The sequence below is a fragment of the Epargyreus clarus genome, unplaced genomic scaffold (genome assembly GCF_041222505.1).
Source record: "Epargyreus clarus isolate Ecla_fem2 unplaced genomic scaffold, WU_Ecla_fem_2.2 ptg000016l, whole genome shotgun sequence".
NCBI lineage: Eukaryota > Metazoa > Arthropoda > Insecta > Lepidoptera > Hesperiidae > Epargyreus > Epargyreus clarus.
Genome location: NW_027332224.1, coordinates 6026803 through 6170981, shown reverse-complemented (window position 1 = coordinate 6170981; position 144179 = coordinate 6026803). Strand labels below are relative to the sequence as shown.

The window sequence follows — 144179 nt, the reverse complement described above, 5'->3', positions numbered from 1 at the left end:
CATTCCAATACAGATACAAATTTTCCGTTTTATGTACCTCGTCATATTATATCTTTAAAATGCGGGCGAAGCCGCGGGCACCACTAATTTAGTGTAAGTTTTAAAATTATATATTAATAGGTTCCCTATTACGAAAAAATATTTAAAAAGTTTAAAAATAAACTCTTTATAAATTCTTATATTAAAAAAATATTTTCTGTATACTAATTAAAGTCTAAGAGCACTTATAATTTTTTTACGTTTAAAAAAATTCATTGCACCAAAAATTGCAAATTATTATTATTTTATTGCAAAAGAATTTCCAGCATTTTATATACAAAACGAATAGAAAAAAAAAAACAAAAACGTAACTGTCTAGTGGTATATAATCGGACGTATGTGTACCCTGGTGGGATTCGAACCCACAGTCTCCGGCACCAACAACCGGGCCTTTCCTATTACGCCACAGGGACACATCGATGAGAGTCGAAAAGTGGAATATATTGTGTGTTATTGAGAACTAAACGTGACTTACATAATATTTATAAAATCTGCGAATATTACTGAATGATACTGATACTGAGTCTACTTAAACCTGAAGGGAATTTAAGGTGAATTTTACAACTTTTGGTAGTAAAGTGTGATCGGCTTCAGGTAGAACCTATTCTATATGGAGTTAGTTACAGATATCCCTGGGTAGGAGTGACTCTGTCCCTGTAGTTCCGGGACCAGAATAGGGCTCCGGTATCCTCTGCCTGTCGTAAGAGGCGACTATAAGGGGGCTTCCGGGGTTGCGGACGGCAAGAGTGGGAGCTCAAACCACCCGGCCAGCGACCCCGGGAAGGACGGCGGTATGTGTGGTCGCATACCGTCGTGCACACCAGACGGTGTGGCGAGCATCAAGCTCACCTGGGTAGAGTCCGACGGGGCACCGCGCTAAGAGGACTCCGGTTGCGTTCCGTTGGAGATCCTGGAGTCTTCTACGCAGCGCCGAGGACGGCCACCGGGGGGTTTTAGTGCGGCAAGAGTCCCACATAACCCTGTGTCGCTCTCACGGCATCGGGTACCTTTTGAAGGTTTCACCCTCGTTAACAAAAAAAAGGGTAAGAGTGACTTAAGATCATATGGACTGCAAGTTTGTTTGTTACTTAAATTTCATAAAAAATAGGGTGTGACTGTGTCATAGACATGTCCGTGTGTTGTGTGTGAATATATCTACATTTTATTTTATAATAGAGGAGTAGCAGACGAGCATGCAGTCCACCTCATGATAAGTGGCTACTGCCGCTCATGGACATCTACCATAAACCCCAAATATGTATAAATATTCCTACCTGAGGTCGGCCACAGATGCGCCTCTACTCTTGTAGACTTAGCTGGAACGCCTCTGAAAAGTATGCCTCCCTTACCACACCTTTTGAAACAGAACACAGCAGCGCTTAACACTGCTGGTATTATACCGGACTAGGTGTAACGGTGGCCTCAGGTGGGAATCTAGTTTTGTCTGGTTGATTGCAGATGTCCATGGGCGGCAGTACTCACTTACCATGTGGTGGACTGCATATTTGTCTGCTACTTCTCTCTTGTATATAAAATTCTTGTGTCACAGTGTTAGTTACCGCACTCCTCCGAAACGGCTTAACCGATTTTCACCAAATTTTATATGCATATTCAGTAGGTCTGAGAATCGGTTACTATCTATTTTTCATACCCCTAAGTGATAAGGGTTGTTCATCCTTAACATTTGTTTATTTATATGGCACCACAACGTTTGCCGGGTCAGCTAGTATTATATAAAAATGTATTTACGTTAAAAGTGTATACGAGATGATTGAAAAACACATCGATGATTCAGTCTTTTAATAGAATCATTTTAACTAATCTAACATTATTACTAATCAAAGAAATGAACATTAAAACAATATCAAAATTTCACAAATATTGAATACAACGCACTCTTGCGAACTTTAAAGGGATGAAGTTAACCCTTCGCAAAACACCGAGTTTAAAGCACTACAACTAGCGTTACGTTATTGCGAAGGATTCTCGCGAATCTCACGAGAGTGCGTTGTTTCCAAAATTTATGAAATTTATATACCTAATACACTTGTGAGACAATTTTGTATACACTTTGTAATATAGTTATATATTTCAAAAAATTAAATTTTTATAATAAAGTTGAATTACATACTTTTGTACTACATTGAAATAACATGGAAAAAAAACATATTTTCAATATATAAAAATGACTTACTTAATATAATATTTATAAAAAATGCATCATTAATGATTTTTCTTTATCAAAATTAAAAAAAAACACAAAAACGGTGTTTGGTGGAACCGGTATATATGACAATCCGTGTTCCCTGGTGGGATTCGAACCCACAGTCTCCGGTACCAACAACCGGGCCTTTCCTATTAGGCCACAGGGACACAACGTAATGTTTTGAAAATTGATATATATTGTGTGAGATTCTGAACCGTGGAGACCACAGTCGTAGCCAAAGGGGGAGAGGGGTGATCTGGACACAACTCCTCCATCGTAATACGCTGTGTATGATTTTTGGTCGTTGGTTTTATTCAAAATGTAATTTTGAACTCTTGTGCATTAGTGATAATGCAGGTGAAGAGTATATAGAAGTTCCCCTGGCGACCGGTAAACCGTGATGCAACACACAGTACACACACACTCATCATCAACAACTGATTATTGAAACTGAACTGAAGATCGCGTCGATTGCACCGCCTACCTATATTTCATAAGTTAACCAACTTTTACCATATGTTACTCGTACGTGCAATGGACACAAAGCCACGAGAACTGCGACCGTCGGAGCTGCCTGCCAGGGTTTCCGTTATTGAAAAAGTCAGGAAGGAAACAGTGAAACAAATAAAGATTAACAGTTATCCATTTATTTATTTTGAGAAGCGATAGTAGTAAACGAGTATGCTAATATGTCAGAAAATCTGACGCTATCTTATTATATTGCACAGTGAGAATTTCATACATCTACACTAATAATATAAAGAGGAAAACTTTGTTTGTTTGTTTGGTTGTAATAAATAGACTCAAAAACTGCTGGATCGATTTTAAAAATTCTTTTACCATTCGAAAGCTACATTATTTACAATTAATATAGACTATATTTTATATGAAATAAATTGATAAATAGATTTTGATGCGGTACAAAGTTTGCCGGGTCAGCTAGTCATACGATAAAATTGAAAACACCAATGATAACGAAACACTCGTGGATCGGAATGGCGAAATGAGTACAACACTTCATTTGTAGAACACTCTCCCGACTGCGGCCAGAATAGCCACCACTGCCCCTGCTTGAGCCCACTGTGCTTCTCTTTGAGCTTCGGCGGCCCGTTGCTTGGCTGCCTCGAGTTGTTCCATAGCTTTTGATTCTTGTTTGCGACATTCAGCCGCATATTCTTGTATTTGTTCTTCTAGTCGGCGAAGCTCATAAACCCGACGCTCATCTTCTTTACGGAGCCTCTCTTCTCTACGAGCAGCTTGCAATTTCTCCTCCAAGGAGTCACGTGAATCCGTCATGATCAATGTGGTTGACGAAAATAGCAACTGGTATGTTATTATTACGATAGTGTTTGAAACTAACCGAATTGTTTCACTCGTTATCGGAGTATGTATACGTGTGCCGGTGGAGGGAGTTTATGAACAAATGACGCAGGCATTACGACACGTGACCGCTCATGACGTCATCAATTCTCGGGAAACGCGTACTTTTGAGATAATTACATGTATATAAATATTTTAGGCATAGATATCATTCAGTTATTATTATTTTTATTGATTAGTCCTATTTTCTTATGTTAATTAAGTAGAAAGTTTGATTATTTCATATATGTCAGTGTTCTTAGTTTATTGAAACTATATTTATTAAGGAAAAATTAAAATATGGAGGTTATTATAAAAATTATATTTTTAATCACTATGCTGTATAAAACTTAATATTAATCGATCTCTGTAGGCTCTTCCTCTTATTAAATCCGTTGCATACCTTCCACCTGTATCTTCTATAACTTCAACTGGTTCATCTTCGGCAGCGTTACCTATAAAATAAAATATTTATAAAGTAATGTCAAAATTGTATTACTAACTACTTTTGATGTGAAACATCTATAGCCGCACGTAAAACCGATTTTTGGCGTGGCGACGCATGCCGTGGCGACGCGTCGCCACGCTATACGATGGTATATATATACAGTCTATATGCAGTAGTGTGTACGGTGTGGCGACGCGTCGCCATGCGTAATCGACTGTACGATATTTACTGAAAATAAATGTTTATTCAATTAATAGTCATCGTTATCTGGAAAAAAATCGTAATATTTTATTTTATCATTATGACATATTTAGTTCCTATCACAATATGTTATTTTCTGCATATTACTTTTACAAAATAATGTCGATGTTTCACATCTGCCAGGCGTCCCGTGACGGCTCACATTTTTTTTTTACATGTAATTTATACATTTGGGAATAAATTTCAAAATCTTTTCAATTCTATGGATATACTGATAAGAAAATAGAGGTTTATTATAAAATAAATATATTTACCAATATTATCTGGTTCAGGTACAATAAAATCTATTGCCATATTATGGAGCACACAGTACGCTTCAATGATTTGGGCACATTTTTTAGGCTTCTAGTTCAAAACTCTGTCTTTGCACAAGCACCTCCAACGATTTTTAGCCTTCCAAATGTATTTTCAATACACACTCGGGCTGTGCCATGTTTTTGATTATAGAGTGCCTGAGGTGTATTAGGCTGTACATTTAAAAATGGGGTCATCAGCCATGGGCGAAGCGGATAGCCAGAATCTCCTGTAATATTTAAAAATAGCATTATGTCAATACATTATTGGCGTAACATTTTACCATAAAGTTGTTTAATTAAAATGCATCCAATTTACTATCAGTTTAAAGCAAATAAGAGAGTAATGTACAATAGAAAATGACATAATATCGACTTTTGTTTAAAAGAAATCGCTTAGACTAGACAGATATTCCAGACTTCCAGATACATTTATGTAAAGGAAACTGAACTTATTCCATACATTTCTGGGCCCGAACGTAACAAGATAAAAATGGTTTTAATGGTAAATCCTTTTAACATATTGCGTACCAAATGTTGAGCATATCTTAGAAGTAAAATTAAAAAATATAAACTAATGTAAAATTCAAAATGTTACATATTATATGTCATAAAACGAATTCATTTTTAGGGTTCCGTACCCAAAGGGTAAAATCGGAACCCTATTACTAAGACTCCGCTGTCTGTCCATCGGTCTCTGGAACCGTTACAGATAGACACTTGATTTTTTTTACAGAGAATATATAACGGTAGGCGCTATAACAACAAATACTAAAAATTAAAAAAGTTAAAACAAAAAGGGGGACCCCTTTTTGTTTTAACTTTTTTTAATTTCCGTACCCAAAGGGTAAATTTATTTTTATTTATTCCTTTATTTCAGCCAACAAGGTCCATATCACATATATACTTATAACTAAATCACGTACAACAAATATTAAAAATTAAAAAAGTTAAGAACAAAAAGGGGTATTTTTCAAACTGTTGAATCGTTATAGGTAGACAGTTCAAATTTTGACATTGTATGTACTTCAATGGCTGCTATAATAATAAATTCTAGAAATAAAATAAAATTTGGTGGTATGCAACCCCGGGTGCGGGTTTGACTTGGCTTACAATTTTTTTTTTGTCAGAATAACAATTTATAAAGAAAATATTTTATTATTTTTATCGAATTGTAAGGAAGGTTATGTTTTACATTATAAAAGTTATCCTAAAAGAATATTTCACAAATATTGAATACAACGCACTCTTGTGAATTTTCAAGGGATGAAGTTACCCCTTCGCAAAACACCGAGTGTAAAGCACTCTACAACGAGCGTTTTGTTTTTGCGAAGGGTTCGCACGAATTTCATGAGAGTGCGTTGTTTTCAATATTTATCAAATTTATATACCTAATACACTTGTGAGACAATTTTTTATACACTCTGTAATATTTTTATATATTTCAAAAATTTAAATATTTATAATAAAATTTAATTACATACTTTTTTACTAATATGATACTTGTAATAACATAGAAAAAACATATTTTCAATATATAAAAATGACTTACTTAATATAATATTTATAAAAAAATGCATCGTTAATGATGTTTCTTTCTCAAAATTAAAAAAAACACAAAAACGGTGTTTGGTGGAACCGGTATATGTGACAATACGTGTTCCCTGGTGGGATTCGAACCCACAATCTCCGGCACCAACAACCGGGCCTTTCCTATTAGGCCACAGGGACACAGCGTAAAGTTTCGAAAATTGATATATATTGTGTGAGATTCTGAACCGTGGAGACCACAGTCGTAGCCAAAGGGGGAGAGGGGTGATCTGGGCACAACTCCTCCATCGTAATACGCTGTGTATGATTTTTGGTCGTTGGTTTTATCCGAAATGTAATTTTGAACTCTTGTGCATTAGTGATAATGCAGGGGAAAAGTATATAGATGTGGAGTGGTCCCGTCTGGTTCCCCTGGCGACCGGTAAACCGTGATGCAACACACACACACTCATCATCATCAACCCATCACTGTCCCACTGCTGGGCACGGGTCTCCTCTCAGTCTCAATGACAGGCAGAATAAGAGTATAGACAAACATTAGACTTTGTCTTAACTGGAAGAAAGTGTTTCAGACGATATAGTGATCGTAGAGCAGCGTTGACCTTCCGGCATACTTCCACAACTTGCGGATGACGAGTCAGGGAGTTGTCAATACAAAGACCGAGATTCTTTACTGATTAAGAAATCTGAATTTGTTTGAATATAAAACTATATAGTTATAGTAAACTATTACCGCAGTGATAGCCTAGTAGTTAAGAAACTCGGCCTCTCTATCGAGGGGTCCGAGGTTCAAATTCCAGGCACACACCTCTGATTTTTCAAATTTATGTGCGTATTAGAAATTAATTATCACTTGCTAAACGGTGAAGGAAAACATCGTTAGGAAACCTGCATACCTGAGAAATTAAAAAAAAACTTAAAGGTATGTGAAGTCTACCAAAACGCACTTGGCCAGCGCGGTAGACTATGGCCTAATCCTTCTCATTATGAGTGGAAACCCGTGCCCAGCAGTGGGACAGTAATGGGTTGATGATGATGAAACTATAGTCGACCCTTGCCAACAATCTTGAACTACTCATGATGATCGCTTGGCATTTTATTATAATATGTAGATATTGTATGTTTTTTACAGTTTGTATTTCTTGTTATTTTATTATTTTGTTTATGCCTATGTGGTAGACGGACTGCGACTGGCAGAGAATGTCATTAGGCATTAAGTTTACCCTTTGTAACCCATAGTTTAAGGTGTACAAAAATAAATGAATAAGAATATCTTTATCTCATGCACATTGAAGTCAACGCACTCTTGCGAACTTTCAAGGGATGAAGTTAACCCTTCGCAACATACCGAGTGTAAAGCACTCTACAACGAGCGTTACGTTATTGCGAAGGGTTCGCACGAATTTCACGAGAGTGCGTTGTTTTCAAAATTTATGAAATTTATATATCTAATACACTTGTGAGACAATTTTGTATACACTCTGTAATATTTCTATATATTTCAAAAAATTAAATTATGTATAATTATTATAATATTTTAATTATCTATATATATAAAAGCGAAAGGATACTCACGTTCGAAACGTATTAATCAAGGTTTTGCCGAAACTACTGAAGCTACAATCAAGAAATTTGGAATATAGCTTCATTTTATAATGTAGATGCGCACTAAGAACGGATTTTTTGATATTACACCATTAAGGGGGTTAAATGGGGGTTGAAAGTTAATATGAAAGTCCGTCAGTTTTAAAGCAAACTGGATGAAAATTGATATTTGGCTTTCTGATTTAAAGTAATAAAAATCTAATGTAAGGGTTTTTTTCAAAATCAACCCTAAAGGTGGTTAAATAGGGGTTGACAGCTTATTTTAAATTTTGCCATTTTGAAAGCCAGCACTATGAAAGCTAGCCATTGCTTTACTGGTTAGATATAATAGAACTTTAGTTCTACCGTTTTTGGAAAATCAACCCCTATGTGGATTAAATAAGGGTTGTAAGTTTGTATGGAATTCCCCCAGTTTTGATGTAAACTCTATGAAAATCGGTATTTGGGGTTTCGATTAAAAATAATTAAATACCTATTTCACCATTTTTGGAAAATCAACCCTTAAGTTGGTAAAATAAGGGTTGACAGCTTATTATAAAATTTGCCAATTTGAAAGCCAGAACTATGAAAGTTAGCCATTGCTCTACTGGTTAGATATAGTGGAGCTTTAATTCTACGGTTTATGGAAAATTAACCCTTATGTGGGTTAAATAAGGGTTGTATGTTTGTATGAAAATCCCTCAGTTTTGATCTAATCTCTATGAAAATCGGTATTTGGGTTTTCGAAAGAAAATAATTAAACACCTATTTCACCATTTTTGGAAAATCAACCCTTAAGTTGGTAAAATAAGGGTTGACAGCTTATTTTAAAAATTTCCGATTTGAAAGCCAGCACTATCAAAGTTAGCCATTGCCTCACTGGTAAGATATAGTGGAACTTTAATTCTATCGTTTTTGGAAAATCAACCCTTATTTGGGTTAAATACGGGTTGTAGGTTTGTATGAGAGTCCCCCAGTTTTGATGTAAACTATATAAAAATCGGTATTTGGGTTTTCGATAGAAAATAATTAATCACCTATTTCATTGTTTTTGGAAAATCATCCCTTAAGGTCGTTAAATGAGGGTTGGAATTTTATTTCATACTACGTTAATTCGGAAGCAAGGTCTATAAATAATTTACATTTGGCTTTCCTGTTGGAAATAATAGAACTTTCTAACACCATTTATGGAAAATCTACCCTTAAGAGGGTAAAATAGGGGTTGAAAGTTTGTTGAAAGTCCGCAGATTTTGAAACAAAGTCTATGAAAATTGGTTTTCAGCTTTCTGATTGTAAATAATAGAACACCTATTTTACCGTTTTTGGAAAATCAACCCTTAAGTTCGATTAATAGGGAATAGAACTTTATTTTAAAATCCGTTCATTTGGAAACAAGGATTGTAAAAACAGCATTTAGCGTTCTGGTTCGAAATAATAGAGCTTATTTAACAACCTTTATGGAAAATCTACCCTTAAGAAGGTAAAATAGGGATGGAAACTTCGTTTATAAGTCCGCAGATTTCGAAGCAAACTCTATGAAAATTGGTACTTTACTTTCTGGTTGTAAATAATATATCACTATTTTTCCATTTTCACACACCAAATCAACCCTTGAGGTCGTTAAATAGGGGTTGAAACTTTATATATTTTATAATCCGTGAATTTGGAAGCAACCACTATGAAAAACTATCATTGGACTTAATGAAGCATCTGAGTCACTGTTTTTTTTTAGATCAACCCTTAAGACTGCTATAAAAGGGTGTATGCATCATGCCTTTCTGTTTACACATCTGTTTCAGCATTTTTAGCAACTCAACAATCAACCCCATTAGGGTGCTATAAGTAAAGAAAGTTTCTTTAAAAACCGTTATTGAAGTTACTTCCTTTGGCGTGTCTGGAAAAAGAACAGAGTGCAGAGAAGTTTAGTGTAGGGCGAAATTCCACGGGCCGTCGTAACATTTATTTTTAACATGGCAATGTATTGCGCGTGCTGAAGTGCAGAACAGCGGTTTTTTAGGGTTCCGTACCTAATGGATAAAAACGGAACCCTATTACTAAGACTTCGCTGTCTGTCCGTGTGTCACAGGGCTCTATCTCTGGAACCGTAATAGATAGACATGTGAATTTTTTACAGAGGTTGCATAACGGTGGCTGTTATAACAACAAATACTAAAAATAAAAAAAAAAGTTGAAAACAAAATGGGGACCCCATACAACAAACTGCTATTCGTTATTTTTCAACTAACTTTTGAACCGTTAGAGGTAGACAGGTCAAATTTTCACAATGTGTGTACTTTAATGGCTGCTGCAATATTAAATACTAGAAATTTAAAAAAATGAAAATTTTGGTTGTACTGAACCCTCCAGTTGCGGGTTTGACTTGCACTTGGCCAATTATTAGTAACGCACAGACCCGCGGGCCACACACCCCCCGTGGGTATCGGGTTGCCGACCGCTGGTGTTGAATATTAGATTCCAGAAATTTGCTGATAAAGTATTTATTGATGCATATGTAGTTACATAGGATATTTTTGAAATTCTACTAAGGAGGTAAAGGAAGTGTTATGTGTATGTAAACGGGAATCTTTTAGGTTCGAACTTAGAAACGTGAAATTTCAGATAACGTCTATTCAGACAAATGCACGACCACGTGGACGGGTGCAAATTTTATATATGATAATGCGTATGTTTATTCAAATTGGCCTACATTTTGGTATACTGATTAGATACGTCGCAACTACTTTGGACACACTATGTGCCAACATTTTGTCCTGCCGTGGGGTATGGTTGTGGTTATGCGTGGATTAGTGATGGTGATGTGATAGATACATAGATCTTGGATTAAAATTTTGAACTAGAACAGGGCTACAGTATCCCCTGCCTGTCGTACGAGACTAAAGGGGGACTTCTGGAGTTGCGGGTGGTAAGAATGAGAGCTCTAACCGCCCAGGCAGAGACCCTGGAAAGAACCACTGTATGTAAGGCCCCATAGATGGACGGTTCTTATGGACGAATAGTGTAAATAATAAATATTGTATCCTACATGAAACTTATATTTTAAATAAAGTTTCATTACAGTCCACTAATTAGAGTTTTAGTGTATGTTTCTGAAGAAACCTTGACCAATTTAGGTACACAGTGACGAAAAAAAAGCTTTTATTAATTAAATATTAATGCTACTTTATCGTTAAAATTGTTAATGGTACAAATTTACGATTACAGTTGTTTGTATGTCATATCATATTAATTTACGCGGGCGAAGCCGCGGGTTCTGCTAGTATTATATAAAAATGTATTTACGTTAAAAGGGTATACGGGATGATTGAAAAACACATCGATGATTCAGTCTTTTAATAGAATCATTTTAACTAATCTAACATTATTACTAAACAAAGAAATGAACATTTAAACAATATCAAAATTTCACAAATATTGAATACAACGCACTCTTGCGAACTTTAAAGGGATGAAGTTACCCCTTCGCAAAACACCGAGTTTAAAGCACACTACAACTAGCGTTATGTTATTGCGAAGGGTTCGCACGAATCTCACGAGAGTGCGTTGTTTTCAAAATTTATGAAATATACCTAATACACATGTGAGACAATTTTGTATATACTCTGTAATATTTGTATCTATTTCCAAAAATCAAAATAAATGTGACATGCTTTTTTACTAAATCAATATAACATAGAAAAAAAACGCATTTGAAATATAAAAAGTCACCTATTATTATATTTGATATTTATCAGAAAAATGCGTTGTTTCACAAATACAAATACATTCTTGATGGTTTTTTTATTAAAAAAAAACACAAAAACGGTGTTTGGTGGAACGTACATAAATTGCAATCTGTGTTCCCTGGTGGGATTCGAACCCACAGTCTCCGGCACCAACAACCGGGCCTTTCCTATTAGGCCACAGGGACACATGGTAATGTTTCGAAAAGTGGCATATATTGTGTAATTTTGTAACACTTTTTTTTATTTTTTTTAACTTCTGCAAATTTATAGTTGCAAAGCAAAAATGATCGAGGGGGGGAGGCAGATATGGAATAGGGGTAGTATTTCTTCCGGGGCTTTAACTACCCCTTTTGGCTACACACTTTATAAATTGTGCTTTAAAGTTATCATTTTTGTTTTTGAAATATTTGTCGTGAGATATGTTGAAAGTTCACATTTAAGATGCAAATTGGTTAAAACGCCATCTTGCGGATTTCTTGCGAAATTGAAGAGATGAAAGCAGGCTTCCGTAGCTGTCAACATTATACTTAATGGATGAAGACAGCTTTGTCGTAGCTGTCGACGTAACACGTTAGGTAGCACTTATTGTTTTAAAAAATCCATGCTATTAAGTTAGAATTAAAACTACTTTGCAAAACTATTTGAAGGTGGTACACAGCGATAAGAGTCGAAAAGTGTGATCGGCTTCAGGTAGAACCTATTCTATATGCAGTTGGTTACAGATATCCCTGGGTAGGAGTGACTCTGTCCCTGTAGTTCCGGGACCAGAATAGGGCTCCGGTATCCTCTGCCTGTCGTAAGAGGCGACTAAAAGGAGGCTTTCGAGGTTGCGGACTGCGGTTGGGAGCTCAAACCGCCCGACCAGCGACCCCGGGAAGGACGGTGGCATGTGTGGTCGCATACCGTCGTGCACACCAGACGGTGTAGCGAGCATCAAGCTCACCTGGGTGGAGCCCGACGGGGCACCGCGCTAAGAGGACTCCGGTTGCGTTCCGTTGGAGATCCAGGAGTATTCTACGTAGCGCCGAGGACGGCCTCCGGGGGGTTTTAGTGCAGTAAGAGTCCCACATAACCCTGTGTCGCTCTCACGGCATCGGGTACCTTTTGAAGGTTTCACCCTCGTTAACAAAAAAAAGGGTGAGAGTGACTTAAGATCAGATGGACTGCAAGTTTGTTTGTTACTTAAATGTCATAAAAAATAGGGTGTGACTGTGTCATAGACATGTCCGTGTGTTGTGTTTAATATATCTACATTTTTTTTATAATATAGGAGTAGCAGACGAGCATGCAGTCCACCTGATGATAAGTAGCTACTGACGCTCATGGACATCTATAATCAACCTCAGATAAGAATAAATATTCCTACCTGAGGTCGGCCACAGATGCGCCGCTACCCATGACTAAGCTGGAACGCCTCGGAAAAGTATGTCTCCCTTACCACACCTTTTGAACCAGAACACAGCAGCGCTTAATACTGCTGGTATTATACCGGACTAGGTGTAGCGGTGGCCTCAGGTGGGAATCTAGTTTTGTCTGGTTGATTGCAGATGTCCATGGGCGGCAGTACTCACTTACCATGTGGTGGACTGCATATTTGTCTGCTACTTCTCTCTTGTATATAAAATTCTTGTGTCACAGTGTTAGTTAGCGCACTCCTCCGAAACAGCTTAACCGATTTTCACCAAATTTCATATGCATATTCAGTAGGTCTGAAAATCGGTTACTATCTATTTTTCATACCCCTAAGTGATAAGGGTTGTTCATCCTTAACATTTGTTTATTTATATGGCACCACAACGTTTGCCGGCTCAGCTAGTATTATATAAAAATGTATTTACGTTAAAAGGGTATACGGGATGATTGAAAAACACATCGATGATTCAGTCTTTTAATAGAATCATTTTAACTAATCTAACATTATTACTAAACAAAGAAATGAACATTTAAACAATATCAAAATTTCACAAATATTGAATACAACGCACTCTTGCGAACTTTAAAGGGATGAAGTTAACCCTTCGCAAAACACCGAGTTTAAAGCACACTACAACTAGCGTTATGTTATTGCGAAGGGTTCGCACGAATCTCACGAGAGTGCGTTGTTTTCAAAATTTATGAAATATACCTAATACACATGTGAGACAATTTTGTATATACTCGGTAATATTTGTATCTATTTCCAAAAATCAAAATAAATGTGACATGCTTTTTTACTAAATCAATATAACATAGAAAAAAAACGCATTTGAAATATAAAAAGTCACCTATTATTATATTTGATATTTATCAGAAAAATGCGTTGTTTCACAAATACAAATACATTCTTGATGGTTTTTTTATTAAAAAAAACACAAAAACGGTGTTTGGTGGAACCGACAGGAATTGGAATATGTGTTCCCTGGTGGGATTCGAACCCACAATCTCCGGCACCAACAACCGGGCCTTTCCTATTAGGCCACAGGGACACAACGTAAAGTTTTGAAAATTGATATATATTGTGTGAGATTCTGTACCGTGGAGACCACAGTCGTAGCCAAAGGGGGAGAGGGGTGATCTGGACACAACTCCTCCATCGTAATACGCTGTGTATGATTTTTGGTCCTTGGTTTTATCCAAAATGTAATTTTGAACTCTTGTGCATTAGTGATAATACAGGGGAAAAGTATATAGAAGTTGAGTGGTCCCGTCTGGTTCCCCTGGCGACCGGTAAACCGTGATGCAACACACAGTACACACACACTCATCATCAACAACTGATTATTGTCCCACTGCTGGGCACGGGTCTCCTCTCATAATGAGAAGGATTAGGCCATACTCCACCGCGCTGGCCAAGTGCGTATTGGCCAGTGCGTATAATATCTCCCTCTTGTTTCTCCACAATCCCGTCAATCTCGAACGAGATCTCGTCACGTTATGCTTCGGGATTGAACCCGAAAAATTACACGGGATCTCGCGAGATTGGGATCCCGCGAGATCGGGATTGCATTCCCTAGTTGTATCACAAGTTGTATCAATTTTACACTGCTTTCCGTATTTAAAAGTGTAATAATAATAATTATCGTATTTTTCTGAGAATAACTGACGCTATTTCCATATTTGTACTGTGCATGAGCCATAGACTTAGAATTTTTTCGCTACGCTAAAGACCAACAAAGAATGAGAAAGAGATATGTCAACTCGTATAGACAATCTACTAGAGAGAAAGAGATGCCAAGAAAAGTGACGGTGTGTCAATTTCTATCGTGGTGTACGGCATTCCAGTAAATAACAATACCCAAGTGTACGGATAAGAAAGGTTACGCATTGACTTCTGGAACGCTACTAAAAGAATTTGTTGATCATGTTATCAACGCTCAAAAACAAAGAAATGTGATCATTCAGTTAATTTTGACAACGTTTTCCTTATACGTACGTCCGACATATCCATTTACATAAATAAGTACCTATGTTTATTTATGTAATTGAATACATACATTATATAAATAATAAAGCATCCCTTAATGTATCCTACATTTGTGTTTCGATAATTTTCAAAACATATTGGAAACACTCATGGGGTACTTTTAGACCCCACGCGTGACGTAACGTTAATAGAAATCGCGCGTGTACTTAAGGGTTAATAAAAAATTCAACACGCGTATACCCCACACGTGCGCTCGCAGATCTTCTCTGTCTCTGATTTCAAAAAGGTGTGAATGAATCAGCCGCGTTAGTTCTTGTACCCGAATCATAGCGCAGGGAGGCCTGTGAATCACATCTTGGAGCCTAAGATGTTTATCTAAATACAATTTATCACATATTACATGAATCGGTACAAACCAACGAAACTGCGTTTGGGAACGTCATATGCCTATTAATACACTGATAATGAACTATATATACAATGTTTTCGGGCTCATTGTGTAACATTTATCCTCGACTGAATACCTAATACGAAGAATGCCATTATTTAAAGTTAATCTGTGTAAAGTTACTGTGTTCATCTTGCTGTATAGTTCTAAATTGTTTAATTATATAATCATTTTCATTTATCGAATAATATAATAATAATAATTATCTAATAATATAATTTATTCAAACTATAATTAATTTAAATTAAAAATATCACATCTTAATCTATATTCTCAATGTTGATGTTATTTAATTTGTAATCATGTTGTGAGTTATGTTATCACTAATGTATATATAGCTTTTTGAATATTGTTAATTTTTTACATTTTTTTCCTAATAGCATTTTATAATATAACTATAAAATATTGTTTAGTATGTAGTTGCTCAAGCTGTTCGCACCTGTAATTGAGATGGCACTTAAAAATGTCTCAATGTTTTATCAAAATAATTTGTATGCATCAGTTCACCTTGTTGGTGCGACTTTTCAATAAATAAATAAATACTATCATTACGTGTACACGACAGTCCTGCATCGCTTGCACACAAGTCACCTGCATTACTTGCCCATCAGGAGCCTGCATCACTTGTTACAGCGACCTCTGCAACGTTTTTGGACGTGGTATACGTGCTATCATATTGCAGAATGTAACAGATTACAGATACTAGTCGAGCGAAGTGTCAAAGTGTTCGAAGCCTACGAAGATCGCTTCGATTGCACCGCCTACCTATTTTTCATAAGTTAACCAACTTTTACCATATGTTACTGCGACCGTCGGAGCTGCCTGCCAGGGTTTCCGTACTTATTGAAAAAGTCAGGAGGGAAACAGTGAAACAAATAAAGATTAACAGTTATCCATTTATTTATTTTGACAAGCGATGTATGCTAATATGTCAGAAAATCCGACGCTTTTTTATTATATTGCACAGTGAGAATTTCATACATCATAAGTACGATAAAATTATTATTTTATTTTATATGACATATATTTGATAAATAGATTTTGATGCGGTACAAAGTTTGCCGGGTCAGCTAGTCATACGATAAAATTGAAAACACCAATGATAACGAAACACTCGTGGATCGGAATGGCGAAATGAGTACAACACTTCATTTGTAGAACACTCTCCCGACTGCGGCCAGAATAGCCACCACTGCCCCTGCTTGAGCCCACTGTGCTTCTCTTTGAGCTTCGGCGGCCCGTTGCTTGGCTGCCTCGAGTTGTTCCATAGCTTTTGATTCTTGTTTGCGACATTCAGCCGCATATTCTTGTATTTGTTCTTCTAGTCGGCGAAGCTCATAAACCCGACGCTCATCTTCTTTACGGAGCCTCTCTTCTCTACGAGCAGCTTGCAATTTCTCCTCCAAGGAGTCACGTGAATCCGTCATGATCAATGTGGTTGACGAAAATAGCAACTGGTATGTTATTATTACGATAGTGTTTGAAACTAACCGAATTGTTTCATTCGTTATCGGAGTATGTATACGTGTGCCGGTGGAGGGAGTTTATGAACAAATGACGCAGGCGTTACGACACGTGATGACGTGACCGCTCATGACGTCATCAATTCTCGGGAAACGCGTACTTTTGAGATAATTACATGTATATAAATATTTTAGGCATAGATATCATTCAGTTATCATTATTTTGCACGACTCATGATGCGAAGCATCAGAGAGTGCTTTACGATCGAAAAAATTTTTTCGCTTCATTTTGGCGGCTATTTTTATTATTATAGCCTTGATAGTTCACGGAATCAAGATATTTTGCATACTATTGTCGAGAAAATTAAAGGAGATTAATTCCATACTTTTTAAAAATTGATTTACTGCAATAGAATTGGAAAAAAACACCAAAATAGGTCCAAAAAATTTCCTGTCCGTCATGTGTGAAACCTGAAAACACTGTAACTTGTGAAAAAATCCATCATTTGAGTTAATTTTTTTTTTTTTAATTCTAATCGACGATTGTAGGTCACTGAATGCGAATGATTAATTAATTCAGTGTCGTTTAATTGCAATTAATAAAAAACGAAAACTACAAGACTGTATATATCTATAGATATTATGTACATTTATTCCACCAGGGGCGTTTGTGCAGTACCTTCTTCCTACTACAGCTGTTTTTTCGGCAATTAATTTTGAACGACTTAAGTTTTTTTTTGTTTTTTTTTTATATTTCATAATTAAATGAGCATTATGAGTCGTGCACTTTTGGATTTTCCAAACTTTGGTTTATTGATTAGTCCTATTTTCTTATGTTAATTAAGTAGAAAATTTGATTATTTCATATATGTCAGTGTTCTTAGTTTATTTAAACTATATTTATTAAGGAAAAAATTAAAATATGGAGGTTATTTTAAAAAATATATTTTTAATCACTATGCTGTATAAAACTTAATATTAATCGATCTCTGTAGGCTCTTCCTCTTATTAAATCCGTTGCATACCTTCCACCTATACCTTCTATAACATCAACTGGTTCATCTTCGGTAGTGTTATCTATAAAATAAAATATTTATAAAGTAATGTCGAAATTGTATTACTAACTACTTTTTACATGTAATTTATACATTTGGGAATAAATTTCAAAATCTTTTCAATTCTATGGATATACTGATAAGAAAATAGAGGTTTATTATAAAATAAATATATTTACCAATATTATTGCACAAGCACCGCCAACGATTGTTAGCCTTCCAAATGTATTTTCAATACACACTCGGGCTGTGCCATGTTTTTGATTATAGAGTGCCTGAGGTGTATTAGGCTGTACATTTAAAAATGGGGTCATCAGCCATGGGCGAAGCGGATAGCCAGAATCTCCTGTAATATTTAAAAATAGCATTATGTCAATACATTATTGGCGTAACATTTTACCATAAAGTTGTTTAATTGAAATGCATCCAATTCACTATCAGTTTAAAGCAAATAAGAGAGTAATGTACAATAGAAAATGACATAATATCGACTTTTGTTTAAAAAAAATCGCTTAGACTAGACAGATATTCCAGACTTCCAGATACAATTATGTAAAGGAAACTGAACTTATTACATACATTTCTGGGCCCGAACGTAACAAGATAAAAATGGTTTTAATGGTAAATCCTTTTAACATATTGCGTACCAAATGTTGAGCATATCTTAGAAGTAAAATTAAAAAATATAAACTAATTTAATATATAAAATTTAAAATGTTAAATATTATATGTCATGAAACTAATTCATTTTTAGGGTTCCGTACCCAAAGGGTAAAATCGGAACCCTATTACTAAGACTCCGCTGTCTGTCCATCGGTCACAGGGCTCTATCTCTGGAACCGTAACAGATAGACACTTGATTTTTTTACAGAGAATATATAACGGTAGGCGCTATAACAACAAATACTAAAAATTAAAAAAAGTTAAAAACAAAAAGGGGGACCCCTTTTTGTTTTAACTTTTTTTAATTTCCGTACCCAAAGGGTAAATTTATTTTTATTTATTCCTTTATTTCAGCCAACAAGGTCCATATCACATATATACTTATAACTAAATCACGTACAACAAATATTAAAAATTAAAAAAGTTAAAAACAAAAAAGGGTATTTTTCAAACTGTTGAATCGTTATAGGTAGACAGTTCAAATTTTGACATTGTATGTACTTCAATGGCTGCTATAATAATAAATTCTAGAAATAAAATAAAATTTGGTGGTATGCAACCCCGGGTGCGGGTTTGACTTGGCTTACATTTTTTTTTTGTCAGAATAACAATTTATAAATAAAATATTTTATTATTTTTATCGCATTGTAAGGAAGGTTATGTTTTACATTATAAAAGTTATCCTAAAAGAATATTTCACAAATATTGAGTACAACGCACTCTTGTGAACATTTAAGGGACGAAGTTACCCCTTCGCAAAACACTAGTGTAAAGCACATTACAACGAGCGTTTTGTTTTTGGGAAGGGTTCTCACGAATTTCACGAGAGTGCGTTGTTTTCAATATTTATGTAACTTATATACCTAATACACTTGTGAGACAATTTTTTATACACTCTGTAATATTTTTATATATTTCAAAAATTTTAATATTTATAATAAAATTTAATTACATACTTTTTTGCTACATTGAAATAACATAGAAAAAACATATTTTCAATATATAAAAATGACTTACTTAATATAATATTTATAAAAAAATGCATCGTTAATGATGTTTCTTTCTCAAAATTAAAAAAAGCACAAAAACGGTGTTTGGTGGAACCGGTATATGTGACAATCTGTGTTCCCTGGTGGGATTCGAACCCACAATCTCCGGCACCAACAACCGGGCCTTTCCTATTAGGCCACAGGGACACAACGTAAAGTTTTGAAAATTGATATATATTGTGTGAGATTCTGAACCGTGGAGACCACAGTCGTAGCCAAAGGGGGAGAGGGGTGATCTGGGCACAACTCCTCCATCGTAATACGCTGTGTATGATTTTTGGTCGTTGGTTTTATCCAAAATGTAATTTTGAACTCTTGCGACCGATAAACCGTGTTGCAACACACACACCCTCATCATCATCAACCCATTACTGTCCCTCTGCTGGGCACGGGTCTCCTCTCATAATGAGAAGGATTAGGCCATAGTCCACCGCGCTGGCCAAGTGCATATTGGTAGACTTCACATACCTTTGAGATATTTTTAAGCTATTGCATAGCTTCCATCGCGGGCCTTGAGCGTGGAGACGTTGATAAAAAATGCTATGCAATAGCTTTACCGGGGCAGTCTCCGAGTGCCACACGTATTTTTTTTATTCATCTCTCAGGTATGCAGGTTTCCTCACGATGTTTTCCTTCACCGTTTAGCATTTGATAGTTTATTTTTTATATGCACATAACTGAAAAATCACAAGTGGGGCGTTGGGATTTGAACCACGGACCCCTCGATCGAGAGGTCCAGTTTCTTAACCAGGTTCTTGTCCAGTTTCTAGGCTATCCCTGCTATACACACACACTCGTTCCGTAATAAATATTAATAATATCTAAAGGTTAAGAATGCCGTCCGTTAAGAATTCCGAGTCATGACGTAACGTATAACGTTTTTAACATGGGAATGTATTGCGCGTGCTGAAGTGCAGAACAGCAGTTTTTTAGTAACGCGCAGACCCGCGGGCCACAAGGGAGAGTCGCGGGCCACAATCCACACATGTGTCACGGGTTACCGACCGCTGGTGTTAAATACTAACTTTCAGAAATTAGCTGATGAAATATTTATTGATACATATGTACATAGGAATGTTTTGATAAAATAATTGTTATACGGTATATGTATAGTAATGTATACGTGAATCTTTTAGGTTCGAAGTTAGAAACGAAATTTCCGACAGGTCTGTTCACTAAGCACAACTACACCACAACGTGGACGGGTACAAATGTCATATATGATAATGCGTAATTTTATTCACATGGAGCATTTTGGTATACTGATTACATCCCAACCACTTGGATACATTGCTTGCCGACATTTTGTTCCTGCCGTGGGGTATAGTTGTGGTTATACGTGGATTAGTGATGGTGAAGTGGTAGACACATAGACTTTGGATTAAAATTTTGGGCTAGAACAGAGGTAGAGTATCCCCTGCCTGTAGTAAGAGACTAAAGGGGGACTTCTGGGGTTGCGGCAATTTTGGGAGCTCTAACCGCCCAGCCAGCGACCTTGAAAAAAACCACTGTATGTGAGGCCGCTTACCTTAAGCTAAGCACCAAAAGTTGTGAGAGGGGGTTTTAGTGCGTTAACAACTTGCCATACGGTTGCCACCAAAGAGTTGCCATACGGTTCCCATGAATACATTTGTGTTTTGTTTTTCACATACCAAGGGATTTTTGCATAGTGGTAAGTACTTTATGGATCAGAGAATAACATGGACGGTTCCTATGAAATCCTATCCTACATGGTATCATCCTATGGTATCCTACATGAAACTTATATTTTAACGAAATTTCATTACAGGCCACTAAATAAAGTTTTAGTGTATGTTTCTGAAGAAAGCTAGACCAATTTAGGTACACAGTGACGAAACAAATATGAAATAAAGCTTTTATAAATGAAATATAAAAGCTACTTTATCGTTAAAATGGTTAGAGGTACGAATTTGCAATTACAGTTATTTGTATGTCATATTCTATTTTTGTATGCGGGCGAAGCCGCGGGTTCTGCTAGTCTGTTATAACAGTAGTGTGAAGCGCTGCTGTGTTATGGTTAGAAGTGTGATAAGGGAGACATACTTTCCGAGGCGTTCCAGCTTAGTCCTCAGAGGTAGCGGCGCACCTGTGGCCGAGCTCAGGCAGGAATATCTAGTCCTAACTGGGGTTGATTACGAATGTCCATGGGCAATAGCCACTTACCATCAGGTGGACAAACACGTCTGCTACTCCTACATTTTATAAAAAAAAAGCTAATATTCTAAGGGCACATTTGCATTTTATAACATAAGAGTAAAAGACGAGTTAGACTAACCTAACACTGCTGTTATTAGGCAGAAATAGGTGAATAGGTGTGGTGGAGTCGAACCACAAAGGGTTCTACCACCTTCAAAGCATTTATTTGTTGTTTAGTTTATTTGTTTGTTTTTCTACGTTTTCACGCTAACTACATGAAATATTGAACCGATTGTCATGAAATATTACACACACGTCGTCAGAGGTTCAGAAAAGGACATAGGGTACATTTTATTTCGAAAAAAGTACCGTTCCCGAGGGATAAATACAAACTTCTGACCGCGAAAGAAGCCGTGAGCAAAAGATAATCGTGTTATATAAAACTAGTTTTTGCCCGCGGCTTCGCCCGCGTTTAAAAGAAAATAATATAACATACTAACATACATAAAACTGAACAATGAACTGAACAATACCTTCAATGGAATGACAGTGACGCCATCTGGCGCCAGTTGGTCGTACCAACTTTGAAACCTTCGTCGGCTCATGGACATCAACTTTGCTAAAGATCATCCACCAAATTTTATATGCATATTCAGTAGGTCTGAGAATCGGCTACTATCTATTTTTCAGTGATAAGGGTTGTTTACAATTAACATTTTTATTTAGTTTGCCGGGTCAGCTAGTAAGTTATAGATTTATCTTAAAAATGACTAGCGCCATCTATGTACAAGCAGATACTAAGCTATGTTTCATCGTAGTCATCATAGGTGGCGGTAGTTGTTGTATAAGGATGTGATACTTTTCGGTCAAGCTGATAGAGATACAGTTTTATGAATATGTCAACAGGTGGCGTTGGCGTTAGATTGGTACAACATGTAATTCAGAGTATTTATTTAAGTTTATAACATAAATCGAATAATAAATTATGAAACACACTACTTTAAATATTAGGTGCTATCCCTTATTTATAATCAATATTTTTTTTTATTACGAAGGGGAAACCTTCAAAAGGTACCCGGTGCCGTGGGAGCGACACAGTGTTATGTGGGATTCTTACCGCACTAAAACCTCCCTGGTCGCCGTCCTCGGCGCTGCGTAGAGGGCTCCGGGATCTCCAACGGAACGCAACCGGAATCCTCTTAGCGCGCTGCCCCGTCGGGCTCCGTCCAGGTGAGCATGCCGCTCGCTACACCGTCTGTTGTACACGACGGTATGCGACACACACCGCCGTCCTTCCCGGGGTCGCTGGCCGGGCGGTTCGAGCTCCCACTCTTGCCGCCCGCAACCCCGGAAGCCCCTTTTAGTCGCCTCTTACAACAGGCAGGGGATACCGTAGCCCTATTCTGATCCCGGTACTACAGGGACAGCGCATCTGAACCTAGTAATTCCATAATAGGGCTAATTTAATGATATCTTGAAGGATTGCGTAATTCCAGTATAAAATACTAATTATTAGCTATAAAACATAATTCCAGTCTAGTTATTATCAACAATTACCGTAATCGACCTACTAATAGTAGATAAGGGATTATCAATCTTATCTCAAGGTAGCAGAGTTTGAAACGCTATCTGGTGTGACTCAACATTATAATATAATAATATAGTTTTTATTACAAAGGAATAAAGTTGGAATCGTTCTATGTTTTAAATTAGGCAGTTTACAGACTGAGTTACTTATTTGTTTAATTTCTTAGAAAAAACTTACTAAACTAACATTTATAATATGCTATGTTTTTGCTGGTTTATCTACACTTATATTATAAAGAGGAAAACTTTGTTTGTTTGTTTGGTTGTAATGAATAGGCTCAAAAACAACTGGACCGATTTTAAAAATTCTTTCACCATTCGAAAGCTACATTTTCCACGTGTAACATAGGCTATATTTTATATGAAATATATTTGATAAATAGATTTTGAGGCGGTACAAAGTTTGCCAGGTTAGCTAGTAACTAATAATGTCCTATAGTTGGGCATGAATTCCATAACTGGTAGAGGCCTCCTCCGCCATGCTGTATTATCCTACAATTTCAAATTGTTTAGATAAGGCCCACAAACCTTGAATACTGCTATACAATGAACCAAAGGGGTTCTGACGGAAGCCCTTGATTAGGCAAAAGCGGTCACACATCTACCTCTCGAAAGCTTTGTTTGCACATATTAAATTACCAGAACTAACGACAGTAAGATGAATCTAGCAATATTATACTAAAGTCCGTCAAACCGCTGGAGCTGCTGGACCAAAGAATGGGACATACATACATATTACATATCTAAATATATACATATGAACTCCGAACTCGGAAAATCATAATAAAAATGTGTGAGAGTTGAGTTACTAACATTAATTTAGTTAAATCACACTTTAGTTGGTTCAGTAACTTCGACAGCAAACAGCCTTACTCTGCATTGACCACTGACTATAATAAAACTATGCGAGAGTTGAGTTACTTACATTAGTTAAATCACAATTTAGTTAGTTCAGTAATTTCGCGTGTAAACAGCCTTATTCTGAATTGACCATTGGCTACTTATAATATACATTTGTGTCTTTATTGTCAATGCAATATAGTTGAAATTCATACTACCTGGGGTCAATTTATACTGGTTTGTATAACCGGCCGGTTGACACCAGTCATTGCTTTTAAAACCTTAAGTTTGGGTACTAAAGTTTAAATTGGACTAACTTTAAACACTTTATAACCACACCAATGTGTGTTACGGTTACTTCGCACTTGGTAGTGTTTTTGAAAGGACGTTTTGAAAGTGTGTCACAAGTGATTTTTGTAGTGTTTAGTGATTGTACGTGATTTTAAGTGTTTAAGTTTAAAATTAGTAAGTATATTATAAAATTATTTACGATTTTACTGTTAATTAGTAAGTGTTTTAGTTATTAAGATTTAATAATTAAGTATGTTGTTCTATTGTAAAATCAATATTGTTATAAACTTAAGCCCGCGAATATTTCTATGATTTGTTATGTTATGTGATAAAAATACATGTAACAAATACTAAAAATAAAATAAAGTTGAATATTAAAGGGGGTCTCCATACAACAAACCGGTATTTTTTGATGTAACTGTGAAACCGTACTAGGAAGAAAGTTGAAATTTTTACAATTATAATAAATACAAATAAGAGAAATAAAACATATTTTAATATGGTAAATATAAGTAAGATTTTTTAATACTGCCTTTTCATATTTTTTTTAATACGAAATTTGAATTTATATTTTTTTAAATCATAAATTTGCGTACATAAGACTTTTATAATATATATCAATGCAGTACCACATAATTACCTATTTATTTTTAATAATTAATTAATTACACTACAAGTAATACAACCTAAGTAGTACAGTAGTACTTTGTTAAAAATTCAAGGTTTTTAGAATTCAATACTTTATACTAGGCGTTCCTGATTTTCAAAGTAAGTACCTTTTCCATAATATAGGAGTAGCAGACGAGCATGCGGTTCAAATGATGCTAAGTGGCTACTGCCGCCCATGGAGATCTGTAATCAACCCCAGATATTCCTACCTGAAATCGGCCTCAGGTGCGCCGCTACCCCTGAGGACTAAGTTGGAACGCCTCGGAAAAGTCTATCTAACTTACCACACCCTTCAAACCGGAACACAGCAGCACCTAACACTGTTGTTATTAGGTATAAATATGTGTGACGGTGGTGCCGCCAGAGTCGAATCAGAATGGATTCTACCACCATTGTACTACCAGACTATCAAATTTCGATCTTTTGTAGGCAAGGATAGATTAAATATTAATAACGGGCATGAGTAAGCAAAAAATATGTATTTTCTTTAAAAAATCCTTTTCCTTGAATTTGTCACATAACATTACTTCCCAGAATTTGATCCTTATAAGCAACTCTATCAGATAGTGGAATAATATAAAGGGTGTATTTTTTTTCAAAATGAACTCGTTCGATTCCCGGCTAGGGAAAAAGATATTTAAAAAAAGTAATGATGCAGTTTTTATCAAAATCGGCCTCGTAACTCCTTTCAGCATATTTCGCTAATCCTTATAGTTTCGGATTTGGCCTTGAAGGCCCGTTTAAAAAATTCACCCTGTATAAATAAATACCTACTACCGTTCAAGAGAGACCTGGGGGGGGTACTACCATATCTTAACACAATATCTATTATTTTAATCATAATTTTACTTTTTTGGCAGGAAATTTAACTTTTTAAGCAAAATATGACAATTTCAGTTGGTTTTATACAATGGATAAGCGAAAAATTAATAAGGGTTTAAGTTTGTTCAACTGTGTATGACGGAATATTTTACTGTTTTAAGAAGAAATAAAACTTTCCTGAACTATGATGGTTTTTAAAATATAACGGTAGGCTCCCTGTGACAGACGGACAGACGGACAAACAGCGGAGGTTTAGTAACAGTATTCCGTTTTTACCCTTTGGGTACGGAACCCTAAAAATAAAAATAAAAATGATTTTATTGATGTGAAACATCTATAGCCGCACGTAAAACCGATTTCTGGCGTGACGACGCATGCCGTGGCGACTCGTCGCCATGCTCTACGATGGTATATATATACAGTCTATATGCAGTAGTGTGTACGGTGTGGCGACGCGTCGCCATGCGCAATCGAATTCAATAAATAGTCATCGTTATCTGGAAAAAAATCGTAATATTTTATTTTATCATTATGACATATTTAGTTCCTATCACAATATGTTATTTTCTGCATATTACTTTAACAAAATAATGTCGATGTTTCACATCTGCCAGGCGTCCCGTGACGGCTCACATTTTTTTTATTTGTAAAGAAATACTACATGGGTTAAGATTAATAACTCTATTATCATTTTAATATTTTATTATATTAACTACAATGTTATTAAAGTTAAATAATTAAATTGATATTATTATTATTATTACAGAGCATAGGTCATATGGTCATTTGAATAATGATTAGAACTTGCGACCAGATGTTATTTTTATATTACAATAGTTTATTTGTGAGTGTGAGTTGCTATAAAATGGCGCAGAATAATTAAATAATTATTAACAATAAATAGGTAAGTATGTGGTAGTGTATTAATATCTTTATATATATATATATATATATTTCTTATGTGCATGTGTATGTCACTGAACTCCTCCTAAACGACTGGACTGATTTTGACAACATTTGTAGTGAGTGTTCAAGGAAACTTGAGAATGGTTTAGATTCACAATTTAGTCCGTGGGAAAAGGTTTCTTTAATTAATTTTTAATGCTTAAGTAGTTATAGAATCGGAAACTATGCATTTGATGATCTTTAGCAAAGTTGTTGTCCAAAAGCCCATGAGGGCGTGGGAGTTGGTAAGACCAATTTTCGACAGATGGCACCACTGTCATTCCAATGCAGGTACAAATTTTCCGTTTAATGTATGTCATATTATTTCTTTAAAATGTGGGCAAATCCGCGGGCACCACTAGTATATTATATAAGTCTAATTATCGCAAATTTTTGATTTTGAAGGAAATATAAATTCAAATTTCGTATTAAAAAAGTTATGAAAAAGCAGTATTTAAAAATCTTACTTATTTTTACAAAATAACCATATTAAAATATGTTTTGTTGTTCTTATTTGTATTTATTATAATAGTAGTTATAGTAGTAAACGGATTCTAAAAATTTCAACAGTCTTTCTAGTATGGTTTAACAGTTACATCGACAAATGCCGAAAAATACTGGTTTGTTATATGGAGACCGCCTTTAATATTCAACTTTATTTTAATTTTAGTATTTGTTGTTATAGCGGCCACCGTCATGCATCCTCTGTAAATTCAAGTGTCTATCTATTACGGGTACAGAGATAGAGCCCTGTGACAGACGGACAGACAGCGAGGTCTTAGTAATAGGGTTTCGTTTTTACCATTTTTGCTAAAAATGACTTGTAATAAAACAATATCACGTACTAAACATGTTTAGTTTGAATTTAAAATAGATTAAGATCAGGTACAGAGATTGTTTAGAAAAAACAATACCTGTTATTCATTAACTTTATTTTGAAGTTTGTATGCATGTAATATCTAAGTATGTTTTCATTTTCCTCAATCACGACTTCTTCTATACAAATAAAATAAATTTTGAAGTGTCTGTTTGTAATGTATATGAACAAAAGAAAATTGATATTGGTTTAGAAAGACTCGAGTTATGCAAGATTTTATGGTATGGTTTTCTCTGGTTTTGGACGGAAACTGTCAAAAAATTTCAAATCCTTACTAATATTATAAATCCAAAAGTAACTCTGTCTGTCTGTCTGTCTGGTTGTCTCTTCTTCACGCCTAAACTACTAAACGGATTTTAATGAAATTTTGTACAAAGATAGTCTGAGACCCGAGAAAGGACATAGGATAGTTTTTATCCCGGAAATCCCACGGAAACTAGGGATGGCGATCTAAGATCGATTAATCGGAGAATCGATCTTTTAGACCCAAAACATCGATTATTTTAATCGATATTAGTAAGGGTTAAATCGAAAACTATGCATTTAATCAAGTGACGATCTTCAGCAAAGTAGAAGGTACTAATTTTCAGTTTTATGTTATATTAGCATGTTATATTATTTTCTTTTAAACGCGGGCGCAGCCGCGGGCAAAAACTAGTTTATTATATACTACAACCCGTGTTGTAATATAGGCTTTCAAAAAGGCAAAACCTGATCCGGATTGGTATATATAGCGGATACATAGCGGTCGAATAGCGTCTTTTTTGGTGGTGATTCACAACAGCTTTTCTCTATATGCATATGAAAATATATATGGCGTAGTAGGCGCGAAGCTGCTAGTCCGCTCTGAAGTTGTTGCGAGCAGGTGTAGTCTTAAAATTTGCTATGGCGACGCGATGCATTTCTATATTCAGAGCGGACTAGCAGTTTTACGCGGACTATACTTATAAACGAAAAAAATATATATTTTTTGTGTGTCTGTCTTTTTGTTCTGGCCAATCTCTGAAGCATCTGGTCCGATTTTGACAGGACTTTCACTGACAGTTAGCTGATGTTCTAAAGAGTAACTTTGGCTACTTTTATTTCAGAAAAATAATTAGGGATCCGCGCAAAAAAAATAAAGCCAAGAATCTCCGATTTATACTTTTAAATGCGGGTGAAACCGCAGGGCACAAGTACTCTAAAATTAATACAATTATTATACAAAGATACTAAACCAACGGACTTTGGTCTAATTAGACTTAGATAAAGTATTTAATTAGAATAATTTAAAAAGTCTACAATCACGGGTCACGTGGAGTCACGCGAGTTATATAATGCGTCGGGTTGCAGCAGCCAGGATACAGAAAGACCGAATTACTTAAGTATATGTATTTAATCAAAACAGAATATTACATGTTTTGGATTAAATCTAACCTAAATTAAAACTAACTATCCTAAGTGACTTGCTGGGGCAATGTTAGCGCCCAGAGTGAATTCCCACCTTCGGGACTGTACGATGGAAACGGAGCGGTGGTGCGGAGTCAGCGTTCCCACGGCACGGCGGCGGTGCAGGATCGGATGTCTTTCTAGTAATTTTGTTTAAGGCGAATTTCTAATTATGGTGATTAAGGCCAATATATAACACGCGTAATAACAATATCATATTTTTGTTTTTGAAATGTTACATTAGATGGCGCTGTATACATTTTTATATTTTGGAAGGTGGTAGAACCTCTTGTGGTTCGACTCCGGCGGCACCACCGCCACACCTATTTCTACCTAATAACATCAGTGTTAAGCGCTGCTGTGTCCTGGTTTGAAGGCCACATCCTTCTATGTACATACATTTCTGAGGCGTTCCAGCTTAGTCTTCAAGGGTAGCGGCGCATCTGTGACCGAACTCAAGTAGTAATATCTAATCCTATTTGGGGTTGATTACAGATGTTCATGGGCAGCAGCAGCCACTTACCTTCAGGTGGACTGCATGCTCGTCTGCTACTCCTATATTATAAAAAAGTTTTTTTTCCATGTGTAAAATGACTATTCAAAACAAAGATATTAATGACGAGCTTTTGCCCGCGGCTTCGCTCGCGTTACGAAGTAATATTAACACGCTTTTATTAGCTTGGGTTGTACGTTTGTATGTATGTATGTATGTACGTAACAGTAACGGAATCTATGAGCCCGATTTCTATCCACTTTGAACGTTCAGTTTAATTCAAAATTTTGAAGAATTATCAAAAACCGACGACAATACACGATTTTAATAATTTTGTACCATTGTCCTTATAAACATTTGCGCTTTTCGAACCTGATAAATGGAGCACCCCACGCCTTTTCCACAGTTATACTATTTACTGTTCCTTAATTGATTCTTAGATTGAAAATTATTTTCTACTTGTTAGTTGATTTTATCATAAAAGCGTGTTTTGTTAGTTTTTTGAACTATAATTATTATTAACTAAGAAGATTTATACAAACTTTCATCCCCTATTTTATCCTCTTGGGAGTAGAATTGATCAAAATCCTTCCTTAGCGGATGCCTACGTCGTTACATCTACCTGCATGCCAAATTTCAGCCCGATCCGTCCAGTGGTTTAGACTGTGCGTTGATAGATCACTATGTCAGTGACTGACTGACATAGTGATGTATCAACGCACTTGAGTTATATATATTTAGATAAAGAAGTAGCAGATTCTAGCTTGCTTGTAGTATAGCAGACTAGCGACTTACTGATATAAAATTATGTTGTAAACATAGATTAGTAAAGATTACTCGCTCTTAACAAGAAAATGTAACCTTTTGACAATTGTCACTGTCATCTATTTTCGTGTTTGAAAAATATTAAAAAAATGTAGTTTTTAGATAATTTACGAATGAAACGATATTTCTTCGCACTTTTCTTCGATTTCGTGTCTTAACTGCGCATGTCGGCACTGTTCCCCCTAAATTATACCATGGCAGCCTTTAAACGGCTGACAGAGTTGTCAGCCGTTTACATCATCCAATGTCTTCCTTCAATTACAAGGCGGTGAGATATCTATAGGTACTTATCTATAGTTGTAAATAAATTATTATCCAGTGATTATTATTATGAAAATAACATACAACAGAAGAAGTACTAAACTAAATCAAAAAATATGTGTGGCACTCGGAGACTGCCGCCTTAAAGCTATTGCATAGCTTTTTTTATCAACTTATGCAATTACAATTATATATTTATTTTATTTATGCAGTATGCAAAAGTCATTAACCCGTCAACTGGCGTGTGCGCCCCGGGGCGCACAGATCGCTTCTAAAAAGTATCACCGCTGTGCCGGTCGGAGTGGGGGGTGTTAGGTTTTTTCGTTACGGAATTTCTGGATTCAGTCTCCACGCTCAAGGCCCGCGATAGAAGCTATGCAATAGCTTAAAACAAATATGTCATAGTACATTGTATAAACTTATCTACACTAATATTATAAAGAGGAAAACTTTGTTTGTTTGTTTGGTTGCAATGAATAGGCTCAAAAACTACTGGACCGATTTTAAAAATTCTTTTACCATTCGAAAGCTACATTATCCACGAGTAACATAGGCTATAAGTATTTTATATGAAATATATTTGATAAATAGATCTTGAAGCGGTACAAAGTTTGCCAGGTCAGCTAGTTTGCAAATAAATACTGATTTGATTTGACGTTTAATAACTTTCATCATCAATCCATTATTGTCCCACTGCTGGGCACGGGTCTCTCAGAATGAGGATTAGGCCATAGTCCACCGCATTGGCCAAGTGCGTATTGATAGATTTAATAAGTTGAATACATTGTAATTAAAGAAAAACAAACATTTAGGATATTTTTAGCGTAGCGAAAAAATCTTTCCATGGATATTTTATACTTTTTTTTACTCAGAGAATATTAATGATATATTTTTTTATAGAAATGTTAAAGCTACAAATTCCAAGATATAATTTGCACAATTTTTTACAAACTTTGGTAAAAAATATATAAAAAAAATTAAATCGATTCTTAATTTTTTTGCGAGCAGGTATATTTATTTTTATACTTATATATTTTATATTTGTTTTTGCCTTTTAAATTAAATATTTTAGAGAAGTCGTGTTATTATTTTTATAATAATTCTGCGGCAGGTAATTTGTACGAATTTTAATTAAATATTTTTTTAATTTTTCTCCATATTTGTATGAACCACGTTAAAATTGGACACTAAATTGTGTTCATATTTAAAATCAATTTCTAATTAAAATAAGTTTGTAATAAATAACTACTTACGTTTTTATTTGCTCATTAAAAGGAACTTATTTAGCAATCGAAAAAAAATAAATTCAGCCTTTATATTTCTCAATTAATTTTACTTATTACTCTTATGAAAGTAACCTTTTTTTTTCTTTTCGAGGGGGAAACCTTCAAAAGGTACCCGGTGTCGTGGGAGCGACACAGGGTTATGTGGGATTTTTACCGCACTAAAACCCCCCGAAAGAAGACTCCGGGATCTCCAACGGAACGCAACCGGAGTCCTCTAGACGTGTTGCCCCATCAGGCTCTGCCCAGGTGAGCCCAGACGATCTGGTGTTTACGACGATATGCGACCACACATATCGCCGTCCTTCCCGGGGTCGCTTGCTGGACGATTTGAGCTCCCACTCTTGCCGTCCGCAACCCCGGAAGCCCGCTTTTAGTCACCTCCTACGACAGGCAGGGGATACCGTAGCCCTATTCTGATCCTGGTACTACAGGGACAAAATTTGAACTGCCTAGATAACTATTATTTACCTATACCTAGGTAAATACATAAATTTTGAGATTTTAAATACAATACAAAAACACATATCATACAAGAACGTCCTTAGTTTTATTTTTAGTATGTTCTCGTTTTTATCTTTATTTTAATAGTTATGAAAATTATGTTTCTGTGAGTTTTGCGATCGTCATGTATAAGCTATGTATATAGTTCAAAAAACTAAAAAACACGCTTTTATAATAAAATCAACTAAAAAGTAGAAAATAATTTTCAATCTAGGACTCAATTAAGGAACAGTAAATAGTATAATTGTGGAAAAAGTGTGGGGCGCTTTAGGAACCTGATAAATGGAGCACCTCACGCTTATTTCACAATTATACTATTTACTGTTCCTTAATTGATCCTTAGATTGAAAATTATTTTCTACTTTTTAGTTGATTTTATCATAAAAGCGTGTTTTTTAGTTTTTTGAACTATATTTATTCTGTTAACGATACAATTTAATCCCAAATATTTCCTATTTTAATGTGTCTTAACAGTACTGTGGTTATATACATACTTATTGTATTTACCATTATTTTAATGCTCATTTAAATAAAAGATTTCGAAACAAAAACATTGTTTAATTTTAAACTGGAAAATTGCCTTTTTTACTTGTGCCATTATTCTTGCAAAGAAGCGATGTTTTTTTTTATAAATCTTCTATCTAATTAAATTAAAATTAAATAAAAGTTAAGTAAAATTAAATAATAAATTAAACTTAATATAATATTGCTTTCCAAGTGGGCCCTGATACATTTTATAAAATGAATTTTTTGTAATACTCGTATATATATACGAGTATTTATCTATACTAATATTATAAAGAGGAAAACTTTGTTTGTTTGTTTGATTGTAATGAATAGGCTCAAAAACTACTGGACCGATTTTAAAAATTCTTTCACCATTCGAAAGCTACATTATCCACGAGTAACATAGGCTATATTTTATATGAAATATATTTCATACATAGATTTTCAGGGGGTACAAAGTTTGCCGGGTCAGCTAGTATTTTATATTGATATATTTTTAAATATTTTACAGAAAATGGCGCAGTACAGTGTCCACAGAATATCAGGCTACCTTTTCACGATAGTGGTCCATATATCAAATATAATTTCCATGGCAAACGGACTGCGGCCCGTGGAAAACCTTCCGGAGTTGAAAACCTTCGCTAAGCTCCAACCTCGATATTTCACTTGCTGGAATATTGTGAGTTATTTGTGGTTTTTATACCCTTTTTTAAATTTTTATGATAGTAGGTATGTGTAGCTCGTCGGAGGCCTGAGGCGAAAATTGAGGAGTAGCAGACAAGCATGCAGTCCACCTGATGGTAAGTGGCTACTGCCGCCCATGTACATCGGTATTCTGTAATCAATCACAGATAAGATTAAATATTCCTACCCGAGGTCGGCCAGAAGCGCCGCTACCCCTGAGGACTAAGCTGGAGGACCCCGGAGGACTAACACTGCTGTTATTAGGTAGAAATAGGTGTGGCGGTGTTACCGCCGGAGTCGAACCACAAAGGGTTCTACCACCTTCAAATATGGCGGAATAATTATTTTTATGCACACCCCCTCTAGCGGCTTAAGGGGGGCCGGTCCGCCCCGGGCCTCCGATCCACAAAAAAATCTATGAAATGTGTATCATCGAATCAAAGGCAAACTTTTTACACTGGGGGCTCCATTCAACTTTCCACCCTGGGCCTCCGCCCTTAGTCCTCGACTGCACCCCCATAATGGGTGTCAAATGAGAGGGTTTTCTGAGAAGAAACAAAAAATAATATTGACTGGGAAATTTGTTTTAAAAAACTTATCTTTATATTCATACGAGCTTTTGCCCTCGACTTCGCTCGCGTTACGAAGTAATATTTTCATCCCCTATTTTATCCCCTTGGGGGTAGAATTGATCAAAATCCTTTCTTAGCGGATGCCTACGTCATAACCTACATGCCAAATTTCAGCCCGATCTGTCCAGTGGTTTGGGCTGTGCGTTGATAGACCACTATGTCAGTCAGCCACCTTTGAGTTATATTATATATATTTAGATATTAAAATAAATGTATGAATTCTTTGTTTTTTTTTTCAGGGTCTCCAAGTGATCTACTCCTTTATAGCGCTGCTCTGTGAGGTCCTGATTTTGAAAAACTCCAAAAACAAACGTTACAAGTTAAATAAACATTTGAAAGCCTTAAGGGATATACTATTTTCTGGTATAATATGGCCTTGTACCCTGGTAAGTTTAAAATTACCAGTGTACTTTTTATAGCATTGGAGTAGCAGACGAGCATGCAGTCCACCTGATGGTAAGTGGCTACTGCCGCCCATGGACATCTGTAATCAACCCCCAATAATATTAGATTCCTATCTGAGGTTGGTAATACGCGTTTCTACCCCTGAGTACTGAGTTCGAAACTAATTGAGGTCGGCCACAGATGCCCTGCTACTCCTGTGGACCAAAAAAGAAAGCCTCAGATAATTATGTCTCTCTTAGCACACCCTTTTTAACACGCTTTTATTAGCTTGGGTTGTTTGTATGTATGTATGTACGTAACAGTAACGGAATCTTTGAACCCGATTTCTGTCCACTTTGAACGTTCAGTTTAATTCAAAATTTTAAAGAATTATCAAAAACCGGTGACAATACACGATTTTTATAATTTTGTACCATTGACCTTATCAACATACTCAGGATTAACGATTTCCGAGGCGAGATTGTTCGAGCGCCTTAGAGAAAGTTCATCGCAAAGTTACTAGATTGCAACAATTATTAATCTGAATTGAATTGTTATTTTAATAACTTAATTTTTATTCTAAAAACTATTTTCTACTTTTTGTCCGATTAGCAATAAAAGCGTGTTTTTTTTAAATTATTATTTATTTTTAGTATTTGTTGTTATAGCCGGCCAGCGTTATGCATTATCTTTAAAACAAGTGTCTATCAATTACGATTCGAGAGCCCTGACAGACGGACAGACAAACAGACAGATGAGCCGAGGCTTGGTAAATGGTAATACGGTTCGGTTTGTATCCTTTGGATACGGAAAGCCTGAACTCAGCAAAATGGGTTCTCCTATACGAAATGTTTAACGTTGTCTATACTTCTATACTAATATTATAAAGAGGAAAACTTTGTTTGTTTGATTGTAATGAATAGGCTCAAAAACTACTGGACCGATTTTAAAAATTCTTTCACCATTCGAAAGCTACATTATCCACGAGTAACATGGCTATATTTAATATGAAATATATTTGATAAATAGATTTTGAGGCGGACCAAAGTTTGCCAGGTTAGCTAGTTTAAGATAATAATAAAAAAAAAACAAAAAAAATATTATGTACTAATTCAATTTATTTCTGATTTCCAGGTGGTGTTTTCGATATTCTGGTCTCTATTTTTCCTGGACAGAGATCTGATTTTCCCAAAATTCGCTGATAAGGCTCTCACGCCAGTATCTAACCATGTGATCCATACTTTAATAGTGCCTATCGTGTTATGGGAAGTGGCTTTCCGACCTAGAATACCCCCAAAATCCCATAAAAGGAATATAGGACATCTGTTGTTACATTTGGCGGTTTATCTCTGCGTGTGAGTATAATATTCCTTCTACACTTAATATTATAAAGAGGAAAACTTTGTTTGTTTGATTGTAATGAATCGGCTCAAAAACTACTGGACCGATTTTAAAAATTCTTTCACCATTCGAAAGCTACATTATTCACGAGTAACATAGGCTATATTTTATTTTATATGAAATATATTTGATAAATAGATTTTGAGGCGGTACAAAGTTTGCCGGGTCAGCTAGTAATACAGGAGTAGCAGATGAGCATGCAGTCCACCTGATGGTAAGTGGCTACTGCCGCCCATGGGCATCTGTAATCAACCCCAGATAGGATTAGATATTCCTGCCTGAGGTCGGCCACAGATGTGCCTCTACCCCTGAGGACTAAGCTGGAATGCCTCGGAAAAGAATGTCTCGCGTACCACATCCTTTACTCCTTCAAACCAGAACACAGCAGCGCTTAACACTGCTGTTATAACAGAAATAGGTGTGGCGGTGGTGCCGCCGGAGTCGAACCACAAATATATTTCCCAACTGAAAAAAATTGTACACATTGTCAGTGGTCTAGAAAAGAATATAGGGTACCTACCTTTTATCCCGAAAAATAGTGTTCCTAAGGTTTTGATAAAAACCTCTGTCCCCGAGCGAAGCCGGGGGTATAAGCTTGTTAACAATATATATCTTGTATATAACATTCTCCTGTCACAATGTTAGTTACCGTACTCCTCCGAAACGGCTTTACCGATTTTAACCAAATTTTGTATGCATATCCAGTAGGTCTAAGAATCAGCTACCATCTATATTGTTCAAACTTAACATTTTTTTATTCATATGGCAACATAACGTTTGCCGGGTCAGGTAGTAAAGAGATCATATTTAAATCTGCCTTTTTATTTTCAGATTGGCATATACCTACATGGAACACGGCATATGGATATACCCCATACTAACAAAACTGTACGGAACAGTATATTTTCCTATAGCTCTCTTATTTATTGTGACTATATCTATATTATACTATTATTTACAATGGGTGGTTTCTAGTTTTATGTGGGGTGGTGACAGTAAGAAGACTAGTTGATAGTGGGATCCCACTGCTGGGAGTGGGTGCTTCAGTGGTTACGGGCTTAGATTACTTTAGTATGGTCCGTGCGAAACTGCTAGTCCGCTCTGGACGCCTACCATCTTTTAAAAACCATCATAGTTCAGGAAAGTTTAATTTCCTCCTTAAAACAGTAAAATATTCCGTCATACACAGTTGAACAAACTTAAACCCTTATTAATTTTTCGCTTATCCATTGTATAAAACCAACTGAAATTGTTATATTTTGATTAAAAGGTTAAATTTCCTGCAAATAAAGTAAAAGTATGATTAAAATAATATTGTGTTAAGAGATGGTAGTAACCCCCCTGTATATAGAAATGAATCGCGTCGCCATAGCAAATTGTATGACTAAACCTGCTCGCAACAACTTCAGAGCGGACTTTATCAAGACTTCAGACTTTATCAAGAATCATCATCATCATTATCAACCCATTATAGCCCCACTGCTGGGCACGGGTGTCCTCTCAGAATGAGAAGGATTAGGCCATAGTCCACCGCGCTGGCCAAGTGCGCATTGGTAGACTTCACACACCTTTAAAAGGCTTTTGCAAAAGAGTTCTCAGGTATGCAGGTTTCCCTACTATGTTTTCCTTCACCGTTTTAGCAAGTGATAATTAATTTCTAATGCGCAAATAACTTCGAAAAATAAGAGGTGTCTGGGATTTGAACCTCGGACCCCTCGGTCGAGAGGCCGAGTTTCTTAACCACTAGGCTATCACTGCCTTTCAAGAATGCAATGTTCCAATCCATTATTGTGTATTACTGGTCATGGATCTCATCTCAGAATGAGAGTAGTACATACCTTAGTCCAACGCGCTGACCAAGTGCGGATTAGTAGAGTTCACACACCGAGAATCTTATATATAAAATTCTCGTGTCACAATGTTAGTTACCGTACACCTCCGAACAGTCTTTACCGATTTTCACCCAATTTTATATGCATATTCAGTAGGTCTGAGAATCGGCTTCTATCTATTTTTAATACCCCTAAGTGATAAGGGTTGTTTACCCTTAACATTTTTTTTATTTATATGGCAACACAACGTTTGCCGGGTCAGCTAGTTTTTCAAAAAACAAGTAGGTTTTCTCACCATGGTGCATCGTTAAGGCCAGTAATAATTATTGCCTAAAAGCACATTTTTAATTATTATGTTGTGATCTAATATGTTATTTTTAAGTTATGTTTGTTTTAATAAATAATTGTAAATATAATAGGCATATTTTTTTATTAATGCCCGAAATCCGAAACAGATTGTTTTTATAATATAGGAGTAGCAGACGAGCATGCAGTCCACCTGATGGTAAGCTACTGCCGCCTATGGACATTGCAATCAACCTTAGATAGTATTAGATATTCCTAACTGAGGTCGGCCACAGATGAGTGGTAGAACCCCTTGTGGTTCGACTCCGGCGGCACCACCGCCACACCTATTTCTATTTTTACACCCCTTAGGTCATAGTCTACCACGCTGGCCAAGTGCAGATTGGTAGAGTCCACAATCTTTGATAATTATTTTAAGGAACTCTCAGAAATGTAGGTTCTGAAAACACAAGTTATCTAAATATATATAACACAAAGGTGACTGACATAGTGATCTATCAACGCACAGCCCAAACCACTGGACGGATCGGGCTGAAATTTGGCATGCAGGTAGATGTTATGACGTAGGAATCCGCTAAGAAAGGATTTTGATCAATTCTACCCCCAAGAGTATAAAATAGGGGATGAAAATATTACTTCGTAACACGAGCGAAGCCGCGGGCAAAAGCTCGTAATAAAATAATTTGTAAAATACGCTTATCTTCGAAAAATCAGAAGTACGCGTAGGAATTGAACTCCAGACCTCATTTTAAGAAGTCTAATTTTAAATTCAAATCACTAATCTATCACTTCTCATTTCTTAATATTAAATTTATAAAACACTAAAAACAAGTGAAAACATATTTATACAAAAATATCTTCGAATATTAGACTAGGATTGAACCCGGGACCACTAGTAAGAGACGCCATAATTCATATCACAAACAAGATCGAACGGTCAGCGTCTCAATAGGAACTTTCGAAAAAAGAATCTCAGATACATATCCAAAATCATAAGACCTACCTCACCTCTCTCTCATGACATTAATATGGAGAAAATCGGGGCTAATATACATAAAAAGAGAGATCTATTTAAACTGGATATTAATTTCAACAAATTTACTAAAGAATTTGTCATAATAAGTTTTACTTCTTAAGTCGATATCATAAGTTTGAATTTGGAATGTCAATATATTTGACAAGCTCAAAACTAAAATGGTCGTCGAACAAATTTCTCCACGATGTCAATAAAGTGATAATTACATCGTGGGCTCAAGAAATAAAGTCCAAAATCATTTGTAGTTATAAATGGTTGGAGATTTCTTGTTTTGTTTATAATACTCAGTCATCTATTACTGCATTCCACTTTTCACGGTCAAGAGCGTTTTTAGTGTTGCCAGTGTACGTATTTTACCAACTAATAGGGAGATTTTAATTTCAAGATTTGTTACTTAAAATTTAATATAGGATTTTTTTATTATTTATAGTTTCAATTTACTGTTGAAATAAAAGAAAATTAATATGGAGTAAATTGCTTGTTATATTAATATTGTAATGTAATTATTTTAATAAACTTAAGTTATGATAAATACCCCAATTATTAAAAAAAGATGCAAATATAAGAGTAAATCAATGTAAAGTAATAAAAGTATGTGGATGAAATAGCTATGCCAAACTTGAAAATTTTCGAAGAAAACGATTTACATACTATTTAATTTTTTGGATTCTCTTTATAGTATGGATGTATACTATACCTACATAACTAAGAATTAAATAGCGAATTAGAAAAAAATAGACGAGACTTTTCAAAGATTAAAATTTAAAATAAATAATATACTGTTTAAAATTTCCGTCACCTCGAATAACAATTAACGTGGTTCTATATGCCGTAATACTTCTTAATTATTAACATCTCCATACACTTGACACGAATAGAGGTGCTAATTTAAAAGTAAATTATGGCAACTATAGATCTTAGACACATCTATCATTGCTCTACAGTCAGTCACTCGCACTGACTGAGTACGCTTGGCGGTAAAATTTAAATTAAGAATAAAAGTGTCAATAAAAATGGCGTTGCTTTCCCGCGTATTGAGACGCGCGCCATTCTTCCAGAAAAGGTTAGAGTCGACTATGGCGAGTTTAACGAAAGATGAGATTTTAATATTATTACGACCACCGTTCACAAATTGGAGCAATATAATACGTGAAGCGGAGAAAGTTGTCGGCTATCCGACCTCTTTTATGAATCTCCGGTGCCTATTAAGCGATGAGTTTGCTAACTTAGCGCTTTATTTGCGGAAGTTGGTGAGTTTATTTTATTTTTTTGGTTTTAAATATTTTTAAGCACAAGAAATAAAATAATATTAAAAAAATAGGACAATTATTATTAATAAGCTTATGGTATTTATATTAATTTACATAAATATAGTAATTAGGTACTAATTACTTGTCAATATAAATTCAAATTAAAATGCAAATAAAATATTTAAACGAATGAAACAACTAACAAAGATAAATTTTAAAAAATACTTCATTTATTTAAGGATTTAAGTTTGTAACGATTTTATATGAATTTATGTATTTTTTTAATACTTTCAAAATAATTTAATTTGTTCAGTCACTATCGCGGCTCGAGTTAGCTTATAATTTAATTTTCTAAAAGAATATTGCTTATTGCAAGAATTGATATTATTTAAATGCAGGAGTTTTATTTAAAAAATATTAATATTTAAATCTTAATAATTTCATTAATGATTTTAATTTTTATTGTAAAAAAATACAAAAGAACCAATTCACGGACTATTTGTTTTTCACAAAAAAGTTGATTTAGAACAAAATATTTTGAATATTTTTTTCTTACATTTTTTTTTAATTTTTACGATCGTAATACGAATGTAAGTCAATTTTATCATCATCAAAGTTTATTATTATCTCGTGCTCTACATTTAAGTAACATTCGTAAAGTGAAAGTAAATCAAAAAGTAAAAAGAACTCTTAGCTTGATATGACCACATTTTTGTTAACGAATATGTTTTTACACGCTTTATATTAGCTTCACTTGTATGTTTGTCAGTGAGTAACCGTTTTTCAGTAGACAGAGATCAACATACATCCTTATAATTATGACGCTTTGTGGATGCTTAATGCGAACAGCAGTATAAATAAAAAAGCGTGGGGTGCTTTTGAAAATATCAAAGTGTTGGACCTTCTGCTCATGTCTGTCAGTAAAATATTTATAACTACCGCGAGTGTGCACTCCACGCTTTCTTTAAATATATATTTTTTGTTGTTATTACAATTTTTCATTAAAAAAAATTCTAAGTGTATTTTATATCTTTTAAGTTTGATTTCTATAAAAGCGTGTACTTTAGTTTTTTTAAACTATATTTATTATAAAATTAAAATTGGAAAGTAGAGTATACGAGTATTCTACAAGTAACATACGCTAAGGTCAGTCCCGAGATTAGAAAATTGTAATAACTTTATATTTTACAGGGATTCTACCTGTATCCTTAGGTTTTAGGTTTTTACAAAAACCTTTTTTGCGCCCCTAGCACCCCTAGCGGACTGTATCAGAACTGATTGGAAATGTATGGGCAAACACGTAAACAAATACAAAAACAATCATTTTTGTCAAAACGTAAAAACTCATACTAAGGGTACTGAAGCCGATCACAGATACATTGTTGAGAACTAAGATGGTCGCTTTATCTATACTATATATACTATATAATATTATAAAGAGGAAAACTTTGTTTGTTTGTTTGTTTGGTTGTAATGAATAGGCTCAACAACTACTGGACCGATTTTAAAAATTCTTTCACCATTCGAAAGCTACATTATCCACGAGTAACATAGGCTATATTTTACTTGAAAAATATTTAATAAATAGATTTTGAGGCGGTACAAAGTTTGCCGGGTCAGCTATATATGGTGTATAGATAAGGCGACTTACAAGTCAGTCGGCATCCACAGCCTTTACACTGCATCACAGTAGAAATAGGTATACGGCGCTCTATAGTTCTTGCGAGCAGATTTAGTCATACAATTTGCGAAGGCGACGCGACTCATTTCTATATTTTGAAGGTGGTAGAACCCTTTCTGGTTCTACTCCGGCGGCACCACCGCCACACCTATTTCTACCTTATAGCAGCAGTGTTAAGCGCTGCTGTGTTCCGGTTTGAAGGGTGTGGTAAGGGAGACATACTTTTCCGAGGCGTTCCAGCTTAGTCCTCAGGGGTAGAGGCGCATCTGTTGCCGACCTTAGGTAGGAATATCTAATCCTATCTGGGGTTGATTACAGATGTCCATGGGCGGCAGTAGCCACTTCAGGTGGACTGCAAGCTCGTCTGCTACTCCTATATTATAAAAAAAATCAGAGCGAACTAGCAGTTTCCTTTAAATACCTCCTTTATCTCTATCTTTTAAAACCTCCTGTTTTAATATATGAGGACTAAAATGGACGCCTTAACTATGCAAATACTGCCGCTATATCTGTAATCACCCTCAGACGAAATTACATTTCTACCTGTGGTCGACCACAGATGCTACCCCTAAGGACTAAGCTAGAACGCCTCGGATAACCATGTCTCTCTTACCACACCCTTCAAAGCGCTTAACATTCCTATTATTTGATAGAAATAGGTGTGGCGGTGGTACATTCGGATTGACGACCCGCGTGGCGGAGCGACCACCATACTGGTCTGACGCGCAAAGGGTCCCGGGTTCGATCCCCGGCCAGACAGATATCTAAATGTTGAATTTAGATTTCTGTTTCTGGGTCTGGGTGTTTGTGTATTTGGTCTATGTGTGTGTCCATGGCACCCACGACACGGAATCCTAGTGTGGGGCTGTGAGTGTACAAAGCGTTTTTATTTTTTTTTTTTAAAGTGAAAAAGATTCTAAGGGTTCTACCTTCGACATAGATCGATTCGATCTTCGAATAGCGTTCACAGAACACACTAAAGCATATGATACGATGTTTTGTAGTATTTGACATTTCAACCTTCATGATTCAAAGTGTAGATTAAGAATAGAACAATTAAAAGTATAAAAACGTGTTATATTTTTTTCCCAATGTGAGAATAAAAATTGAAATTTAAATATACAATGTAACTTAACAAAAACGATATCAGGTCATTTGAAGGTAGAACCAGATGTGGTTCGAATCCGTAGGAACAATCTACAACAACAATGCAGGAACAAACAACAACTATGTCTATACTAATCTTTATTTTCTCATAAAACACATGGTCACTTAAAATGAGAAAACTTTAAACTATTTACATAATGAAGATGTGTCCGGGAGTCGTGAATATTATATAGTGTAATAGTATTTTATGTGTGTGTGTGTGTGTGTGTGTGCGTGTGTGTGTGTGTGTTTGTGTGTGTGTGTGCGTATGTGCGACGTGCGTGTCTATTAATTTGTATGTGCATAATATACATATTGAAATCTCATGTTATGTGCATATATCATTTTACTTGTAATTCATTCTTTACTTATTATGTGTTGTTTTAGAAGTTTCTTAAATTTATCAAAAGATTTAGCGTTTGTTATGTATTCTGGCAAATCATTATATATTTTAGCTCCCTCAAACTATATATTTCTTTGACCATAACCTGTTCGGACTGGGGGTTACATCAGTAGATTAGTAGATTTTATACCTTTTATGTTAAGCACAGCTTTAAAAGGTACCCGAAAACGTGGGAGCGACGCCGGGTTATGTGGGATTTTTACCGCACTAAAACCCCCCCGGTGGCCGTCCTCAGCGCGGCGTAGAGGGCTCCAGGATCTCCAACGGAACGCAACCGAAGTCCTCTTAGCGCGTTGCCCCGTCGGGCTCCGCCCAGGTGAGCTGGAGGCTCGCCACACCATTTGGTGCGTACGACGGTATGCGACCACACATACCATCGTCCTTCCCGGGGCTGCTGGGCGGTTCGAGCCTCCACTTTTGCCGCCCAGAACTCCGGCAGCCCCCTTTTAGTCGCCTCTTACGACCGGTAGGGGATACCGTAGCCCTATTCTGGTCCTGGAACTACAGGGACTAAAAATTTAGCCTATGTTACTCTCATAAATTAGATCAGCTGATCCAGTGATACCTCATATGTTAAAATCTGTTAAATAATAAGTGATACTTAACGTTCGTAACATATTTAAGCTCGAGAACATTCGAGTAAAAACCCTCTACATTCGAGTAAAAACCCTTGCAAAGCTAAAACATGAAAACCAAACAAATATTAATATAAATTTAAAATTCTCTTTCCAGGTTGGCAGCAACCACCTCGTCATGCAAACAGCCAAGAACGTTCTTTACGGCGACTCAAAGAACCTACAACCTTGGGGCTTAATCATTCTTCTCCTATCAAAATCCGTGAAGACAGTCGCATCAACCCAGCATCTAAAGGCAATAGATGAACAACAGCGTCAACTAGCGGAACTAACCGAAATGATGAGAACAGGACACTTGATCCACAGAGGAATTGTTAATGTACCCTTTGCGAAGCGATCTAAAAACACAGAATCTGCTATATTCGGGAATAAAATAGCTATTTTACTTGGAGATTATTTATTAGTTACAGCCAACGCTATGTTAGCTGGTCTGAAAAACGCTGATGTGCTGTACACTGTGTCAACTGCACTTAAAGATTTGTCTGAAAGCGAATTCTTTGGGGATCGAGATGAACAAAACATGCCGTTGCCGGGCAAACCGAAACGAACACAAGATGACTTTAACATAACCTTTGATACAACATCAATAGCAGCTGACGATGTTTTGGGGAAACCACGCAAAGAATGGACCGCGCGAACAGTTTACAACGGCGTTAGTCTTTTAGGCAGATCTTGTCAATCAGCTATGTTACTGAGTAGACAAAATCGAGACATCCAAAACTATGCTTTCCATTTCGGCTGTAATCTCGGCTTAGCTTGGCAAGCAGCGACAGAAATACAAAAACTAACATCGGATAAGAAAGAACAGTTCTGCCTAGCAAGTGCTCCTGTTTTATTCGCTTTAGAAGGCAACCCAGATCTATATAAAATTATCGATCAAGCGAAAAATGATGTTAAAGATGTTGATTATGAGGATTTGAAATTTAATATCCTAAAAACAGATGCGGTTGATAAAACTAAGTTGTTACATGAAGAACATGCGAAGAAAGCTACGGCGTATATAGAAAGTATAGGAAGTAATGAGTCAGTTGATATGATTAAGAAATTGATAAATACTTTCTAATATGAGTTTGAGATGCTAAATATTTGGAATATACGAAATCGCTAATTTTAATGAGAGATTATTAATTTAGCTCAAGTTTATGCTAATGTGTAAAAAATAATATTTCACTGCTGTTTTTGCATGTTTTTTAATGATAATGATTTTAATCTTTAAAATAATAAGCGAAAAACAGTTAATAAGACTCTTACTCTCTTTTTTTTATCAACGAATCATCTATTTTGATTTATTTTGACTATTAAAATAAGTAACCACAAAATAGTTCAGTACTTCTTCTGTTTTTATTTTGTCCAATAAATTTTAAATCGTAGAAAAAATGTGCAAAAAAATATTACCCATTTTTGTAATAATCTTTGCAATAAGATTTAATTATTTGAAGGATTTAAAAATTTATGTATTTTTATATTCCAAAGTATGTCAAAAAAATGTTTTAAGATAATATTAAAATATGTAATAAAGTATGTAACAAATTAAAAAAATAACTATTTTATACATTCCTTAAAAGGTTGTGCTGACTTAATAGGAAATAAGTAATTTATTATCAATTATTAATTTATTTATTTAAGCACAAAAAGTTTTAACATAAGGATTTATTTACGATTATTAAATTATATTTTTTTACACATATTTGTAAAACTTTATAATGTAAAATTTATTTATTAAAAAAATTACGATGCATTTATAAAAATTAAGTGTAATATTTATTTAATTGTAAAAATAAAAATTATTTAAATCTTTCGTTACGGATTATTTCACCTTTCCTAGGATAATATTGAAATGAGTTGAAACGTCGCCATAGCAAATTGTATGACTACATCTGCTCGCAACAACTTCAGAGCGGACAAGCAGTTTGGCGCGGACTATACTACTTATTTAATCTACACTATCTACACTAATATTATAAAGAGGAAAACTTTGTTTGTTTGGTTGTAATGAATAGGCTCAAAAACTAATGGACCGATTTTAAAAATTCTTTCACCATTCCAAAGCTACATTATCCACGAGTAACAGGCTATATTTCATATGAAATATATTTGATAAATAGATTTTGAGGCGGTATAAAGTTTGCCGGGTCAGCTAGTACTTAATAAATAAATACAATAAATGTTATCATTTGCCAAAATAATAATCATGAAAAGGGTTGGTGAGCAAGTTAAATGCGAATTGGTAGACTTCAGACAACTTAAGAGACTTTTTTTAAAGAACTTTAAGGCGTATAGGTTTCCTCACGATGTTTTACTTCACCGCTATAGCAAGATAATTAATTTCTAATAAGCACATATTTTTAGAACAGACTTAGATTGTTTTCTGTTGCTTACAAATTCTTTTTTTTTTATATAGGAGTAGTAGACGAGACACTTACCATCAGGTGGACTGCAGAGCATGCAGTCCACCTGATGGTAAGTGGCTACTGCCGCCCATGGACATCTGTAATCACCCCAGATCAATGACATTTTATACTAGACACGTTATACGCCCACTAACTTAAGAGAAAACTTGTGCGAAACTGCTTTGATAGCACACATGCACGTTTTTTAATTTACTTACCTTTAACTACATAGACAAATGTTCTATAAGGGACAGAGCTATTAGAACAATGTGATAAAAAAAGACAACTAGTGTTTGACCTTGCGTTTCAAGTGTACGCAAACGTAAATATTGACCATGGAATATAGTGACCAATGATTACTTACTTAAAACGGGACATCGATTTTTTTATGTCAAATACTTTTTACTTGAAAAAATATAGTTAAAAATAATAAAAAACACGCTTTTATGATAAAATTAACTAAAAAGTAGAAAATAATTTTCAATATAGGTATCATTTAAGGAACAGTAAATAGTATAATTGTGCAAAAAATGTGGGGCGCTTTATGAAAACTGATAAATGGAGCACCCCATGTTTTTTTCACAATTATACTATTTACTGTTACTTAATTGACAATGGCAACGGTTCATTTCGGAGACAACGGCACGAAGCATCGAAAAAAGGGACTGTCCCGTAAAAACGGGACGTATGGTGGCTTTCCCATTGATCCGCATGCTTGTCAAAGACAAAGAAATAATGGAACAGAAGGTAAAAAATGTCCAAAACTGTCGATAATAGTTTTAGTACATCGTTTACTTAGAAATGTTATAGTACAGTTTAACTAAATAAATTATTATTATATAAAAATATAATTTGAAAGAATGTATCTATACAAATGTATCGACTGGTTTAAAATATACGATTTAAAAATTGTTTATATTTATTATCATAGATTAGTAAATATTACTCACTCCTAACAAGAAAATGTACCCAGTTTTGAGAATTGAAATAGTTGCGTAAGAAAGTTTTGCCACGTCTCCGTGCTAAAATGTCTCTAAAATATTTGAAATAATTATTTATTTATTATGTAAATTACGCAGTATTAGTTATTTATTCGTAAATTTTCTCTAAAAATGTCTTTATTTGTCAAGAATTCAAAAAAGAACTTACTATTAAGCCGTTTGTGGCTTATTTCAATTTCAAGGCGGCGAAGTATCTTTACTAATCTATGTTTATTATTATCAGTTTTATTTTACACACGACCATTAATTGCAAAGTTGTGTAAATTTTATAAATGTACTAGCTGACCCAGCAAGCATTGTGTTGCCATATAAATAAAAAAATGTTAAGGGTGAACAACCCTTATCACTTAAGAGATATGAAAAATAGATAGTAGCCAATGCTCAGACTTACTGAATATGCGTATAAATTTTGGTGAAAATCAGTAAAGCCGTTTCGCAGGAGTAGGTACAGAGTAACTAATATTGTGACATGAGAATTTTATATATAAGATTTTAATTTTACCGTGGTTTTTTTGAGGATTAATTTCTGGCTATACAAAGATTGTTTATTAAATTATGTTTAGGTTAAGGAAGAAATACGACCTTAATGATTGAAATATTTATTCAATTAAAGAAATTTTAAAATACCGTATACTATCCTATATAAATTTTATGGTAATATTTTTTATTATTTACCACAAGTATCGAAGGAAATTTAAAGATTAGGATACAGAATTTCCCATACATCGATTTTATTTTATTAAAATAAACCATAAAATGTTATATTTTGACTAAAAACACACTAATATAAAAATTAAGCAGTGGGATCTTAAACTATAACATACGACATATGAACATCGTCAGATTCAATAAAATGTCACTTTAGTTCTGTTGATCTATGACCATGCATTTTGCGTCTTTATCACTTTCATTGACAAAAACATACTTTGTCTCTTTCTGGTTACTCACGTAATCATGGCGGATCGAACACGAAAAATAAACAAAATTTAATAATTTCTCTTCATTTACGTGTGATAGGTGATTCCATGAAGTTTGTTTATTTTTCGAGCATAATTTTTGCATTTACGCATTGCACAAGAAGGCATTTTGAGGCTTTAAATTCAAAATAATGACGTTTAACGTGTTCAGTGACATTCGTGTGTATTACTACGCCGCGCGAGAGCGACTGGACTTGGCTGGAGTCGTTTTACACCACTTGCCGTATTTTGTATGTTTCAAGTTTTGCCCGCTTGTGGCGGATCTTTAGTTATAGATCAATGCCCCAGATGATAGGATTAGACATTTCTACCTGAGGTCGGCCACAGATGCGCCGCTACCCCTGACTAAGCTGGAACGCCTCGGAAAAGTCTGTCTCCCTTACCACACCCGTCAAACCGGAACACAGCAGCGCGTAACATTGCTGTTTTTAGGCAGAAATAAAATACACCTAATACTTTTTTAAAAATACAAATTAATAAATTGAGTATAACGCCATCTACTGAATAACTTAGAACTACGTTACTATGCATGTAACGTGAATAAGCTCTGTGAGATTCTTGCCATCATAAAGTATTATTATAATATTTTAGATTGTATCATAATTCTATAGTAAACTAAATATGTTTTGAATAGGTATTTATTTAAAGTATAATTTATCTTAAAATATGCCTTGAGGTTTTATTTAAATAAAATAACGAGGTATAAGTCGAGTGGCGCCATCTAGTTTAAACGGTAAAAACTATGATTGTAAACTAAATAGTAATACAACACGCCACTAGATGGAGCTGAATTCGACACGTAGATTTCAGGTATAATGGACGTAAAGGTACCTATATTTATTTTTTGGTTTCAAAATAACCGGGAAATTCTTCAAACATTTAATATAATTAATGTTATATTCCGCGTCAAACTGCTAGTACACTCTGAAGTTGTTGCGAGCTGTAGTCATACAATTTGCTATGGCGACGCGATTCATTTCTATATTTAGAGCGGACTAGCAGTTTTACGCGGACTATACAAATATTATAGATAGTCTCAGGCATGTTTCATGTAGGGTTTTAATTATATCAAATAAAAATGATTAATATGAAATGCAAGGTTGTTTGCTTCCATAAAATAAAAAAATAAACATTTAGCGCAGCTGTCTTTGTTGTCAGGGTCCGAGGTTCGAATCCGAGGATCGCACAGATTTTTCGAAGTTATGTACGTATTAGAAATTATCACTTTTTAACGATATACATAAATAAATAACGATATGCATACCTGATAAATCTTAAAAAAAACGTTTTCAAAGGTATGTGAAGTCTACCAATACGTACTTGGCCAGCGCGGTGGACTATGGCCTAATCCTTCTCATTCTGAGGAGACCCGCGCCCAGCAGTGGGACAGTAATGGGTTGATGATATGCCTTTCTCTGACGTAATCTACTCTTTCTCCTACTAATGAGGCGTTTGAACTTAGTCCTTAGATATTTAATAACATGGTAGACTGTACCCTTACCATGAGTTTTTACGTTATGACAAATATGACTGTTTTGGCATTTGTTTACGTATTTGCCCATACAAATTCCAATCAGCGCCCCTAGCGGATTGTGTCAGAACTATAGTGTCAGTAATGTAACATTGAATGTCTAAATTGACAAAATGGCGCTTTATGTTTTGTCTCTGTTTTTAGCGAACATGTGAGGCAGACAAAAAGACTTGAGCACTTACTTATTGGTACGTTTATTCAGTCTACTAAGCAAACGGAACAGAGTGACTGTGAGACGTTTTGAAAACTCATGGTAAGGGTGCTGTTCTAGTAACCATGGGCATCAATGACCACACGTTCAAGTACAATTATTTTTCCGAATAGTTTATTTCCTGTCATAAGTTATTCAAGCATATCCGAATTTTATTCATAAGAATATGTCATTAAAATCAGAAATAAAATTAACATTTCAGATGTCTATCTAATTAGCGAATTTTAATTTAAAATATTTTTGCAATATTTTGCATATTTTTTAAGTCAAAGAAAACCGGACGAATTTTGGTATTTGACACAAACAAAATTTTAGTAACTGGTTGAAATCGGATTTTCCGAACTAGCCTTTACAATGTCAGATGATAATATAAAACTGGACAAGTGCGAGATGACACGCGTGGAAAGGGTTCCGTAAGAATGTATTGAAATGAATGAAATATATTTATTTTGTATAGGCCAACGGCGGCACTTAAAAATTGTCAGTTACAATATTTTTCTTAAACTACTACCGGATCGGAACGCGACCTCTACTGAGAAGATCCGGTAAGAAACTCAGTGGATTTGACTTTTTTTAATAATATTTATTAATAATTATTCTCTTTTTCTTAATTTTTATAACTTTGTAAATGGAATAATTGGCTAATTGCGAGTCGAGTTGGAGGGTTCCGTACCACCAATATTTTTTTGTTATTTTTTTTAAATACTATTAAGTATCTTTTTATAATATAGGAGTAGCAGACGAGCATGCGGTCCACCTGATGGTATGTGGCTACTTCCGCCTATGGACACCTGCAATCGAGCCCAGATGACATTATATTTAGGAATGTTAGACCTCAGGTAGGAATCTGAGGTATGCTATAAATACGCCGCTACCCCTGGAGACTAAGCTGGAACCAGAACCAGTAATGTAAAAAACTGCTGTGTTCTGCACAGCTTTTTACACTAATGGTTTAAGCAGAAATAAATGCGGTGGTGCCGCCGGAGTCGAACCACAGCGGTTTCTATTTTCAAACCTGCCTTACCTAACTTCACCTGCCTTATATAGACATCATATCTTATCTGGGGTGGATTACAGATGTCCGTACGGCAGTAGCCACTTACCATCTGGTGGACTGCAAGCTCGTCTGCTACTCCTATATTATAAAAAGATACTTAAAAGTAATTAAAAAAAAGAACAAAAAAATATTGGTGGTACGGAACCCAACTCGGCTCGCAATTAGCCAATTATTTCATTTACAGAGTTATAAAAAATAACAAAAAGAGAATAATTATTAATAAATATTATTAAAAATATATATATCATTAAAATAATATATTATAAAAAAACATAACATGGTTTTCTTGTGTTGCTCTACCCATATTTTAAATTAATATTTTAACTAATAATGTGGTTGAAGGTCATACTATATAACCTATTTTGTAATATGTCATACTATCCTTAAATAATAAGAGTTGTCTAATTAGATATATTAATGAGGATAATAACATTTAAGATCGATATCTTTGAAAATAATTAAATACTGATTCGTCTGTAAAAAACAAATAGGTTTATGTTCTGTTTTTTTTTTATATTCAACCTAACGATAAGGCAGACGGGCTACCTGATGGAAAGCAGTCACCGTCGCCTATGGACATTTGCAACACCAGAGGAGTCACCAATGCATCGCCGGCTTTGTATGAGAGTTCTTTTTACACCCCTCTTGAAGAGCTGGGTTTGGGTGTTTTGTGTATTTTTATGTGTGTGTCCATGGCACCCACGAAACGGAATCCTAGTGTGGGGTTGTGAGTGTAAAAAGCTTACATACTTTTTCGACGCGTTCCAGCTTAGTCCCCAGGGGTAGCGGCGCATCTGTGGCCTACCTCAGGTAGGAATATCTAATCCTATCTGTGGTTGATTACAAATATATATGTCTATTAATCTAATCTAAATATATATAACTCAAAGGTGACTGACTGACATAGTGATCTATCAACGCACAGCCCAAACCACTGGACGGATCGGGCTGAAATTTGGCCTGTAGGTAGATGTTATGACGTAGGCATCCACTGAGAAAGGATTTTGATCAATTCTACCTCCAAGGGGATTGTACTGTTTGTGTTTCACCTTATGTTAAAGTATCGGCTCACTGCTGTACACACCGCACGCACATCCATCTTACACCACAGCTTCCAGCAGAAATGAGGGGGGGACCGTGCCCCGCTCACACCGTACCGTTGTTCGCGGCGTGTACACGTGAGACGACAGAACCTTCATATTACTTCTCATACACTACAGGGATAAAATAGGGGATGAAAATATTACTTCGTAACGCGAGCGAAGCCGCGGGCGAAAGCTCGTTAATTAATATTTCCATTTCTCAATAATAGACCATGTGACCTTATTTGAATGCATTAAAATGCATAGTAGCTGCTGAAACCGAAGATGATACCTATAATCTAGAATTTATAGCTTTATTAGATGACGTTGACAGTAAATGTCATGTAAATAAATAAATAAATAAATAAATTAGATGAAGTTGACAGTGAATGTCAGGCGCCTGTACTTTTTTTATCGAAGGTAAAGACAGGTGGCCATTTTCTTTTTTTTATTATAAAGAAGTGGTAAAAGAACATATACTTGTTTGTCTCTACAAGGGGGAAACCTTCAAAAGGTACCCGGTGTCGTGGGAGCGACACGGGGTTATGTGGGATTCTTACCGCACTAAAACCCGCCCCGGTGGCCGTCCTCGACGTTGCCAAGAGGACTCCGGGATCTCCTACGCAACGCAACCGGAGTCCTCTTAGCGCGGTGCCCCGTCGAGTTCCGCCCAGGTGAGCCCACGCGCTCTCCATACCGTCTAGTGTTCACGACGGTATGCGACCACACAAACCGCTGTCCTTCTGGCGGTCGCTTGCTGGACGGTTCGAGCTCCCACTCCTGCCGCCCGCAACCCCGGAAGCCCCCTTTTAGTCGCCTTCTACTACAGGCAGGGGATACCGAAGCCCTATTCTGGTACCACAGGTATCCCGGTATCCCGGTATCCCGGTACTACAGGTACAATCTATAATCAACCCTAGATAGGAATTATATGTAAAGTTAGTCAAAATAGGTTACCTTTTAAAGGATTCCCCCTCGTCAAAAAAAAGGGTTGATTATAGATGTACACGGGCGGTCTATAAATAATAGATATCAAATTATATTTATTATATGGCGTATTTTACACGGAATAAGTTCCCTAAACACATTTTTAATGAGCACAGAATTTAATTTGCGGTTATATAAGTCTTACACATCCTTACGACGTAATATTATATTAATTTTTAATTAATTTAGATAAACATATATATAATAATATGTCATATATGTGCGTTATCAATCTAATCTATATCGAAGATCTTGTAGATTATTATCTGAACACAAAATTTAGTTTAATAATTGTTAATTAACTTATAATTTGGTCATTAGCGATAAAATCTCAGACGATGCATGTAAACATCGAATCGAAGGTGTTTTGTCAAATAACTTATTTTTAGGTTTTGTTCCGTAATTTTAATTGGCATGTTTAAGTTATTATTTCGTCATATTTAATAATTTTGACTAATTGTTTATTTAATAATAATGGTTAGGTATTCTGAGTAAATATGATGGAATTAAAAAATAACTTGACGTTATGATAAAAAGCATTTTAAAATTAATAAAAAATATTTACGTAATAATTAAATAATTGTAAACTTAATAAAAATTATCACCACAAACGTTACAAAATTACAAAATTTAAAAAAAGAATAAATAACACTTTAAAAATGCGAACTTAAAAATTAATATTTAAAAAAATATCACCGATTTCAAAAATACAATTATTAAAAAAGAAAATAAATTATTATTAAAACAATATAAAAATATTATTAAAATAAATTATTATTAAAATTCAACTTAATGAATATATTTCGAAAAGTATATTAAAATGTATTACAATTAATGAATGCGTTTTCTTAAAGTTCTTATCTCTTTAAATCAGAACAGTATTATTTACACTGCTGTTATTAGGCAAATACTTATAGGGTAACTAGCTGATCCGGCAAACGTTGTGTTGCCATATATATAAAAAAATGTTAAGGTTGAACAACCCTTATCACTTAGGGATATGAAAAATAGATACCGATTCACAGACCTACTGGTATGCATATAAAATTTGGTGAAAACCGGTAAAGCCGTTTCGGAGGAGTACGGTAACTAACATTGTGACACGAGAATTTTATATATAAGATTAAGGTTAGTTCTTTAACTGCTCTAGCATGAGTCTCCTCGTAGATAGAGATGGCCATAGTCCCACACTGGCTAAGTGCGAATTGGTAGACGTCACACCCTTGTAAACTTTTTAAGAACTCCTAGATATACTGGTTTCACCATGATGTTTTCCGTCCAGGTTTAAATAGACAAACGTGCAGAAATAAAACTATTGCGACCCCCTTATCTTCCTTCTTAACTCTTTATTTATTTTACTATGTTAAATATTAATATTATTAGCAGACGAGCATGCAGTCCACCTGATGGTAAGTAGCTACTGTCGCCCATGGACATCTGTAATCAACCCCAGATAGGATTAGATATTCCTACCTGAGGTCGGCCACAGATGCGCCGCTACCCCTGAGGACTAAGCTGGAACGCCTCGGAAAAGTCTATCTCCCTTACCACACCGTTCAAACGGGAACACAGCAGCGCTTAACACTGCTGTTATTAGGTAGAAATAGTTGTAGCGGTGGTGCCGCCGGAGTCGAACCCCAAAGGGTTTTACCACCTTCAAATAATATCTAATCTATGTCTATGTCTAAGTGTAATTTCACTTGTATTACATATCACGGGACATAATTGTAAAGGAAAAAGTTTTATATTCCTGTGAACAATGAAGGACAACATTTTTTTTTTGTTTACGAGGGGGAAACCTTCAAAAGGTACCCGGTGTCGTGGGAGCGACGTAGGGTTATGTGGGATTCTTACCGCACTAAAACCGCTCCGGTGGCCGTCCTCGGCGCTGCGTAGAGGGCTCCGGGATCTCCAAAGGAACGCAACCGGAGCCCTCTTAGCGCGTCACCCCGTCGGGCTCCGCCCAGGTGAGCATGGCGTTCGCACATATGCGGTATGCGACTACACATACCGCCGTACTTCCCGGGGCCGCTGGCTGGGCGGTTCGAGCTCCCACTCTTGCCACCTGCACTAAGATGAAACGCCTCGGATATCTACCTATATCTCCCTTAAAATACTCTAATTTTTGCTCAATAACTGCAGTATTAAGCGCTGCTGTGTTCGTTTTTTTATAATACAGGAGTAACAGATGAGCATACAATCCACATATCCATAACTGGCTACTGCCGCCCATGGACATCTGTAATCAAACCCAGATAAGATTAGATACCTACCTGAAGTTGCTCACAAATGCGCGGCTACTCCTGAGGACTCTAGAATGCCTCGGATATGTATGTTTCCCTTACCACACCGTTATTAGGCAGAAATAGGCGTGGCGGTGTCGAACCACAAAGGGTTCTACCACCATCTAACAAAGCGTTCCACCTTAGTCAGAAACTTAAATCAAGTAGTTAAAGCTAAGATCGCATTATAAGTGTTGTGATAGATAACAATCTGAGATTAAGTTTACCCGGAAAATCTATTAAAACTATTCATACGAACATTTTTCTAGTTTGCTGTGTCCTCTAGCGTTTTGTGGTTATATACATAAGCGGAGCGATTTTATGCCTACTAGTTTAGTCCATAAGTAAAAAATATGAGAAACTAGTTTTTGCCCGCGGCTTCGCCCGCCTTTAAAAGAAAATAATATAACATACTAACATATACATAAAACTGTAAATTCGTACCTTCATTGGAATGGCAGTGGCGCCATCTAACGAAAATTGGTCGTACCAACTCTGAAACCTTCGTGGGCTCATGGACAACAACTTTGCTAAAGACCATCACTTGATCAAATGCATAGTTTACGATTAAGTTCTTACTAATATCGATTAAAATAATCGATTTTTTGGTCCAAAAGATGGATTCTCCGATTAATCGATCTTAGATCGCCATCCCTGCTTCCCTTGGGATTTCCGGGATAAAAACTATCCTATGTCCTTCCTCGGGTCTCAGATTAACTTTGTACAAAATTTCATTAAAATCAGTTCAGTGGTTTAGGCGTGAAGAAGAGACAACCAGACAGACAGAGTTACTCTCGGATTATATTAGTAAGGAAGTAAGGATAGAAATAAAGCTTCTAAAATATGAGCTATTACTCATTCGATGTAGAATGATGTACAATACCCTTAGTATGAGTTTTTACGATTTTACAAATATGACTGTTTTGGTATTTGTTTACGTATTTTCCATACATTTCCAATCAGCGCCCCTAGCGGACTGTATCAGAACTGATTGGAAAATCTCATACTAAGGGTACAGGAAAATGTTTCAGTACCTTCTTGTCTCTGCGGACGGGTACCATTAGCGTACCTGTAGACCTGACAAAGGGTGTACAGAGGAACACCGTGGGGTTTTAGCCGGTAGGAGTCCGGCATATGCTCTCTGCTGCTCCCGCAGCCGAGAAGAACCTATGAAGGGTTTCCCCACGCAAAAAAGGACCTTCTTGTCAAATATCGGAACTTCTTATATTTTTTTAATGATTGAAGTAAACTAATGTGGTTTAAATATTTAATCGTATTTTGTTTTAAAATATGTTATTAACCGACTTCGAAAAAGGAGGAGGTTACTCAATTCGACCGTATATATTTTTTTTTTTTTTTTTTTTTTTTTTTTATGTTTGTTCAGCGATTTTTTCGCGATGCCGCGACCGATCGACATGATTCATACACCATTGTATGCGGCTAGTTTCACGGGGGGTCCCATTTCGAGGAAATTTGAAAATTTCCGCCAGTTTTCCCGGAAAATTGGAAAACCCCGATTTCATATAAACTTGAATAAGTCGAGTATTTCTTAACCAATTTTAATTTTCTTTTTTTCATATGAAAGGGTGTTTCGTTGCGGTACTTTCCTACCTTAACATTAGTACGCTCTGATGATTAGAATTTAAGTTATGGGGTGGAACTCATCATCACTACCCCTGCTTTTTACATATTTTATGACAACTTACCTTCTGCCCACTCAATCCTCATGAAACTTAAAATGAACATTGAGTGTCTAGGTTATCATGATATGATGGAAAATTTGACCTTCAACTCTTCAACCCTGGTAATGCAGAAGTGCCTCCTGCCTCAACCATACAAGTTAGGCATTTGGAACTTATGGATATTTAATAAAGTCGATAAGTTGAGATATATGATGGAAAATTTGACCTTCCACTCTTCAACTCTGATAATGCAGAGGTGCCTCCTGCCTCAGCCATACAAGTTAGGCATTTGATGCTTATGAATATTCAATAAGGTTGATAGGTAGAGATATATGATGGAAAATTTGACCTTCAACTCTTCAACTCTGATAATGCAGAAGTGCCTCCTGCCTCAACCATACAACTTAGGCATTTGGAGCTTACGAATATATGATAAGGTCTTTGAGTAGAGACATATGATGGAAGATATGATCTTCAATTCTTCAATCCTGATGATGCAGAGGTGCCTCCCATGTAAAGTATATAGATTAGACATTTGTTGTAATGAAGTAGCTAGACAGAGATATATGATGAAAAATTTGACCATCAACTCCTTTTTCTTTTCTTAACTATTGAATTAAGGTAAATTGGACCGGTTCACTCGCAGAGTTTTACTACCTAGTTTGATTTATTTACTTATCTGTTCCTACCTAACCTAGCCAATAATTAGTATCTCATAAAGCTTCGCCTATAGTGTTTCGTATTGAATTGGTTAGGTTAAGTTGAAACATATAAGACAATATAAAACTAAGCGAGAAGGGCGCGGCAGCGCCCTGCGAGCGGGTGGGTCCAATCCGTATCTATTCAGACCTTACCTTTATTCATGATCACATTTATACAGTTTTACATAATATTAATACAAACGTTAGCATATCATCACTAAAAAGGGTGAAAAAAAAAATTTTAACAAAAAAATAAAACCGACTTCTATGTCACTACAAAGTAAAAAATAATTGAAATAAATGTTGGTTTAGTACATATTTCTGAAGTCGGCGCTCAATATATTTCGTTTGATAACAGCGTGTCCAATATGAGCGCCGACTTCAGAAATATGTACTAAACCAACATTTATTTCAATTATTTTTTACTTTGTAGTGACATAGAAGTCGGTTTTATTTTTTTGTTAAAATTTTTTTTTTTTTATGTACAGCACATATTCGTACAACACGTAAAATCTTTGAATTGCGTCATACCGAATCCAATGGGCTATCTTTTGTATTTTTACATGCTTAATATTAGCTTCACTTGTATGTTTGTCAGTGAGTAACTCCGTTTTTCAGTAGAAAGAGATCAACATACATCCTTATAATTATGACGCTTTGTGGATGCTTAATGTGAACAGCAGTATAAATTAAACAATATATAATAATAAAAGAAACTAAAGGACTCGCTTTTATAATAAATTTAATTAAAAAATAAAAAAATAAATATAGTTTAAAAAAACTAAAGTACACGCTTTTATAGAAATAAATCTAAAAATATAAAATAAACTTCACTCTCGGTAGTTATAAATATTTTACTGACTAATATTTATTTAGATTAAAGAATTATCAAAAGGAGAATTGTAAAATTATTTTCTCTAAACTATTATTTCCATATTTCATTTCATATAAATAATATTTCATTTTTTACATACGACAATTTGTAAATTACACAATGATTTCCGCTCTGCTTATGCACTGTGGCCACAATCAGCGCAACCCCCTATATAAGCGCGATTCTCCATCGCAATCACACAGTGTTACTTCGTTCATTGTCGCTATTTACATTACATTACATTACATTGTCTAGTGTCACAATAAATTGTAAGTTACGTTAGTGACTACGGGAATTGTAAGTAATATTTAATTTATTTTATTGGTATTTATAAACTCCTTTGCAAAAAAAACGGGCACCTTACACACACACTTTACCTTAGCTTTTCTATGGGTAAATATTATTATATTTTTAGTATGTCATTAGCTTGGATGACTAGAAATTTCTTATTATCAATGAGAATCTAGTTTTTTAACACTTTTATCCTGGTATCGGTGTTTTAGTCAATGTAAACAGAGAGCCGTGTTAAAATGGACATTTTTATGGGTATAATGAAATTAAGACTACGAGTATTTTTATGGTATTTTAATAAAAGAGACATTAAAAAATAAAAATTAATAACGAGTATGACCTCCTCTTGCAGCGATTACGGCATGTAATCGTCTTGGCATGCTTCCCACCAGGCTTTTGATGGTGTCCTGTGGAATGTGTTCCCACTCAGTCGAGATTACACGTTTAAGCTCTCTGATGTTTTGTGGAGGTGGTTGGACAGATCGTACTCGCCTTTTTAGGAGGTCCCAAACATGCTCAATGGGGTTAAGGTCGGGGCTCCGCGCTGGCCAATCCAAACGACGAATACCGACCTCTTGCATATAAGCATCTACGTCGCCAGAACGGTGGGCCCGAGCATTATCGTCCATGTAAATGGCATCTTCACCAATTACAGTCAGTGCGGGTTGTGCATTTTGAGAAAGGATTTCTGTTATGTACCTATGCGCATTTAGTGAGCCATTTTCTATGAATACTATCTCGGTACGATAGTTGGAAGTTACGCCCGCCCAAAACATAACGGACCCTCCACCATAAGGGGTGATTTCTTCAAAACACACATCGGCATAGCGTTCCCCTGGTCTTCGTAACACTCGCCGACGTCGGTCCTCACCATGCAGACAAATTCGAGCCTCATCGGAGAAGAGTACGCTACTCCAGTTACCTGGTGTCCAAGATAGGCAATTTCTAGCGAACCTCAACCGCGCAATCCGGTGCTCACGGAGTAACTTGGGGGCCCGCGCTGGTCGTCGACTACGTATATCAGCAGCTAAAAGTCTTCTCCTCACAGTCCATAGGCTAACTTGTGCTCCTCGTACCTCTTCAAGGTTTCTTTTGAGGTCTATGTAACTGCATTTGCGGTTCCTCAGCGCCTGAGTCACTAAAAAGCGATCGTCTCGCGGCTGTGTGCAACGTTTTCTCCCAGAACCTTGCCTTCTCTGAACGGAACCTGTCTCTTGGTATCGAGTCCAGGTTCTTTGTACGGTTGAACGACTCACGTTTAACCGCTGTGAGACGTAACATTGGCTACACCCCTCTTCCAGCAGCGCTATAATTTTACTAGCTCTCATTGCTTTTTCTGCCATTACGATAGACACAAAGATATCTGTTTTAAGTCACAATAAGGCAGAATTATGCGATAAACATAAATTGTTGTACTAAAAATAACGAAAAGTTACTTTTAGTTGCTTGATAACCTTTTAACCGCAAACCCGCGAAAAGTGTCACAAAATGAAAAAGGGATTAATAATTTAAAAAACAAAAGTTTTGAATTTGGAATGAACTTTTTTTCATACCCAGACTCTTTATTAAGTGCCAGTAACATAGTTTGGCTATTAAAACCTCTGAAGAACTAAATTATTACCAATAATGTTAAAAAATCAAACCCGCCCGTTTTTTTTGCAAAGGAGTGTATTTATTGATTTTACAATTGTTACAATAAAGTGTAATTTCTATTGTAAATGTATTGTGTAATTTACAGGTTTTATTGTTATTGATAATTTTATAATTATTCCCGCGTGTAATAATAATAATTTTACAGAAATTGATAAACGTATTTAATATTTTTTCACGCTAAAAATAATATTTTACGGTAATCATTACTTATTTAATTTTTAATCAATCGTAATATGATATTTAATTATTGTATTAAGTATAATATTGTTATTTTTATCGCAATTGAAAAGTTTCGAAGTAAATGCCTATTATATGCTTCTACGTATATAGTAGGTATATTTTATTACAATTAACAATTTCATAAGAAAATATCTTTACTATAGAAAAAAGTTACAAGAATTTCTTTTATAATACAGAATAGTTGGGTGGTAGAACTATGTTGCCGTGGTAACCAATATTTTCTGTATATTGCTGTATTCTTACCCTTTAAGGGATGTTGTAAGGTATGAAGGTATTCTAGGGGAATGAGGACTTATGGTAAATTTAATTTTATATAACAGAAGTAGCAGACAAGCATGCAGCCCACCTGATGGTAGATGGCCACTGCCGCCCATGGACATCTGTAATCAACACCTGATAACATTAGGGTTCTATCTGAGATCAGCCATAGATACTTTTTTAATGCATTTTTTGCATATTTTGCTATATTCTTCTGAATTCTTTGCTTCTGAAGGTGGTAGAACCCTTTGTGGTTCGACTCCGGCGGCACCACCGCCACGCCTATTTCTGCCTAATAACAGCAGTGTTAGGCGCTGCTGTGTTCCGTTTTGAAAGGTGTGGTAAGGGAGACAGACTTTTCCGAGTCGTTCCAGCTTAGTCATCAAGGGCAGCGGCGCATCTGTGGCCGACGTCAGGTAGGAATATCTAATCCTATATGGGGTTGCTTACAGATGTCCATGGGCGGCAGTAGCCCCTGACCATCAGGTGGACTGCATGCTTGTCTGCTACTTCTATAATATAAAAAAAATGACCACTATCACTTTTTTTAAAAAACCTATATTACTCGTAATATCAACCAATACTTTTATCAAGAAAAATGCACTCTAGAAATATTTTTCAAAACGAAAATAAATATCTCCGACCCATACATCACAATCTGTCGTTTGATCCATCGATTACCTGTATTTACTTGAGGTAATCTGTTGACCGTTTCGCCTTCTTTCTTTAGTAAATAGGAGCTTTCCACTATCCCAGCTCTACACTAGGATCTCGTGTCGTGGGTGCTACACACACAAAGATACAAATACCCAGACCCAGAACAGATCCAAATTCATTTAGATGGGCTGGCTGGGGATCGAACCCGGGACCCTGTGCGTGAGTATGGTGACTGCACCCCCACCCGGGTTCTCATAATAGAGACGTTAAATAGAAGACGTTTTATTTCATTATTGCTATTTTATATAATATAGGAGTAGCAGACGAGCATGTAGTCCACCTGATGGTAAGCTACTGCCGCCTATAGTCATCTGTAATCAACCTCAGATAAGATTAGATTTCTACCTAAGGTCGGCCGCAATCGCGCTGCTACTGAGAACCAAACTGGAATACCTCGGAAAATAATGTCTCTCTTACAACCTTCAAACCAGAACACAGCAGCGCTTAACACTGCTGTTATAACAGAAATAGGTGTGGCGGTGGTGCCGCCGGAGTTGAACCACGAAGGGTTCTACCACCTTCGAAATCATACCACACTCTTCGAACACAGCAACCCTAAAACACTGTTATAAAGCAGAAATATGTTTTTTTTAATATAGGAGTAGCAGACGAGCATCTCCAACTGATGGTAAGTGGCTACTGTCACTGGACATCTATAATCAACCCCAGATAAGATTAGATTTCTACTTGAGGACGGCCACAGTCGCGCTGCTACCCCTTAGAATCAAACTGAAACTCGGTAAAGTTCTCTTATCACACTTCAAACCAGAACACAGCAGCGCTTAACACTGCTATTAAGCTGAAATATGTGTGGCGGTGTCGTAGTCAAACTACAAAGGGTTCCTTCCACCTTTTATGTACCTTTTACGTATCTATACTAATATTATAAAGAGGAAAACTTTGTTTGTTTGATTGTAATGAATAGGCTCAAAAACTACTGGACCGATTTAAAAAATTCTTTCACCATTCGAAAGCTACATTATCCACGAGCAACGTAGGCTATATTTTATATGAAATATATTTGATAAATAGATTTAGAGGCGGTACAAAGTTTGCCGGGTCAGCTAGTTATATATATATATATATATAGTTTACATGACAGTGACACACAAACCTAGAACCTCTCACGCGGAAATATATTGGATTATGAGCACGCGTGGAAATAGGCATGGTTTTAAGGCTCTACCTATATCTGTACATATAAATAAAATTGGAGTGTCTGTTTGTAATCCTTATCCTTACTAATAGGTATCTAATATTCTAATATTAATATTATAAATCCGAAAGTAACTCTGTCTGTCTGTCTGGTTATGTCTTCTTCACGCCTAAACCACTGAACCGATTTTAATGAAATTTTGTACAAAGATAGTCTGAGCCCCGAGAAAGGACATCCCATGGGAACGTAGAAGATACGTACGGTACATACACCAGAATAACCTTTTTTAATTTTTTTGTCTGTCTGTCTGTTTGTTCTGGCTAATTTCTGAAATGGCTGGTTTCACCCGCGTTATTTCTTTTTAACGCGGGTGAAACCGCGGGGCACAGCTAGTAAATAAATAAAATTGTACTGTCTGTATGTACTATCAAAATAGCAGCTTTTTATATAATGCATATGGACACATTTGCGAAAAGCGGTGTCTTGTGCCGCGACCCCATTTTTTTCAAAGATTTTTTACCGGATTTCCCAAAGTAAAGATGTTATCTATTCGTCGCGAAACCCTTTGTCTTGTGAAAGTTTCATCAAAATAAGTCTAATAATTTCAGTTAACAGACAGACAGGCAAAAAGATTGCAACTCAAATGAATTACGCAACTCTAGTCGTAGTAAGTTTTATATTAATATCTCTAGCAGAGAAGTTTAAGTAGGCGACGCATAGCAAAGTTCTAGTGTTTTAGTGTTACCTTGGTTTACCACCCCTGTGCAATTTTCTAATTTATGCGGGAACAATATCAAAATTTCATTCTCAGTCGATTCTAACAGAATTTTTTTAAAGGCCAATTTACTACCATTTTAGAAGGTGTTTGGTTATGGAGAAGAAGCGGCGAAACTCCATAACACACAAGATATTCTTCGTTAACTTACTGCAACAACTTACTTCTATATTATTCCACTATCTCATAGTGTTGCTTATAAGGATCAAATTCTGGGAAGTAATGATAAATGACAAAGTAAAGAAAAAGTATCATTTTTAAGAAAATTCAAATTTTTTTCATAATAATTTGGCAGTTAAGTTTCCGCCATTCATTAATTTAAACATTTCGTGTATTAACAATTTTTGGCCTAATGTTTCATTCATTCGGAAGCGGACGTTTTGTTCTCCATAAATTTATATTTTTATGTTCGACTTAGTGAAGGTTATTTTTAGGACCATTATAATAGATTTGCAACTTGCTATGCGCGGAGTATCGTTTAATACAGATGTAAAGTTAACAATTTGCGCGAATGACTTTGTCGAGGCAAATCCGAGTGATCACTTAACAAAAAGATATTCAAAATCATATTCAACGTTGAAACGAAGTTTTAAACAAAAAAAAATAGAATTTACTAATTAATCAGTTATCTATTTTTATAAAAAAAAAATCCTAAAAACGGCAGGAACTTAGTTGCCAACTTATTACTTTCTCATACTAAGCCGTATGTCATGGCCATAACATCGAAGAATTAGTTAATTAACCAACAAATTATTCAATGTTTTGACTTATGTATAGTCCTAAAAAATACACATAAGTCATATGTTATGTATAATCCTTAAGGATTAATATGCCAAGGTATGAAAAAATATGTATTTTCTTCAACATTTTCCTTTTTCTTTAATTTGAAACATAACATTACTTTCCAGAATTTGATCCTTATAAGCGACACTATCAGATAGTGGAATAATGTAGAGGGTGTACTTTTTTTCAAAAATGAACTCGTTTCATTCCCGGCTATGGAAAAAGATATTTAAAAACTAATGATCCAGTTTTAGTTTTTATCAAAATCAGCCTCGTAACTCCTTTCAGCATTTTTCGCTAATCCTCAAAGCTTCGGATTTGATATATGATATATACACAATTATACATATAAAATTAATTTTGTTTTGTTGCATTTATGGTACATTTGTTCTAATTTTTACAATATTGGTTGGATAGAGCGGTAGAAAACTTTATAATTGGACTCCGGCGACACCACCGCCATACCTATTTCTGCCTTATAACAGTAGTGTTAAGCGCTGCTGTGTTCCGGTTTGAAGGGTGTGGTAAGGGAGGCATTCTTATCCCAGGCGTTTTAATTTAATCCTCAGGGGTAACACATCTGGGGCCAATGTTAGGAATCTAATCTTATCTGGGTTTACAAATATCCATGCATAGCTACTTACCATCAGGTGGACTATATGTTCGTCTGGTACACCTATTACAAGCAGTTAATAAGCAGAAATAAATGTGGCGGTGCCGCCGGAGTGGCACTACACCACGACTTGCAAACTATCTTCGTCTTTTTTTTGTTTATTTTATCTTCTCGAGGAGAAAACTTTCAAAAGGTACCCGGTGCCGTGGGAGCGACACGGGGTTATGTGAGATTTTTACCGCACTAAACCCTGTGGCCGTCCTCAGCGCTGCGTAGAGGACTACGGGATCTCCAAAGGAACGCAACCGGAGTCCTCTCAGCGCACTGCCCCGTAGGGCTCCGCCCACGTGAGATTGAATCACCACACCGTCCGATCTACGACGGTATGCGACCACACATACCGCCGTCCTTCCCAGGGTCGTTGGCCGGGCGGTTGGAGCTCCCACTCTTACCGCCCGCAACCCCGAAACTATCTTAATCCTTGCATACCTTATTATTATTATTATTTTAATCCTCAGGAGTGGCGACGTATCTGTGATCAGTTAGAACATGTCCTAACATTATCAGGTGATGCTAGCTTGCCACTTCATATGAATAATGTAAATATTGCAGTGTACATAATCCGTGAAGCGTAAGAAGCCATATAACCGTCAGTCGATATTAGTCAGTTTTTACTCGAAGCGTGGATCGAATTTATTAATTGGATATCTTCTTTATACTGACCCAAAATTGGAAGATTATGGACTGTCAGGTGTCGGATTTGGGGGAGGGCTACTGCCACAAAAGAGGGCCCCACAATGGATGTCAAAATATATCCAAAAAGCAAATAATATAACATACTAATATACATAAAACTGAAAATTCGTACCTTCAACTTTGCTAAAGATCATCACTTGATTAAATGCATAGTCATGATTAATGCAATCCTTACTAATATTGATTAAAATAATCGATGTTTTGGGTCCAAAAGATCGATTCTCCGATTAATCAAACTTAGATCGCCATCCCTAGTTCCCGTGGGATTTCCGGGATAAAAACTATCCTATGTCATTTCTCGGGTCTCAGACTATCTTTGTACAAAATTTCATTAAAATCGGTTCAGTGGTTTGGGCGTGAAGAAGAGACAACCAGACAGACAGACAGTCAGACAGACAGACAGAGTTACTTTCGGATTTATAATATTAGTAAGGAGTAAGGATAAGGATAAGGATTTCTATAGGTCATCAATTTTTACCTCTTTAGGGCTGTATACTCAACTGCAAGCCGAACTCATTTATTCTAATAAAGGCTATTGTTACCTGTAATCTTGAGTATCTTATTTGTACGGTTCAAGAGATGAGCCCTGCGAGAGACCGATAGCGGAGGCTTAATAATTGGGTTCACTTTTTAACTTTTGCATACAGAACTAAAAATATTAAAATTTCGCACATACGCACATACATACAAGCTTAAAAACAAAAACGAGTAAACGTTACGCATTAAAAAAAGATGTACACACTCATATGCACTAACAATCACACACACATATCGAAGGTGGTAGAACCCTTTGTGGTTCGACTCCGGCGGCACCACCGCCACACCTATTTCTACCTAATAACAGCAGTGTTAGGCGCTGCTGTGTTCCGGTTTGAAGGGTATGGTAAGGGAGACAGACTTTTACGGGGCGTTCCAGCTTAGTCCTCAGGGGTAGCGGCGCATCTGTGGCCGACCTCAGGTAGGAATATCTAATCCTATCTGTGTTGATTACAGATGTCCATGGGCATTAGCCACTTACCATCAGGTGGACTGCACGCTCGTCTGCTACTCTTACGTTATAAAAAAAGGGCAAACACTGCAATTGTGAGTCGATTACAATTTTATTTGAATAATCCGATTAAAACCTTCAAAGGTACATTATGCATGATAATTCTGCAAAGTAAATTATGTGTAAGTTAATCTTGTAGAAACCTTTGCCCTACGGGTAATGTTTTTCTATTCTTTGGCACGTTACATCCCAAAGGGCTTAGGGTTTTTATAGTAGGGGAGCCTATGTTGCTAAATGTGTAGAAACTCGAGCGTCATTGGGACCTATACAATTGTGTAGATTAGACGTTAGAATGAAGAAAAGGTTATATGATATTTTTCGATTTAGCTGGGTGTTTTCTTATTCTGACGATTTAAAAAAATAGTATGAGGATTAATGAAGAATAATATATTTTCGTAAAAATTTGCCTTTTCCTTCATTATTTCCCAGGGATTCGTGCTAATAAGTGACACTATCAGATAGCATAATAATCCTGTATTATTGTTGTTTTTTTTCAAAATGTCTATTTGTTATAGTAATATAGGAGTAGCAGACGAGCACGCACTCCATCTGATGGTAAGTGGCTACTGCCGCTCATGCACATCTATAATCAACCTCAGATAGGATCAGATATTCCTACCTGAGGTCGGCCACAGATGCGCCGCCACTCCTGAGGACTAAGCTGGAACGCCTCGGAAAGGTATGTCTCCCTTACCACACCCTTCAAATCAGAACACAGCAGCGCTTAACACTGGTGTTAATAGGCAGAAATAGGTGTGGCGGTGGTGCCGCCGGAGTCGAACCACAAAGGATTCTACCACCTTTAACATTTAACCTTTAAATTGTGAAAGTGCCATAAATTATTTTTAAGCACTCAGAATTTGTTTTCATTATTCACTATTTTAGTTTATCTACTCTTTTAGTACCATTTTTTTCTGTAGCGGAGTTCTGTATTATTCTGTTTTGAAGGATGACAATCCACGATTAATAATTTTGTGCCATTGCACAGTACATCAGGATCGTCAGATTTAACGAATTTTCTTTGCGATTTTAGCGTGGTATTTTATTTCTTGACTAGCTGACCCGGCTAACTTTGTACCGCCTCAAACTATATTTATCAAATATATATCATATAAAATATAGCCTATGTTACTCGTGGATAACGTAGCTTTCGAATGGTGAAAGAATTTTTAAAATCGGTCTAGTAGTTTTTGAGCCTATTCATTACAACCAAACAAACAAAGAAAGTTTTCCTCTTTATAATATTAGTAAAGATTTGTACTAAATCTACAGTTTTATTTATTTATGATATCTGATACTTTATATTAAAGTAATAGCCAAAAATTGACTTACAGGTTATAGTGACTGTATGTCACTATACATATATGTGGTTTTTAGTTTTTTAAACGATTTTTTCTTTTCAGGTAAACGGCCATAACCGGTGTCCAGAATGGATCACACAGAGTTTCGTGTTAAGGGTATGTTATTTTAATTTATTTCCATGTTTCATAAGAAACCCCATTTATTTAATAATTTAGTCAGGTCACCATCATCAATCTATTCCTGTCCCACTGGGCACCGGTCTTCTCCCATAGTGAAAAGACCTTAGGCTATAATAATCAGGGCTGGATTTAAGAGAGGGCAACCGGGGCGGCAGCCCCGGGCCTCCACATAGGAGGGGCTCCCACAATAGAGACGGCGGATTTTTTTTTAATTCCGACTAGTAAACACTAGTAAAAAAAAATATTTTCCTTTGATATTTTTTTTCGCTGTTTTACCTTTATCTACAGTACTTTGTACAAACATGAATACTAGAAGAATCTGCCTGTGTTTCACAATAAAATATTTATTGAAAAACGCAACTGAAAAAATTGTTCATTTTATTCGGAAAATAATTTGGGGCCAGGGGGCCTCCACTCCTTTGTTCTAGACCTCTAGTCCTCTAAATCCGGCCTTGTATAATTATAATCTATTAAACTTAACAAACATGGATTGGTAAACAGACCTTTGAACCCTTGCTTTAAAAAACTTGCAGGCGTGTAGCTTCTTCATGATGTTTGTCTACCGTTAAAGTAAGTCATAATTAATTTTTAATATTCATATAAATACGAATAATTAAAGGTCTCTGGGATTTGAACCCCGGACGCCAGTGTGCGGAGCGAAATTCCAAATTACTGAGACAGCGCTTTTCAATCTTTCCAGCACGACTTTCTCTCTTTATGAAAATATTTCACGACCTCCTATCTTCCATTATTTCTAACCTGTATTTTATTTTGTCTCATCCCTCCGACGTTTATATTTATTTTCATAATAAAATATCGGTTTAATACGTAACAAGTTAAAAAGGCCTTCAATTAATATTTTCTTAGTAAAAATATATTTTATATCACGGCGTGCGTAAATTGACGTTTTACGCACGCTTCGCGTGCGCAAAACCCCCATTTCCGACCCCGTAATATAAAATTTTATACAACACGCGGACGAAAAATGTTTTTCTGACTTGTGTGATTGCAGTCCTCGCCTGCGACTCGGCCTGCAAACTCACACTTGTCAGAAAAAAATTTTTCGTCCTCGTATTGTAATGTACTATTTGAAAGTTATGTTCTTACTTTCTTGTATTTAATGACACTTCGTCATTGTCGTCATAATCTCCCAACTTATAGCGAGTTTGCGACCCCCCAGGGGACACAGTTTGAACAACACCGCACTAGGCATACTAGTAATAACTGATCTACATAGCAATATAATTTATTAAAAAATGACACTTAATGCCCCATAATCTTGAAATGACATTGAAAAAACGCAATTACAGAAGTCATTTAATTGTAATATAATTACAAAGTTATTGATGTAAAGTTATCAATTATTAAGAATTAAGTACTATGTAATGTTTTGGTACGGTTACAGAATATTAATTAATGGAATGTTGTTCAAGGGAATGATTGAACTTGAACAAGTTATTTTATTAATGTAGGTACCAAACGAGCATGCAGTCCACCTGATGGTAAGCTATTGCCGCCCATGGACATCTGTAATCAACCCCAGATAGTTACTTACCTGAGGTCGGTATAGATTGAAGGTGGTAGAACCCTTTGTGGTTCGACTCCGGCGGCACCACCGCCACACCTATTTCTACCTAATAACAGCAGTGTTAGGCGCTGCTGTGTTCCGGTTTGAAGGGTGTGGTAAGGGAGATAGACTTTTCCGAGGCGTTCCAGCTTAGTCCTCAGGGGTAGCGGCGCATCTGTGGCCGACCTCAGGTAGGAATATCTAATCCTATCTGGGGTTGATTACAGATGTCCATGGGCGGCAGTAGCCACTTACCATCAGGTGGACTGCATGCTCGTCTGCTACTCTCATATTATAAAAAAAAAGATGCGCCGCTACCCCTGAGGACTAAGCTTGAATGCCTCGAAAAAGTATGTCACTTACCACACCCTTCAAATTCTTCTTGAAGTTAGTCACTAACGTATTACCTCTTAGGACTAAGTCGGTTTGACTTGTATAAGCGTTTCTCTCTAACTAAGTATTCCCGTCAAACCAGAACACAGCAGCAGTTAAGAATGTTGTTGATAGGTAGACATATATATATTTTTTTATAATATAGGAGTAGCAGACGAGCATGCAGTCCACCTGATGGTAAGCTACTGCCGCCCATGGACATCTGTAATCAACCCCAGATAGGATCAGATATTCCTACGTAAGGTTGGCCACAGATGCGCCGCTACCCCTGAACTTAGTCCTAAGGCCACTTGGCCAGCGCGGTGGACTATGGCCTAATCCTACTCATTCTGAGAGGAGACCCGTGCCCAGCAGTAAGACAGTAATGGGTTGATGATGATTATTTCCATAACTATTTTTAACATCATTATCAAGAACTCCACAATACTTTTTTGTTTATTTTACGCTTGATTAATATTATCAAAAACTGCATTTTTTCGTAGAGCACTTTTAAGTAATCAAATTCAGAACATCTACGATAAGCATTTTCTTTTTATTACTATCCTATGCTATATTTACCATTATCAAGAAATTCCCTAACACTTAATATCGAATATATCCAATGTTGATCATACATACACCGAGATCCAGAACAACTCTAAATTCACCATTTAGTCTGGCCGGGGATCGAACCCGGGACCTAAGCGTCCTATATACTGACCGCTCCGTCGTCAATTCAATATAAAGTTATACTAAAATATATACCAATATAGTTGAACAAACAAACGACTTCATTTCAAACCCCAATAAGAATCAACAAGTGAATCAGAGGGGTTAGAGAAACCATAAAACTGTATGGGATTTGAAAGATTCAGTAGAATTCAATAAGGCTTGCAATCGATACGGCTACGGTACTTTATGAGGCTACAAACTGTTATTGGCAATGAGACAACAAACAACAAATTGAATATATATTGTTGTTATTTCTTGATAGTGGATTGATGGTGGTAGGTTTTTTAGGTGGTAGAACCCTTTGTGGTTCGACTCCGGCGGCACCACCGCTACACCTATTTCTACCTAATAGCAGCAGTGTTAGGCGCTGCTGTGTTCCGGTTTGAAGGGTGTGGTAAGGGAGACAGACTTTTGCGAGGCGTTCCAGCTTAGTGCTCAGGGGTAGCGGCGCATCTGTGGCCGACCTCAGGTAGGAATATCTAATCCTATCTGGGGTTGATTACAGATGTCCATGGGCGGCAGTAGCCACTTACCATCAGGTGGACTGCATGCTCGTCTGCTACTCTTATATTATAAAAAAAAAATATAGTGATTTCTTGATCTATGATCCGATATTATCGCCACAACTATTTCTGTTATAACAGTGTTAAGCGCTGCTGTGTTCTGGTTTGAAGTGTGGTACGACATACTCGTACTTTTCCGAGGCGTTCCAGTTTAATCCTTAGGGGTAGCGGCACATCTGTGACCGATAGTTAGGAATCTAATCTTATCTAGGGTTGATTACAGACGTCCAAGGCAGTAGCTACTTACCATCAGGTGGATCGCATGGCCATCTACTACTATATAATATAAAATGCTATTCGATGATTTTTCAGTAAATAATAATAGTTCAAATAAATTTAATATACTCGTAAATAGTATATTTTAGTATTTATATTAAATAGTTATTAACTTATTACTGCTATTACATGGATAGGTTTTGAAAATTACGTAACCTGATTAGTGCAACATGGAAATATAATTATAAATCATTATAATCTAATCTAATTAAGTGATCCTGCTACGCTCATTATATTTAATTATTGCATACAATTGGTACATAATTAATGTGTATTATTTTTTATATTGAATTAAAGTTGCTACGTGGATGCAGTACTCCTGATCACTGCTTCCCATAATAAATGTTGAAGGTGTCGACTCTGGCGGCACTACCGCTACATATTTCTGTCTAATAACAGCAGTGTTAAGCGCTGCTGTGTTCTGGTTTGAAGTGTGGTAAGGGAGACATGCTTTCCCGAGGCATTCCAGCTTAGTCCTCCTGTACAATTGCATCTATAGCCGACCTTAGTAAGAATCTAATCTTATCTGGGGTTGATTACAGATATCCATGGGCGGTTACTTGCATCAGGTGGACTGCATGCTCGTCTGCTACACCTATATTATAATCATAAAGATCTATGCTCTGTCTTCAACCCATTGCTGTCGCCCTAGTGGGTACAGATTTTGACAGCAAAATATAAAAAAGATATAACTTAATTTTATCTCAGAACCTGAATATAAAATGACTTTTTTTAAACGTATAAGTTATGTTTCAATTTTAATTCTTATTTTGTGAACAAACAATCAAAGCTTTTTCAAAACGTATATTTTATTGCTTTTTTTTAAATAAATATATCCTGTAGTAATTTCTACAGATAATAGGTTCTTTAGAACTGATTAACATTAGAATTAACTCTTTGAAAAAGTTTACATCTGTGTTCAATTGAATTGTGTCTTTGTCAACGAGTGTCGGCTTCCTTTCTTTTTCTTTTTCTATTTCTTTTCAATCTTTTATCTTTTGAGCCGTTGATGGGTTTTGTGGGCAAGGCTCTTGAAGTAAATTGGAGACTTAAGATACGTTTTAGTTTAAGATTTTTAAGACGAAGTACTCGAAGCTTTTACAATAGATACAAGACATAAAGGTTTTTTTTTTTTTAATATAGGAGTGGCTGATGGGCATGCAATCCACCTTATGGTTAGTGGCTTCTGCCGCCCATGGATATCTGTAATAAACCCCAGATAGGATTATATTCCTACCTGAGGTTACAGATACGCCGCTACCCCTGAGGACTAAGCTGGAACGCCTGGGAAAAGTATGTCTGCCTTACCACACCCTTCAAAACGTAACACAGCAGCGCCTAACACTGCTGTTATTAGGCAGAAATAGGTGTGGCGGTGGTGCCGCCGGAGTCTAAGCACAAAGGGTTCTACCACCTTCAAATTACTTCTTAATAATTGTAACATCAATTGTTTTGCTTAATTATCTAATTTTCCCAACAGCGAAGGAGATGGTAGACTATATAGCGGACTACCTGGAGAATATCCGGGATCACCGGGTCTACCCTGGGGTGCAGCCGGGCTACCTCCACAAGAGGCTGCCGACCGAGGCGCCCCAGCTGCCGGAGAAATGGGATGACATCTTCAAAGATGTTGAGGACCATATTATGCCTGGGGTGAGTTTAGGATCCTAAGATCTAGGTTACTTATCTTTAAAAAAAACATGCTAAAATAAAGGCAAAAAATAAGGAAAATTAAGTTATATTTTACTGTAAGCTAAAGTAGGTTATAATTACTCGTATTATTTATTACAATTTGAATAAACTTAAAATGTAAGAATAATACAAAGAAGGAACAAACGAACGTTTAATATAAATACAGAAAGTAATGAAGAAAGTTTTATTGACAATTATTAATCACCATGTAAATAAAAAAATATATAAAAAGAAAATAACACAATAGTGTCCATAATTAACAAAAATAATAAATATATAAATATAATAAATAAATATAATATAATATAATAAAATAGTAAAAATTGAATACGAAATACTATATAATGGAACATGAAATCTTTCGATTGGTCATCATACAAAAAGTAAGAAAGAAGCAAAGAAAGAAATACTACTATGTATCTACACTAATATTATAAAGAGAAAAACTTTGCTTGTTTGTTTGGTTGTAATGAATAGGCACAAAAACTACTGGACCGATTTTAAAAAATTCTTTCGCCATTCGAAAGCTACATTATCCACGAGTAACATAGGCTATATTTTATATGAAATATATTTCATAAATAGATTTTGAGGCGGTACAAAGTTTGCCAGGTCAGCTAGTATTGAATAAAAGTGTCACTACGTTTTAAATATTTGTAAATGATCTCTTAAACCAATGTTATTTTTATTCTATCCAACGGTGACAATGACAGTGTAAATATAAATTGATTGAATAATTCCCTTCCACCAGATTGTCCATTGGCAGAGTCCTCACATGCACGCGTACTTCCCGGCGCTGACTTCCTACCCCTCGATCATGGGGGAGATGTTATCCAGCGCTCTTAATGTACTTTGTTTTACCTGGGTAAGTCTATGTATAGTCAGTTATTGTATCCACGTTTCCATAGTCAACTTAAAGTATGGGTTGGATTAGAGAATCCTATCTGGGATTAATTAAAGACAATCTATACGCGACAGTAGCCACTTTGTATGGTGGACACTATGCTATTTGTTATTTGTATATCATAAATAATCGGCAAATTACGAGTCAAACTCGTGAATTGTGGGTTCCGTATTATTAATCAGTATATCTCATTAAAAATAAGTATGGTATAAAGACGCCACAAAAATAACGGTTTTCTGTACGTACGCCCCTTCATTTTAATTTTTAAAAAATGCTATTATAGAGGCCATTTAGAAATTTCTAGTGTGTCTATATATTATAATTTAAGAGAGACAGACAGCGGAGCCTTAGTAATATTATCACATTTTTAACCGACTTCCCAAAGAAAAGAAGTTATCTATTCGACACGTATTTTTACGCTTTGAATACGGAACCCTATAAATGGACACACACAGAAAAGCACATATTCCAGTTATATAAAATCCGCGAATCTTCGAATTAAAATGTATCATATAAATATATTTCTTGTAATCGTATCCATTTTGGCCAGGCTTCATCACCAGCGGGTACAGAGCTGGAGACCATCGCGATGAACTGGCTGGGGAAGCTGCTGGGTCTTCCAGAGTGCTTCCTGAACGAGAAGAACGATAGCCCTGGAGGTGGGGTTATCCAGGTGAGTTTCTGGATATTGGAAGGTGGTAGAAACCTTTGTGGTTCGACTCTGGTGGCACCACGGCATACCTTTCTGGCTCATAACTGTCAGCAGTGTTAAGCGCTGTTGTGTTCTGGTTCGAAGGGTGTGGTAAGACATACTTTTCCGAGGCATTCCAATTCAGTCCTCAGGGGTAGCGACCTGTCTATCTAGGAACGACTTTACGTACGTAACTCGTCTTATTTAGGGTTGATTAGAGAAGTCCATGGGTAGTCGCCAGTTACCATCACGTGGATCGGACGCTCGTCTGTTACTCAAATATTATAAAAAGCAAACAAATTGAAAAGAGTCTTTATATGATAACCTAACCTAACCTAACCTAACCAGAAAACGTAACCAGTGTTGAGAATTGAAATAGTCGCATAAAAAGTTTTGCCACGTCTCCGTGCTAAAATGCCCCTAAAATATTTGACATACTTATTATTTATTATGTAAATTACGCAGTATTAGTTATTTAATCGTAAATTTTCTCTAAAAATATTTTTTATTTTTCAAGAATTTAAAAAAATAACTGATAAAAGGCAGCGAAGTGTCTACTAAAAAAATGATCCACAATTTTTAAAAGCCATTATATGTGTACTAGACGACAGCCAGCGAAGCTACTCTCGTCAGCTTGCTGGCGGCACGCACCAGGGCGCTCATGGAGTTGTCCAAGCTGAACTCTGACCTGCAAGCTTCAGACCTCCTGGGTCATCTGATCTGCTACTGCTCGGACCAGGCTCACTCGTCTGTGGAGAAAGCTGGGTTGATTGGTGAGTTCTTTGGATTATGGGTTGTGCCGTGCCATCCATCAGTGGAGTAATTTATTCTGCGTTTTACCATCCATCAGTTCTTGGAGGAATTAATCTTATTTTATTATATTAGTTTAGATAACTTCAAGCCGGGTTTCTACAGGATGTTTATACATGCATAATTACATAATGGATCACATAGGCTTTCTGTAGTTAAGGTCTCTTAGATCAATCCTTTGCTAGGTTCAGTTTGCCTATCTTATTTACCTCAGATTCAGTTAAATATGATAGTCCGCGTAAAACTGCTAGTCCGTCCTAAATATAGAAATGAATCGCGTTTCCATAGTAAATTGTGTGACTACACCTGCTCGCAACAACTTCAGAGCGGACTAGCAGCTTGGCGCGGACTATATTTTTGTGATCGACGGCTTCATTATTTCGGCTCTACCACCTAAATAATATGGGGTAATTGGTGCAGGTCTGGTCAGAATGCGCTACATCGAGTCAGATGAGAAACAATGCATGCGAGGCGCCAAACTCGAGGAAGCCATCATCAGTGATAAGGCCAAAGGACTTGTGCCTTTCTGGGTAAGTTTATTATTATCAATTTTATCATCATCATTATTTTATGTATATTTTTATCATTGTTACCATTATAATTAACCGCTGACATTATAATTATCATCAGTTACTGTCTCTTAAAATGAGATTAAAAAGTATTTTATCATAATAAATAAGAAAAGATATATTATTTGTAATTACAAAGAAATAAGAAATAATAGTTTGTTCTAAATTGAAATCACTGCAGCAAACCTAAATACTAAATAATACTACAGAATTATTATAAGTAAATACGTAATTCGCGATTGACGAAAATTATAGCCTATGTTATTCCCGTAGCTTACACGAATCCAACGACACCTTATATGTTAATAAGTACCCTTCGAGTACGGAATCCTAAAAAATATTCTACAAGAGGACATTATAGATATGTTTCAGAACATTTGAGTTATAGGAAAATAACATTATTATTTTCTAAACTAAAAATCTCGCTATAACAGTCACGCCTATTGAAACTAAAAAGCAATAATTATTTGCAATCTAAACTTGCGATGAACTTTGTCTAAGGTGTTTGAACAATCTCGCCTCGAAAATCGTTTTTCCTGAGGATGTTGATAAGGACTATGGTACAAAATTATTAAAATCTATCTAATTATTTTTGATAATTCTTCAAAATTTTGAATTAAACTGAACGTTCAAAGTGGATAGAAATCGGGTTCAAAGATTCCGTTACTGTTACGTACATACATACATACATACATACATACATACATACATACATACATACAACCCAAGCTAATAAAAGCGTGTTAAAATTCGTCAAGCCGTTTGAGCTACAGTGTGTGCTAAATAAATAGACACACATACGCTAGAAATACATTACTCTCCGTAGTTACGTAAAAATATGAAAAATTAATAAAACGCAATAAAAACAAATTTCATTCACATTTTAAAATTCCATTGTTATATACAGCATGATAAAATAAAATAAAATGTAATAAAAATAACAATGAAAATTATTATTATAAAAGTATTTATAAATAAAATTGATCGACGTATAAAAATAGCTTTATTAATTTCCATCTTCCTAAAGCCAATTTGCATAGACATTCTATCCTCTTAAAAGTTATTACTGTGGCATTCATAAATTGGTCCCACTGGGCCCTTCAACAGTATTGTGAATAAATCGCAATAAAATACCGTAGAAGATGTAATGAAGACGCTTTTGCTTATTATAATATGGAAGTAGCAAATGAGCATGCAGCCCACGTGAAAGTGGGTGGCCACCGAAAATCATGAACATCAACTCTAGCGAGGACTAAGTTAGAAAGTTTCGGACGAGCATAACTCCTTTACCACACCCTTCGAAACGAAACATAGCAGCACTTATCACTGCTGTTCAAAATCAGAAATAGGTGCTGCGAGTTGAAGGTGGTAGAACCCTTTGTGGTTCGACTCCGGCGCCACACCTATTTCTACCTAATAACAGCAGTGTTAGGCGCTGCTGTGTTCCGGTTTGAAGGGTGTGGTAAGGGAGACAGACTTTTCCGAGGCGTTCCAGCTTAGTCCTGTGGGGTAGCGGCGCATCTGTGGTCGACCTCAGGTAGGATTATCTAATCCTATCTGGGGTTGATTACAGATGTCCATGGGTGGCAGTAACCACTTACCATCAGGTGGACTGCATGCTCGTCTGCTACTCCTATATTATAAAAAAAAAAACAAGCACAGAGGTACCTACCACGAAGGGTTCTACCACATTGAATAGATACGTTTATAGCATTTTTTACAAAATCTAATCTGAGCCGATGTTATAAATTTTTATATACATAAAAATACGCCTTGTACGTGCGTAAAACATGACTACAAATCCGTTTCGTGGTATCGACACACACAAATACAGTCCAGATACCAAAGCCCAGATAAAATTGTATTATTTGAGCCCGTTAATAATCAATGAACCCATTTTCTAATAGGCAGAAATTGACAAATTTCTGTATTTGATAGGCAAAACATTGGCTTCGTCCCTGAAGTTCCGGGAGTAGAATAGGGCTACGGTATCCCCTGCCTGTCGTAAGAGGCGACTAAAAGAGGGCTTCCGGGGTTGCGGGCGGCAAGAGCGGAAGCTCGAACCGCCCGTCAGCGACCCCGGGAAGGACGGCTGTATGTGTGGTCGCATACCGTTGTACACACCAGACGGTGTGGCGAGCGACAAGCTCACCTGGGCGGAGCCCGACGGGGCTATGCGCTAAGAGGACTCCGGTTGCGTTATTTTGGAGATCCCGGAGTCCTTTACGCAGCGCCGAGGACGGCCACCGGGGGGGTTTAAGTGCGGTAAAAGTCCCACATAACCCGGAGTCACTCCTATAACGTCGGATTATGTGGTAAAAAAAAATTAAGTAAGCTTACGATTATTAATAACTGATGTTAGTTTGATCGGGAACCAAACCCACGTCCGGGCAGCCACGCGGTTTTAAACATTTCCTATTAAGTAGATTGTCAAGTGCACATCTTAAGTCGCCACTGATTGGTCCCTCAGGGGCCAACTGCGAACAGCTTTTAAAATGCCAACAAATATAACTGATATTGCTTTACATTTAAGTGGTTTTCTCTCTAGATACCAACTAATCAAGAGTACAGTTTCAAATGATCTTTAAAATTATAATGAGTATTTCTTGAGATTGTAGTTTAATGTAATTAACGCCATCTGTTGAAGAGAATTGGAATTATTTCTGTCTTTAATCATCATCATCATCATCATTAACCCATTACTGTCCCACGTCTGGGCACGGGTCTCCTCTCAGAGTGAGAAGGATCAGGCCATAGTCCACCGCGCTGGCCAAGTGCTTATTGGTAGACTTCACATACCTTCGATATTTCTTTTTTTTTATAACTCTCAGGTATGCAGGTTTCCTCACGATGTTTTCCTTCACCGTTTAGCAAGTGATAATTAATTTCTAATACGCACACAACTTTGAAAAATCAGAGGTGCTGTCTATAATAGCAGTGTGTTATTGTCATGTTTTGGTTAGAAGATACGATTAGACAGAAGGCAATTCAAGCAGTCCACCTGATGGTGAGTGGCTTTTGGCTACGGACATCTATAATCATCCACAGATAAGATTACATATTACAGACACTGATACCTTGTAGTGTTACTTCTCCCTAGGACTAAGCTGGAACATCACCGATAAATATGTTTTCCTTACTACATCCTTCAAACCAGAAGACAGCAGGGATGTATATGGCTGATGTATATCTACACTAATATTATAAAGAGGAAAACTTTGTTTGTTTGGTTGTAATGAATAGGCTCAAAAACTACTGGACCGATTTTAAAATTCTTTCACCATTCGAAAGCTACATTATCCACGAGTAATATAGGCTATATTTTATACTAGCTGACCCGGAAAACTTTGTACCGCCTCAAAATCTATTTTAAGGATTGAAGGATTAGGCCATAGTCTACCGCGCTGGCCAAGTGCGTATTGGTAGACTTCACATACCTTGGAGTTTTTTTTTATAAATCTATCTGGTATGCAGGTTTCCTCACGATGTTTTCCATCTCTGTTTAGCAAGTGATAATTAATTTCTAATACGCACTTAACTTTGAAAAATCAGAGGTGCCTGGGATTAGAACCTCGGACCCCTCGATCAAGAGGCCGAGTTTCTTAACCACTAGGCTATCACTGCACTATAATTGAATAGAATTGAAAAATATTTTGGGCGCTTTTTGCCTATTTTAATATCATCTATAATCAATCCAAACCTATAAATCATTATTATTGATTGTCATTTTTTTTCGTAATTATAAAAACAAACAACCTGTATAATTGACTAGGATTGAAAATTTCTTGTATGTAGTCTTACGATCCTACGCTAGCTCACAGATTAATACAATTATTTACCTTATAACATATTCATTATAAGAAGCGATCACCCTGTCGCTTCTGAAAATTGAATTTTATAAGCATCGCGAGTAAAATGTTAGGTTTTTTAGAACTTACGTATATCTTTATATGACACTAGTTTTTGCCCGCGGCTTCACCCGCGTTCAAAACAAAATAATATGACATACTAACATACACAAAACTGAAAATTCGTACCTTCATTGGAATTACAGTGGAGCCATCTGGCGAAAATTGGTCGTACCAACTCTGAAACCTTCGTGGGCTCATGGACAACGACTTTGCTAACGATCATTACTTGATCAAATGCATAGTTTACTATTCAATCCTAACTAATATCGATTAAAATAATGGACTTTTTGGTCCACAAGATCGATTCTTCGATTAATCGATCTTAGATCGCGATCCCTAGTTCCCGTGGGATTTCCGGGATAAAAACTATCCTATGTCCTTTCTCGGGTCTCAAACTATCTTTGTACATACTCGTATTTGATTAAAATCGGTTCAGTGGTTTAGGCGTGAAGAAGAGACAAATAGACAGACAGATAGAGTTGCTTTCGGATTTATAATATTAGTAAGGATTGTCTACTAACGCCTACATTTACTTTTACATTTATGCTATGTGTGTAACTATTATTGGACTATGTAAAAAGACATGTCATCTACTACAGGATGTTAAATTTCGATAAAATGTATTATTTTCAAGTCTATGCAACTCGTATGACAAATGGACAAATACATGAAAATGTTTTAAATGTTTGTTGGTAATTATTGTTAATTAATTAATTATATTAATTAATTAATAATATTGTTAATTAATTAATTATATTAATTAATTAATAATATAATATTTATTAATTAATTATACACACGTACACAAAATTAGAAACAATTCTTTTCACTTTACGTAAAAACCCTAACAACTTGAATAAGTAGCAGTTATTAAAAAAATAAATTCAATTTTATTTTTCGAAACATTAGAACTTTATTTCGTTATCGTATATATAAAATTCTCGTGTCACAATGTTAGTTACCGTACTCCTCCGAAACGGCTTTACTGATTTTCACCAAATTTTATATTCATATTCAGTAGGTTTGAGAATCGGCTTCTATCTATTTTTCATACCCCTAAGGGTTGTTCACCCTTAACATTTTTTTATTTATATGGCAACACAACGTTTGCTGGGTCAGCTAGTTTTATATACATCATGATACACTTTTAAAAATAAAATGCTTAAAATTTTAAACATTTTTAAATCAGGTGTGCGCAACTTTGGGTACCACTGGCTCGGTAGCGTTCGACAATCTCCGTGAGATCGGGCAGGTGTGCGAGAAACACTCCGCCTGGCTGCACGTCGACGCTGCTTATGCTGGGAGTGCCTTCGTTTGTCCAGAATACAGGTGAGGACAGCGGTTCTCAATCTTTTAAATGCGATGTTTTAAAAAATGCATTTATGTTACCCATTTTTAAATAACTATGTGCTGTGTGCTATGTGCCTGTTTGGATGACATACAAATAATTTTGTTCATAAAAATACTTTTAATATTTGTGTCAAAATAATATTTTGATTTGAAAACTATTATTAAACAATATATTTTTACATTAATTGTATTTAAACAAGAACTAATGATTTCCACACAGTGATGCATATTGCATATTATTACTAATTTGAAGGTGGTAGAATCCTGTGTGGTTCGACTCTGGCGGCACCACCGCCACACCTATTTCTGCCTCATAACAGCAGCGTTAAGCGCTGTTGTGTTCCGGTTTGAAGGGTGTGGTAAGGGAGACAGATTTTTCCGAGGCGTTCCAACTTACAACAAGTCCTCAGTGGTAGCGGCGCATCTGTGGTCGACCTCAGGTAGGAATATCTAATCCTATCTGGGGTTGATTACAGATGTCCATGGGCGGCAGTAGCCACTTACAATCAGGTGGACTGTATGCCAGTTTGCAACTCCTATATTATAAAAAAATATTTAAAATTTATTACATCTACGAAGTATTTACATAATTTTCACGCAAACATTTTGAACGTGGGATCAATTACTCTGTCCATTTACAACTGGCGCATTATTGTAGCACATTTGTTGGTTTGTAGTACTGTTGGTTCGGATATTATAAGAATATTCGTTTTAAATTAATATATTTTTACAGGCATTGGTTAGATGGCGTGGAGTTAGCAGATTCCTTCGCATTCAACCCTTCTAAATGGTTGATGGTCAACTTTGACTGCACTGCTATGTGGTGAGTTAACTTAAAAGAAATTTAAGAAATATAAAAATTTAATTTAATCGGCACGGATGTTTTAAAGTTTACGATTTCATATCATGAATGTCAAGAAACTTCTTCACCCAGTGCCAGGGGCCTACCTACCATCTTTTAAAAACCATAATAGTTCAGGAAAGTTTTATTTCCTTCTTAAAACAGTAAAATATTCCGTCATACACAGTTGAACAAACTTAAACCCTTATTAATTTTCGCTTATCCATCATATAAAACCAACTGAAATTGTCATATTTTGCGTAAAGAGTTAATTTTCCTGCAAAAAAAATTATGAATAAAATAATATTGTTTTAAGAGATGGTAGTAACCCCTCTGGTATAAGTGAAGAGCACTAAACGCTGCCCAAGTTCAGCTTAGAAGATTTACATAAGAATGGCGAGAACTTAGCTGCCATCATATTGATATGAAAAATATATAACTTTTTAAAAATGAGCCTTTTTCTTTAGTTTGGCATTTATCATTACTTCCCAGAATGTGATCCTTATAAGCGACACTATCCGATGGTGATTTTATCGAATATATAACGAACTTATAAATTACCGCGCACATAACATACGATATGTGCAATATGCATAGATACGTAAAGATACTTCGCCGCCTTGAAATTGAATGAAGCCACAAACGGCTTATTAGTCAGTTCTTTTTTTGAATTCTTGACAAATAAAACATTTTTAGAGAAAATTTACGAATAAATAACTAATACTGCATAATTTACATAATAAATAAATAATTATTTCAAATATTTTAGGGACATTTTAGCACGGAGACGTGGCAAAACTTTTTTACGCAACTATTTCAATTCTCAAAACTGGGTACATTTTCTTGTTAGCAGTGAGTAATCTTTACTAATCTATAGCAATGTGTGTAATTGTTTCTTTTTTATTTCAGGGTAAAAGATAGCACGGCTCTTCATCGGACGTTTAATGTCAATCCTATCTATTTACGCCATGAAAATTCCGGTAAGCAATTTTTGTTAAAAATAATTTTATTTAATTTTAATTATAATTTCGTAATTTTAAAATTTTATTCTTAATTTTATTTCTTTATTGTTCCAGGAAAAGCTATTGATTACATGGTAAGTTCAAGATAAAAGTATTTATTTAATAATACAATGCAGACCTATATTATTTAATCTTTTGGCAGAATTATTGAATTTCATGTATGTTGAACAGTTTACAATAAGTTTATTCTACAATAAAATTATTTTGTTATTTTAGATATTATATTTAGGATCTTAGGTGATTAAAATTACAGATTTTACTTATTTATTGAGTATAACACTAAAAAATACAATAGTGACATGTTAAAACACAATTAAATTTTAAGACAATTTTAATTTTAAGGCTGAATTTAATTAATGGAATTGGGCTCATTGTTTATTTAGGTATTTTACTTATGATTGTAATAAGTCAAAATTTTACTGTAAACAAAAATAGGTAGGTATGCAGAAATCAAATCGTGCATCTCAACACAAGATACGAAATATCGTCCAATTGAACGGCTTTGTCAACGGAAACGGCGATGTATACACGAACGGTGACAAGATTAACGGTGACGAGACTAACGGTCATGAGACTAACGGTCACAAGACTAACGGTCACGAGACTAACGGTGACGAAGGTGTGTACGATGATGAAGATGACCTACAGTTGCACGGATATAACAAGATTTCACCGGGATGCGGTGAAAAGATACAACTCGAGAATTCGGATAAGAAGGAACCCTTAGTACGTTTTGGGTGGTGGGATTATGAAATTATTGGTGGCGGTGGTGATGGTGATAAAATGCTTAGGAGTACAGAATTGCTGCTAAATTTAAATATGTTACGGTGATTGTGGTACACGGCATTGATGTCAGGTTTGACATGATTGAGAAAAAAATTGGTGTTTAATTATAATGAATATTACGGCGATTGTATATATTGGAGTTTCTTTATGATTGAGGACTTTTTTTGGTGTTTAATTACGAGTATAATGACAATTTATTATATCAATATCTTCAGATCGGTTATTAGTACTAGTTACCCACCCAGTTATGTTATAAAATAAAGGGATTTATAAGATTTTATATTCACATCTTTTAGTTGGTTTTGGGTATTATGTATCATGCGTTTTGTAAAACCATAGATTCGCATTGCACTAAATCTTATTCTCATTATGCGTAGGTAACATTTATTTTAACTAAATGTATTTTGATCAATTTCAAAATCCTTTTAATAAAATTGTATTTTTATATTTTAAAGTTTCTTTGTATATTTGCAAGCTGCTTATTCTCTAAGATCTTTTTACTTTCTCCTACAATAGTTTCTTCAACACTCCATTTTGTATTTCCAGCACTGGCAGATTCCTCTGAGCCGTCGTTTCAGAGCCCTGAAGCTTTGGTTCGTGTTGAGGAATTACGGAGTTATTGGCATCCAGAAACATATTCGTGAGGTATATATTCCCTTTTAAAGTATATAATTAGCATGCGAGCTTTTTTTTATAATATAGGAGTAGCAGACGAGCATACAGTCCACCTGATGGTAAGTGGCTACTGCCGCCCATGGACATCTGTAATCAACCCCAGATAGGATTAGATATTCCTACCTGAGGTCGGCCACAGATGCGCCGCTACCCCTGAGGACTAAGCTGGAAGGCCTCGGAAAAGTCTGTCTCCCTTACCATACCCTTCAAACCGGAACACAGCAGCGCCTAACACTGCTGTTATTAGGTAGAAATATGCATGCAGTCGACTTGATAGTGGAGAGAAACTGTGATGACATCTGTAGTTAATATGACTGGACCACATCAGCCTGATGCATAGCTACTTCTGAGGAATGCCAAGAAGGAAAACTTCGTGTATCACCCTTACCACACCTTTTAAACCAAAACACAGCGGCGTTTGATACTGCTATTGTAATGGTGTATGTGTCCAGAGTTGAATTACAAAGGATCTTTCTAAAGTATTCAGTTTGGAGAATACCTTGCTTAAAGAATGTCTTTCCTTTCAGAGCGTCCGCTTAGCCCAAAAGTTTGAAGCTCTAGTTCTTGCTGATCAACGTTTTGAAATACCTCAAGCTAGGAATTTGGGTGTGTATCTTTCAAAATTTGCGTTATTAATATTATCATTAGCCATATCGATTGTCTTACTATAGTACTTTCTACCTTCATACTTTTATATGCAAATTTTTCTTATATGTGCTACTTATAATTTAATTTTAAGTGTTATTACATTGTACTGTAAAAGCATAGCACCTTGTTATCGTATTATTTCTCTAACATTTACATTGTACATGTCATAAATGTAGACAACGTAACTAGTTTTTAAGTGTCAAAATAAACTTCCAGGCATGGTAGCCTTCCGTCTCCGCGGCGACAATGCTCTCACCGAACGCCTGTTAAAACGCCTGAACGCCCGCGGCTACATCCACGCTGTACCCGCCTGCTTCAAGGGCGTCTACGTCATCAGGTTCACTGTTACTTCCCAACGGACTACTGTCCAGGATATACTTGGTAAGTTTTGTCTAAATTTTTACTACTTGTAGTGTGGTGAGTATTTAGTTTGGTATGATAACATGTTTGGTCTATATTATATATAGAGTCTCTCATTTCTTCTTATCTTATTTCTGTAATCACCCCCATATAGGTTTTATTTGAATCTGATCATAAATTATCACTTTTGATGATAAAGAAGGTCAAGAACAAACATAATTATAGTGTTATAAGAACATAGAATATAGTGAAGTCTTCGAACAACTAACAGACACCATTAAATAGAAAGATGAAGAAAAATATAATGGTGATGATAATGTTCGTAATTATGTTGATAATAAAGATAATCATGATGATAACATGTGTCGTTTATACAGATGACTGGAACGAGATCAAAACTGTGGCGTCTGAAATACTCGTCGATATGTTTGGATCCGAGAAGGGAAACATTGTCGTGCCCAAGAAGCCTAGAATCTCTTTGAAAGGTAATTGTAATGGAAGATTTTTTTAACTTTATACATTCTAGAAATAGGAACTTAAGCCTAGAGATTTTGTAAGTTTTCAAAATTTAGAAGCAGCAGCTTCAGTAAACCTGATGTTACATTGTATAGTTCGGGCCAAACTGTTAGTCTTCGCCAAACTACTAGTCCGCTCTGAAGTTGTTGCGCGCAGGTTTAGTTTGCACATACTTCGTAACGTTACTACACACGTGTACGTAAGGGCACACAAACGCAGCTATGTACCCGTGGGCGAGAGCGGGCAACGGATGGGTGCCGGGAGGACGCCGCGCTGTCTTCGTCAGGCTAATATACTAGCAGACTAGCAGTTTAGTGTGGTCTATATCTGCTTCCATGGATAAAATAGTAAAGCTAAATAAAGCAGAAGTCCAGAAACCAATTACAGATGCATTCATTGTTGAGGACTAAGTTGCAACCTCCGTTTTCTTTTCTTTTAGTTAGTAAGGCTTGAGCTGCATTTATCTACAAATATGTGAAGTGCCCTGTGTCAAAAATAACGACATGATTTTGTGTGCACCGCGGTCCAATTCATTGCGGTCCATTTCCGGTTGATTTTGTATGAATGTATCAATATGTATGAACTTATTAAATAAAAAAAGTAATACATAAAAATATTATTTTCCCTGAAACGTTTAAAGTCTGCAATATAAATGCCTTATCACACTAAAACAGCAATTCAATATAAATTGAACCTTTTGCTTTTGCTAAGTCAGTGATTCCTTTGCTCAAAAATTAACTATCTTCTTGATATTTCTTTCATTGTAACCAGAGACACGAGAACTAAACGCGACCTTCGGGACCAGCTTACTCCTGGCCAACAGCCCCATGAGTCCAAAGATCGTCAACGGCACCCACGTCGCTATCTGCGACTATGAGCAGGTGCTGAGCTCCTGCGCGCAGACGTTCGCTCAGCTGAAGATGGAACCCAAAGATAGCCCTGGTAAGTGACCCTGGGATTTGACTAACATTTGGTTGTGGTTTTGATGTAAGGCTGTACCTAATAATGGACAAAATCACCCTTTTTCATATTTCAATTTGTTATGATTTATTGCAATTACGGGTAGATAAGCGAATTCCAAAAATTTTGGTTTATTAATTTTACAAAGAAAATGCTTGCATTTTTGTTTTTATTTGGTACGGAGTTCCATAAAGCGATCCTGATTTAGCTAAATTTAGACATTATAACTTCATTGTTTCAATGGTTATGTATTTTGATGGGATTGACACAAGCGTGTAATCCTGATATGGCAAAATTAGTTTAAGTTCACCGTATTAACACAACAAAAATTGTATGGCGAAATGTATATTGTACAGTGCATTCATTCAAAAATTGACTACACGAATAGTATTTCTAACATTAACAGGAGTCAATATAACAGAGTTTAACTCTTAAGATCCATATTTATAATATAAGATTTTTCCATAGTTTTAGTCAGAGTTATAATTATTACTATCTCGTTATCACCCACCATTTATTAATTAACTTCTAATTCTCAAACTTCTTCATCAACCCATCCTTAACACCCAATGCTTACGTCACTAACCCTTCAGAGATGCGTCGCCGTATCCGCGGCATCAGGATGTGTGGCAAGAAGTTCTCCCTGGACTCCTGCATGGACATGGTCCAGGGTCTGATGATGGAGCAGTCTCTGCCGCTCTGCTCTGAGGAGGAACGGGAGGATGTTTCGAACGGTGGGTAGAGCTTTAAGGGAAGCATGGAAAGGTAGCTTGCATGAAGTAGTAATAATTATTAGTAAAGATAAGATTATTAATGTAAACCGGATTAGTTTACCCTTTAAAACCAAAGCTTGTTGATATTTCTAACGTTACGTCTGAAATGGACGGAAGGTCTTCGAGTGGCGATCACGTTTAGGCAAAAGAAGCACAGGTTGCTCCTGACGATGGGCACCGATGACCTGAAGAATTCATCTGGATTCAAAGGTTACGGGACTGATATTAGGGCGCCTATTAGGCGAGGCCTGTATACAGCAGTGGAACTTAAAAGGCTGATGGATGGGTAGTTATCTGTAATGCATAGGACGAAGACTACTTTAGAGGAATCTGAAAATCTACGGATTTCTAGTGTGGCTTAAGCCTAAATGGATGTTAATCTCATCCAACTAGGCTAGTTTACGGATAAATATTGCTAAAAAATAATTTTCATCTATCTGATTTTGGATATCCAGAATTATTAATTTGTGTTAAATACCTTAAATTAGTTCTTTTTTAATTTAATTGGTTTTTCTAGGACCGAAAAGTGAACCAATTCCTGCAAATAATTGAGGTAATTTAATTACTATTTAGGTGACGGTACTAACATTACAATAAGGCTTTACTAATTTTCCCACCAAAAGCCAATTTAAAACAAGCATAAGCTTGCAATAAGAAGGCATGTATAAGACATGGATAATATGAAGAATTGCTTTAATCCACATCCTAAATTATATTTCTATTTCTTTACTAAAATTTTAATACAGGATCAAGCCCTGGAGAGCGATCATCCATATCATCCACCCCAGCGACATCTATCGGAACGATCAAGCAAGAAAACTTCGACTCAAACCAATTACAACTGCCGTCAACGCCATCTAGGCAAGTCCGTTCGAGATCTGTCGACGCGGCACTCGCTAACCTCACGTTGGATGACGCTAAAATCACAATTGACATGACAACTAACGAAATAACCGTAACACCGACTGGTTATAAGAAATTTGAGGCTGAAACTCAAACTGTTCACTTCAGTCCTGCGGAAGAAAAGATTAATATAGGCGATAGGTTTGAATCTCGAGTTGCTGACGTGGATGATAAAGATAGAAGCGAAGATGTTACGAAATTAACTATTAAAGGCCCTGGTAGTTATATTAAGAAGTTGATTCAGCAATTCAGTGAGAGTCCCAATGAAGGTGAGGATTCGAAACCAGAATCAGAGAGAGCTGTCTCTACCCAATCGATTAAGGATAGAGCTGATGCGCTTTGTAAAAAATGCTTTCATTACAAAGGGAAAATGTCTAAGTAGAGTTTTAGTTTACTGGTAGAGTTTGTTAGCTCTGTATTGCAAATATAATTTGATTTAAAAATGTTATAGCTGATTTTATGTATATTTCTCGCTTGTGCATTATGAAGAATGAGCGAGATGCATATACATTTTATAACTTTTTGCAATGTTTTAGTTTTTTGAACATGCTTGATTTTGATAAATTGCTAGAAAATTTGTTTAAAAGTCATATCTCAGGGATATTTGAATTTGTCTGTCCTGGAAAAAATTATACGTTAATTCTTCTCTTTTATTCTCGCAGGGTTGGACTTAAAATTCTAGGAATAATCCAGCTATATATCTCTCTAATTATTAAAAACAAGCTGACTTACTTACTTTGTACCACCTCAAAATCTATTTATCAAATATATTTCATATAAAATATCTATGTTACTCGTGGATAATGTAGCTTTCGAATGGTGAAAGAATTTTTAAAATCGGTCCAGTAGTTTTTGAGCCTATTCATTACAACCAAACAAACAAACAAAGTTTTCCTCTTTATAATATTAGTGTAGATGTGTAAATGGCAATAATCTTCATTGTAGCGGGTAGTTGTCTAATTAATATGACCAACATAAAAAGTTGTCCTCAATATTTTCCGTTGTATAAGTATTTAGTTATGGGGCTAATTAATTTAAAATTATACTAAGTTTTATTTCATGCACAATTTTAATTTTGTTTAGAAATAGTAACAGAGGATTGTATTATTTAATTTTGTAGTTATAAGTGTTAGAAAATATTACTTAAATTTTAAGTTTGTTATTAAATATATTTTTAGCTAAGAATACTGCGCAAATATCCAGTGTTATAAGTGTATGTATCCTTTTATTTACGAATTAAAAACATAATAATTGAGAATTGTAATAATTTAATAATAAATTTTATTACTTAAGATTTATCCACCGTTCCATAAAGATTTTTTTAAGATATTCTTTTAAAAGCAAATATTAAATAAATATTCAAAAATGTAGCATGCTTATGATAAATATTATCTTCGTATTTAAAGTATATGATGCTTTAAAATTAGTTGTATTACAGAATTTACGAAATATAATCAAATTTTAATGTAGATAAATATAATAAACAACTATTTATCAATTTAAATACTGCTGTGCAATATCAATAACAATTTTAAAATATGTATCATATTATAAAATTAATGTAGCCATTGTATGAAGGCCTAGTATGTTTATATAGCAGAAGATTATGAAGTTGAATAATGAAATAACGGCTTTCCACGGTCTGTGAGTTTGCGGATTTATGCAAAGACGACTTTCAATGCGTATCAGTCTGTTGATCTTGAGATTCGGAGGCATTTTTGTAATGACTCGTCGGTTAGTATTCGACACACGGCTACGGACTCTCTATGCACTAGAGACGACGCTCTTCTAGGGTGCGTCAGTACGATTTGTTCTGTCCGTCAATCAGGGACCGTGGGAAGTCAGCAGTATATAACGTAACTATTATGGGTGATGTACCATTGGCTACTGCTTCTCGTATTAACTAGGTAATATACATATATATATTACTTATACATTGATTCGATATTGCTTCTTTAAAATACCTTATGATAAATGCATGTATTAATTATACATTGCAAACACACTCAATGTATAACTTATACATGTATATAAATATGCTGTACAAATATTTTATTCGTAGATTTTAGATTAAGATAACCAAAAAAAATAAATCTTATATGTTGTTGTTGTAATAAATATGTTGTAGAAATTATAATCCTGTTATAAATGTTGTATTTGTAATCGAAAGGGAATTAAAAATATATAGCAATATTCTCAACATTTTTGTTTTAATTTTAATTTTAATATAGCTATGTCTATGTTTAAATCAAATTAAATGGATGAAATATACATATTTTATTCAACAGAAATTCTTATTTTAATTTTTCATTGAATTATTAAAGTCAGAAATAAAATTAATTTGAATAAAGATTCACCGATTTACCATCAACCTTTTTTTTGGGATATATGAACACTTTTTATTTATCAAAATACTAATTAAATAAACCTTTATCAAACATTAATATAATAATTTCTTAAATAATCAACATTAATTGTATGTCATCTAAATCCATAAACAAATTAAATTACAATTATTATTTTATTATTGATTAAACTTAATTTTACAGTATTTATATTTATCTTTACTATATATTTTTTTATTTTGAAGTCGTTGATATTGTAGCCGTTATTTCAAATATGTAATATTTTATTTGATGTAATATTATTGTATTTTGATGTATATTATTTGATTTATTAAAATATTACTTTATTATATTTTAATCTTACACATTGTAATATTCGCTTAACATAATTAATAAAAACTGTTGTTGTCTGTCACTATAATCATGAAAATGTTAATATTGTGTAGTGTAGTTATTATAATAATAAAATAATATATTAAAATGTAACCGTATATTGTTTATCTGTAGATTAAAAGTTTTGCGCAATAAATATATTTAGTGAAGCAAGTGAAATTTTGTTTTATTTCTTAACATCTACAATGTTGATGAAAAGGGAGACATATTTTTTATAATATAGGAGTAGCAGACCAGCATGCAGTCCATCTGAGGGTAAATGGCTGCTGCGGCGCTTGCATATCTGTAATCAAACCCAGATAAGATTAGATATTCCTACCTGAGACACACATTTTTTTTTAAAAAGATGTGTGTTATGGAGTTTCTTTCGCCGCTTCTTCTCCATAACGAAACACCTTGTGAAGTGGTGGTAAATGTATTGGCATTCATAAGTGCTCTGTAAAGAACCTATTTTGAATAAAAAAAATTGATTTGATTTGAGATCGGCGACAGATTTGCCACTACCACTGAGGACTAAGTTGGAAAGCCTCGGAAAAGTAAAGTAAGCCAGAACATGGCAGCGCTTAACACTGTTGTTAGTAGGTAGAAACAGATGTGGCGCTGGTGCCGCCGGAGTCGAATCAAAAAGGGTTTTACCACCTTCTGAACTGCTTATTATAACAAAATGAAGCTTATCTAAGATTGTACGCATATGTCTTACTGCCCCAAATAGGTGTTGCAGCAATGCTATCAAAATCGACCCAAGATCTAGGATCTACTTATTTTATTCGTTTTATCAAGAACGAATACTGTTTAAAGTAAAATGTGCCTTTTAAAAAAAAACATAAATTAATCAGTAAATTAAAAGCATCATTGATTAACCAGTCTAAAATTGGTCATGGTATAGTTCGCGCAAAACTGCTAGTCCGCTCTGAAGTTGTTGCGAGCACGTGTAGTCATACAATTTATTCATAAACAGAGCGAACTAGCAGTTTTACGCGGACCATAAACAATTAAATATTTTGAAAGGTATATAAATGTATTAAATACAACAAAAAACTTCTTATATATTTTATTAAATGCATAACAGTCACATTTTTAACATTTCCTATAAATATATTGAGCGATTCATATTAAATAATGTAATAAATAAAACGTTAAAGTATCGCACAAAATTGATACAATAAATATACACACAGTAATTTATATACATTATCAAATTGTATTTAAAATTCAATTTTAAAATATATATTTTTATTTTACAATTACAATTAAAAATAATATAACTCTGAACTACAAAATTAATGAGTATTTAATAATGTACTTTAATATTTTGCAATAAACTACATTTCATCGATTGAGAAACAATATTTTTATAACAAGAAATCTATTATTTTAATTTAACAATTTTTAATAAATTATTATTACATGTAAAAGCTCAATGATATCAAAATATTTAAAGCAAGAAATGTTAATAATTACTCGTTTTACAAGCAAATTGTTCGAGAAATAAGTTTTAATTTGTTATGTTCAGTCTTAACGCCTAAAATTATCCTATTTATTTAACTATAAATAAATAAATGCTTTTTATTTTACAATATTAAATTATTTATCAAGAGTATTATTTTACAATTTCTTAATTTTAATTTTACAAATTACGTATTTATTTTAAGCTGTTTTTTACAAATATATTAATTTTATATTTTAGAAAATTAAGTTAATGTTTATATTTTGGGTTTTTTTAATGCATAATATTTGTAGAGAGCTGGTTTTAAAGTAAATTATTGCTTTGAAAACTATTTATAATTTAATATTTTATTAGATGAGCAGCTTATTGAAGATTGGTGGAATGTTGTAAAATATTTTTAATTATCAGTAAATAAAATTAAATATTTAATCACGAATACTTCTGATAATAATTCTACTAGAAAATACGTGTTAAACTTTTATTAATGTTTTAATATTATGTTCTACTTGCATTTTTATTTTGGACGTATTTTCACGTCACAAAACATGTTATAGGTGGTAAAGATATTATAGTACTTATACGAAAAACAAATGTTATTTTTTCATATTTTCAACACGCATTTAAGATTCTTGTTTGATATGTATATCTTTGATTTGTCAAGGAAAAAGTTTCTAGCGATTTTTTAACTATTGTATAAACAATGAAAAGGTCATACTAGGCTAACTTTAGCATTTTTAAATTCCATTTAAGTTAATATCCGTGTAACGCGAAATTAAAATTATTAATAATAATCGACGTTATTACGTGAACGGCAATGACGTAATATCACGTTAACAATAACGTTATAGATAAGGACGTGATATAACGACAAATAAAAAAAAGGTTTTTTTCCATAGTTACATTCTAAAATATCTTTTTCAATAAATACTTATTATTTTAGAGAATTTCTTTTTAATTTTCAAGTATTAAGGCACCAATGTATATAACATTTTCGACTTTTTAGGGTCAAAAAATTTTAAGATTTCTAAATAAATTCCGGCTATTATTATTAGTGTACCCCTGTAATACTTCTAAGCCAGGGCTTGTAAAATGTGGTCCGCATGTAAACGCCAGGTAGGAAGGGGGCCGCGCATTTGATACCGTGGGACACGGTGCCCACTAGCTGCCATCTACCATCTTCTCTTTGGAGGACGAGAGGACCGCCACTGTCGCCCTGTGAAAGAAATGGGTAATTGATGCTCAAAATGTATAATTATTCCGTATACAGAAGTATTAAATGCTGTTGTGTTCTAGTTTAAAAAAATGTTTATAAATACTTTCAAAATTTTTTGTACATACGTTCATCTGACTACACCGCGAAGTGGTCTAAATAAAAATATAGTTCAAAAAACTAAAAAACACGCTTTTATGATACAATCAACTAAAAAGTAGAAAATAATTTTCAATCTAGGAATCAATTAAGAAACAGTAAATAGTATAATTGTGAAAAATGCGTGGGGTGCTCCACTTATCAGTTTTCGAAAAGCACCCCACAAGGTTCAAAGATTCCGTTACTGTTGCGTACATACATACAACCCAAGCTAATAAAAGCGTGGTAAAAATTCAAAAGCTTACTTCACAAGAATCCTTCTGTCCGTTAGCGTATCCAGCACAGATGAAGGAGTTGAGGATCTTCTTAGCGTGACCAGCTGTGTGGAACATCTCCTGGCACGCGCTGTTTTCTATCACAGGCACCTGGAGTCGTAACATAAAATATTAGTCAAAATATATCAGAATATTAGGATACCACCACACCTTTTTTCTACTTCAGCCATAGCCTAAGTGATTCTGCATTTTGGTTTGAAGGGTGTGGTAAGGGAGATAAATAATTAAGGGTAGTTTGTAAAGGTGGTAGAATCATTTATGGTCCGACTCCGGCGGCACCATCGTCACACCTATTCTCACACAGCAGCGCCTAACACTACTGTTGTGCCGCCGGAATTGATCCACTAAAAGGGCCTTCAACTGATTCTATTTGTTCATAATTGATTTGATACTTGTGTTGGGATTATTATTAAGTTTATATACATTCCAATTAATCAGATTATATAGTAACGTAGTAGTATTGAAGGTGGTAGAACCCATTGTGGTTCGACTCCGGCGCACCACCGCCACATCAATTTCTACCTAATAACAGCAGTGTTAGGCGCTGCTGTGTTCCGGTTTGAAGGGTGTGGTAAGGGAGACAGACTTTTCCGAGGCGTTCCAGCTTAGTCCTCAGTGGTAGCAGCGCATCTGTGGCTGACCTCAGGTAGGAATATCTAATCCTATCTGGGGTTGATTACAGATGTCCATGGGCGGCAGTGGCCACTTACCATCAGGTGGACTGCATGCTCGTCTGCTACTCCTATAATATATATATAAAAAAAAAAACTCAGACACACTTTAGGGAGAGTTCAGTTGCCTATATTACAGGTTTTTTTTTTATTTTATTTTATTTTTTATTTTATTTATTAACAAAATCCACAGCTCTTAAAGTATTGTACAAATTTTTTCATGCTTAATCTACTAACAGCCAATTAAGGATTTACATTTTATGAGCATTTCAAATACATAATAATAAAGTACGATCACTTACTAACACTAGTTACTATTTTTAATTTATTAACAACCACCAAAGCTATATTAATATACATAAATGTGTGTGTATAAGTATGTACGTGTAGTGTGTATATGTATGTGAGTGTGAATGTGTATGTGTGTATTTTGTAACAAGTAGGCAATAGATATATATATATATATATATATATATATATATATATATATATATAATACATATGAATAAGTTTATAAATAATTTAAGTAATACCATAGTTTTCAATTAATATGTTCCTAACCTCCTGACCTCCTGACCTCCTTTTTACCCAGTTTAGGCAGCTGACGACACTTAATTATGCTAAATAAATTACTATTATATAAAGATTACCTCAAGAATATACAAATATACCTTTGTAATTCATGAAATAAATAAATTTATTATTATAAAATTATTAATAAAGGATGAGTGTTACCTGAACTTCCTGTAAAACTGCCGGTACCCCACCGCCATACTTCAGCCGCCCCCACCCAGTGACGGTGGCGACACGACCGGTGAAGTCCGATTCGTCAGGTGGCATGCAGATTGGCACTGAAATTAGAAAACAAAGTTCAACATTATTAAAGGGCTACATTTATTAAATTTTAGGCCATTTTTTAAGGGCTTTATATAAAGAAAACGAGCTTTTGCCCGCGGCTTCGCTCGCGTTACAATACTATTTTATATTAATACTATTTTATAATAATACTATTTGATCCCCTTGGGGGTAGAATAGATCAAAATCTTTTCTTAGCGGATGCCTACGTCATAACATCTACCTGCATGCCAAACAGCCCGATCCGTCCAGTGGTTTGGGCTGTGCGTTGATAGATCACTATGTCAGTCAGTCACCTTTGAGTTATATATGTTTAGATATTTTACAATAACAAAGAAACATAATTTTAATATTGTTTTTCATCTGTAAGACATGGTGTATGAGGTTATGAACCACCTTTTGTAGTTTGCCTCTAGAGCCTTTTTCAGTGCATGGATCCTTAGGTAATCAAGCACAGTTTTCACGGACCCCTTAATAAAATAAACAGCAAAAAACGGATTACGTATTTATTTTAGTTATTACAAATACAAGATATTTATAACTGTTTATTATGAAAAATATGAAAAAAATAATGTGAAGGTTGGTGTTGCTTTTTTGCAACTAAATCAGGGATATTCGGGTTGATGTTGCTACTAAGCTGTAATCTCAAATCAGATTCTACTTGTAATCTGTTTCTGTATTTGTTTTTTGTATAAACAAGAGTAGAGAATGCCTTTTCACATAAGTATGTGGTTGAAAAAAGCAGTAAAGCGCCCCTTTTGCATATAATGAGCGATATATGTATGGTCCAGAGATGACACCGCGGACCCCGGTACATATACTCGCGGACCCCCAGGGGTCCGCGGACCACAGGTTGGGAAACGCGGGTCTAGAGAAACCCCCGTCACACAAATTTCTGTATAATAACAGCAGTTTTAAGCGCAGCTGTGTTCTGGTTTGAATGGTAACTTTTCGGAATCTCTCCAGCTTCGTCCTTAGCATCGCATCTTTGGTCGACCTCAGATAGGAATCTAATCTTATCTGGGTTTGATTACAGATGTCCAAGTACAATGTACAATTACCCTAGCCTCTCATCAGGTGTATTGCTTAAAAATATAGCCTTTGTTCCTTTCACATATTAAACGAATTTAACGACGCCTCATATGATTCAAGCCATATGGGCTACAGAGCGTGCTACGAATACATATTTTAATTAATAAACACGTACATACATACACACACACAAACATACATTTGTGCGAAAATCATATCCTTCTGCAGTCATTTTGAAGGCGGTAGAACCCTTTGTGGTTCGACTTAGGTAGAAATCTAATCCTATCTGGGGTTGATTACAGATGTCCATCATCATCAACCCATTACTGTCCCACTCCTGGGCAGGGCTCCTCTCAGAATGAGAAGGATTAGGCCATAGTCCACCGCGCTGGCCAAGTGCGTATTGGTAAACTTCACATACCCTTTGAGATTTTCTTTTTTTTATAAATCTCTCAGGAATGCAGGTTTCCTCACGATGTTTTCCTTCACCGTTTTTAGCAAGTGATAATTAATTTCTAATACGCACATAAATTTGAAAATCAGAGGTGCGTGCCTGGGATTTGAACCTCGGACCCCTCGATCGAGAGGACGAGTTTCTTGACCACTAGGCTATCACTGCCGTTTTGACACAGATGTCCATAGGCAGCAGTAGCTTTGCATCAGGTGGTCGAAACGCTCGTCTACCCATAAACAATGTGAGCCGTCACGGGACGCCTGGCAGATGTGAAACATCGACATTATTTTGTAAAAGTAATATGCAGAAAAGAACGTATTGTGATAGGAACTAAATATGTCATAATGATAAAATAAAATATTACGATTTTTTTCCAGATAACGATGACTATTTATTGAATAAACATTTATTTTCATTAAATACAAAAATTTACGAATTTATTGATGGCTTAACGCCAGATCGAGTGGGAGAGAATCGCACAGTCGATTGCGCATGGCGACGCGTCGCCACACCGTACACAATACTGCATATAGACTGTATATATATACCATCGTATAGCGTGGCGCTTCTGGCGTGGCGCCACGGCATGCGTCGCCACGCCAGAAGGTGCGGCTATAGATGTTTCACATCAAAAATACATAACAAAACTCACCTATATGAGCATCATACTTGATAGGCGAGTCCAGCTCCAACAGCGCCAGGTCATTCTCGAAGGTCGCAGCGTCATACTGACGGTGGACTATCACACGTCGTACGTTCTTGGAGACTGGACGCTTCGGCTCCAGGTCTCCGGATATGTCGTTCTCACCGAAGACAGCTACGAGGGATGCTAGGAAGCTGGAATTGAGAGATTTTGGATAGTTTTAACATCATCTTATTACGGTCAAGTATATAAAAATAGAACGAGAATTTTATATATAAGATTAAAGATTTATATACTTATGTATTTTAAAATAAGTTTACATAAAATTTAAGTTTATTTACATGTATCAATAATTTTTAGGGTAAAGTTATTCTTGATATTATAAACTTATACATTTAATAACTTTTAAAGTATTCAGAATTAATATTATATTCCGATCGACAAGACAAGCAAATATGTGTATTCGCATATATAAGCTTTTTATTTGCGAAAACAGCTAAATGGTGTGTTGTTTTTATTAAGTGATAACTATATAGATATAACTGTACACTGTGTTTTCCTATTAAAATAAAATTAAATAAAATAAAATAAAGCTAGAATACGATACCTATACTGTCGCTTATAAGGATCGAACTAAGCGAAATAATATTTGGCAAACTAAAGAAAAACGCTCATTTTTATAAATATTCCTTTGCATACATTCTCATACTAACCATTTTGTTATTAATTATAATATCACCAAAGTTATTTTGAGCCAAATACTCCAGTACTAAGGTTGGTAAAAAATATGTTTTATCTGCTTAGATGGGTTGGTCGACCCTAATTTGGATTTTTGACCAAACAAACATAAGAAAAGTAGAAAAACAAACCCAGGCTGACAATGCGCAGCGGTGGTGACGAATCTGTTAGTGATGAGGACCCCACCACACTTGTTCTTCGTGAACAGACCAAGCCAGGTGGACTCTCGCACCAGCACCTGCCAGGGCCACTCGCCGAACTTCGCGTTCTTGCCGCCCACAATCCTGCCCGATTTGACCAGAGGACGGACGCCACACACTGAAATTTGAGGAAATACTTGATTACTTGGTTAGGTTAGGTTAGGTTAGGTTAGGTTAGTTATTCCTAATAGGCTTTAACTGTATTTAAATGATGATAAGTCAAAATTGTTTGCAGTCATTATTGTAAAAAATGTAGGGATGATGTAATAATAATGGTGATACTTTTAAATCTTAAAAAAATACTACATTCATACTATTACATTAAGGAATCTTCGAGTTGATAAAATTTAAAATTTCTTAAAATAAAATTTTCTAAAAATTCTGTGGCAGTATCAGTCGAATTTTGAGAATAAGCGCATTCAAATAAACAACTTAATATTTGTTTGAATACATTGTTCATTAATGTAACAATTGTAATCACAATTTAGCTTCGTTTTTACAATTGTAACTGTTACATTGAAAAATATATTTCGTTGGATAACGGCGTAAACAGCATGTCTAATATGAGCGCCGACTTCAGAAATATGTACTAAACCAACATTTATTTCAATTATTTTTTACTTTGTAGTGACATACAAGTCGGTTTTATTTTTTTGTTAATTTTTTTTTCGGTTAATAACGTTGAACAAAAATACTTTGTTATCTTTTAACAATATCTTTTATTAAGTTAACATTATTAGTAAGCATTTAGAATTTTAAAATAAGTTATTTCTTTACAGTTGATTACAACTTTTAATCATTGGTCTAACTTAACCATAACTATGTATAATTTACGTTACTGCAATTATAAGTAACGTTTAATTGACTTGACGTAATCTAATCGCAATGATAAAGTTATATAGTAATTTAATTACTTGTGGCCTAAGAATTACATCGTCTAATCCATTCACTTTTGACAATAATATTCCAATGGATTTTTTATAATATAGGAGTAGCAGACGAGCATGCAGTTCACCTGATGGTGACTACTGCCGCCCATCGACATCTGTAATCAACCGTAGATAAGATTAGATTCCTACCTGTGATCGGCCACATATGCGCCACTACACCTGAGCTAAGCTGGAATGCCTCGAGAAAATATGTATGTATACCTTACCACACAAATCTACGGACTTTATGATGATGAATTCGCAGTGTAAGAGTCAGATAAACGTAATTTTGTCAATTTTACAGGAGAGCAAAAATAGTGTGTAAATCGCAACGTAAGAGCTTTTACGTTGAAATGGTTCATAATTATGATATTGTGAACAAACAATATTATAGGATTAAAAACGTATTTTTTGCAAAAAGTTCTTATAGGTCTAAGGCTGAGACCGCACTGCGATTAAACGCACGCGTTTAACCGCAAGACTGAAACCGCTAAAATATAAAACATATTGCTTTCTATACAAGTGCACGCACTAGTGACTTTTTCAGTCGACTGATTTATTGTTACATTTTGACCGCGGCTTGTTTAAAGCGCGGTTTTTTGTCTCCCATAGTAATTGTATGGTGGGGCATTGATATAAACTAAAGATATGTTACTAGTGGGTAAAACATGAAATATACAAAATACACCAATTGGAGTGAATCGACTCCAGCCGCTCTCGCGGCGGCGTAGTAACTGACACGTATGTATGTCACTGTATACGTTTAACGTCATTATTTTAGTCTTCTAAGCCTCAAAATGCCTTCTTGGGCAATGCTTAAATGTACAAATTATGCAAAAAAATACCCAAGATTCATGGAATCACATTTCACAAGTAAATGAGGAGAAATCATTATATCTTGATTGTTTTTCGTGCTTGGTCCGCTATAATTACGTAACTGACAAAATAGAGATAACGTATTCCTTCCACAAGTAGTAATAGAGAAGCAAAATTTACGTACATATTTACGTATGAATGAATGAGTTACTTTCGGGTAAGCAAAAAGAAAAACGTGTATTTGTGTGTTTAGTGTAACACTTATTTGTGTTGTTTTGTGGGCAGGTAACATATCTATAGTTTTAAATATCATTGGTTTTTTATTCAGTCTCTAACCCCACAACACGTGCTGTTCGCCTGAAATCTATGATGAGACTGAAATAAAATTAAGCCAAAAGAAAACCGCAGTGCGTGTTCGTATGCGTTTTGGCGTTTTCAGCTTTTTTTATTCAGTCTGCGTTTAATCGCAGTGCGGTCTCAGCCTAACATGATAATTAAAACTAATTTAACGGTACTCAAAATACGTTATTCTGGTTCAATCGAAAGTGGTTCTTTTTTTATAATATAAGAGTAGCAGACGAGCATGCAGTCCACCTGATGATAAGTGGCTACTGCCGCCCATGGACATCTGTAATCAACCCCAGATAGCATTAGATATTCCTACATGAGGTCGGCCACGGCTGGAACGCCTCGGAAAAGTCTGTCTCCCTTACCACACCCTTCAAACCGGAACACAGCAGCGCCTAACACTGCTGTTATTAGGTAGAAATAGGTGTGGCGGTGGTGCCGCCGGAGTCGAACCACAAAGGGTTCTACCACCTTCAAAACCTTATTTTATTAAGTCTTTTTGGAACTTCAGAGGTTGAATGTAACGTTACATGTTTTACAATTACGTTAAAGGACTACATTATGAACCGATTTGTGGAAAAAAACTATTTTTGATTTTTTTGTAGATACGTTCATCTGACTCTTACACCGCGAATTCAAATTTGATAATCAAATGGACATTTTTATGTAAAATCGGCAACAATGTTTCTCTTTATAATGCTTTATCGGATTCCGAGAGCTGAGATAATCTAGGAAGAATCAGTCGGCCGTCGGGACAGGACGAGTGCTACTAGCGTACATGGTTCCAACAAAATACAGAGGAACACCGTGGAGCTTTAGCCGGTAGGAGTCCGGCATATCCAGAGAAGAGAAAATCATTTTCTGCTCCATGGGCATATCCTCTCCGCTGCCGTGGCTGAGAAGAACCCATGAAGGGCTTCCCCAAAAAAAAGGAGGGCATATCCATAGAACAGAAAATCATTTTTCATTTCCATGGGCATTTTCTCTCCGTTGCCGTGGCTGAGAAGAACCAATGAAGGGTTTCCCCAAAGAGGAAGAATCAGTCGAACTTCAGTCAGTCGTACTTACAATTCTTATCGTTATAATCGATGACTTGTTCAGTGTAACCCTCAGTGGTGACATCGTCAGCTAACTCAGTGATGGTAGACGCTGCTACGGTGGTAGTGGTGACTTTCTTCGTGGGTTTCGGCTTTTTCGTGGTGGTCACCTGCAAACAGATTGATAACAGGCAAGGACCAAGTCTATTTTAAGATTGGGAAGACCTTATTTTTTATATAATATAGGAGTAGCAGACGAGTATGCAGTCCACCTGTTGGTAAGTGGCAACTGCCGCCTTATCTGTAATCAGCCCCAGATAGGATTAGATTCCTACCTGAGGTCGGCCACAGATGCGCCGCTACCCCTGCTGCCACGCCTTGAAATAGTATGTCTCTCACCACACCCTTCAAACCAGAATATAGCAGTCTTAGCAGTGCTTAAAATTACTGTTATAACAGAAAGGCAGAAATAGGTGTGGCGGTGGTGCCGTCGGAGTCGAACCACAAAGGGTTCTACCTTCAAATTATAATAAATAATAAAGCTTTATCGAGGTTTTTTTATTTGAAATAACCTTGTATATTAAGTACCTATTTTATATTATTTATGTCCTGGCAGTTGTCAGTGAAATATAATTATTTTATATGAAATCACCTTAGATGTGTTATTACATCATCTAAGGAAATAACTAATTGTACTTAAGTAGGTAACTAATTAGTAAATAATTTCTTAACGGAAATAATATTTTTAAATAACTGATTTATGTAAATACTTCATTGTTACTCAAAAGTAAAATTAATAGTTGATTTCCTGTAAAATTATTATTTTGTATTAATATTTGAAATAGCAAAACTTTAATAAAAAATATATTTTAAATTATATGATGAAGTTGACTGCATGTTACGTTTGGAATAGATTATATAAGACAACTAAAAGTTGATGTTAGAACCTTCTAAAATATTTCGTCTTACCGGCTTTTTTGTAGTTGTCGTCGGTGGGGGCGTTGTAGTTGTAGGCCTTCTTGCAGATGTCGTTAGCTTCACTGGCTTCTTTGTAGTTAACTTTGTCGGTGGTCGCCTTGTAGGTGTCGGTTTGACTGGCTTCCTTGTAGTAATTGGCCTCTTGGTCGTCGCTGGGGTCTTCCTCGGTGGTTTGGCTGTCGTTGTTTTCGATAGAATCGTCGCATTCGGCTTCTTATCTAAAATCACGATGTCGTGGAGTTCTTGGAACGTGCCTTGTAAGCTTCCAACGATTTTGTTTACGAATAAGTTCATCTTCTCGTTCAATTTCTCATCTTCCTGCCATGTTGGTGTCGAGAAATCGATGTTGTGGAGTAGATCGAGCTCGTTGTCAATAGCAACGCTGGTGTTGAAGACGCTTGGGTTCGAACCAGTTGCGTTCAACATTGGGTTTCTTACTGGTGGGAAGTTGATCAAGTCGTCGGGTGAAGTCTGCTGTTCTGGCTTGAATGTCGTTGGCGTGTACTCGGTGTAGCTGTCAAAGCTTGGTACTGTCGATGTAGGGGCCGGTCTAGTCGATGCTTTTATTGGATAAGGTGTCGTTGGTGGCGGTGGTTTTGGTGTTATAACGATTGTCGGTGAAGACGGCCGCTCGTATGACGGCGGAGGTGGAGGTTTCCCCATATAAATGTTGTTAGTCGACTCAATATGATTGTTGACTGTTATCTGACTGACAGGCTTTTTAAACGGTTCTTGGGATATTTCGACGAATTGAGGCTCTTTTTCTTCTGTCGAAGCTGGTTTAGTTGTAGGATTATTAAGAACGATGACTGTTGGAGTGACGCTTGAGAAGGTATCTGACGCTTCGTAAGTGGAAACTGGGTTTATCTGTGACGTAATTGGCCTTCGAGACGGACTAGCACCTGTCACATAGCTAGTTGATGGTGGCTTTCTTGTCGTTGATGTTGGCTTCGTTGTAGTTGAGCTAACATAACTGAATGTAGTTAGTTGTCCAAAGTCTTCTGGATCTGTTGGATACCGATTAAACGCTTCGATCGCTTGACTAGTAGATTGACTAGGAATGGATGAAGTGTAGTAAGGCTTAATTGAAGCTGGTCTGTTATCATCTTGTATGCTATTCGGAGTGGTGTAAATACCATAGATTGGCTTCTTTGTAGTCAAAGGTTTGCTAGGTCCGAACTTAGTGACACTAGATGTCACTGTTTGTGAGAATGTCGAAGGCTTTATTGTTACATAGTGTCCCGTGTATAAGTAACTTGGATAATCGTAAGAGGCAGTTGATGATGGGACAGGTGATGATTTGGTCTCCATAACATCAAGGCTTGATGGTGAACTGGATTCTTTCATACTTGGAGTGCTGTCATTCAACATCTGTAGTATACTATCTATAGATGATAGCTCTGGTGGTTTCTGTGTGTCCTTAGTAACTGTTGACACCATAACATAAGCTTCAGTTGTTGTAGTCACATTCTTTTTAAATGGTTTGGGTTTGAAAACCGGCTTGAAGATTGGACGATGTGTGGATGAAACTACTATAGATGGAGTGGAAGATGTAGAAACAGGTGCTTTAGTTGGTTTCGTTTGCATCGACGATATTTGTATGTTAAAATCTGAAGGTCTGGCTATATCTTCAACTTGGGAGCCATTTTCGTGGAATAGTATAGTATCAGCTATACCATGATCGATTGTGCTGTGTGTGTAAATACTATCAGGTTTCCCAGGTTTGATGTAAACGAAATTATTATCCTTCGGCGGGGTACTTAGTAACGTATTCGTGATTTGGTTGAAACCTTCTGAAATGATTTCAGCTTGAACACTTTCAGTGCTCAAGTCCTGGTCCTCAGCTTTCATGGTTGTGGTTGGTAGGGTGTTCTTATCACTTGGTCGGTACCCTGGGGTCACTACTGGTTTGAAGCTGTTGTGCCACGCGCTGAGCTGCTCGCTCTCATAATCATCTGTTTCTGCTTCAGGATCAGGGTAGTCTAGATAACTGGTCATGATAACCCCAGGACCTTTGGGGATATGTGACTGGCTGTCAGATTTGAGCTGGCAACAGGCACCAAAGAGGAACCCATCCATGCAAGCTCCAACTACCTCGCCTCCCCGTTGCGCGCATTCATGGTTGAACATGCATATTGTGTTCCCTCTGTTGTATTTGGCTGTTCTTGTTGCTTTGCAGTAGGATGGTGTTATTCTGTAGCCGCCGAAGAGTTTTCGTGCATCTGTGTATAAAGAAGAGAAAACACTATAAGTTTTATGAACACAAACACACATTTTCATAGATCTAGTGCACTACATGATAAGACTTATATTAATAGGTGTGTAATTGTCTAAATCTATTTAACTAATGTAATATATTGTGACGTCATGTATTGAGTGTATATTAGAATTTAGGACGCGTTTTCGACTGATGATAAACGTTTGATGTGAAACATCTATAGCCGCACGTAAAACCGATTTCTGGCGTGGCGACGCATGCCGTCGCCACGCTATACGATGGTATATATATATACAGTCTATATGCAGTAGTGTGTACGGTGTGGCGACGCGTCGCCATGCGCAATTGACTGTGCGAACGTAATATTTTATTTTATCATTATGACATATTTAGTTCCTATCACAATATGTTCTTTTCTGCATATTACTTTTACAAAATAATGTCGATGTTTCACATCTGCCAGGCGTCCCGTGACGGCTCACATTTTTTTTATTTCTATATGCCTGATTCAAAATTGAATCCAGGACAGTAAAGCTTAATTAGACCCAATTATTGAGCGGCCAGTTTCAACCACCAGGCTCTCACTGCCTTAAGCCTAAGCGAAAATGTAAATGTTTATATATTTCTCATAAAATAATATAAATAAAGTATTTTATTTTGGTAAATTATATTATATCTATTTTGATCACGATATAATCAGATATACCAAAATTTTCTAAAGAAAGTATTGAAAAGATTAGGTCATTTATAGATTGGTATAACGTAATTTACTGGTAATTTGCCATATTATAGAGAAACTGACCGATCGGTTAGAAAGTAGCTACGTGATGTCCATACGGATTTTATATTGGGGAAAACATTTCTAGCCTACATCGATTGGTGGACAGGTTTTGACATACTGGTCTGTTTGCTTGCTTTTTGTTCGCGGTATTTTTTACTGTGGCGTCTTTGAATTCTACGTATTTCTGAATATAATAACTAATATATAAAATTCTCGTGTCACAATGTTAGTTACCGTACTCCTCCGAAACGGCTTTACCGATTTTCACCAAATTATATATGCATATTTAGTAGATCTGAGAATCAGCTACTATCTATTTTTCATACCCCTAAGTGATAAGGGTTGTTCACCCTTAACTTTTTTTTATTTATGTGCCAACACAACGTTTGCCGGGTCAGCTAGTAACTATAATATAATATTACCGATTATTTCTGAATAATATTAATAATGCTATCTGGTGTCATCTAATATATAAAATTCTCGTGTCACAGTTTTCGTTGCCATACTCCTCCGAAACGGCTTGACCGATTTTGATGAAATTTTTTGTGCTTATCCGGTATCTATGAGAATCGGCCGACATCTATTTTTCATCCCCCTAAATGTTAGGGGTAGTACAACCCTAATTTTTTTTTATTTATATGGCAATACAACGTTTGCTGGGTCAGCTAGTTTAGTATAATAATGACAATTTATGGTATTATTTTGAAAGGGGTGGAATCTTTTGTGATTCGACTCCGGAGGTACCACCACTATATATTTTTTCCTAACAGCATCTTAAGTTGAATCTAATCTTATTTGGACTTGATTACAGAATTCCATGGGCGGCAGTAGCCACCATCAGTTGAAATGCAGTTCAGATGTTTGAAGTCTAATTAGCCAGCCAGTGCGATGGACTATGGCCTAAATTCCTCTCACTCTGAGGAGCACTATGCCCAGCAGTGGGACAAGTAGTTGATGACGATACGCCCACTGATGTCATTGCCGTGCCGATTTTTGTTATAATATAGAAGTAGCAGACGAGCATGTCCACCTGATGGTAAGTGGCTACTGCCGCCCATGGACATCTGTAAACAACCCCAGGTAGGATTAGATATTCCTACCTGAGGTCGGCCACAGATGCGCCGCTACCCCTGAGGACCAAGCTGGAACGCCTCGGAAAAGTCGGTCTCCCTTACCACATCCTTCAAACCAGTAACCCTACCATGAGTTTACTTGTTTACGTATTGGCCCATACAATTTCCAAGTTCTGGCACAATCCGCTAGGGGCGCTGATTGGAAATTGTATGGTCAAATACGTAAACAAATAACAAAACAGTCATATTTGTCAAAATGTTAAAACTCATGGTAAGGGTACAGAACACAGCAGAGCTTAACACTGCTGTTATAACAGAAATAGGTGTGGCGGTGTCGTGCCGTCGTCGCAATGAAAGAGCTCAACTACATATTAACCTTATTTTCTCATGAGATATGCGTGTGACATGATACTACCTAGCCACTGCATGCGTACAATATTTTTTTTTTTGAAATAGAAATAATTTCTCACATAAATCAATAGTCAATGTAGTTTCAAAGTTGAACAATACAGACATTAATATGTCATGTGTGAATATGTAGAAGGGAAATTCTAGAGTCGGGTATATTGTGATATGCCCAGCTAAGTTTAATATTGTAGAGAAATTTATTATTGTTATGTCATAAGCAAACTTGAAAATTGTGGGCAGATTTTAGCGTATTTATGTTTTTAGAAAAGTTAAATATTTTATTTATTTATTTATATTTTAGGTTGACAATATCAATATCGTCATCATCATCATCAATTAATTACCACAGCTGGGCAAGGGTCTCCTCTCAGAATGAAAAGGATTTCTTAGTTTCCACACGATGTTTTCCTTCACCGCTTAAGTAAGTGATAATTAATTAATATTAATACGCAAATATTGATTTTTTTTAATTAGAGGCCTGGGATTTAAGCCCTTCGATCAAGAGGCCGACTTTCTTAACCACTAGGCTATCACTACTTTTTAATATATCCTGTTAAAACCCGTGTTCAATATTGGTAGTCGCATTATCAGGAAAACCGTAAAGAAATCAAAATATTGTTTGCTTGCGACGCGGCGCCACGGTATGCGTCGCCACGCCAGAAATTACTTTAAACGTTCCGTCAATAACAAAATATTCTTAAACAGCGCTTTTTATCAAATTAAAAAACGTAAAATCGTAAAAGGAAGTGTAAAAAATGTTGTTTTTACTTTTATTTAAAAATCTGGACATTTTACAATATGACACAATATTCCACCTACCTCTTACAACTGAACTCATCTGAACACATCATTAGTGTGATATTGATGGTAAGAAACACCATTGTTTGGTTTTTAAGTTAATAGAGACTCCGTGGGATTTGATCCGGCTTCTTAAACTAGTTTTGCAAACTGCTTTACTTACTTTTTACCCGCGGAAAGTAATGTTTTTCGAGCTTTTTTTATAATATAGGAGTAGCAGACGAGCATGCAGTCCACCTGGTAAGTGGCTACTGCCGTCCATGGACATCTGTAACCCAGATAGGATTAGATACCTACCTCAGGTCGGCCACAGCGCCGCTACTCGTGAGGACTAAGTTGGAACGCCTCGCAAAAGGCTGTCTCCCTTACCATACCCGTCAAACCAGAACACAGCAGCGCCTAACACTGCTGTTATGAGGCAGAAATAGGTGTGGCGTGGTGCCGCCGGAGTCGAACCTCAAAGGGTTCACTTTCAAAAATGTTATATACGAGTACGACTATGTTATATATGGATTTAGTTACAGATGTCCATATGACAGCTGTACATCAGCTGGATAGCATATTCGCTACACCAATTGTACTAAAACACACCAAAAATATTTAGATACTAGCTGACCCGGCAAACGTTGTGTTGCCATATAAATAAAAAAATGTTTAGGGTGAACAAGCCTTATCACTTAGGGGTATGAAAAATAGATAGTAGCCGATTCTCAGAACTGAATATGCATATAAAATTTGGTGAAAATCGCTAAAGCCGTTACAGAGGAGTACGGTAACTAACATTGTGACACGAGATTTTATATATAAGACTAGTGGTGCCCGCGGCTTCGCCCGCAATCCAATGTGAAACATTCCAAAATCAACAACTACTTACGAATTAAAAATCAATTAAAAAACCTTTTCCCATTGTGAATCTAAACCATTCTCAAGTCCCCTTGAACACACACAACAAATTTCATCAAAATCAGTCAAGTCGTTTAGGAGGAGTTCAGTGACACACACACGCACATAAGAAATATATATATAAAGATATTCAAATGATTGCATTTTTTGTAACTCCATACAATATGGATGAAAAACAAAAGTTTACTTTCACTCTCAAACCGCGAAATGTATGACATCATACATTTCTAACGGTGTTTGCCCGTTATGTCGGAATCTTTACGACGGTATATTTAAATAGACATAACATTGTTATTTTATGTTTATTACTTGAATATTTTTGTTAGCAGGTTATAAAAATGGATTCAACTTTTACAACGTATTATTTATTGTAACTATAGTTATGTCTACTTTTCTATAGTAATTTTTTTAATAATGGTTGATATAAATTTGATTTGAATGTAATTTCTTTCAAATGTTTTATACGTTAACAATTACTGCAGTCCTTGTCTATACTAATATTATAAAGAGGAAAACTTTGTTTGTTTGTTTGATTGTAATGAATAGGCTCAAAAACTACTGGAACGATTTTAAAAATTCTTTCACCATTCGAAAGCTACATTATCCACGAGTAACATAGGCTATATTTTATATGAAATATATTTCATAAATAGATTTTGAGGCGGTACAAAGTTTGCCGGGTCAGCTAGTACTTAATAAAGGTAAATATACAAAACATAAGTACCAAATAATTTTAGTCAGATATGACAAACAATTAATTGTTTACTTCAATTACCACAAATAACCGAAGAGATGGGAATAATGTATGATGTAATCCTTTTTTTTAATTTTATGAATATACGAGAAATATAAGAAATACTCTGAAACCATCACTACCCCATAACTAACCATAGACTTAAAAATAAATATAGTTCAAAAAACTAAAAAACACGCTTTTATGAGAAAATCAACTAAAAAGTAGAAAATAATTTTCAATCTAGGAATCAATTAAGGAACAGTAAATTGTATAATTGTGAAAAAAGCGTGGGGTGCTCCACTTATCAATTTTCGAAAAGCACCCCACACTTTTTCCAACCCAAGGTAATAAAAGCGTGTTAACAACTCCAAATACCAAAAAAATATCGTATATGATCTTTTCTTTTCTGAATACGAATTAAAACATATTCTAGAAATTGCTATTTTTGAACAGAAAATCGGAACACCTTCACTACAATAGTGGAGCTCTTCAAAAAAAGTGCAAAAAGAGTTTTCCTTCAAAGCCGGCGATGCATTGGCGACTCCTCTGGTGTTGCAAATGTCCATAGGCGACGGTGACTGCTTTCCATCAGGTAGCACGTCTGCTTGATCACCAGGTTAAACAATTAAAAAAAATGTAGAACCACGAATACGTAATTAAATTATTATTTACGACGATCCGCGCGGCAGAGGTCACCATACCGGTCTGACGTTCAAAGGGTTCCGCGTTCGATCTCCGGCCAGACAGATATCTGAATGATGAATTTAGATATCACTTCTGGGTCTGGGTGTTTGTGTATTCATCTACGTGTGTCCATGGCACCCACGATACAGGTAATTCTAGTGTGGGGCTGTGAGTGTAGAAAGCGTTTATTTATATTTAGCGTAAAGAGCTTTGCCATAACGGTCCAACACCAATGACTACACGTGTAAAGAATTTTAATGTTTATTTTATGTTTTTGAGAGTTTAAAGAAAACGAGCGTGCAATTTATTTATTTAATTGGAAGTATTGTGAAAGTTTCACTATAATTGATTCAGTAATGTTATCTTACATCTGTTGATAACATTTTTGTGGACTTTCGCTTTTCTCTCAAATAAAATAATTTCTTAAAGATCTTTATGAGTCGTTCTAGTATAGAGATCCTTAATTTTTTTGTTTTATTTTGCTTGCTATATACATAATTCGGTTTTGATTATTTTGTAGGTTTGAAATAAAATGAAATGAAATATATTTATTTTGTATATGCCAACGGCGGCACTTACAAATTGTCAGTTACAATGTTTTCTTAAACTACTACCGGATCAGAACGCGACCTCTAGTGAGAAGATCCGGTAAGAAACTCAGTGGGTTTTTTTTTTTAATAATAATTATTCTCCTTTTCCCTTTTTTAAATGCCATCATTTTTACATATAATTAATAAAGCATTAGCTCCAGTATCTTGCTTTACATTTATCGCAAAGTTTGAATTGAAAAGAAAAGTTTGAAGGTAGAACCCTCTGTGGTTAGATTTCAGCTCCAATATCGCCAAACCTATTTCTACCTTATAACAGTGTTAGCCTAGTGTATAACGTGTGTAATGGCAGTGATAGCCTAGTGGTTAAGAAACTCGTTCTCTCGATTGAGGGGTCCGAGGTTCAAATCCCAGGCACGCACCTCTGATTTTTCTGAATTATGTGCGTATTAGAAATTAATTATCACTTGCTAAAAGAAAAACATCGTGAGGAAACCTGCATCCTGAGAGATTTATAAAAAAATCTCAAAGGTATGTTAAGTCTACCAATACGCACTTGACCAGCGCGGTGGACTATCGCCTAATCCTTCTCATTCTGAGAAGAGACCCTTGCCCAGCAGTGGGACAGTAATGATGATGATGTGATAGGCACTGCTGTGTTTTTAAAGGTATGATAAAGAGACGTACTTTTCCGAGACGATAGTGGCGATATGTGGGTCACTTTGGGAAGAATTTCTACATATTTACGACGACGTGCGGAGCGGTCCCCACACCGGTCTGACGCAAAGGGTTCCGGGATCGATCCCCGGCAAGACATATCTGAATGATTGATTAGATATCTGTCCTGGGTCTGGGTGTTTGTGTATTCATCTTTGTATATGTCTATGGCACATCTTATATGGCATATCTTATCTGGGGTTAATAACAGATTGCATTCTCAGATAGATCAAGTATACTCCAGTTGCTGCATCAATCTCACAAAAAAAAATCTAAAAATCTTTGGAAAAATTCCAACAAAGTGCATAATCCTAAAAACCTCGTGACCTAATCCCATTAGGGTACTTGAAATTCGTTTAGAAAGTGACCTCCGATCAAAACCACTTCGACTCATTTATATTCAGCACGTGTATTTGTCTACGTTTCGTATCCTGTATTCTGTTAAAATGTTACTATTTTGTACTACTTATACAGGATGGCGCTAAATTAATCACCCTATTTTGTTTTCGAATAACTTTTGCACGAAATTAAAAAAAAAGTTATTTTGAGTAACCAGGACCTGTAACTTTTTTTGATGTCAAACATCTATAGCCGCACGTAAAACCGATTTCTGGCGTGGTAGAAGATACTTGACAGATATCATATTTTCTAATTAGCAAAAAAAATGTGAGCCGTCACGGGACGCCTGGCAGATGTGAAACATCGACATTATTTTGTAAAAGTAATATGCAGAAAAGAACATATTATGATAGGAACTAAATATGTCATAATGATAAAATAAAATATTACGATTTTTTTCCAAATAACGATGACTATTTATTGAATTCGATTGCGCATGGCGACGCGTCGCCACACCGTACACACTACTGCATATAGACTGTATGTGTATATATATATATACCATCGTATAGCGTGGCGTCGCCACGGCATGCGTCGCCACGCCAGAAATCGGTTTTACGTGCGGCTATAGATGTTTCACATCAAAAGTTACAGGTCCTGGTAAAGATTTCTATTACTCAAAATCACTTTCTTTATTCAGTACAAAAGTTATTCAAAAACAAAATAGGGTGATTAATTTAGCGCCACCCTATATAAAACCTGACCCGGCAATCGTTGTGTTGCCATATAAATAAAAAAAATGTTAAGGGTGAAACCCTTATCAGGGGTATGAAAAATAGTAGCCGATTCTCAGAACTACTGGCATGCATATAAAATTTGGTGAAAATCGTTAAAGCCGTTTTGGAGGTACGGTAACTAACATTGTGACAAGAAAATTTTATATATAAGATATTAACCTATTGACGATTGGTTTAATAAATTTTGAAGGTGGTAGAACCCTTTTGTGGTTCGACTCCGGCGGCACCACCGTCACACCTATTTCTACCTAATAACAGCAGTGTTAGGCGCTGCTGTGTTCTGTTTGAAGGGTGTGGTAAGGGAGACATGCTTTTCCGAGGCGTTCCAGCTTAGGCCTCAGGGGTAGCAGCGCATGTGGCCGATCTCAACAAGGAATATCTAATCCTATCTGGGAATTACTACTGTCCATGGGCGGCAGTAGCGCATCAGGTGGACTGCATGCGTCTGCTACACCTATATTATAAAAAAAAAACTAAAAGATCACACCGGATTTGAACCTCGGACCTTGCTCTAATCAAAGTCCTTAGATTATCGTATCGGTGAGTCAAACGGTGCGGAAGGCATACATGTTAAACAGAGCGTAGGAGAAACGCATACCAGCCAGCACTCTCACGGTATTGTTTGAACACTACAAGCCACTGTGCCTATGCGTTTTTATACTAATTTTCTATACAAATTAAGAAAGAAAGAAAGAAAGAAACATTTATTTGAAAAAAATACTACAACATTATGTGACATAAGCAATAGTAAACATAACTTTAAAATCAAAACATTGCTGCAGTAAAATTTATCAAAAGGGTTCACACTCAGCCTCACAGCGGCGGACCACGGCCACTGATTTTCAGTTGGCCACTGATTTCTATAGTACCAGAAAGAATTATGGGAAAGAAAGAGAGACAAACAATTTAAATTGCATGTTTGTTATAAGTAGTCTTATCTGGGACGAGCTTTTGCCCGCGGCTTCGCTCGCGTTACGAAGTAATATTATTAACCAAGAACATAACATCTACCTGCATGCCAAATTTCAGCCCGATCCGTCCAGTGGTTTGGCTGTGCGTTGATAGATCACTATGTCAGTCAGTCACTTTTGAGCTATATATATTTAGATAAATAGATTTTGAGGCGGTACAAATTTTGCCGGGTCAGCTAGTTGTAAATATATACAGGCTGAATTTTTCAATCTGAACCCATAAAAATAAGCGAAAAATGCTGAAAGGGGCCACGAGGCCGTCTAAAAGAGCATCTTTAGTTCTTTAAAATATTTTTTCCTAGCCGGGAATCGAATGAGTTCATTTACTGCATCAGTTTGCACAGAATCCGTTAATTAATAAAATGTAAAATTACTCACTTATTACCGTTACAAAAACATCAATACAATTGCTCCGTAAAGTTGTTTAAATACCAATACCATTAAGAACGTAAATTAATCAAAAATCTTTTTGTTTAATTAACTGTATTAACCTTTTTTTTCGAGGGGGAATCCTTCAAAAGGTACCCGACGACGTGGGAGCGACGCCGGTTTATATGGGATTTTTACCGCACTAAAACCCCCCCGGTGGCCGTCCTCAGCGCTCGTTGGAGAACTCCGGGATCTCTGACGGAACGCAACCGGAGTCCTCCAAGCGCGATGCCCTGATCGGGCCCTGCCTTGCTAGAGCAGTTTTCGCTCCTCCCACGCCATCTGGTGTTCACGATGGTATGCGACCACACATACCGCCGTCCTTCCCGGGGTCGCTTACTGGACGGTTCGAGCTCCCACTCTTGCCGCCCGCAACCCTGTAAGCCCCCTTTTAGGCGCCTCTTACGACAGGCAGGATACCGTAGCCCTATTCTAGTCCCGGAACTACAGGAACAAACTGTATTAAGGAGGCAGTTAAATAATATAATGTAATATAACTGACTCATTACCGTTACAAAAATCTATAACTCGTTTCGTACACATATTATAACTGCAAATAATTCATTTTAATTATATATTTTTTTTTTATAATATAAGAGTAGCAGACGAGCATGCAGTCCACCTGATGGTAAGTGGCTACTGCCGCCCATGGACATCTGTAATCAACCCCAGATAGGATTAGATATTTCTACCTGAGGTCGGCCACAGATGCGCCGCTACCCCTGAGGACTAAGCTGGAACGCCTCGGAAAAGTCTGTCTCCCTTACCACACCCTTCAAACCGGAACACAGCAGCGCTTAACACTGCTGTTATTAGGTAGAAATAGGTGTGGCGGTGGTGCCGCCGGAGTCGAACCACAAAGGGTTCTACCACCTTCAGATTTTGTAAAGATAAAAACAATATCTTAATAATAAATTACTTTATTATTACTTTGAGTAATTTAATTAATACGAACGGAAGCAATTATTTAACATTATGTAATATGTATGTATCGCTGACTGGCAAACTTTGTACCGCCTCAAAATCTACTATTATCAAATATATTTCATATAAAATATAGCCTATGTTACTCGTACATAATGTAACTTTCAAATGGTGAAGGAATTTTTAAAATCGGTCCAGTAGTTTTTGAGACAACCAAAATTTTGTGAAACAAACAAAGTTTTCCTCTTTATAATATTAGTGTAGATAACATAACCCATGCATTGAAGTTACAAAATTAATTTATTTTTTTTGTTACAACAAATAAAAAAAATCGAACTTCTTTGAAACGCAAGGAATATTTCATAATAAGCAATTCTTTTATTTTTAAATTTAATTAACCGTATTACTGTTCACCGAGGCCGATAATTAATACGATGTAATATTGATTATTTACCGTTATAAAGATCAATACAAATATTTAGTGATTCTTATTTTAAAATTTAATTAACCGTATTAATGTTCACCGAGGCAGTTAATTAATACAATGTAACATTACTCATTCACTACCGTTACTAAGATCAATACAATAAAACGCTTTCTAGACTCACAGCCTCACACTATGATTCCCTGTATCATGAGTGCTATCGCACACAGAGACACCAATACACAAGCACCGAGAAACAGAAACCTAAATTCATCATTTAATTAATTAATACGATGTAACATAATGTAGCTTGTGAATGGTGAAAGAATTTTTAAAATCGGTCCAGTAGTTTTTGAGCCTATTCATTACAATCAAACAAACAAACAAAGTTTTCCTCTTTATAATATTAGTATAGATTTAATTAACCGTATTAATGTTCACGGAGGCAGGTAATTAATACGATGTAACATTACTCATTCACTACCGTTACTGAATCAATACAATCATGATCCGTTATGCAAAATAATTGTTCCGTAAACTTGTATCACGTTAGTGTAAAATGACCCAGTTGTGTGGGATCATGTTAATTCGATACACACGGTGGTTAGCCCATCGGTGGGCACGTGGTACATTATAGGTTGACTGACTTTTAAAACCGGTTTTAAAACGCTAATTATGATGGTTGACTGACTTTTAAAACGGTTTTAAATCGCGTCGGGTGGGTCTGTTTGGGTGGAATTTTGTTTGCACTATATTCCAGACTAGCTGACCCGGCAAACTTTTTACTGCCTCAAAATCTATTTGTCAAATATATTTCGTATAAAATATAGCCTATGTTACTCGTGGATAATAAGCTTTCGAATGGTGAAAGAATTTTTAAAATCGGTCCAGTAGTTTTTGAGCCTATTCATTACAACCAAACAAACAAAGTTTTCGTCTTTATAATATTAAGTGTAGGAAAAATGTTTGTAAATATTTTCTTAGAGAATAAAGATAAATATTAAATATAAAAAATACATAACATTCTCTTTTTTGGAGACAGAATACAGCAGCGCTTAACACTGCTGTTATTACAGAAATAGGTGTGGCGGTGGTGCCGCCGGAGTCGAACCACAGAGGGTTATACCACCTTCAAAACATACATATTTATACACATTCACAAAACATACCTTAAAAACATACATTCCGCAGTTGTGTAAAAAAGAATTGTATCGAAAATACGCAAAAGTAACCATGACATTGCTATTCACAAGTAAAATTCAAAAGAAATTGCAAACATTACACATTTATTTTTATCTTAATTTTTATGTATCTTTCTCATCATTACGCTTACAAGATAGATAACAGATTGTTCAGAAAAATTACATCTATTCGCCAAATTTCTATTGACACACAAATTTTTATGTTTGCGGGAATAATTCGAAAAAATATTTGTGACTTTCCTTCGATGTTAAATGGATCGTATGGTCAACAAAAAAGTTATAGTTTCTTGTATGTACAATGAGCATGATGACAGTATTAAAAAATCGAAGAATAAATGATTTACTTAAAAACAATATGTTGAAACCAATCTCCAAAATAGCCCAGTTTTAATAAAAACTTTAGGATTCATTATATTTTCAATAAAATAAAAGTATAAAATACTGCAGTCGGCCATCTTGTATAAAACGCTAATCGGGGCGAAATGACGTTATTTTTTTGGCGTGTCACCGTATTGCTTGAACTTTTCTATGGGATATCGAAGCGTGACGTCACTCGCGGACGTCATGACACCCGTGAGCGTTTTCGCGCTTAATTCAAAATTTGATTTAAAAATGCGAATATTTCCGTTAATACTGAATTTATTGCCGAAATAATACGATTTTTGGAATCAGTAGACATGTACATACATTATAGAAGGGGAGTTCAAAATTCGATTTGAAAATGAATAATGAAATGGTGGTTGAACTATTTGTGGTTTAACTCCAGCAGCACCACCACACTTATTCTGCCTAATAACAGCAGTGTTAAGCGCTGCTGTTCTCGTTTGATGGATGGGGTGACGGAGACATTATTCGAGGCATTTCAACTTAGTCCTAGGTAGCGGCGCATTTGTGGCTGACCTCAGTAGGAATATCTAATCCTACCTTGCATTGATTACAGATGTCCATGGGCAGTAGCTTACCATCAGATGGACTGCATGCTCGTCTGCTCTTCATCCTTATCCTTACTAATATTATAAATCCGAAAGTAACTCTGTCTGTCTGTCTGGTTGTCTCTTCTTCACGCCTAAACCACTGAACCGATTTTAATGAAATTTTGTACAAACATAGTCTGAGACCCGAGAAAGGACATAGGATAGTTTTTATCCGGGACATCCCACGGGAAGTAGGGATGGCGATCTAAGATCGTTTAATCGGAGAATCGATCTTTTGGACCAAAAAAAAACGATTATTTTATTCGATATTAGTAAGAATTGAATCGTAAACTATGCATTTGATCAAGTGATGATCTTTAGCAAAGTTGTTGTCCATGAGCCCACGAAGGTTTCAGAGTTGGTACGACCAATTTTCGTCAGATAGCGCCACTGCCATTCCAATGAAGGTACGAATATTCAGTTTTATGTATGTTAGTATGTCATATTATTTTCTTTTAAACGCGGGCGAAGCCGCGGGCAAAAACTAGTATCTTATAAATAAAAGCCTACTAATTATACTAATAAGATGTTATTAATAACAAAATTCACTCGTTATTTCGAGATAACGAAGGTCATTGACCATGTCGTTTTGATGAAAAAACTCATCTTTTCAAGTTCAAGTTTAAAGTAACATTACAAGTTAAGTCATTTAACTGGCCGGTTAAAGTAACGTTTACGATTTGATAGTGGCGTAGAAAGTGAAGGTCGGTAAAAGTGAAAACTATAGAAGCCTGTGTACTGACTTGTGCTACACTTTTGAACCCCACTGTTAGGCATCTTACTGTCTATCCCTGTAGTTCCGGGACAAGAATAGGGCTACGGAATCCCCTGCCTGTCGTAAGAGGCGACTAAAAGGGGGCTTCTGGGGTCGTCGGTGGCAAGAGTGGGAGCTCGAACCGCCCGGCTAATGACCCCGGGAAGGACGGTGGTATGTGTGGTCGCATACCGTAAACACAGGGTGTGGGAGGAGCTAAAAGTCCTCCCAGGGCAGAGCCCGATCGGGGCATCGCGCTTGGAGGACTCCGGTTGTGTTCCCTCGGAGATCCTGGAGTTCTCCAACAAGCGTTGAGGACAGTCACCGGGGGGGTTGCAGTGCGATAAAAATCCCACATAACCCACCCGCTCCCACGTCGTCGGGTACCTTTTGAAGGTTTCCCCCTCGTAAACAGAAACAAAAGGCATCTAACTATCATAGGGGAAGATGGGAAGTATTCATTGCCATTTTGAGCTGCTGTTTTCATTTTTATTAGGTTTACTTTACCCATCATCATCATCAACCTTACTGTCCCACTGCTGAGCACGGGTCTCTCAGAATGAGAAGGATTAGGCCATAGTCCACCGCGCTGGCCAAATCTATCAATACGGGTAGATTTCACATACCTTTGAAAACTTTTTGTTTTTTTTTTTAAAGAATTCTCAGGTATGCAGGTTTCTTCACGATGTTTTCCTTCGTTTAAGCAAGTAATGATAAATTTCTAACGCACAAAACTTTGGAAAAGCAGAGCGTGCTTGGGATTTGAACTTCGGACCTCTCGTTCAAGAGGCTGAGTTTCGTAACCTTCACTTGACAAAGCGACTCGAAGACTAAGTTGATTCACTTCCTTTTATCACCATTCTAAGATGCTAAATTATTTTTTGTTACCATTTTATTTGCTACTAGTTTTTGCCCGCGGCTTCGCCCGCGTTTAAAAGAAAATAATATAACATACTACATACATAAAACTGAAAATTCGTACATTCCACTTGGCTAAAGATTATCATTTGTTCACATGCATAGTTTACGATTCAATCCTTACTAATATCGATTAAAATAATCGATGTTTTGGGTCCAAAAGATCGATTCTCCGATTAATCGATCTTAGATTGCCATCCCTAGTTCCCGTGGGAATTCCGGGATAAAAACTATCCTATGTCCTTTCTCGGGTCTCAGACTATCTTTGTACAAAATTTCATTAAAATCGGTTTAGTGTAGTACAGTTCAGTTTAGGCGTAAAAAGAGACAACCAGACAGACAGACAGAGTTACTTTCGGATTTATAATATTAGTAAGGATCATAGATCGTGACGGTCAAAAAAACAGCGATTTAGTTTTTTTAATAGCAACCTTCGATTTGCTTCAGTTCATATATTGCCTTGTTACTTATTTCATATTTTTTTTACTGAAAAAAAATATTAAAGATTACGTAGATACGAAAGATCTGTAAACAAAAGATTACTTGTGATAAATCACAAACATTACAGGAATGCCTAATTCGTTAGTAAATGTAGTCAAATTTGTTAGTATTTATACAATATTATTAATTACTTATATCATTCATTATTATTATTTTAAAGTTGGATTTTTTAACATTTGTCCAATATTGAGGTATTAATAAGTGTTCAGTATTTAGAACTGGTCGAAATACTGATTATAAATAAAAGGAGTAAATTCAAAATTTAAAGGTTGACGTTTCTGTCATAACACACATTGTACGGACAGTCGGTATTCAGATTTCGTCACGGGACGTATAATATAATTTATATATATTACGGGGGTCCTGGGGACCTATTTGGAGTCGCGAGTGTGTGTGTTTCACGGTCGATCGGTCGCCGAAGGGAGCACCGCACAACTCTACGGTATTTATACATTTATTCACCTACACTATCGTCACTAGCGCACAAGGGTTCCAAATTATATATCGGATTAGAAACCAGCGACCTAAAACTCTACATTTTGGTCACTTCGAGCCGGATTCGGGTTTCCGTGCTCGCAAGTATATTCTTGTGTGTTGGTGAACAGTAGTGTAGACATCGGCACACGTCCACGTCGTTTGTAAATACTTTGCCGGATTATAAGTATATACAGCGGCTGGACAACATCAAAAAACGGGTGTACTCTACAATTATTACGTAGGGATACACGTATTTATTTCGGTTACTATTTTATTTATGTACATCGGGTACTACAAGAAACGTCAACGGTTTTAGGCGTTTTTTCGGATTATTATAAGTGTTTCGGTCGGGCTTGTATTGAGCATTCTCCTGTTTCGGGTTGTGTCGGTTGAAGGTGGTAGAACTCTACGTGGTTCGACTCCGGCAGCACCACCGCCACATCTATTTCTGCCATTACAGCAGTGTTTGGAGCTGCTGTATTTTGGTTTGAAAAAGGTGTGGTAAGGGAGATATACTTAATCGAGGCGTTCCAACTTAGTCCTCCAGAGTAACAGCGTACGTGTGGTCATTTACACCAGGTGGAGGTGGACTGCATGGTCGTTGTCTACTCTATTATTTCGGTCGGTTTTATTTCGGTTTGGATCTTATTATTGCGGATTATAATTTACATTCGGTAATATTTGGTGCTTTCATATTTGTCAAGTCGGTTGACATATAATTTTGTGACAGCGTTCTATCGGTTTAAATTTAATTTATTTTTTTCTTATTTCATTTTTTTGAAATGGCTCCTAAATCTAAACAAAGGTTGAATAAATTAAAATACGATTTAGCAATCCATAATTTGGATTCTATTTACGATCTTTCTCAGCGGGAACCTAAATCTGAAATAGATAAAAATAATTTTAAAATACGGTATCATGATTTGGATCGTAATTATGAAGAATTTACGTCGATGTTTTTGGAGCTGCAATCGGAATTGGACGAAGGCTCTGATGTGGATTATTCGGACGATTTTAAAAAATATAATGGAATATATTATGATATCAAGAGGAAGTTTTTGGAAATATCATCTTCGGAGACTGAACATGGTTCGGAGTTCAGGTCAATGGATGATGGTGACAAGCGGAAGCGGGTGGTTTTACCACGGATACAGATTCCTACATTTTCGGGAAAAATAGAAGAATTTGTTTCATTTATGGATTTATTTAATTCTTTGATATGTGAAGATAATGCTTTATCTGATTCGGAGAAAATGTATTACTTATTAGGTTCATTGGCTGGAGAACCAAAGATTTTATTGCAACACTTATCTATTTCGGGAGATAATTTTTCGGTTGCTATGGATCTATTGAACAATAGATATAATAATAAAAGATTGTTAGCAGATAAACTATTTTATAATTTGTTTTATATTTCACATGTCACCAAACATTTAAGTTCTATTAAATTATTTTTAAATACATTATTAGAAAATACGAAAGCGCTAGAAAAGATGAATTTTCCGGTTGATCAGTGGACTCATTTATTGTTTTATATTAATTTTCAAAAATTAGATAATAGTCTAAAAAAAGGTTTTGAAGAACGGTTTACAGGAAAGGACTTTCCGGAATTTAAGGATTTAATAAGGTTTTTGGAAAATGAACTTAGGATTTTAGAGTCAAGTGGTGATTCACATCGGGCATATGGCACTACTAAAACTCATGCGGCATTTCAGGAAAATAGGCAGGTAGGCTGCAAATGTTGTAAAAAGGGAATACACCATCTTTCCAAATGTAATAAATTTTTATCTTTAAGGATGGGTCTTAGGAAAGACTTTATTAAAGAAAATAAACTGTGTTTTAGATGTTTTAACTCTCATAAGATAGCGGACTGTCAATCTTCATGGGTTTGCTTTAAGTGTAAGTCACCTAAGCATCATCATCTTATTCACATGGATTTACCTCACTACCAGACAGCATCGGGCAGTGCAAGGTCGGCGGCGACACCTACTGTGACCGGTAACAGTAGGGCACATACCTCTAATGTTGTCACGGATAGGGTGGAGGATAATCCATATACTGCATCTGTTAGCGGATCTAACAGGGCAAATATTACGGTTTCGAATCAAGGTGGTGCTTCGTTGACTTCTAACATGATTGAAGGTAACATGTTTAATCGTACGGTTCTTTTGTCTACGGCCATGGTGCATATTAAGGATGAACATGGTCAATATCAAGAAGCGCGTGCATTATTAGACAACGGTAGTCAAGGCAGTTTTATTTCGGAGAGTTGTGCCAATAGATTAGGTTTAAGACGGTTTAAAACGAATGCTTCTACAGTCACGGGACTGAGTGGCATAACAGTGGATAGTGGTAGAAATGGGGTTAATTTAACGATTCGACCGCGGTTTTCACGTCGACCGTTATTGGTATCTACCGCTACTATTTTAAATAAAATAACTAATCAGTTGCCTAGTTATAATTTACCTCAACATATTTGTAGTCATTACAAAGATTTGCCTCTTGCGGATGAATATTTTTACCTTAGTCGGGAGGTTGATATTTTAATCGGTGCGGATTTATTAGGAGAGGTTATGCTCGGGGATATTATTAAAATAAACAATGATTTGCCTTGTGTTATGGAAACTATCTTCGGTTATGTATTGTCGGGGCCCTTTTCATACGCGGTAAATAATGATGAAGGTGCCCAGAATATTAACGTTTGCCAAACATTTACAAACGTACAATCGGATAATTTTGTATATAAAGTTAGGGACACTAACGATAATCCTAGCGTCATTGCGGATCCAAGACATTTGGATCATAAAATTTATAATAAAAATTATCATCACCGGGATGATACACGGCGATATGGGGTAGGTTCGCCATATTTACCAGATACGTTTACGGTAAATAGTTCCTTTTCATCTGTGAGAAAACGGTTCTCTATCATGGAAAGACAACGTGTAAATAAATTTCGGAAAAAGATATTAATTTGATTTAGCGGTTTTACGGTTTTATTTTAGTTATATTTTTTATGGCTTTAGTTCTATTATTATTTTTTATTGGGAAAGGTCTATTGTTTTCATTGTAGAATATTTTGTTTTTTTGGTCAAATGGATTGACACATTTAATGGTTTCGTTACCTACGGATAGGGTGAATGCCACCGGGCTATTTCAAACGGATTTTGCTTTTATTTATTTTAAAGATTTTCTTTTATTATTGGGGTTTCGCGGTTAAGGAATCCTAAAGCCTTATGGTGTATATCTTATTGAGTTTTTCTTTGTTCTTGTGCAAAGGTTGTACAATGAACATTAAGTGTCAACGATTTGACGAAGGAAGCCTTTCTTGTAGCATTAACTACATTTACTTCTCGGCGGAGTCTTTCACATGTCATTCGGTTCGACTGTGGGACAAATTATACAGCTGAAAGAAAACAATAGATTGAAGAGATGTTAATTGGCGCAAGCTCTTTATCAAAGATTTCGGAGAAGACTGAGTAGTATATATCTTCACTTGCTTCAAACTAGAAGTAAAAGGACTTAACCTGGAGGATCACCTAAAATCGGAGATTTAGTTTTATTAAAAGAAGAAAACTTGCCTTCTTTAAAATGGAAATTAGGTCGGATCTTGGATTTACTGCCTGAGAAAGATTGTATTATACGGATAAACTGAAAACAACATCGGTTATATTTATTCGGCCTATGGTTAAGTTTTGTAGGCTGCCTTCGGCATAGGGTTGTCACAAACTTGTTTGTGTTAATTTATGTTTATTATATGTTCGGTGTAAGCTTTTATTTTTTGGATTTTGGTTGATAAAGGCTTGGCCTTTCTCGGGCGGGGGTATGTTCAGTATTTAGAACTGGTCGAAATACTGATGATAAATAAAAGGAGTAAATTCAAAATTTAAAGGTTGACGTTTCTGTCATAACACACATTGTACGGACAGTCGGTATTCAGATTTCGTCACGGGACGTATAATATAATTTATATAAACTCCTTTGCAAAAAAAACGGGCACCTTACACACACACTTTACCTTAGCTTTTCTATGGGTAAATATTATTATATTTTTAGTATGTCATTAGCTTGGATGACTAGAAATTTCTTATTATCAATGAGAATCTAGTTTTTTAACACTTTTATCCTGGTATCGGTGTTTTAGTCAATGTAAACAGAGAGCCGTGTTAAAATGGACATTTTTATGGGTATAATGAAATTAAGACTACGAGTATTTTTATGGTATTTTAATAAAAGAGACATTAAAAAATAAAAATTAATAACGAGTATGACCTCCTCTTGCAGCGATTACGGCATGTAATCGTCTTGGCATGCTTCCCACCAGGCTTTTGATGGTGTCCTGTGGAATGTGTTCCCACTCAGTCGAGATTACACGTTTAAGCTCTCTGATGTTTTGTGGAGGTGGTTGGACAGATCGTACTCGCCTTTTTAGGAGGTCCCAAACATGCTCAATGGGGTTAAGGTCGGGGCTCCGCGCTGGCCAATCCAAACGACGAATACCGACCTCTTGCATATAAGCATCTACGTCGCCAGAACGGTGGGCCCGAGCATTATCGTCCATGTAAATGGCATCTTCACCAATTACAGTCAGTGCGGGTTGTGCATTTTGAGAAAGGATTTCTGTTATGTACCTATGCGCATTTAGTGAGCCATTTTCTATGAATACTATCTCGGTACGATAGTTGGAAGTTACGCCCGCCCAAAACATAACGGACCCTCCACCATAAGGGGTGATTTCTTCAAAACACACATCGGCATAGCGTTCCCCTGGTCTTCGTAACACTCGCCGACGTCGGTCCTCACCATGCAGACAAATTCGAGCCTCATCGGAGAAGAGTACGCTACTCCAGTTACCTGGTGTCCAAGATAGGCAATTTCTAGCGAACCTCAACCGCGCAATCCGGTGCTCACGGAGTAACTTGGGGGCCCGCGCTGGTCGTCGACTACGTATATCAGCAGCTAAAAGTCTTCTCCTCACAGTCCATAGGCTAACTTGTGCTCCTCGTACCTCTTCAAGGTTTCTTTTGAGGTCTATGTAACTGCATTTGCGGTTCCTCAGCGCCTGAGTCACTAAAAAGCGATCGTCTCGCGGCTGTGTGCAACGTTTTCTCCCAGAACCTTGCCTTCTCTGAACGGAACCTGTCTCTTGGTATCGAGTCCAGGTTCTTTGTACGGTTGAACGACTCACGTTTAACCGCTGTGAGACGTAACATTGGCTACACCCCTCTTCCAGCAGCGCTATAATTTTACTAGCTCTCATTGCTTTTTCTGCCATTACGATAGACACAAAGATATCTGTTTTAAGTCACAATAAGGCAGAATTATGCGATAAACATAAATTGTTGTACTAAAAATAACGAAAAGTTACTTTTAGTTGCTTGATAACCTTTTAACCGCAAACCCGCGAAAAGTGTCACAAAATGAAAAAGGGATTAATAATTTAAAAAACAAAAGTTTTGAATTTGGAATGAACTTTTTTTCATACCCAGACTCTTTATTAAGTGCCAGTAACATAGTTTGGCTATTAAAACCTCTGAAGAACTAAATTATTACCAATAATGTTAAAAAATCAAACCCGCCCGTTTTTTTTGCAAAGGAGTGTATATTACGGGGGTCCTGGGGACCTATTTGGAGTCGCGAGTGTGTGTGTTTCACGGTCGATCGGTCGCCGAAGGGAGCACCGCACAACTCTACGGTATTTATACATTTATTCACCTACACTATCGTCACTAGCGCACAAGGGTTCCAAATTATATATCGGATTAGAAACCAGCGACCTAAAACTCTACAATAAGTGAAATCAAATTATTAGTAAAATTATTATTAGTATGTCACAGTCCAAATATAATGTCAAATTATCAAATTATGTCAAACAACTATACATAGAACGATTAACATCCAATAAAAAATACATTAAAATTAAAAATAAAAAAACACAAAAAATATTCAAACTAAAATTAATATTAAAATTGTAGTCAAAGATAAATTATTCAATTATAATCCGATGTAATCCAAATAAAGGTAAGTTATTAGTAAAGGTAGTTTATAAAGGGTAGGTGCCAAAGGGGAAGAGGTGGGGTAGTTAATTAGTTACACAAAAAAACGAAATACTACCCCTATTCCATATCGGCCTTCCCCCTCGATCATTTACTAAAGACGCCTTTGCAACTAATTTTCAGGAATTACAATAAAAAATGTGCAAAATTACTCAATATAGGTATGCCAAGCAGGCTTCCGTAGCTGTCAACATTATACTTAAGGGATGAAGACACCCTCCCTTAGTTGTCGACGCAACACGTAAGGTGGCGCTTACTATTTTAGAAAATTTACTAATTTAGGGCTAGTTCCAAAATTTGTATGTGCAAATATTTTTTGGGAAATAAAAATAAAATAAAAAAAAAAAACAAAAACGAAACCGTCTGGTGAATTTCTACTTATTAGCCAAGCATGCCCTGGTGGGATTCGAACCCACAGTCTCCGGCACCAACAACCGGGCCTTTCCTATTAGGCCACAGGGACACAACGTAATGTTTCGAAAAGTTGCATATATTGTGTAATTTTGTAATAGTTTTTATTCTATTTTTAACTCCTGCAAATCATTTTCTTTGCTTTGCAACTAGTAAAGCAAAGAAAATAATCGAGGGGCAGGATGATATGGAATAGGGGTAGTATTTCTTCCAGGGCTTTAACTACCCCTTTTGATCCCCCTCTCCCCCTTTTGGCTACACACTTTATTAGTTGTGTTTTCAAATTATCATTTTTGTTTATCAAAATGTTTGATGAGAGATATATTAAAATTCCATATTTACGATGGAAATATGTTAAAACGCCTTCTAGCGGATTTTTAGCGAAATCGAAGGGATGGAAGCAGGCTTCCGTAGCTGTCAACATTATACTTAAGGGATGAAGACAGGCTCCCGTAGCTGTCGACGTAATATGCTAGGTGGCGCTTACTGTATTAGAAAAAATACTACTTTAGTGCAGTTTTAAAATTGGAACCTATTACGAAAAAATATTTAAAAATTTTAATAATTAACTCTTTGTAAATTGTTATATTGAAAAAATATTTTCTGTATACTTTCAAAAGTCTAAGCACTTATAATTTTTTTACGTTTCAAAAAATTAATTGTAATAATTTGCAAAAAAACAAGCATTATATATACAAAACAAATAATAGAAAAACAAAAACGTAACTGTCTCGTGAATTTCTACTTATCTCCCAAATGTGCCCTGGTGGGATTCGAACCCACAGTCTCCGACACCAACAGCCGGGCCTTTCCTATTAGGCCACAGGGACACAAAGTTAACTGACGAAATGTGGCATATATTGTGAGTAAATATGAACTAATAAGGCATGATAAAATGATTGTAGTTAATCAGTAAAAAAATGGCCTAGTGCGAGGTGAAATCGTGTACGGAAGGATTCGTATCACCAATTTTTTATTGATTTTTTACTTTTAAAATTTGTTATCATAGTAGTATGACATGGGGCTCTTCAAAAAGGTGCAAAAATAGCTCTCATCCAAAGCAGGCGATGCATTGGCGAATCCTCTGGTGTTGCAAATGTCCATAGGCGGCGTTGACTACTTTCCATCAGGTAGCACGTCTGCTTAATCGTTAGGTTAAGCAAAAAAAAAAGCCATAAGAAGATACAATGGTTCAAATAAAACTGTTTTGAATAAAGACGGTTATCTATGACCATGAGGATTGCATTGCGGATTGACGCGCAAAGGTTTCCGGGTTCTATCCCGAGCCAGATATCCATGAAATTACTAATATTTATTCAATAATATTAAGTTTTATTACATTGAAATCTTCACTACATATTATAAAACAAAGTTGCTTCCCGCCTGTCCACATGTTTGCTTAGATCTTTAAAACTACAAAACGGAATTTGATGCGGTTTTCTTTAATAGATAGAGTGATTCAACAGAAAGGTTTGTATGTGTAATATAAGTATAACATACTATAAAATACTGATCATTTTACAGATTTCGTAAATAAACACCTTTTTTGGGCTTACATTACGAACGCTGCCTGAACCCTACCAGATAAATTAAAATAATGTTCTACAGTATTGTACACCTTGAAAATATCTACAAATAAGTCCGAGATGGCATGTGTATATCTTTGTTGCGTACTCCACAATAACTGTGTTTATGATTTAAAAAGAAGACAAAAATTAAGTTCATATTAAAAGGGTAAAAGAAGATAAAAAATAAGTTTATATTAAAAAGGTTTTAATAGATACCAAATATTAAACCTTATCAAAAAAAATTGTTTCAAAAACATCAAGCGTTTAATGTACATAAAATTTGATCCCACGAGTATAACATTTTGCGGGATGAATATATGGAGGCATGCACTATCAATACGGGTGATTTGCGTTCGGTTTAATTATCAAAGTACGAAACCAGGCTGCTGTATACCTGGAAAGTGTTCACTGCTGCCAGTTAGGATAGTAACAAGTAACCTAGTCCATATAGATTGGGGGTTTAACCTGAAGCCTATCAAAGACGCGTAACCACTCCTGAGTAGATACAGAATTGGAAATTAGAATTTTTGTATGTGGAACCAAGATAAGTCCATGAATCGAAAAAATGTTTTCTCTCTCTGCTCTAAAACCTTTATTGCTTCTCTTTCTCCTTGTTAAAATGTCATCTTGTGAATTTCTTGCGAAATTGAAGGGATGGAAGCAGCCTCCCGTAGCTGTCGACGTAACACGTTAGGTGGCGTTTACTGTTTTATAAAATGTACTAATTTAGGGCTGGTTTCAAAATGTATGTATGTATGTGCAAATATTTTTTTCGAACATTAAAAAATTAAATAAAAAAAAAAAAACAAAACGAAACTGTCTGGTGGATGTACGGATAATCTTGTGTACCCTGGTGGGATTCGAACCCACAATCTCCGGCACCAACAACCGGGCCTTTCCTATTAGGCCACAGGGACACGACGTAATGTTTCGAAAAGTGGCATATATTGTGTAACTTTGTAATAGTTTTTATTCTTTTTTTTTAACTCCTACAAATTAGTTGCAAAGGCGTCATTAGCAAATGATCGAAGGGGGCGGCAGATATGGAATAGGAGTAGTATTTCTTCCAGGGCTTTAACTACCCCTTTTGACCCCCCTCTCCCCCTTTTGGCTACACACTTTATTAGTTGTGTTTTCAAATTATTATTTTTGTTTATCAAAATGTTTGATGAGAGATATATTAAAATGTCATATTTACGATGCAAATATGTTAAAACGCCATCTTGCGGATTTTTAGCGAAATCGAAGGGATGGAAGCAGGCTTCCGTAGCAGTCAACAGTATACTTAAGGGTTGAAGACAGCTTCCCGTAGCTGTCGACGTAATACGCTAGGTGGCGCTTACTGTATTAGAAAAAATACTACTTTAGTGCAGTTTTAAAATTGGTGAAATACTTTTAAAAAGTTAAATAATAAACTCTTTATAAATTCTTATATTGAAAAATTATTTTCTGTATACTTTCAAAAGTCTAAGCACTTATAATTTTGTTATGTTTCAAAAAAATAATTGTAATAATTTGCAAAAAATTCAAGCATTATATATACAAAACAAATAATAGAAAAACAAAAACGAAACTGTCTCGTGGATTTCTTCTTTAGCCAAAGCGTGCCCTGGTGGGATTCGAACCCACAGTCTCCGGCACCAACAGCCGGGCCTTTCCTATTAGGCCACAGGGACACAACGTAAACTGACGAAATGTTGCATATATTGTGAGTAAATATAAACTCATAAGGCATAAAAAAATGATTGTAATCAGTAAAAATAAAAAAATTGCCGAGTGCGAATTGCAATTGTGAACGGAAGCATTCGTATCACCAAATTTTCATTTATTTTTTATTTTTAAAATTTGTTATCATAGTCGAATGAGCTTCTTTCTGAGGTATTCCCGGAGCGCTATGACATGGGGCTCTTTGAAAAGGTGCAAAAATAGCTCTTATACAAAGCCGGCGACGCATTGGCGAATCCTCTGGTGTTGCAATTGTCCATAGGCGGCGTTGACTACTTTCCATCAGGTAGCACGTCTGCTTAACCCTTAGGTTAAACAATAAAAAAAACATTGTGATAATGTGAATTGTATACCTATAAAGGTTCAAATCTTCCTATACCGGTACAATAGATAAACCAAAAAACGCAAAAAAAAATCTGTTTGGAAAACCCCGTCTTTATCCACAACAACCCGCATTGTATAACGGATTGACGCGCAAAAGGTTACGGTTCGATCCCCGGCCAGACAGAGATCTGAATTTGGATATCATTTCTGGGTCTGGGTGTTTATGTATTTGTCTTTGTGTGTGTCCATGGCATCGATGACATAGGCAATCCTAGTGTAGGGCTGTGAGTGTAGAAAGCGTCTTTTCGTTTTTATTTTTTATTTTTACCATTTCTTGTTTACGTCATATCTTTGTAAATTTAAGTATCTATCTATAAAGATATCGCATCGCACATGGTATAGAACGACCTTAACCTTTAGGGCCAATCCCAGTATTGAGATTTACAACCGAAACGAATCGTATGCCCTCAGTTGACCTCAAATTATGGGGTTTAAAAGGGTTTGTCTGTTAGTATAAGTATCTATACAGTATCGTTGATCTTCATACAAACGTACGGAACGCAAGTTATACCTTTTTTTTTTTCCTAACGAGGGGGAAACCTTCAAAAGGTACCCGACGACGTGGGAGCGACGCCGGGTTATGTGGGATTCTTACCGCACTAAAACCCCCCCGGTGGCCGTCCTCAACGCTTGTTGGAGAACTCCGGGATCTCTGACGGAACGCAACCGGAGTCCTCGCTTCGATTTCGGTATGCACTCGGTATGCGAACAGGCGCGAATGTGCTGCAGTGATATGTGGTCAGTGACGTTTTTTTTATTTAAACAATTATATAGCGTCTGTACTAGTAGGTCCCATCATGAATAGTTTCTTTTTTTAAAGATCGGTATTTCGATTTTTTACCGAGCAAAATACCTGGATTCATAAATAAATAAATGAACATGACGAAGGAATATTACATACGAATGATAATTTAGCAAAAGCTATTCTTGCTGAACATAACTATACTTTTCATACCTACTAAACTACTTGCAACTTATTAATTTTTATAACTTATTATTTTCCACTAAAACAAAATGTCAGTCAACCTTTCGCCTACTAAGGAGCGACTATGTAAAGGCTAAAATATAATATTTATAACTAGCTGACCCGGAAACCTTTTTACCGACTCAAAATCTATTTATCAAATATATTTCATACAAAATATAGCCTATGTTACTCATGAATAATGTAGCTTTCGAATGGTGAAAGAATTTTTAAAACCGGTCCAGTAGTTTTTGAGTCTATACATTACAACCGAACAAACAAAGAAAATTTTCCTCTTTATAATATTAGTATACAATAATATTAGACAAAAAATCTATCATATGTAACCAAAAGTTCACATTTAGAATGCAAATATGTTACAACGCCATCTTGCGGATTTCTTGCGAAATTTAAGGAATGCAAGCAAACTACCCTAGCGTTCAACATTATACTTAAGGGATGAAGACAGGCTCCCGTAGCTGTCGACGTCATACGCTAGATGGCGCTTACTGTTTTAGAAAATTTACTAATTTAGAGCCAGTTTCAAACTTCGTATGTGTAAATATTTTTTCGAGCATTAAAAAATAAAATATATATAAAAAAAAAACAAAAACGAAACTGTCTAGTGGATTTAAGGAGTAATGTTGTGTACCCTGGTGGGATTCGAACCCACAGTCTCCGGCACCAACAACCGGGCCTTTCCTATTAGGCCACAGGGACACAACGTAATGTTTCGAAAAGTGTTATATATTGTGTAATTTTGTAATTTTTTTTTCTTTTTTTAACTCCTGCAAATTAGTTGCAAAGGCATCATTAGCAATTGATCAAGGGAGGAGGCAGATATGGAATAGGGGTAGTATTTCATTTTTTTGTGTAACTAGTCAACTACCCCCTATTCCCCTTTGGCAATACCTACCCTTTATAAATTGTGTTGTAAAATTATCAGTTTTGTTTTTGAAATATTTGTCGTGAGATATGTTGAAAGTTCATATTTTAGATGCAAATATATTAAAACGCCATCTTACGGATTTTTTGCGAAATTGAAGGGATGCAAGCAGGCTTCCGTAGCTGTCAACGTTATACTTAAGGGATGAAGACAGCTTCCCGTAGCTGTCGACATAATACGCTAGGTGGCGCTTACTGTTTTAAAAAAATCCTAATTTAGTGCAAATTTTAAAATAGGACCCTATTACGAAAAAATATTTAAAAAATTTAATAATAAACTCTTTGTAAATTCTTACATTGAAAAATTATTTTCTGTATACTTACAAAAGTGTAAGCACTTATAATTATTTTACGTTTCAAAAAATTTATTGTAATAATTTGCAAAAAAATTCAAGCATTATAATTATATACAAAACAAATAATAGAAAAACAAAAACGTAACTGTCTCGTGAATTTCAACTTTTCTCCCAAATGTGCCCTGGTGGGATTCGAACCCACAGTCTCCGGCACCAACAACCGGGCCTTTCCTATTAGGCCACAGGGACACAACGTAAACTGACGAAATGTTGCATATATTGTGAGTAAATATAAACTCATAAAGCATAAAAGAAAAAAAGCATATTATAAAAAAATGATTGTAATCAGTAAAAATAAAAAAAATTGCCGAGTGCTAATTGCAATTGTGAACGGAAGCATTCGTATCACCAAATTTTTATTTTTAAAATTTGTTATCATAGTGTAATGAGCTTCCTCCCGGTATTCCCGGAGCTCTATGACATGGGATTCCTCGAAAAGGTGCAAAACTAGCTCTTATACAAAATCGGCGAATCCTCTGGTGTTGCAATTGTCCATAGGCGGCGTTGACTACTTTCCATCAGGTAGCACGTCTGCTTAACCCTTAGGTTAAACAATAAAAAAAACATTGTGATAATGTGAATTGTATACCTATAAAGGTTCAAATCTTCCTATACCGGTTCAACAGATAAACCAAAAAACGCAAAAAAAAACTGTTTGGAATACGCGCAAAGGGTTTCGGGTTCGATCCCCGGCCAGACAGAGATCTGAATTTGGATATCATTTCTGGGTCTGGGTGTTTATGTATTTGTCTTTGTGTGTGTCCATGGCATCCATGACAGGCAATCCTAGTGTAGGGCTGTGAGTGTAGAAAGCGTCTTTTCGTTATTTTTTTTTTATTTTTACCATTTCTTATTACGCCATATCTTTGTAAATTTAAGTATCTATCTATAAAGATATCGCATCGCACATGGTATAAAACGACCTTAACCTTTAGGGTCAATCCCAGTATTGAGATTTACAGCCGAAACGAATCGTATGCCCTCAGATGACCTTAAAATTATGGGGTTAAAAGGGTTTGTCTGCATACCTTAGAGTATGTTATACTTTGTAATAAGCATTTTAAAGAAAGAAAGAAAGAAAAAAATCTTTCTTTCTTAATAAGCATTTTTGTATCTGATTTATGAAGGCATTCTTTTTAGGGTTTTGTACCCTTACCATGAGTTTTTACGTTTTGACAAATATGTCTGTTTTGGTATTTGTTTACGTATTTTCCCATACAATTTCCAATCAGCGTCCCTAGCGGATTGCATCAGAACTATAGTGTCAGTAACGTAACATTGAATGTCTAAATTGACAAATGACGCTTTATGTTGTGTCTCTCTTTTTGCGAACATGTGAGGTAGACAAAAATACTTGAGCACTTAATTATTGTTACGTTAACTCAGTCTACTGAAGCAAACGGAACAGAATAATGGATTGAGTAAACGTAACGTATAATTGTGGGATGTTTGGAAAACTCATAGTAAGGGTAGTACCCTTACTATGGGTACAGTTACCCAAAGGGTAAAAACGGAATCCTATTACCACAGTATATGGATATACAGTAATTTAACTCTGCCCTGACCTTGAATTAGATACCTACGGTTGCGCTGGGCACGGTAACGCGTTAGGGCTGCCTGCCTACAGTTTTTAATGACATCTGCATACTTTACTTTCTTTTTAATTTTTTGATTGTAAATGTTGTATTTTTTTATTTAAACAAATGAATGCTATAGTTAATTATATAGAAAGTGTTGAATGAAAATGCATGTTATGTTTTTTAATATGTATATATTACGTAATAGAAACTATTTTTATAATTGGGTACTTGACAGTTACAACAATAAAATATGAAATATGTTCGACATGATAGCTTATAAATTAACATAAATTATGCAAAATTTAGTTTAATTTTTATTACAATATTAAATAATAATTTTAATTAGAGATGCGCCGAATAGTGGCTTCAGCGAATTTTACCGTAAAAAGTCGAGTTTATTTCAAAAGAACAAATACTAAAGCTTTTGTTAAAATTGTCTAATTCCTTTTTCAGTCGCAGTAAATACTTAATATTTGACGCTCTTTCTAGTTTTGGTGAAAATACCGCGGAAATAGGTGACTTTACCTTATATGCACTATCAAAATGTCGAAATATGCATGCAAATATGCACTAAAAAGGGCAAAACATGGCCCATATATGCGCTATTAGATTAACATTGTAACGCACTACAGAATAGGGCCCCTACAGAATAGTCCCTCGGCGGCATATCGCGCGAACAAACGGGTGCCGAAAGGCCGCTAAGCCACGCCCTCAGCCTTTGTTGCGCCGCGCGACGACGAATAAATACGACGCGTGCGTTGTGCAAGCAAGCCCTTCGTTTATCAACAGTTTCGAGTTTTATTTTGCGCGGGAATAATAAAAGTTGTAAATTGGTCGAAGAAATAGTTTTATTCTATTAATTCAGAAGAGGGATAACCTCAAATAACAAGCTCTGACACCTGTCTACTGAGCCAAAATTACAACAATCATACGTATTTTTTTAAAATATCAAATTGTATTAATTAAAAACTAATCTAATTTAGTAGTAGTAGTACCTAGTAGATTAAGTATCTACTAGTATTAACATAAAAATCATTGTAATTGTCTTACCTTTCGGAGTTTCCAGGCAGTTTAAAAAATGTTATATCTGGATGTGTTATTGACGAATTGAAGCAACCAAAAACAACACAATATAATCTATAACTTTTCTTCGCCATATTATTCTTGAAACAACAAAATATCTTACAAAACCGTCACATCACCCGCTCGTCACCGTGGCACATTCACGAATGTTCGTGTACCGAGTTAGTACCGGCCCGAGGCGAGTAGGCGTGGCTTGCGTTTCGTGCGTTTGTATGAAGATAAAATACTGTATATCCTTATACTGTGCTATTACTAAGCCGCTGCCTGTCCGTCTGTTACAGGGCTATGTCTCTTAAACGGTAATAGTCCAATAGTATCTATACTAATATTATAAAGAGGAAAACTTTGTTTGTTTGTTTGATTGTAATGAATAGGCTCAAAAACTACTGGACCGATTTTAAAAATTCTTTCACCTCTTTTCCTCTTTATAATATTAGTTCACCAGTTTTCCTCTTTATAATATTAGTATAGATGAACTATCGATAAATCAATGATTATAAATATTTGTCAATTTTTATTAACTATTCTATCACATTTTATCATTGCTTGAATTTCACTAACAAAAGTTTTTAAATTTCCACTAAACGAATAATACATTCCTTACAAAATCAGTTAATTTTTAAAGGTTCAATAACTCAATATTGAAGGGTTGAATGACCAAGAATTGAGGTAATTTAGTACGTTCTTCAACAACCATATTGATGTTCAGTTACGAGTTACTGAGAATTCCTGTTGATTGTTCACTGATAAGTTATCGCCGCGGGCCGAAGTAACATGAGAAACTGGTGTCATTTTGTGGCATTTTGACTTTAAAAAAGTAAAAAAAAACTACCATGGCATTTTTTTTTATATAGTTTAACCTAACGATTAGGCAGACGTGCTACCTGATGGAAAGTAGTCAACGCCGCCTATGGACATTTGCAACACCACAGGAGTCGCCAATGCATCGCCGGCTTTGTATGAGAGCTCTTTTTGCACCTTTATTAAAGAGCCCCATGTCATAGCGCTCCGGGAATACCTCAGGAGGAAGCTCATTCCACATCTTACACGTCCGCGGCAAGAACGTCCGTGCAATGTGCAAAGTGCATGGGCTGAGGGTAGTCCGTTTTACGGTTTATTATGTCGCAGCGTGGTACCCTCCATATATATTAACATACTCGTATGTTTCTAGTATTATAAGAACTTTTTTTTTATAATATAGGAGTAACAGACGAGCATGCAGTCCACCTGATGGTAAGTGGCTACTGCCGCCCATGGACATCTGTAATCAACCCCAGATAGGATTAGATATTCCTACCTGAGGTCGGCCACTGATGCGCCGCTACCCCTGAGGACTAAGCTGGAATGCCTCGGAAATGTGTGTATCCCTTACCACACTCTTCAAACCGGAACACAGCAGCGCCTAACACTGCTGTTATTAGGTAGAAATAGATGTGGCCGTGTTGCCGCCGGAGTCGAACCACAAAGGGTTCTACCACCTTCAAATAGCTTTTGAAGGTTCCCCCTCGTCAACAAAAAAAGGCAGAAGTAGGAGATCACTTCCTTAAAAGCAAGAAATAAAGTAATACTCCAAACTGTTACTTGTTACCGCTGACCGTAATATCAATATTACGATCCGAATTCGAACCGGGTCACTCCTTGTTGGGCAACCGGTAGGGATGTGACAGTATAATCGATTATCATAAAAAAATCGATAGTTTTTTTTTAATAAAAATCTATATTTTTGGGCAATAATGGACTTTTATTATTTGATTTTAAATAGTAATATTATTTTTATTTAATTAAAGATTATTTTTGAGGAATCGATTATTATAGTGCGGTCGGCATACGGCTCTCGTACAATTTGAGAGCCGTGTTGAAGATTTTTTTTCGCCGTTTCCGGAACTAATGAGGACTAATCAGGACGTTTTGATGATTTTTTATGTTTATGAATTCCTGTGATTTATTGATTTTTTATAGACCAATTGAACTCAATTATCTTTTTAATCGATTATTCTTAATGATTTTTGATGTGAAACATCTATAGCCGCACGTAAAACCGATTTCTGGCGTGGTGGCGCATGCCGTGGCGACGCTATACGATGGTATATATATACAGTCTATATGCAGTAGTGTGTACGGTGTGGCGACGCGTCGCTATGCGATGTTTATTCAATAAATAGTCATCGTTATCTGGAAAAAAATCTTAATATTTTATTTTATCATTATGACATATTTAGTTCCTATCACAATATGTTCTTTTCTGCATATTACTTTTACAAAATGCCAGGCGTCCCGTGACGGCTCACATTTTTTTTTTTAAAAATCGATTAATTAAAAAAAAAAGAAATATCGATTACTATCACTCGTTCTCGACCCTAGCGACCGGTTACTAATGAGGTTATTTCGGCACCGCCTAAGAATCTCAATTAACGCTTCGGAGAACAGATACCGTGGAACACTTGTTTGAGGTGATTTAATCAGCAATGGGCCAGCGTGGACGATGCCCTTATTCGTAAGGTTATGTAGTAGGAGTAAGGCTAGATTAGATTAGATTAGTACCTAGTAGGAAATTATCGTGCAGTCCATCTTTTTTTTCATTTTTTTTTATAACATAGGAGTAGCAGACGAGCTTGCAGTCCACCTGATGGTAAGTGGCTACTGCCGCCCATGGACATCTGTAATCAACCACAGATAGGATTGGATAGTTCCACCTGAGGTCGGCTACAGATGCGCCGCTACCCCTGAGGGCAAAGGTGGTACGCCTCGGAAAAGTATGTCGCCCTTACCACACCCTTCAAACCGGAACACGCAGCGCCTAACACTGCTGTTATGAGGCAGAAATAGGTGTGCATCTGATGGTAAGTTGTCATTGAGGGCTAATTTGGAATGCCTCGTGCTTTCTCTTGAAAATAAAAATACCCATAGGAAGACTAAAGGTATTTTTATAAAAAGCAGTGTATCTTTTATACGATAAAAGTTTTGCAGAGGTTGAAAATATACAAACACGAGTTTTTGCCCGCGGCTTCGCTCGCGTTACGAAGTAATATTTTCATCCCCTATTTTATCCCCTTGGGGGTAGAATTGATCAAAATCCTTTCTTATCGGATGCCTACGCCATAACTTATAACTGCAAGCCAAATTTTAGCCCGATCCGTCCAGTGGTTTGGGCTGTGCGTTGATAGATCACTATGTCAGTCACCTTTGAGTTATATTTATTTACAAACATATTAAACTGATGGTGGTAGAACTTTGTGGTTCAACTCCGGCGCCACACCTATTTCTGCCTAATAACAGCAGGGTTAAGCACGGCTCAGAAACTACGGGACCGATTTTAAAAATTATTTCACCATTCGAAAGCTACATTATCCACGAGTAACATAGGCTATATTTTATATGAAATATATTCGATATATTTTGAGGCGGTACAAAGTTTGCCCGGTCAGCTAGTATGCTATAATATTTATTATTATGGGACATACAAACCTTGGATTTCTACTTGTAAAACTTTGTATTGTATTCGTAATCTTGTAAAACTGACTATCTCTTACGGTTCAAGAGATAGAGCCCTGTGACAGTGATAAATAACGGAGACTTAGTGGTAGAGTCCCGTTTTTCTCTTTGGAAACGGAACCCTAATAGATTATTTCGCGTTTACAAAGGCAACTATAGTTTTTTATACTATAGGAGTAGCATGCAGCCGACCTAATGGTAAGTGTCTACTACCGTCAATGGACGTCTGTAATCAACCCCAGATAAGATTAGATTTCTACCTGGCACCGGCCACAAATGCGCTGCTACCCATAAGACTAAACTGGAATGCCTCAGAAAAGTATTATAATATAGTGCATGGCAATGTATAATAAATGTAATGTTTTTCAAATTCACTTAAATTAAATTTACATTTTTGCATGAATTAATTAATCATATCTTAATTTTAGGTTAATGATATCTCAATTTATGATATCTGAATTATTAATTGATGAGTGGATTTATTATTAATTTGTGTAAATTAGATGTGAAATTAATCAAAATATACATTTAATTTTATAAAAAAGCACACAAGCTAGAAACTGACAAACTTCTGATTCGTAATTTAGAAAGTGGATTTAAAAATAATCGTGTTTTTATATTTTTCTTTACCAGTTCCGCCCAGCCTCCTTATAAAAAATAGACTATTTTTCTTCTTCAAAATGTAAGTTATATGAATTGTCTGTTAAAAATTAAAATAAATTTCTAAAAATAAACACACTGTACATTTATTTGCGTACCATATAAAAGATTTCAACGCGTTTTCTTAAATATTTTTTAAAACTTTTAGTAACCGATTTCGAAAAAGATCAATTACTAGATCCGTTTATTTTACATAAGGACTAAGTCTCTAAAAATAAAAAGGGTTATAAACACCCTTCAAAGCAGAACGCAGCAGCGCTTAACACTGCTGGTATTAGGCAGAAATAGGTATGTTAATGGTACCACCGGCATGTAACCACACAAATTTCTATCTTCTTCTTATTCTAAGACGCGTGTAATACATAATAACATTAAAAAAAGTTGAAAGAAAATAGGGATTTGAACTTTTTTTTTCGTGTCACATACCGCTGTCCTTCCCGGGATCTCTTACTGGACGGTTCGAGCTCCCGCTCTTGCCGCCCGCAACCCCGGAAGCCCCCTTTTAGTCACCTCTTACGACAGGCAGGGGATACAGTAGCCCTATTCTAGTCCCGGAACTACAGGGACAAGGGATTCGAACCTAGGCCACCACATCAAAAGACAGCAATAACTAACGCTATCCATAAACTAGTCTATTAATCAGCCACTCTCACTGACTAAATTTAAATCTCATTCACATTTACGCCTATGAGATTGGCTCAATGATATGCAATTTAAATCTCATTCACATTTTACGTGTATGAGATTGGCTCAATGATATGCTAATGTGATTTAATTATAAAAAAAAGTAGAAATGTTATCATTTGATTAATTGAACGATCAATATAATATTAGCAGTTTATACATCAAGAGTCCGGGTTCGAATCCCAGGCATAACGTTAGGTGCGTAATAGAAATCGTTGTATCAAATGTTAACTTTGGAGAAAAATGCTCAGGAATCTCTCTGAGATGTCCCTGTGGTGTTCAAGAAAGTTCTTAAAGGAAAGTGAAGTCTACCAATACGTACTTGGCCAGCGCGGTGAACTATGGCCTAATCCTTCTCACTCTGAGAGGAGACCCGTGCCCAGCACTGGGACGGTAATAGGTTAATGATGATGAGACTAACAAAAAGCTTGTGTGTCGTAACCGATTTACAAAGTTAACAAGTTCACATCACGCGGTCAGTACTTGGATGGGTGACCACTTAAAAGGCAACTGAGGCAGTCGTCCAAAAGGAGCTTAAAAATGAGCTTAATAAATAAATAAAAGGAGCTTGGAAATATAAGGCCACTGTTGATCTAAAAAATATGTAGGTTTATACTTGTATCGGTAGTGCCTTCAAAGTCAAACTGCAAAGAGTTCTACTACCTTAAATCCGTTTTATATAAATTAATTTTACGCTCTACCTATATATTTTATACCTTCCTAAGGTTTTTTGAGTTAGTCTAGTAATTTTGTTGCATGTATTATACTCGAGACAAGTTATGGCAAAAAATTGCACCTCACATTCTAAGGATCCCGGGTTGTATACATCAGGTAGAAATGTAGAGTCGTAGATAAACTTGTTTTTTTCCAGGATTTTAAATATCTGTGCACGGTACCCATGTCATAGACAATGCGGATATATAGAGGATTAAAAAATCATAAATCTCAATTTATTTATGAAAATCAGTATGGACTCTACATAACATTTTTTTATATAAAATTTTATATAAAATTAAGTATTAAAAAACTCACCCCTATCATAATCTTCGCCCTTACAACTTAAGGGCAAATTGTCCAGAATTAAAGCCACTAAAATCAAAAACCATCTCACATCACATCGTAACTTTCCGAACAGGCACTTTAGAACTGTCATTTTGACGTGCGAAATCCCGCGAAAACGTGTTCAAATTTCGAATTCTGATGCGTTCCGTTCAACGCATTTCACTTTACATTAACTGCGGCAACGGAACGGTTTTCTCGGCATTTTTTGGAATATATCACGTATTTATTTTGACGAGCGACAAAAAAAACGTCTACTCTGTCCGACGGCAAAGAGCCCACTAGCCGAGTGACCAACTTAAAGACTGAAATAAGAAACACACATATTACTGGCGCACTTACTTTGAGAAAGTTCCAACTAGCTTTCTCTTGTACACAAATATCACCCATTTCACAACGTATTACAGGTGAAAGTCCTGTGCACATTTTGTTGATAACAACTCGGTCACACTTACACTGACTCGCTAAACAAGTGAACGGTGAAATGAGAAATTGTGAGGGAGACGTATGACAGAACGAGATAGGTAGACATTTCTTTTTCGAACACGACTACGTAAACTTTGAATATAGGCCACTTTTAAATAAGTGCTATTTTGAAATTCGAACATGAACATAAACTAAAAATTATACACGATTTTGGAGAGTAATGTTTTTCTATCGTATGTATGTCTCTTTCGTATTTATGTTATTATATGTAATGTATGTATGCCCCTTATTGGCATTCCCTAGAGCCCAAACCGGTCGGCGAATTTTAACATATGATATGTAGTAAATTCTTCTAGATTTTGGGATTGACATAGGCTATATATTTACATACATACACACGAAAAACATTACCCTCCGCAGTGGAATAACAAAGTTTTAAAATATAAAAGTCTTCTCCACTTTAAAGTATAAGGCATGGTAGAGCTTAGTATGCTTCGATCGAAGCGGTTCAATTAAAAAAATATATATTTATATTAAATTTATAATATATATTTATATTATATTATTTCAAAATCTAAAATACGTACAATACAAATCAAATCAAAATGTTTTTTTTTAAATTCAAAATAGGTTCTTTACAGAGCACTTTTTGAATGTCAAACTACCACCACTTCACAAGGTGTTTCGTTATGGAGAAGAAACGGCGAAAGAAACTCCATAACACACATTTTTTAAAAAAATGTTTTAGAAAAAATATTATAATAAATAA

The 144179-nt window shown here is 35.8% G+C and overlaps 4 protein-coding genes across 4 annotated transcripts; 3 read left to right on the top strand and 1 right to left on the bottom strand.

The window, feature by feature from the left end:
- The first annotated feature begins 24528 nt into the window (after positions 1–24528).
- LOC140748718 (androgen-dependent TFPI-regulating protein-like) lies at positions 24529–38400 on the top strand. The gene is made up of 5 exons (XM_073081573.1): positions 24529–24614; positions 33566–33733; positions 34610–34756; positions 35889–36109; positions 36987–38400. The coding sequence occupies exons 2-5, from the start codon at positions 33569–33571 to the stop codon at positions 37165–37167; spliced, it is 714 nt and encodes a 237-aa protein (XP_072937674.1). The 5' UTR covers positions 24529–24614; positions 33566–33568; the 3' UTR covers positions 37168–38400.
- A 1846-nt stretch (positions 38401–40246) lies between these two features.
- Positions 40247–45600, top strand: LOC140748734 (all trans-polyprenyl-diphosphate synthase PDSS2). The gene is made up of 2 exons (XM_073081590.1): positions 40247–40579; positions 44542–45600. Exons 1-2 carry the CDS (start codon positions 40343–40345, stop codon positions 45505–45507), a joined length of 1203 nt encoding a protein of 400 aa, XP_072937691.1. The 5' UTR covers positions 40247–40342; the 3' UTR covers positions 45508–45600.
- Positions 45601–59420: 13820 nt separating this feature from the next.
- On the top strand, positions 59421–90454 carry Hdc (histidine decarboxylase). Its single transcript, XM_073081440.1, has 18 exons — positions 59421–59516; positions 68913–68966; positions 73981–74153; positions 74944–75057; positions 75647–75769; positions 76392–76560; positions 77018–77127; positions 82267–82406; positions 83161–83250; positions 84178–84248; positions 84345–84364; positions 85623–85721; positions 86279–86357; positions 86616–86780; positions 87137–87244; positions 88047–88217; positions 88829–88969; positions 89755–90454. Exons 2-18 carry the CDS (start codon positions 68939–68941, stop codon positions 90291–90293), a joined length of 2340 nt encoding a protein of 779 aa, XP_072937541.1. The 5' UTR covers positions 59421–59516; positions 68913–68938; the 3' UTR covers positions 90294–90454.
- Positions 90455–94678: 4224 nt separating this feature from the next.
- flz (transmembrane serine protease filzig) lies at positions 94679–143253 on the bottom strand. The gene is made up of 8 exons (XM_073081414.1): positions 142958–143253; positions 104433–106663; positions 103495–103633; positions 100265–100451; positions 99405–99589; positions 97147–97262; positions 95711–95830; positions 94679–95309 (listed from the first exon to the last, which is right to left on the bottom strand). Exons 1-8 carry the CDS (start codon positions 143076–143078, stop codon positions 95145–95147), a joined length of 3264 nt encoding a protein of 1087 aa, XP_072937515.1. The 5' UTR covers positions 143079–143253; the 3' UTR covers positions 94679–95144.
- Positions 143254–144179: the final 926 nt, after the last annotated feature.

Bases quoted from the DNA above. Each gene is read 5' to 3' on its own strand.
- LOC140748718 (XM_073081573.1), top strand. From the start codon at position 33,569: ATGGCGCAGTACAGTGTCCACAGAATATCAGGCTACCTTTTCACGATA. The intron at 34,757-35,888 runs GTAAGTTTAAAA...TCTGATTTCCAG, and splicing joins TAATATGGCCTTGTACCCTG to GTGGTGTTTTCGATATTCTG. The intron at 36,110-36,986 runs GTGAGTATAATA...TTTTATTTTCAG, and splicing joins TTGGCGGTTTATCTCTGCGT to ATTGGCATATACCTACATGG.
- LOC140748734 (XM_073081590.1), top strand. From the start codon at position 40,343: ATGGCGTTGCTTTCCCGCGTATTGAGACGCGCGCCATTCTTCCAGAAA. The intron at 40,580-44,541 runs GTGAGTTTATTT...TTCTCTTTCCAG, and splicing joins CGCTTTATTTGCGGAAGTTG to GTTGGCAGCAACCACCTCGT.
- Hdc (XM_073081440.1), top strand. From the start codon at position 68,939: ATGGATCACACAGAGTTTCGTGTTAAGG. The intron at 76,561-77,017 runs GTGAGTTCTTTG...TAATTGGTGCAG, and splicing joins GGAGAAAGCTGGGTTGATTG to GTCTGGTCAGAATGCGCTAC. The intron at 84,249-84,344 runs GTAAGCAATTTT...TTATTGTTCCAG, and splicing joins TTTACGCCATGAAAATTCCG to GAAAAGCTATTGATTACATG.
- flz (XM_073081414.1), bottom strand. From the start codon at position 143,078: ATGACAGTTCTAAAGTGCCTGTTCGGAAAGTTACGATGTGATGTGAGA. The intron at 103,634-104,432 runs GTAAGACGAAAT...ATCTGTTTGCAG, and splicing joins CGACAACTACAAAAAAGCCG to GTGACCACCACGAAAAAGCC. The intron at 97,263-99,404 runs GTGAGTTTTGTT...TTCTAATTTCAG, and splicing joins CAAGTATGATGCTCATATAG to TGCCAATCTGCATGCCACCT.